General features: G+C 32.2%; 9 protein-coding genes and 1 long non-coding RNA gene across 17 annotated transcripts in view; 3 read left to right on the top strand and 7 right to left on the bottom strand.

Moving 5' to 3' along the window:
* Positions 1-2,842: 2,842 nt before the first annotated feature.
* LOC123923100 (protein CHROMATIN REMODELING 5) lies at positions 2,843-24,212 on the bottom strand. The gene is made up of 31 exons (XM_045975747.1): positions 23,760-24,212; positions 22,108-22,947; positions 21,901-21,959; positions 21,247-21,684; positions 17,135-17,359; positions 16,855-16,938; positions 16,293-16,352; positions 16,104-16,207; positions 15,825-15,876; positions 15,187-15,250; positions 13,750-13,843; positions 13,589-13,676; positions 13,377-13,511; positions 12,259-12,450; positions 12,100-12,167; positions 11,159-11,252; positions 10,903-11,027; positions 10,748-10,811; positions 10,008-10,220; positions 8,731-8,973; positions 8,541-8,651; positions 8,275-8,364; positions 7,880-8,062; positions 7,648-7,728; positions 7,264-7,500; positions 6,166-6,321; positions 5,703-5,880; positions 5,430-5,611; positions 4,135-4,482; positions 3,963-4,056; positions 2,843-3,784 (listed from the first exon to the last, which is right to left on the bottom strand). Exons 2-31 carry the CDS (start codon positions 22,808-22,810, stop codon positions 3,354-3,356), a joined length of 5,196 nt encoding a protein of 1,731 aa, XP_045831703.1. The 5' UTR covers positions 22,811-22,947; positions 23,760-24,212; the 3' UTR covers positions 2,843-3,353.
* A 13,336-nt stretch (positions 24,213-37,548) lies between these two features.
* On the bottom strand, positions 37,549-42,372 carry LOC123923368 (leucine-rich repeat receptor-like serine/threonine-protein kinase BAM3). Its single transcript, XM_045976057.1, has 2 exons — positions 39,511-42,372; positions 37,549-38,109 (listed from the first exon to the last, which is right to left on the bottom strand). The coding sequence occupies exons 1-2, from the start codon at positions 42,113-42,115 to the stop codon at positions 37,772-37,774; spliced, it is 2,943 nt and encodes a 980-aa protein (XP_045832013.1). The 5' UTR covers positions 42,116-42,372; the 3' UTR covers positions 37,549-37,771.
* A 14,431-nt stretch (positions 42,373-56,803) lies between these two features.
* Positions 56,804-63,289, top strand: LOC123920937 (DEAD-box ATP-dependent RNA helicase 53, mitochondrial-like). The gene is made up of 7 exons (XM_045973286.1): positions 56,804-57,476; positions 57,596-57,723; positions 58,085-58,496; positions 58,939-59,037; positions 59,196-59,420; positions 61,475-61,636; positions 62,566-63,289. Exons 1-7 carry the CDS (start codon positions 57,144-57,146, stop codon positions 62,998-63,000), a joined length of 1,794 nt encoding a protein of 597 aa, XP_045829242.1. The 5' UTR covers positions 56,804-57,143; the 3' UTR covers positions 63,001-63,289.
* Positions 63,290-64,328: 1,039 nt separating this feature from the next.
* On the bottom strand, positions 64,329-68,620 carry LOC123924614 (N-acetyl-D-glucosamine kinase). The gene is made up of 7 exons (XM_045977561.1): positions 67,998-68,620; positions 67,037-67,184; positions 66,654-66,845; positions 65,715-65,843; positions 65,407-65,576; positions 65,015-65,145; positions 64,329-64,710 (listed from the first exon to the last, which is right to left on the bottom strand). Exons 1-7 carry the CDS (start codon positions 68,272-68,274, stop codon positions 64,630-64,632), a joined length of 1,128 nt encoding a protein of 375 aa, XP_045833517.1. The 5' UTR covers positions 68,275-68,620; the 3' UTR covers positions 64,329-64,629.
* Positions 68,621-71,491: 2,871 nt separating this feature from the next.
* Positions 71,492-77,029, bottom strand: LOC123923960 (uncharacterized protein At3g49140). 2 transcript variants are annotated; one of them, XM_045976709.1, is made up of 13 exons: positions 76,797-76,813; positions 75,818-75,905; positions 75,422-75,573; positions 75,082-75,304; positions 74,828-74,930; positions 74,633-74,697; positions 73,563-73,679; positions 73,392-73,463; positions 73,111-73,264; positions 72,868-72,968; positions 72,588-72,728; positions 72,175-72,270; positions 71,492-71,891 (listed from the first exon to the last, which is right to left on the bottom strand). In XM_045976709.1, exons 4-13 carry the CDS (start codon positions 75,181-75,183, stop codon positions 71,787-71,789), a joined length of 1,056 nt encoding a protein of 351 aa, XP_045832665.1. In that variant the 5' UTR covers positions 75,184-75,304; positions 75,422-75,573; positions 75,818-75,905; positions 76,797-76,813; the 3' UTR covers positions 71,492-71,786. The 2 variants fall into 2 exon arrangements, with proteins under 2 accessions (XP_045832665.1, XP_045832664.1); XM_045976708.1 differs by lacking the exon at positions 75,422-75,573 and having other exon boundaries at positions 76,797-77,029.
* A 3,690-nt stretch (positions 77,030-80,719) lies between these two features.
* On the bottom strand, positions 80,720-83,798 carry LOC123924620 (probable polygalacturonase). Its single transcript, XM_045977566.1, has 5 exons — positions 83,299-83,798; positions 82,457-82,577; positions 82,060-82,234; positions 81,707-81,777; positions 80,720-81,485 (listed from the first exon to the last, which is right to left on the bottom strand). Exons 1-5 carry the CDS (start codon positions 83,653-83,655, stop codon positions 80,845-80,847), a joined length of 1,365 nt encoding a protein of 454 aa, XP_045833522.1. The 5' UTR covers positions 83,656-83,798; the 3' UTR covers positions 80,720-80,844.
* A 1,823-nt stretch (positions 83,799-85,621) lies between these two features.
* LOC123921462 (F-box/FBD/LRR-repeat protein At5g22660-like) lies at positions 85,622-88,081 on the bottom strand. Its single transcript, XM_045974022.1, has 4 exons — positions 86,811-88,081; positions 86,425-86,580; positions 86,053-86,321; positions 85,622-85,864 (listed from the first exon to the last, which is right to left on the bottom strand). The coding sequence occupies exons 1-4, from the start codon at positions 87,843-87,845 to the stop codon at positions 85,798-85,800; spliced, it is 1,527 nt and encodes a 508-aa protein (XP_045829978.1). The 5' UTR covers positions 87,846-88,081; the 3' UTR covers positions 85,622-85,797.
* Positions 88,082-90,393: 2,312 nt separating this feature from the next.
* Positions 90,394-94,514, bottom strand: LOC123924356. Of its 2 annotated transcripts, none has more exons than XR_006814675.1 (8): positions 93,877-94,514; positions 93,633-93,712; positions 92,823-92,886; positions 92,632-92,743; positions 92,463-92,536; positions 91,746-91,839; positions 91,590-91,614; positions 90,394-91,503 (listed from the first exon to the last, which is right to left on the bottom strand). It is a non-coding gene; the product is annotated as an uncharacterized LOC123924356 (long non-coding RNA). The 2 variants fall into 2 exon arrangements; XR_006814674.1 differs by having other exon boundaries at positions 91,590-91,621; positions 93,877-94,513.
* A 17,310-nt stretch (positions 94,515-111,824) lies between these two features.
* On the top strand, positions 111,825-115,732 carry LOC123923700 (pentatricopeptide repeat-containing protein At5g64320, mitochondrial). Of its 3 annotated transcripts, XM_045976418.1 has the most exons (3): positions 111,825-115,010; positions 115,113-115,255; positions 115,335-115,732. In XM_045976418.1, the coding sequence occupies exon 1, from the start codon at positions 112,133-112,135 to the stop codon at positions 114,257-114,259; it is 2,127 nt and encodes a 708-aa protein (XP_045832374.1). In that variant the 5' UTR covers positions 111,825-112,132; the 3' UTR covers positions 114,260-115,010; positions 115,113-115,255; positions 115,335-115,732. The 3 variants fall into 3 exon arrangements, with proteins under 3 accessions (XP_045832374.1, XP_045832373.1, XP_045832375.1); XM_045976417.1 differs by lacking the exon at positions 115,113-115,255 and having other exon boundaries at positions 111,829-115,010; XM_045976419.1 differs by lacking the exon at positions 115,113-115,255 and having other exon boundaries at positions 111,836-115,010; positions 115,339-115,732.
* A 742-nt stretch (positions 115,733-116,474) lies between these two features.
* Positions 116,475-121,896, top strand: part of LOC123924001 (calponin homology domain-containing protein DDB_G0272472-like) — a 6,434-nt gene continuing 1,012 nt past the window's right edge. Inside the window, exons 1-7 of one of the 4 annotated variants that reach the window (XM_045976754.1) lie at positions 116,475-116,621; positions 116,715-116,835; positions 118,010-118,389; positions 118,477-118,582; positions 118,995-119,929; positions 120,698-121,159; positions 121,501-121,613. In XM_045976754.1, the coding sequence (XP_045832710.1) occupies positions 116,592-116,621; positions 116,715-116,835; positions 118,010-118,389; positions 118,477-118,582; positions 118,995-119,929; positions 120,698-121,159; positions 121,501-121,613 (2,147 nt within the window). In that variant the 5' untranslated portion in view covers positions 116,475-116,591. Of the gene's footprint in view, positions 116,622-116,714; positions 116,836-118,007; positions 118,390-118,476; positions 118,583-118,994; positions 119,930-120,697; positions 121,160-121,500; positions 121,614-121,896 lie in introns of all 4 variants that reach the window. The other 3 variants (XM_045976755.1, XM_045976757.1, XM_045976758.1) reach the window with 3 other exon arrangements.

Raw genomic sequence — 121,896 nt, 5'->3', positions numbered from 1 at the left:
ATTAGATTTTCAATGAATCTAAAAAGTGAAGTCTCTCCTCGTATATTAAGGACCGGAGGGAGTAAAACATATCAAAGTAAAAGGTTGTTAGCCAAAATGCAATGAGTACTTTTGAGAATGGTGTTGAAAATTGAAATCGTTCAACAATTTGAATTGAACAACACTTTGAAGGAGACCCAACTTAACATCTTAAATAACTTCAAGGTTACAATTTCACTTATTGGCATACTTCTGTGAATATATAACAAAAGACTTGCCTGATCATTTTTATCTAACAATTTCAAAATATCTTCTTACACCAAAAAGATAATTTAAACAAGATTCGGGAATCAACGATATTATTTGAGGCGAGTGCTATGGTGCATAAATTGCATAGGTCTTACACCATGCAAAGACGACAATGATCTTGTTGTTTTCGGGATATAAAAACAGTTAAAAATAATTTTTACAGCCACCGAAGAGATTACTGGGTTGAGTCGCGGACTAGGCCGCTCTCTTTAAGACGTTTCGTGGCACTGTCCAAAATCGTGCAAGCAGACTATCAGCCACGTCGTCCCCAGGATAAAACAGCTCAGTTACAACTATATATCGATTTGCTACTGCAATGTAGAAATCGGTCAAAGAATACACCTTCTTGAATTGTACTACAATACCACTCGAATTGATGCTACGACATCAATCTATGATTCATCGGGGATTCAGTGGTACTACAATACCACTCAAATTGATGTTACGACATCAAACTATGAATCACCGGTACTACGATACCACATGTGGTACTACAATACCACATGTATTGATGATACTACAATATCAATCAATATAATGACACTTAGGTCATTCCAATGTACTAAGACCATTCTCAAATCAAAGGGACAATGATACTAAGACCATTCTTTATTTGAAGGAACTAGTGATAGCTAGTTTGATCACTTTTAAACAAATTAACACTAATAATAATATTATTAGTATCACATAATACATTCACATAATACAGAGAATAATCATTGTTTTCTATAAACAATTAGGAATAAAACATAATGCAAATCTTTCTAATTTTTCATAATCAAATAATGAAACCAAATCATATATCTAATTATTTTATCCTTGTTAGTTAAAAACAACCTCACTGTATAGAGTCTTATAAAAATTCAAAAAATCTGTGTCGACATAAAGCAAATGCAGGTTGATATCCTTTAACTATTATATATCCTAGTAGTTCAGTTCATCTCATATTATAATCCTAACACTTAAATTAAGATGGCATGAATGTAACAAGTTAACATCATGTAATTAGGATCATAAATTAAAACTGATTAAAGAATTAGCTTCAACTAATGGTCATGATCATATACCAAGTGCCTACATATCTACTACTTAGTCATGTAAGCATAATTCTTATAATAACAACAGTTGTGTTACCTGACCATATTTCAAGACATGATAGCACTAGATACCAAGTCAATTGAATTGAATGTGAGAAACTCAAATCCTCTCAATCTACTAAATAGTTCCAGCAAAGGAAATCACTGCAATTGAGTATAAGAAAAAATGCAAAGCTGTTGATTGTGGCGGCTGTGCATGTGATGTGTTCCTCTTTTTCTTTTTGTGAGCAACCACTCTAATTATATGTTATTGTGAAAACAGTTTTTCTCCCATCAACTTAACCGTTATAAATTAATGGAAAATAAATCACAATAAATTAAATAAATAAGTAGTATGTCCAATATCATCAAATTAGGACTTAATTTTATTTATTTCCTCAAAATACACACTAGTATGCTACAACACATTAGTATGTTCTAGTACCCGATATGGGACTCAAATTTTATTTTCAATTCACAGACCAATGTGAACTTTGTTCCAAAGATCTGACATATAAAATCATTTGATGATTAGAGAGAGCTCGTGATGAAGAGCAAGAATCCGGCGCTTTTTTTTGTTGGTGAACTTGCCAGAAAAGACAGCGGTAAAAATCCAAACTCCTTCGATCTAACAATACATTGTTGTATTTCATCAAGTAGATAAAGAGGAAAACAGATCTGTCCATTCGTGGCTGATTTTACACCATTGCCACCTCTCGATAATCAGATTTAAAAACTCTTTGTTGATATGCTTATCAAAAAAAGAAAAAAAAACTCTTTGTTGATATGGTTGAACGGTAGAAATTGTGAGCCACAACATGTGAATCTTTCGAGGTGAGAAGCTCAACAAGTTTTCACTTTTTGAAATTGTTTCATTTTTTTAATTCATATCCAAACTTCAATTGACATTTTTTGTTTGATAAAATTGAGAACCCGCAAAAAATAAATTGATGGAAAAACAAACTTGAATGTGAATGTAAAGAATGATTTGGTTGTTTCCAGAGAAGCGTGGGGGGAGAGAGGGTGGTAGTATGACGGAATCCAGAAGAGGAGGGATTTTGTGGTCGAAAAAGACTCCAACAATAGGTGGTAAGAGGCCATGATGGTTGGGAGAGACAAAAGGGAAGAGAGAGAAACAAGTGTAGAAGGTCTATGATAGTCTATTGTCAAGCATTGTAATCTAACAGACTATTAGTTGTGCACCGTGGAATATATGATAAGGTGGAGCATGTTAGACAAAGCCATTATTCAATAATGCCAAAGAAATTAATATTTGAACTTAAATATATAAATGAGAGAGAATAATTGATAAAAGAATCTAAATATGCCAGAACAGCTTCAAAGACTACCCTAGGCAGAGGCTTTCTGTGAAATACTGTAAAATGGAAAAATATCAGTGTTTCATCTAAATGCAGGAAAAACATAGGCAAGAATATGATAATTCACTTTTCATTTACTATCCACTAGTGAAACCCACGTGAAAGAATTGCAAAATTTTGGACATTATAGGCTATATAAATATCACAAAATCAGATACAATTCTGGTTGCATCAACTAACATACTTTATGGATTGAGCAGTTCAGTCCAATAAAATTGCAGAACTGACAATGTATATTTTCCTAAGTATGTCTAAAGCAAGTGGGAAACCTTTCTTTTAAAGATTTTTTGTATGTAAACATTTTGCTAGGCTCATAATCGAGGGTAGAAATTAAAAGGACAAAAAGAAACAATTGGCAAGATTCAGTTTCATCTTGCAGCAAATCTTCATTTGCTTCAACCATCTTGTTCAAGAACGCAGATTCCAGAGTTGAGATATTTTTCAGATCGACTTCAGGAAAATGCCAAAAAGGATCTGCAGATCTTATTCCAAATGGGTGGAAAAAGAATTCCAGAGAATATACAGTAGCTGAAGCTGTGTAAATGCAGAGTGAAAGCCGGCCACCAACACTCTAGTAATCTGCCGGTAAGATCCCACAAAACTGGCTACTTTAAGGAACACCACCAGGTTGTGTCCTAAAAGGTTTCTCACTAACAAGCCGTTTGTCAGATGGTCCAGCACCAAGGATCCCAAGTGAGTTAGGGTCAGTAACCCGGATTCCATTACTGGTGATTCTTTGAGGTGGTGGCTGACCCTGGAAATGATCATCACTTTCAGATCTTCTTCTTCGTTTCCATGCCTCAGATTTTCCTGAGTTATTATTATCAGGTTCTGTCACTTGGTAGTTAGCCATATTTTTTAATCCTCTTTGCCTCTCCATATGGCGATGGAATGGGTTTCCATTTCTGTTAAATGAAGCAGAGGGACCAACCCCGGCCTCATCATTTTGTTCCTGTTTAAGTTTGGAATATATTTGATGAAGTCTCTCCCCTGAAAGATGGGAAAAGGTGGATACATATTTCCACAGTCGTACAGTCATTCCTATAAATAAACAAGGAAATAAATTCAGTCATGTAGTAAACAATAGAGAACCCTAAAAACAAAGGCCAACAATAAAGTTATAAGAACTCATGAGTCATGACACATGAACAAAGCAGCTTAAAGCAGAAACCTTTTCTGTGAGGTAAAACTAGGTTATCAGAATGGAGAAAGCACTTACTATCTTGCTTATAGGGTTCCGCTTCATTTTCGAACACAATTTGATCAATCCTTCGCCCAAGAAGTTGTAAATAGTTGCGTATCTTTGAGAGAACCTAAAGTGGACAGGGAATTAGATAGGGTAAACATATCTCAAACAGACATAATAAAAGGAAAGAAGCCTAAGGTGGTACCTTTTCCTTAGGAAGATTAGCACTAGTTGTCTGCAATCTGTGAAGACGTTTCAAAGTTTTCATTTCTTCAACCATCACATCTTGACACCATTCCATCCATTTTACTTCCTTAAACTGCTCATATACTTCTTCATTGTCGGACATTTCACCTTCCTCTTTTACAATAGGTTCAACCTTACGGGGTTTCTGAAACCTATCCTTCCTCATTTGGACATTAACAGAACCTGGTTTTTTCTTCTTCTCCTGTCCACGCAACAGTGAGATATTCATCATATGTTCTTTCTCTTTCTTGGAAGGCTTACGTGCAACTCTGCTATTCACATTTTTTACCCCAAGAACAACGAGTTCCTAGACATTAAGAAAAATGAAGACATTATGACAAGTGACAAGCAATAAATATTGATTCAGCAATTCACATAGTATCCATCCATACATGAAAGGCCAAAGAAAGTGTTGTGATATGGTAATTAATAGAATCAAATGATAGAATATTTGATTGAGATATTTTATGCCTTATTTCCCACTGCAAATATTCTATTTTAGATTAATATATATCTGTAATTAGACTGATATAGGACATATTTAATCTCTACAATCAAGGGATCCTCTTTGTACAGTTTTATCATTACAAGCACTTTGAGATAATCTCTTAAACCATACCAATTCAATGTTACTAGCTGAAAGAAATACAATAATTAGTAGGAAGCAGATCATGAATTAGTATGTGGGATGTAGGGTTGATTCAAAATCAAATCATTATCCTGAATTACCTGGATGTACTACTATCTTTGATCACTTGCATGACAAAATAAATGTTTTTAACAGAAACACTCACGTTTTCTTTGGTATGCTAAATAACCAACATTTTGGGAAAAACTTAATTCGCTTGGTAAATATAGAATTTGCATAGCATATGCAGACATGCTGCAGAGAAATAGATATTGTATGAATGACTATCTAGTTCATTACAGAAGATTCTAGAAACATCTACGTAGTTGTACCACTGAACCCTACTATAATCTACCAGAAACTGGTAATGTTTATATTATGCTCAATTCATATTATGACCTCCTAGCTCTTTTGTGTTTCTTCAGAGCTTCTTATTTCTAGTATATACTATAGTAAATTGAGTTCTAATCCATGTGAATTATCACGTACCAAACGTCTGACAAGTAACTATGAAGTCTAGCAGAAGAATGAGAAGCATGTAAAGGCATGAATTAGCAGATTTGTAAATCATAAATACAGGCGAAACAAGAACATGGCTAAAATTAGAATTCATGTAATGGGCATACTTGCTCCAGAAGGGCATTAGCACGGTCTCTCAAATTTGGAGCTCGTGGCAAGAAAGTTTCGTGGTTTTGGAGTTCTACAGGTGCTATTTTTTTCATGAGGCCAAGCCTTTCATCTAATCTAATCATTTCCCAATTACCAAATCCATGGTAATGTATTCCAAGAAGCAATCTGGCATCATCAACTGTAAAAAGTGAAAGAAAAAAAATTAGCAAATGAAGCAATACAGTCACTTGAAGGAATGCAGAACAAAACTACTTCGAAGGTACACTTACTTTGATTCCACCCACAACCTTTCGACCAGTTTGAAGGTTTAAGATATGATAAAACGCGGAATTGTGCAATGGGATCTTCATACCGGCTAATGCGCTTTGCTAGGAGCTGAAGTTCTTGGACGCGGGTAAGTAGATCATTTGCTTTCACTGGGACACCAAAAAAGTCGAGCACAGGCCCCTGGATGCAATATTACATGTTAAAAACATCTAAGGAAATAATAGAATACATATTATTGAAATATTTTTCTGATTCAATTTCCTTTATCTTCGGCATATATTTCTGATTGTAATTAATTCATATTATTAGATATATTATTATCCCTATAATTAAGGGGCATTTTGATTGTAATCCTATTGTTATAAATAGACAGGACTAAGGGTTCAGGGTTCATCTCATGCAAATCATATTGAATCAAATAACCATTTCCACACCAGCTTTAAGAGAGTTCAATGTTATCCAAACCTTCAGATCCAAATGTTCAATTTCCGCAGCTTCTGAACAACCATCAATTAGAGCATTGAAAAGTTCAATCTGTGCTTCAGGTGGAGCTGCCAAAACTGCACCACCAACGTCAGCAGCAATTAAGTTGATTTGGTTCTCATTCCCGAATTTCATAACCTGGACATTTAAATAGGGATGATCATACAGCAGTAAAATATTTACTAAAATGGATAATAACAAGATTGAAGCAAGCATATTTACGACACATACACAAATAGCAAGCACATACTGATAAGCCAAAAAACCATTCTAAAAGAGCCAAGAGAACAAGAAAAAGACAAGGGTATCATTAACTCAAAGGAACTGTGAATGTCACATTAACAAACAATTGGCTGACCCACAGGGAGGTACAATCCTGAAGTCTATCTAAAAATAAAAGGAGCGGGAAGACATCTTTTTTTAGGGGAAAGAACGGGGCCGAAGCCCATCAGGGAGACATCTTAGATGCTGAAAAGATTTAGAGCACACTCTACTACAATATAAATTAAAGAAAATGTGCATATGGCATAAAAGTCCATGTGATCACTGATAAACACAAGAAACTCCCACAGAAAAAGAAAAAAATAAGTCACTTTCCAGGAAACATGGACTCCATTTGAAGCTTTCTTTAATTCATTGTCATGCTAAGCCTGAGACTATCATGTGTATATGTGTTCTGGTTTACCATACAGATTTTTAAAAGGAACGCCAAACATTTATGTTCAGGTTTGAAGCTCAGACTCATATCGGAGAAGCTTCATTGATCTTACGGACAAAACTGAGTCTCACATTCAGTACGCCAGGTAGAATATGGACATTCAATAACTCAGTTCTCTTCTGCTCACTCACATCCCTACTCTTTATAACACACTATTGATGTTTAAATGCTGATCCCACAGAACCTAACTAACTACTTAATCCACAGATGGCAGAGAGAAAATATAAATGAAATTAGGAGGAAGATTGTCAACAATATATAAAGGCAATGCTTAGAGGATCTCAAACGTTAGGTCTGCCAAAAGCAATAGGATTTTTATAGAAATATAACAATGAAAATTGAGGGAAGTAAAAGAATCTTACTGCACGAGAAAAACGGAGTGCATCTCTTTTAGGTAAATTCCCATATGACCAACTTCTCACTTGGACAGAGGCTCCATCAACCATTGGTACTGCAGGAGCCGAATACTCTGCTTTGCGGCGCTTCTGAACTCGCTCAGTTGGTTCAGGTTCCTTCTTTTTTCTTTTATTACTCCTTTCAGATGGATCAGCCTCTGCATAGCTTTTAATATTTCTTGCAGAACGTGGAGCAAGAGCTTCCTGAACGAAACATTAATCATAAGTCAAGTAAGAGAATAGCATGCTAAGCATTAACTAAAACAAACATTACATATACATAAACCTTAAAAAGTCAACATTGTTACAGATGTTTTGTAATAATATATCAATAAAAGAACAAGATCAAACCTCTGCTTGGAATGCAGCATCAGGCTTTATCCAACGGCTCCAGAAACTTGCATCATCTTCATCATTGCAAAAATTGGCAACCTGCAGCACATAGAAAAGGAGAAACAGCTTATTAATTCCTCATCCTGTCAAAATATATCCTTCCCCCTCCTAAAATGAAAAAGTCATTGCAAAAAAGAAACGCATAGAACAATTAAAACAACAAATTCATGTTACTGTCCACATATCTTACCTTAAATGCACTTAATAACTCATTGCCTTGTTCCTCTTCATCTATCTTCTCTTCAACCTTCTCAGCTCTTTCAAGAATCTCATCTATATTCATACTTAAGAGTCGTTTCTTGCTTTCTTCATCATTTCTTTCTTCCTTAAAAAGCTCTTCTGCTCCAAATCGTAAGATTGCAGACAGTTCATTCTGTCATTTAAGAAGAAAACGTTTGAAACAATAAATATGACAAAAATTAAAAAGGAAAACACCGGGACTTCATATGAAATGATTCAATGCAATCTATACAATTCAAACAGAAGATGCTGTCACCTTAGTAATTTGGGTTTTGTTATCTACAAAGATATCATATAGTATGGTGCGCACATGCTAAAAATATACAATTTCACAAATGTTCTTACTTTATCAAAAAGACTTCCTCCTTTTTTGGCTTCTTTTTTCTCCAGTCTACCTTCTGCATTCAGTTTTTGAATCACCAAATGGTCCAGAACCTGTAGAACACATTCCCATGAAATATTATTGACCTCAAGGCATGTCCACACACAACTGAATCTATCTTGTACGAAAATATTAATATTAAACATACCAAAAATGAGAGAATATCGAAGTTGGACAAAAAAGAATAAAACCAAAACAGCTATTGAATACTCAATGATTCTGAACATACCATCTTCTTCTTAGCACGCTCCAGAATATCTTCTTCAACACTTTTGCTTGTCACAAATCTATATATGTTAACAACTTCTTGTTGCCCAATTCTATGAGCTCTACTCATTGCCTAAAAGAAACAGAGAAATTATGGTAAATACCTATACAGTTAGATGGTTAAGAGTGAGATCAAAACAACTGAAATACACCTGCAGGTCATTTTGCGGATTCCAGTCAGAATCAAATATAATGACCGTGTCTGCTGTGGCAAGGTTGATACCTAAACCTCCTGCTCGTGTTGAAAGAAGGAAGCAAAAATCATCACTACCAGACGCATTGAAATGCTCCATTGCCTGCTGTCGCAGCTCAGATTTTGTACTGCCATCAAGTCTTTGAAATTGAAACCCTCGAAGTGACAAATACTGTGCCAGTATATCTAACATCCTGACCATCTGCAACACACCTCCTATAACTTAGCATCATCATAAACTAATGCTCAAAGTGTATTACATTAAAGCAGAGAAGAGTGTTTAGAAGAGCTTAATCAAAACTCAAGCAATATATGATCTTCACAGCCACCTCTCCATGAACCTTGTACAATAAGGAAGTCTGAAAATCAGCATTTTTGTCACCACTAGGTTTGTCCCGCTCACGTAATTTATTTTTATCAGTTAACTTCTAAGGAGAGTGAAAATAAGAAGCAAGTAACATGCACCACTTTCAACCAGGGAATCCTTCTTTTGCAATATTTTTTTATATTTCCAAACATTTGTGGTTTGAGTTCATGAATTCTTCAAGCGATTCTAGTCATGTGATTCAAAGAGGTTTTGAAGAATGTTGAAAGAAGATTTTCCTTTTTTCCTTGTTTTGGCAGGCTTTTCCTGCCAACTTCAACCTTTGGTTCCTCTCCTCTTTTCTCCCAATCCCTCTCCTAACTCTCTCTATCTTTTCATTAAAATGTAATCAAATAATTAAGACAGTGGGAGATAGACAGTTAGGAGAGGGATGGAAAGAAAAGAGGAGAGGATCCAATTTCTCAATCTTTAGTCATAATCACACTAAACTCAGTATTTCTTTAAAAGAAAGTATTAATATTTATAATCAAACCTAATCTGTTCCCGTGCTAAATGTCACCTTAAACACCAAAGGGGATTAACTAGAGCCTTTGTAACTGCATGAATGGACCAGCTTAACAAATAAATAAAAAACTGGATAATAACAGTTGACAATATGTAATTCTTCCTTAGAATTTTGGATTGGACCTAACTGAACGCGCTACAAAACCAGCTTGTAAGGTGAGGATTACCCTCACTTATATCTCTCATCCAATGTTCTCTTAACAAAAATTAATGACACTCAAAGTGTGATCTCACTAATTCTCCAGAGAGCCACAACCACCAGAATATAATGAAAACAAAAATTGCATGAGTACACAAGAAACAATCAAGACCATCCAGTATATTAGTTTCAACTTTTAACAACAAACCTGAGAGAAAATCAGAACACGATGTTTGGTCTCATGCAATCTAACAAGCAGCTTATCAAGTATCACAAGCTTGCCACTGCTAAAGACAATTCTCTCAAGTTTACTGTTGTCACTGCCTCCAGAGTCCCCACCATAGCCATGATCAGCACTTTCAAATAGGAAGGGATGGTTGCAACACTTTTTCAATTCCACCACAATATTTAGAAGAGAAACCTGAAATTTAGCACAAAGTACACTTGAGTTTAGTAATATAGTGATTTTTTTTAGTAAGAAAGGATTTAGAAATATACAATCAAATTCATCAAGGTTTTGTTAGTCCAATTGATAACATTATATTACCACAATTTACAATTATTAGGTTTTATATTGAGCATAAAACTCATCCTTATTAGGAAAGAGATAAATCAAAACCATAAATAGCTTCTTGCATGTAGATGAGTAGATCCAACTTTTTTTTCTCTTTCAAATAATGAAAATTTTCAACAATAAACCACACTAGCTCTAGCATCTTTCTACTGAGAATCAATGTTTACAATTACATAGTGCAAAGAAACCAAGCATAAGCCGAGTATTGGCATTAGAGTGAAAATTTAGAATTTTTGTAAGCAGCATCTGTAAAAACATAAACTTGGCAGTTTAGGACCAGATTGGCATTTATTGTTCCATTAACCATTATAGTGAAGAAAGCACAGAGTATCCATGTACAGATGATTGCTAGAAACACAAGATAGAGATGTAACCTGATTCCCGCGAACTCCTTTGTTTAAATTTTGAAAGTTACGTTCCAAAATCCACTTATAATACCTAAAGGAAAGAAATCAGCCGCATGTATATAGAATGTGGACTAACAGGAGTAGCTTTTTTTATCAAAAAAAAAAGAAAGAAAATCACTTACTGTTTCTGAAGAGGAGACATTTCAACCCGAAGAATACGCTCAATTTTGGGGGGTAAAGATTTCTCCACATCTTTGATAACTCTTCGAAGTATGTGTGGCCTCAATTCCATATGAAGATTTGCAAGCTATCATAAAATAATATATGCACGAAAGAATTAAGACCAATGAAAATCAAGTAGTAGAGAAGGGAAAAGTTCTCAAACTCACGAAAGAAAGAATAAATAGTAATTATGAATATGATTATAACAATTTATACCTCATTCTCATGGAAAGAACTCAGATTTTTATAGTTTTGAACAAACTCATCCTTGCTCTTGAACTTGTTAGGATCAAGGAAGTGGAGCAAAGCCCTACAAAACCGGAAGAGTGAGAGGTGAATGTTATACAAATATGGAAAAACAGAGAAAATAAAATAACAGGCAGCATAAATAAAACCTATTTAGAAATCAACACAGTGCACATATAATCATGAACCACAAATCAAATTGGTCTCCTACAACAACAAAATAAGAAGACAATTCCATATCTGTAGGTTTGAATCTTCAAGACAAATCAGACTTTTAGTTTTTTTCTCCTTCATTCTACCTTGAGTCAGAAGGGTGAATGTTAGAGTAAGCTAACTTGTTTTACGCTAGGCTCTAAGTTGAGCATGAGTCCCTAGCTTTCTGAACTGACAGTGGTCAGTCAGTCAGCATAGTGTTAGCTAGTGTATAACCATATCCATTCAGTCTCTACTCTCTAATGGATACAAACATCAAAAATACTGTTGATGTTTCAATTATCTCTCGTATCTTCTCTTGTAAATGTTCCTTCTATTTCTCTCAGTTTCTCTTTAGTAATCAAACTCTAACAGTGAGCATCCACAAAGATGCAGCATAATATACGCAGCAATGAACACGTGGATACAAACAAGCAAGCAATAGCACAATGTGAATGTTAACTCCTCCAATGTTGTATGCAGAACAGTTAACCATGTAGGCTACTTTAAATGGATTAAAACAAAGGGTATATAAATAAGTTACTCTGCCATGCTTCAAGTAATTATATGCACGTTCAGCCCATTAATAGAAAATAGAATCATGCAGGTAGAAGGTACTCAACATTTATCCGTACAAAAATATTAAGAAAGCTAACAGATCCACTAAAGATCTAAGATTCCTTTTGACATATCTATTAAAAGGAAAATATTACTATTACCATAGCTCTTCAACACTATTTTGTAAGGGAGTCCCGGTGATGAGCAACTTATTCTTGGTGCTAAATTCCTAAAAGAGCAGCACAAAAAACATTAAAAATAAAGGTTTACCTCAACAGCATAAACAATAACGCAACATTAAATTGAGAAAAGTTACATACTAAAAGTGATGTATACAACTGCGCCTCGCTATTTTTTAGTCTATGAGCTTCATCTACCATCAGATAATTCCATTTGATCTTGGAGAGAACAGCCTTATCTTTCAAAATTACTTCATATGTAGTCAACAGTGCATTGAATTTTATTGGTTTACCAGGCTTTTTGTCATTATAAAATTCATACTGTTGACAAACCTGCCATAAAGAATCAAAAATAAAAAATAAAAATGAAAAGAATTAACAACAAAGACTAGCAATAACTAGCTTTGATTACAAATTACACCATCTGCATGTATATCACTATAAACAATGGTATGATTAATGATTCTATGCCTGTTAACTTTTCAGCTATTAAAAAGTGGAACAAAACAGATGAATCGGAACTACAACTACTTAAAAGAGCTGAGAAAAATATAAAAATAGCCGATTTCTCTTTTCCAAAGCAAAAAACAACCAAGTAAAATAAATTCAACACCAATGGTAATGTAGCACGCACCAGTGTGTGCTTAAACAGTAAATGAAAGAAAATAGAACTCGACCAAATTCCTATCTAAAGCTACACCTTCTCCTCCAAAGCTAAACCAGTCTATATAAAATGAATTAAGTTAAGACTTTGAAAACGTTCCTAGAAGACAGGATGCAGACCGTCTTACAAAGTACAAACATATAAAAGTTTCATAACTTCAGGAAAATAAACATTCAGGAGATAGCTACTAATTACATGTAAAACTTCCTATTTCCCCCAGGTTTGTTTAGAGAAGTGGGTTCATATATTAATTATGCAGGACAAAGCATACAATTGTGCAAAACAAAAAATAGAAATATACTTTCCTGAATAAAAAGTACACAATGTAAACAGTGTAGAACAAATAGGAGTCAGTGAGAGCTTTCTCTGATACAAAATCCCACACTAAACTAGCCTTTCCTTGTTTCTAAGTCTTGTTCAACTATTTTTTATTGTATTGTATTTTTTCTTACAATGTGCACCCTTTTGAGGTTATCTCATTCAGCATACATGTCTGCAGTCTAATAAAAATACAAGTTGCCGAAATATATTACAGATCTGATAAATTTCAGTTTTACTTGCATATGAATTGAAAACTCATAAAGAGATGTCTCACCTCTCGACTTGCTCGAGTACCAACGTATACAATAATATTCATATCAGGAAGCCACTTCCTGAATTCTTTGGCCCAGTTTGATAAAGTAGACAACGGCACAACTACAAGAAAAGGACCATGGATTTGCTGGGCATTCTGTATAAGGAACAGAAATACATGTTTGTATTACATTATAAGGGCATTTGTAACCAAACAGATAATTGATACTATACCTGTAGAAAACCAAGCATTGATACTGACTGAACAGTTTTCCCAAGACCCATTTCATCAGCTAAAATGACATTTGTATCATTTCTCCAGCTTCAAATGCAATAGACAGTTTTAGAAGACCAAAAAATGAAAAGAAAAAAAAAATACAAACATACACGCATACCTGTTAACAAGAAAATTCAAACCCTCAAGTTGATAATCACGGAGCTTTCCACCCTTCAACCATTCAGGTTGTTCCTCAAGCTTCCGCAAACTTGCTAAACATCATAACCATGGATTAAGAACACAACTAACGTATATAATGTTATATAATATTTAAAACATGAACCGATGAAACTAGATTTTTTTTTTATAGCATATGAAACTAGATTATTGTTCATACCATATTAAAAAACAAATAACTAGGAAAAGGAAATAGGCTTCAGAAAACAAGGGGATATGGAAGGGAACTATCAGAAAATGCTCAAGGAAATTGCTAAAGTAATCATCTTAGAATGGAAATATCAAAGAAATTGCTACTAATCTAATTTGTAATTAGAAAGTAAGACATGCCCTTTTCGGCCATAAATAGAAATAGAAATGGAAAAGAAATAATATTTTAAAAAGTGTTAGGATGTCTAATGGAGAGTGGATGGAATGGTGTGAACTGAAATGTAATAAATACTCTTCCACTGTTTGGATATTATAATGATAAAACAGATAAAAGACTTGTTCTGTGCTATAATCCCATTCCCCCAAATTGGAGAGGGGGGAAAGTGTGGTGTATTGGATGTGAAGAAGTGAGAATTTGAGAGAACATCGGGGAGGGAGAGAACTGTATTGGTGTGTGATCTCCAAAATATTATTGAATGAATTATTACAGATCCACGGTATATATTGAGATCTTAGAGGGAGTGCAACCCGACCTAACCCACTCCGATTTTGTGGGTTGCCTCAAACAAGCGATACACCAAATGAAAATAATTGAGTACAAAAAGTTTACGATTTACCTTCCTCTTATTTTAGAAAAGAAAAAAAGAGATACTAAAAACAATAGTTGGGGTCTTCAGTGATAGTGATTATAGGGCTAGTGCCAGACAGCGAGAGATGACAGTGCTGAGAAGGCTGGCTATCATCAAAAAAGAGGAAGGCTTGACCAACCACAACTGGGCTCAAAATCTCAGCTCACATATTCGGTGGGATCAGTATTATCAATCGCATAAGGTGGATGGCGGACGGCAAAAAAATCCGCCAATTCCACGGCAAAATGGCATGGTGCATCCATCCTTCACAAATTGGCCTCAAGAAGTACACATCCTGATCTTAATCATAATACAAAGTTAAGTGACTTGGGTCTCATCATCAGGATCGAGCTGAGCCTCAAGACACAAAGAACACATACAAGAGTACTTGCATGCTGATTACCCGCCAGCAAGATCCTCAAGACAAAAAGAAAAGTTACAAGGGCTCACGTCTGCAGCAAGATTTGAACTCACGCCATTGTCGGATATGAGTCACATCCTTACCAATACCAACTAGACCAACATTCATTGACAATAAACATCCTATTTATGCTTAACAATTACACCATAAAATCTAATAAAACATAAAATATACTTACCTTTGCTCTTCTTACGCTGGGAATCCACCACCTTTCCTTGAACTGACATTGCAGCCTCTCGAGCCTGTTCAAATACGAAAAATTAAAAACTTCATTTAAAACAATATCCCAACTATCATATATGAGTCTTCATTATGCACCACAGAAAAACATAAATACAACAGCCACCACAAAGCCTAGTGCTGATGGACGTAGATGAGAAACATCGACACTACCCATCAGGTCACCATTCCAAATACTAATTTAACCCAAGCATGCTTAACACTGGGCTAAGATACAGTGGCACTCATAATGAAGATATAGCTCAACGCAGTAATAGCCACAAAGAACAAAACAACAAACAGTCAAATATGAAATCCAGGGTGGTAGAAACTATCAGAAATTCAAACTTCTTTATTCAGAGAAGATGGCTCCAAGAGCATCTGATTACTCAGTTAGTTGTATCCCTGCCATTTAGTATCCTAAAATTTTGAAACTCATCATGTCCTAACTCATTGTAGCCAAATAATGAATAAATACATGCCAAATAATTTTTTATAATAACCATGGTATTGAATCCAGTCAAATAATGAATAAACATCCCACAACCAGCAGTATAATGAGAATAAATAAGTAAATAAAATGAAATAGAGAGCTACCTTATACTCATCAATTGAATGTTGAGCAAAAGCGATATCAATGTCCTTTTCCCTGGTACAATAAAGAAACAAACAAAAAATGTGAGAATCGCATATAGTATTAGTAATATATCATAGGCATCTAATCACTGAGGTAAATCATGAATAAGGACTTAAAACAATAAAGCACATTGCAAAGACAATGCATAAATGTTCTACCCATCGTCCTTTCTAATATGAAGACAACGGATGCACAGAAAATGTACAAAAAATAAATCTACTAAATTTAATGTAATGTACCAAGTCACTTCAGCATAAGATAGTCCTTGCCACTTGACCAGATATTCTGGGATAACATTACCAGAATCATCTTTACTGATCCTGTCTGCAATTATTCTTTCCACCTGAATATGCAAATATTCTAATAAATCAACGATTTCAAGAACAATCAAAGACCGAGTATTTTATTATGCAAAGCATGAAGGAAACCTGACTATTCTGCCTGATAATTTCTAAATCCATCTCCTTACTCACATCATGGACCTCAATCTGCATACAGGTACAAATAATGTTCAAAAACTGAACACAAATTATCATGGTAGAAGAGTGATCTATAACATTATCGGACAGAAATGTATTTAAAACTAACAAGCAAGAAATAATATGTACATAACCAAGCAGAACTAATAAATATACATTTTATTTCATGCTGCAGCTAGATTGAGTAATAGGCTAAAGAAAATAAAGTAAGAAATCAAAACAAGAACAATGAGAGGTAGAAAATGCCTCGGAAAGTGAGGATGACAAGCCAACAGGCCATCCTGCACAATGTATGGCCCAATTAGATAAAACTTTATCCAAACAAAGTCAGGTTAGGCAATTCGCTTATGTATGCAAACTTCCAATAACAAATGAACTGGTAAACATATCCTCTAAAAATATTTAAGCAAAAGCTTCTGTAATCTGTTGTATTTCTTATAAAATCAAGATCTATAAAAATGAATATAGCATCTAAAACAAATTCTTCTAGTAGCTGAACTCAAATATTTACCTCCTCCCTTGAGATTGTCTTTCGGTACCTGATGTCCTCCATTATTTTCTTCGTATAATTCAAAACCTTCTTGAAGCCACTGAGCTGCAATCTCATGTGTAAAGATGTATTATCACACTTCATCCAGAAAGAAATGAAGAAAAACCTCCAAAAAACATGGATGATTAAAATAACCAAAACAATAAGAAAGGATTATTATAACGAAAGAAGAGAGGGAAACAGACAATAGAAACGGCATAACATTGATTAATGCTTAATACACAATAAGAATATATCATACATTTTGTAGCTCTGCAAAAGACTTCCATTGACAGTGCAAATGAGATTGCCCCTTCCATTTTATCAAAAATTCAATCTCATTCCAATCAAATTCAGAATCAAACAGGTGACTCGTTAAAGCAGGCTCTGTTGATCTATTATTCCTTTGGGCATCTTCAGCTGTGCCCTTCAGCTGATGCCAAAGCACCTTTTCAATAGAGTCACTATCGTCCTCTTCAATTTCCTCCTGGGGAACATTTAAAAGAATCAAAGAATTAGAGATAAATTGAAAGTGTACATCAAGTAAAAGGTGGTATCATAGTAATTTAAGTAAAATTCCACATTTCCACTAGCAAGCCATTCCCGTATAAACAAATAATACGATAACTTAGCTCGGGATCCAAGACATTTTACTCCACACAAGATTCCTTTAATCAATATAAAACACTATAATTAATGAAGGCACCTAAAAATGATGACAACTATTCACCCTATACACAAACAGTTCAATAATGTTACTGAAATTTCGCTCTGTAACATAAGGGCGGTCAAGTAATCGACAAATTTCATGACTGAAATTATACCAACACTATACCAAATAACCAAAAAATAAATAAAAAACATAAGTAATAACAAACAAAAGCTCATGGTCTCTCACCAAGCAAGTGGCAATATACAGACTACTCTCGAAATAAAACATTAAAATTAATAAGCCTTTCTTCATGATAGTATTCATTCTCCGATGAAAGGCAATACACATAGCATAAAACTTATAAACACCCTTCAGTTCTCAATCTTCTATATGATAATAATCATTCAAAACAAGTCACTAGTGTCTTTGTTCCAGCCTTCCAATGAACATTCTTAAATCAGTATATAAATTGAATACTTTCATGAATATAAAAAAACCTCTCAATATATTTGGAATGTTTCATAGATTAATTTAGAATATACCTTAGACTGTCAAATAGGGACCGTTTTCCATATTTCTTTATATTTCATTAATTTCCTTAATTAGCTCGGATTAGAAGTCTTGTACATTACTATAAATAAGTGCTGTGCTACTGCTTAGTCTTTTGCATCACGAAAAACCGTGATCACAATTCAAAGTCTATTCTATCTATTCCCTCCTCCCTTTTCGAAAACCCTGTAACTTCAACATGGTATCACACTATCACGGCAGTCTCATCCACATTGACCTGTCTCGTCACTATTACACTGCCGGGTCCCTCTGAAATCTAGAAATCTAGTAAAATCCCATTGTCTCCATCATTATTTTCATCTTGCCAGTCATGCTCAAATTTGGACCACCATTTATATCTCAAGTTCTCTTGGTGGATTTTTCTGTTAGCCGTGTCTGCAATTTATCTTAAATGCCTTAGACCAGTTTGTCCAAGCATCATTTTCATTTCGATAACCTCCGCCGTTATCATATAAAGTTGACACCAGCTATCCCAAATGTAGTTTGGCCCCAGGTAACCTGAATGAAGTTTGACTTCACGGCAGATGATGCTTGACCCAGCAATCCCTAACAAAATATGACCCTGGCAATTGTAAATGCAGTTTGGCCTCGACTATTCCAGATTAGCTATGAAGTAGCTATGGTTCATACTAGACTCCAATCACAAACAATACCAATGGTAATTTCTCCTGTCCCATTAGTGAGTCATGCCATGATGAATTATCCAAGGTTATACACACCATTCTTAATTTCAATATTTATTTATTTTGTATCCTAAATTTTATTGTGGTCTAAATCTTCCAAATGTTGTTCTTGGTAGATTTGAAGAAATTTTGGTTCTTGCAGTTACAATTGCTTACCACAAAATTCCCATTGATGATCATTCCAGAGAGCCACATCTACCTACGTTAACATTTCGACTACCTCTTCAAGTTACTGGTTGTTTCAACAATCTTGTGGGGTCCTTTTTTAGTATTGTTCATCTATCTAAAATCTCCAACATCCCTAAGTTGCCTTTCTTACCATGGTTTGAGTAGCCCGTGTTGTATTTTCCTTTTTAAGGTTTCATTTGCAACAAGCATATAGTAAGGTTTTGCTTGAAGGGGTGTGTTAGAATACATAAAAATATCTCATAATATTTGGGTTGTATTTTAGAGTAATTTAGAAAACAGTATATTATATCTTAGGATTGGTTTCTATATTTCATGATTTGTTGCCATACTTAAATAGGATTTGGAGTCCAATAATACCATGATTAATTTCCTTGTTTAGTTAGAATTAGATGTCTAGTATTAGTATAAACAGGGGGTTAGTGTTTGGTCTTTTGTATTCAAATCATAATCACAATTCAACATCATCATTCTCTTCTCTCCTTCCCTATCTAACTTCAGCAATAGTGAAAACAAAAGTCAATATCAAAATGGTAGGTGTAACTGAGTAATCATTAGTTTATCACAATATAGTTCCATTCCATTCAGTGAAGGGATGGCAAAAATATTCATATCCGCGGATATCTACAGATAAAATCCGCCACGGACATGGAGCGGGTATTATGGATATTTGTGGGTAAGATAAATGGATATTTCAACTATCTGTTAATTAATGCATACAGATGCAGATTTAATGGTATTTGTATCCATGGATATCCGTACCCGTTAGTTAATACAAAAATTACATAAATATTCTTAGTAATCAAATATAAAAGAGCCTTTTAAATTCTTTCGAACTTTGTTTTAATTAGAAATGAAATATATGAATTTTTTTTCTTAAGAGAAACGTATGGAATATAATAATTGTTATTTTTCAATAAAAAATTACTGCTTTTAGTTACTTTAACATATGCAACATTGCATTTAGTGTAGCTCACGATGTGGCAGCTTACGCATTAGACATATTGGGAATAGAGGCGTTATCACACTGCCGTCATGAGAGCCTAATGAAATGTCAAAAAAAATTCCTCGGAAGTTTAATCATTTAATTAGGCTTTTTATTGGGTGTTGAAGGGATTCCAGCCTTCAAATGCCATAACATCTCTGAAGAATTTAGAGCTTGCTTCTTTGCAGCTCTCGTGTTTTTCTTGTGTCTTATCTCATGCTATCCGCAATTCTCTCTGACCCACTCTACATAGGTGATTATTTCTTTGCAGTTCTAGATATTTTAGTTTCTGTCTACCTCTACATCGCTAGAGATTTCCGGCCACGATCTGCTGCCTCCATCAATTTTTTTCCCTCCTCACTGGTCAGTTTCAGTCCTGTTTGAGACCTTTTTGTTGTTAATTATGAATGTGATGAATTTTGTGCAACTTTAATTATTTTTAAGAATTTATATGTAAATATACATTACATGAACTATATAAAAAAATCAGAATAGCAGTCACATCCTGCTATCTACTATCCGGTTATAGAACTTTGAGGTCAATTGATCGACTAACCGGGATTGATAGCCACTGGTTCCAATTTCAAAAATTTCGCAGAACATTGAAATCGAAACAATTGAATAGAAAATAGGTGTTTTAAGATATCAGGTGCATTTAATCAGACCACCAAATACCTACAAATGCACTAACCTGAACCAATTCCCCATGTAACCACCACAACAATAAGAGTCAACACGTCTCAGGAAGGCCAACTACTACTACTTACAAAAAATAAATTGGGCCAACTGGTTTGTAGTCCTTGGTGCGCCCTCCTAATTTGGAACGGCATACGCTGCCCATTTGTTCATATCTCATTGGACTCAAACACTTCGAATTATCAGGGTGTCTCTCTACCTCTCAACTTCATTCCACATAAGATAGCATTATTAGCCCCATGATTAGATCTACCAATGACTGCTTCAGTGTAGGTATGTATGCCCCCTCTGTTCTTTCTAGTAAAACCTTTTTCCCATCAAATAAAGCCACTAACCTCCTCACTCATAACATACTACCAAAACTTTCACCCAAAAAAGGCATGTCTACGCGGTAGTCAGTTAATTTGAAATCTAAAAGAGCCTTTGGGTATCATATCATCTGACAGTGACATGATGATTTCAGCTTTACATATGTGAGAATTGACAAATAAAATTTTATGGGTTTTAGTAGACAAGCAAACCCCAAAATATTCACACTAAATACAGACACCCAAAGAAACAAAGTCTAAAGTATGTTCAAATATGAATAATGAAGGATTTACCTTTTGAGACTTTTTTTTCTTCCCTTCATCAGCTTCTTCACTTCCATCACTTTCAACATATGATATCTTCCTAACCGCCCTAGTAGAAGTGCGGACCTCACTGCTGTGGGTAGAAAAACTGTTGGTTGCAGAAAAGCGGCTGTTATTCTTGCGGACATTGAAACTTCTCTTTCTTGTGCTTTTGAAATCATCATCACTATCACTGTCAGAATCATCTGTTGTTGACTCATTATCTTCAAAAGATGATTTGAATCTTCTTTGTCTGCTAGATGCAACACCTGCTTTGCGATCTCTGGTAGATTTTATACTTTTTCTAACCTTACCTTGTTGCCTTCCCTTGGGTTTTCTAGTATAGAAAGATTCGTCATCATCAGAGACATCTAGACTTTCATCACTGTCATCATTTTCATCCGATCCTATAGCTTCCCAATCTTTATCCTGCAACAACAATCAAACCATCTAATATTCAGAAACATCCTCCAAATAACCAAATACCTTACTTTGAAACTAACAATGAAGCAACATTTGACCTCTAACAAAAATATACAACCTCTTAATAGATAAAGGACCATTATTGCAGATGATAAATGACTTGATAATAACAATAACCACAAAATGACTTGATAGTAACAATAACCACAACAAATAAACAACCTTGGTTAAGGTATGGCCACTTGCGGCAGGCTCAAAATCTGCATCATCAGGATCATCTTCTGCAAGGTATAGGAAAAAAGAGGCATCACTGGAGTTCATCAATATCTAGTGTACTAGGTAACAAGGCCTAAACATTATTAGCCAATTTTAAAGTAGCATTTCATGCATGAGAAACAATCTTTTGTGCAAATTCAATGCGTAACATACCATCTACTTCATCTTCTTCTTCATAATCACCATCATCATCTGAAATCCTAGATTTCCTATGCACAGTTCTTTTCGTGGAAGTAGACATCTGTTGAGGCCATGAATTTCGTCCAGTAGGCTTGTGAATCCCATTATAATGCTGCAATGAGTCACTTTGATCTTCCCCATCCTGCTCATAATATTCATCAGACAACATCTCTTCTGCAGGAACATCAGAGTGGCTTCTTCGGCTTTTACCTGCCTCCTTTTGTCCATCATCATCTTCCGAGTCTAGCCTTCCTGTTTCTCCATCCAATGAATTATCTTCGGATCCCCCTGCATTTCTATAGTCTGATCCACTTTTTGATTCCTTCCCAGATTCAGAACCATTTTGAGGACACATTGGTTGGCAGTCCTTCCAAAATGTTGAACCCCACTTTCCAACCGTAGATGATTTACTACCAGCAGCCTGTAAGTTGGATTCTCTCATAGCATCTCCATCATCGGCCGTTCCCTCATTTTGCGGTCTACAGGCAGCATCTGGTCCACCATCACTCTCATATTGTGCCTCCAAGTTCATATCGAATTCTTTCTCGCTAGAAGTTGCATCATTACATTCATTACCTACCAATCTATTGATATTATTAGCATCCTGTCCTAGGCCTTTATCTTCCATAACACCATGCGAGACTGTATCATTTACGAAGTTCCTAAAGAAAGCCATATTGTAACGTATGACTAACTTACAATTATACTTACTTCAACCTCCTCTCTATAAGAGTGATTGGTCATAACAATAATAAAAAAAGTGAAATATATCACTTGTTGCTTCTGTTATCTACAGTGTATCTCCACAAAAACCTGAACAGCAAAGAGTGAAAAATGGTCAGCACGATCCAAACTTATCCTCAATATACCACACGTTGCATGTTAAATTTAAATATAACAAAATGAAAATCTCACATTACAATACAAGAAAAGCAGGTGAACTAATTTACAGCTCACAAATTTTTAAAAAAATTATGTATACTAACAACACCTCAAAGCATGCTTAATTTGTTAAATGATCAAATTATCCAAGTTCAACAATCAGAAACAACATTAAGTTGAAATTCCACTATAAATCAGTCGATAGTTAATGATTCTGTTAAAATTCCAGTTAACTTAGTTCCACACCTGGAAACCAAGTAACTGGAAGTGGAGATTATATGAAAAACAGAGTAGGAGTTGAACATAATTAGGTGAATTCAATTTTAACATTGAAAGTATAGGTTAAACACGGTCCTATCTGCATCAAAGCGAGTTAATGAACAAGCTACATTGATGAAGAATTGAAGAAACCGGTTCAAAAGAGTGTCTGGTTCAACGGTCAAAATTGAATTGAATTAAAACCCATGTTATGCAAAACTCGAATTGCAACACCATGAAATGCACAAAAACAATCAAAACCACGTTAATTTTCAAAAACAGAGCCAAAATTTGAATCGGAACGGATCAATAAGCAAACTCAACGAAGCTCGTCACTAAAAGTAAAACCCCAAAGGCTTGTAAAACGTTTACTTCAAAACCTAAAAACCAATCTAAATCCGAAATCAAAATCACAATTCAGAAACGAATTCACTATTCAACAATCAAATCCATGCGGCGATGATTCAAAAACTCGCGGCTCTTACCTTAACAAAAAAAACTACACAAAGCAAAACGAAGTTCCGTTCCGTTAATTTTGATTCAAACCGAATGAAAAAGCAACGACCGACGGTGCGCAGGTTAATAAAATAATCATGCGCACCTCATCTTCCGATGAGGAATCGTCAGAAACTGAATCGCCGGCGGCGAATATGAATTGGAAAATTGGAAACAAAAATCGGTCGTTGTTTTTTGAAGGTGAAGTGGAAAACGAAATTGGAAATGATGAAACGGTTACGACGGAGAGATTCGCCGGTTGCGGCGGCGCGTTTGATTGGGAAAGTGAAAAACGACGCGGTGTTTTGGATTAACCGACGAAGGTGTGAAGATGAGAGGGTAAGAGAGAGAAATGAAAGTCTTTACTCTTTAGGGAAAGGCGCACGGGAAAATAAAATATTAATAATGAGTGGAATATTTTTTTTGTTTTTTTTCGTTTACTTACATTTTTTTTGGGCAAAATTAGGGTGGTAAGAAGTGTATAATAAGAAAAAAAAATAAGTGTATAAGAAAAAATTTGTTAATATAGGGTTTTTTATAATAATTATTATAAAAATATGATATGATATGATAACAAATAATTATTGTAATTTGAATGGTTAATTTTATTATTTAATTCTTATCGAATGAGCTACCGAAAATATGTAACGCCCGAGTCTGACAAGGGCGGGGAGTGGTTGTCGGTGCATGAGGCATGACAATTAGCGGCTCCTGGCAGCTTCTAGGGAAAAACGAATCACATAGGAAGGAATGCTTATAAGGATTGATGGGTACTACCTATACCAACAAGATGCATCTTCTTTTTTATAGCTCATTCGATAAGAACTCCACAGTTAAGCGTGTTTGACTTGGAGTAGTCATTGGATGGTTGACCTTTTGGGAAGTTTCCCGGAAAGCGTGTGAGTGAGGACAAGATACGCTGAAAAGACTCGTGTTGGTTTGTAGGGTCGGTCGACAATGCGTAAAGCCTTATAGGATGTTACAGTCAGTGTAAAATTAATTTACACTAACGATGCGTAGTCTTTAAACTCTTTGATATTTTCAAATAACATAATATATGGATGTGTAATTATTTTTTTTGGATATATTAATGTTTGACAAAAATATGCTATTCATTTATGTTGTTTTGACCGTATATTTTTAATCATATATAAATGTAAATATTAGCATATAAGATCTTGTTCAATTTGTTTTGATAAGTATTTTCAAAATATTAAATTTTTATAATTTTTACTAATAGACAATTAAAGATATTAGTGATCAAAATTGTGCATTAGCGTATGTGCAGTGGTCAAACATGGTCTTATAATTAGGGACGAAGGTAGTATATATTAGTCAAAAATATATATGTTAATTATTGTAAATAATTAATAAGTTGTGGTTATAATGATAAAATAATAATACAACTTTGAGATTTAAACTACTTTGTGTATTTTTTTTTACATATGGATTCATTCATTCAAATTGAAAAGTACATTGATCATTACAAATTCAAGATTGCTAAAAATTGAAAAATGTGAATCTACAAACAATCTTGCAGCACTTAGGTTAATAGCATTTACGACATCATGAAAGTGCCTACAAATATGACAACATAAAAGTAACCGGAATCTTCATACTCCCGGATCTGCAACGTTGACGTCCAAGTCTTCATCAGATCTGTAATGAGTTGAGGTAGATATATCAATTTGAATCAACGAAATATCGTATTAAAATGAACCCAACAAACGCCGCACAAGACGACGACAAACTTAAAAAACAAAAACGAAAAAACAAATCTATGTGGATAATCACTTATTTGAATGAAAATGAAAGAAAAAACAATTCATAAGGGTGATTTTGGATCAAAAATTGATCATAAAACCACCCCTCCTTGATGGATGAACAAAAGAGAAAACTAGGGTTGATGGGGGGAGGGAATGGCGGCTCTGAGAAGAAGAAGAGTAAAACAATAACTACTTTGTGTATTTAAATTACTTTTATTCATTAATCGAATACTAATGGTGAAAATAAAAAATAAAATAAAATTAAAAAAAAATAAAAAACACAACTCTATGTCGTTTGATTTTTAATGTTAACATTTGTTTTCATATTTCATTTTTATTTATTAAAGTCTTTTGTCTTTTTTATGTTAAAATGGACTAAAAGACTAAGTAACATTTTATATGAATAAGAATCATTAATAGTTCAAAAGGGCAATATTTATTGTTATAATTGCCTTGAAATTGAAGTTCAGAAAAACTGGTTCAAGTGTGCCTCCTGCGCCTCGCAGGATAAGCTGTGTGAGGCGCAATGCTGGCTTCAGCAGGCAGTTTTTGGTTGCTGCATCCTGCGCGAGGCGCAACCTATTTATAGGTAGTGCGTTTTCTGACTTTTTTAAAGGGGGTTTTAGGATTTCTAAAACCAACAAAATACTAGGGTTTCTAATAGTCAACAGATTTGGAAGGCAGTTTGGAAGTTCAAGGCTCCTCAAAGTGTAAAAAAATTTCTTTGGAGACTAGCTAGAGACATTCTTCCAACTAGATGCAGATTACAAAGAAAAGGAGTGAGCTTAGATATTGTTTGCCCACTTTTCTTTGAAGTAGAAAATAGTGACCATCTTTTCATGAAATGTAGGCTTGCGCAACAAACTTGGTTCAGCTCTAGCTTAGGCCTTCATGTCCCTTCTCAAATGTCTCTGAAAGATTGGATGTGTGAATGGTTACTAAACAAAAACCATTTAGCCTCTCAATTATTTGGATTCACTCTTTAGAAAATTTTTGAAAGGAAGAAATCAAATGGTGTTCCAAAATGCTCTCTTTGATCCTAGGCACATAGCCAATGCAGCTGCTGATTTTACTATGAAATTTAATTGTGCAAATCTTTCGATTGAGGTGGCAGCACCTGTCAGACTCGCTGCTAAAACTTGGAGTCGTCCCCCTTCAGGTATGTCAAAATTGAATGTGGATGCTGGATGTTTTAATGATGGGTATTTGGGTTGTGGTATGGTTGTTAGAGACAATTTAGGGAATGTTATTTTTGCTGCTACAAAGCTCGAATCAAGTTGGTCATTTCACGGTGGAAACAGACTCTGAAGTTGTTGTAAAGTGTTTGCAGGGTTTTTCTTGTCTGGCATAAATTGAAAACATCATTCTAGATTGTTCTGATATTATGTCTAATCTTTCTAATTGTAGACGATGTAAAAATGTTGTTGCTCATTGTCTTGTAGGAGTAGCAAAATAAGTTGGATCTCGTTCTTGGGTGGGATATGTCCTGGAGCCCGCAGCTTCAGCTGTTTGTATGGATTTGCTTTCTTTAAGTTAAATGCATATGTTTGAATGTCAAAAAAAATATAAAAGAACTTCTCTTAGGCAAACACTAGGGTTGGGATTGATCCATCACATTGGGAAACACTTTCATATTGAATTTCTTGGTCACGGAAAGAAATTCGGACTTAGGGTAGAATTAGAAACAAGGCTAATTCTTGTAACTCTTTGGAGGATTTCATTGTAATCAAGTACTTCATTTGATAGTGGAACGGAGAATTGCTCTCTCCCGGCCAGACTAGGTCACTTTGACCGAACTGGGTAAACAATTCTATTGTGTTATTTATTTATCGTCGTTTTATCTTTTCTTGTGATTGTTATTGTCGTTCTCATTGTTTGGTTGCTTTAATCGTATTTGTCCCACACATCAAGTTCTATTATTAGTGTGAAATTTATTGACGAATTCACAACATTTATGAATGATTAAAACTTTATATTTTGTCGCACAAAAAAAAAAAAAAAAAATTTGTCACTGCATAAATTATAGACTGCTTAAAAGAAAGGAAAAAAGTTGTACAATTTTGACTCATCATAAAAATCTTATAATAATAAAAAAAAAAAAAAATATCTTGTAAAAATATTTTACCATTCACTTATTTCAAATTATCGGTTGGGATCAATCACGAGAAGGATCTTACTTGGAAACAAAACTTAGATAGTCTAACCTGAAAATTAGTTGTCGTTATTTGGGCAAAAGTTGGGGTTTGGGGACTAAAGACCCCCGCTTTTATGAACCTTGTGTTGTTCAGTAAGTTGAGATAAAGGATTATTTCATGAGGTGTGGAAATCTTAAGAGATATTAGTTTGGCAATATATGACTCGCTATTTTCTGCTTTGATTTTTCTTGCTTTCGGTAAGTTTAATATATTCTTTTTATTTTTTATTTTTTTTGTCACTGGGTTGGAGTATTAATTCCTGATACTCCAATGATTTGTGTTTGGACACATATATTTTTTATCTTTATAATGTTATATACTTATATTATATTTGTCATCATTAACAAAATCTATTATTTATATATTTACAAGTTTCTCTCTCTTGATTATTTTCTTATGTGTCATTCTATCATTCTTCCTTTAATTAGGTGGCATTCTATCATTCACTTGAGGCCTATGTGGCAACCTATTAGGGTCATTTCTTTTCTTTTCTTTTTTTGTCAAGTATTAGGGTCATTTCTATATAACAATCTTAATAGCAAATCAATCTTAATTAATATTAGAAGATTTCATGCAATAAAATTGAATAGCAATTAATATTGGTCAACTTTTATTCTAAAGTCATAAAAGAAAAAAAAAGAATGAAATAATATTATTGATATTGTCACACGAAATAATTTAGAAACTATTAGAAAGGTCAATGAAAATTTGAATCCATTCAAATAATTAGCAAATATAGTCACCAAAATGACCTTTGCTAGCTAGCTAGAAGCAAATATAGTCACCAATGACCTTTTCTATAAATAGTTTAGGAAATATTTGGAAATCTTAAATTCAATAAACTAAAATAACTAAAAAAAAATTAACAATATGAATGCCTTATGATATAACAAAGGAAATAGTTGCACGCCATAAAAGGAAAAATATAGCATATTCCTTTGGAGAATAAGAAAGAAAGGGAAAGAATTAGTATCTAATTGAATGATATTGATTAATTTGGTCTATATATATGACTCTCATTTTTCATTTGATCAACACAATATTGTTTTCCACCATGCATATTTGAATATATATTTTTGTTTTCCAAACTATTTTGATGGCTTTGGTTTACGATATGAAAAAATACACAACATTTAAAGAAGCTTTGTATATATTGATTTGACTGATATATGTTCAATATAATTCTTTAACTTTTTATATATCAATTTCATGTTTAGTATTATTTTATTTACCTTTATTTTTGGAGTATAATATTGTTATTTGTGTCTTTGTTTCTTCAACTATCACATACTTCTAGATTTTCATTTTGCTTGCAGATGTTAGGATGGTTCGCTTGGAGGAAGTCAAGTTTAATTCTTGGTGGAAATAATTTTTGTACAACCTTTAATTACCTTGCGGTCGAGCTCTCATAAGACTTTTTAGTTCTTTTCTTTTCATGTAATAGTTTTCCTAAGAACAAGTTTGGTTTTCAAGTTATATGTTATCTTCGTTTTGAGAGGATTAGGTTTTATCCTCCTCTTTTATTGTAATTATTTATCCTGTTAATATAGTTTTAGTGAGTACAGTCTCATTTGAAAAAATAAAATTTAAAGGCAAGGAATCCTAAAGAACACACCTGAAATTGGTTTGTCCAAAGTATATTAAAAACATTGGTTTGAAAGAAATTCCAATTTTTTTTTAAAAATATAATTATTTTAAATAAATGTTTCAGTTTATTTGTTTTATTATTATAATTATTGCAATTTACTACCTTACTATTTATTTTTTGTTAATATTAATATTAGTGAAAAATTTCGTTAATCTATATTATGTAAATAAAAATATTACTCAAAGCAAATATTAATTCATATGATAAAAAAATAAAGAAGGAAATAATATTAATATTAAAATTGTCACACAAAATAATTAAGAGACCATTAAGAAGGTCAACATAAATTTGAATGCATACTAAAAATAGCAAATATAGTCACCAATGAAAATATTTTAAATGAGTCAAAAAATGAAAATAATTTAATAACACAGTAAACGGTAATGCAAAATAGGAAACACAATAAAAGTAATTTATCATCATATTACATTCATAAAAAACAATAAATGCAAAATGGTAACAAAATAAAGTTATTTAATTTAATGTTTTTTGTTTGTTTTCATCATCGATATCTGGTCAACTGGACCGTATAATCTGGTTCGGGAATGAGTTTTGGTATCAAGTAGTTTCAGTCCTCTTCCGATCACGGGGATTGAACTGTGGTCCTTCCTACCATGTCTAGCGTCAATCATTACTGAACCAATTAACTATTGATGTATTTTATTGAATTTTATATGCAAAAACATCACATGATTTCATTTTTGAATAACATTATATTTTAAATAGAACATTGTAGCAATAATGTTATCGATAAAACAATACATTACTCTATGAGTCATGACTTAAGTAACTTTTATCTCGGTCTTTGTTTATTATAATGATGAAATTTCTAGCCGCTAGGTTACTTCACAAAAAAAATAGTCATTAGTGTCACGTTGGTCAATTTCAAATTTCATGATCAGGGAATGCCAACAGAGAAACTTACACTGCTAGCTGGTGTTCAATCACGCATTTGTAGAAAATGAATCAAGTTCTTATCAATTGAGATAAATTTTATTAATTACACAAAAATATATTTAACCCAAATAATAATCTAAAATTAATATGATAACACACGGGGTAGAAACATTTTACATGAGATTATATTTATATACACTACATATAAGATATAAAATATGTTATCACACGGAGTACAAATATTTTACATCGGAATAAATTCAAATATCATTATATTTTTATAACAAAATATAATTACTATGAAAATATATAATCACATGTAAGATATCACACGGGGTAAAAATATTTTATATATAAAAAATTCAAATATCATTATATTCTTATAACAAAATATAATTATTATTAAAATAATTTTTAAAAATTCATTCATAATAAAAAATAATATATATTTTTACAAGTAAAAACTAACCCGTGCACCTTGAAATAATATATATTTATGTGAGAACCATTTTTTGTCAGACTTTATTTACCTCGTGGCCGAACTTTAGATTATCGGGGCCCAAAAAAAACATATGAAAAATCTAAATGCACCTTGAAATTCAAAGTTGAATTGCTTACGTTATAAATTACTAGAGTCTACCAAAAGTCTCAAATACTTTTAGACGTATTTAGTATTTTAACTATTGTGAATTAATATTTCAGTAGAAGTATCCAATTAATATGAAATCTTATACTTTTTTTTAAAAAAAAAACTATACACGGGGTTGAATATTTTACAAGTAAATAAATGAATGTTTAATATAAATAATACACGGGGATGAATATTTAATACACAAGGAAGAATATTTCGCAATATTTGTTAATATACGGGGATGAATATTTTACAAATAAATAAATGAATGTTTATTATAAATCTTATACACAGGGATAAACATTTAATACTAAAAACTAATATAGTCTTTCATATTATATATCCATGTAACATATATAACTATACATCACATTTCTAAAAAAAAAAAAAAAAAACTACACATCAGATTGAGTGTTTGAATGTCTATATTTTTTATCTTTACTTTTTACTATTTTTTAATTTTTTCGAGCCTTTAATGTAATTGTAAAGAAAGTTAAGACAGATGGTTAATAATTGTTTTAAAAATCTTCAAAACACTTTGAGACATGTCTATTACAGTGTCACAAAGTCGACAATGAAAGTTATATAGTGATGATTTTAGTTTGCAACATGAGTTGCACATTCTTTAGGTAGATATTAATTGGAAAAATTGTTACAAGAAGATGAGCTCTCTAACTCTTTATATTAGACTATTTAAGTCAAAAAAAAAAAAACTCTTTATATTAGACCAGACAAAGTGCAATCTAAATTATACAACATTTATACACAATACGCAATTATATGATGAGGGGCCGAAGTTTGAACCTCGCATACCTACTTTTTCACTTTAAGTTTGTAATTTTGAATCATTAGGCAACTTAACAAAAATAAAAGATCAAACTAAAAAAACAAAATAATTATTCGATAACATTGAATATAATAATTATGAAATTCGATATTTAAAAATAGAAATAATTTGAAAACAATAATTGACTTTTAGCCTCATAATCATATGCATTGAATAAATTAAAAGATGACATGGAGATCTATCATTATCAGAAATAATATCAACTGCGATTTGTAAGGGGCTAAAACCACTTGATGTCAGAACTGACCCACGAACTATATTAAACTGGTGGTAAAAAAAGAAAAGAAATAATTCAGTGTTTTTCTCCGCAATTTATAGAATTCTTTCTTTTGATGTTCAAAAAAATATGTGTAGATCCATATTATTTTTAGTGTTTACTATTATAGAGTACAAAGTTTCCACCTATGTTACTTGACAAAAAAAAAACCATGAACATGTTTTAGAATCAAGAAAGCCGGAAACAATATTTTTTTAATACTTTCAATTACTCGCTCTCTAAGTGAGTGACGCTCATGTGAGTCTCACCACTCTAGAATATATTAAGAAAATGTTATTAACACTCTTCTCAATTTTATTTTCTAACCAAGAGAATCATTTAAAAATATGGTCACGGGGGAGGTTGATCTTCATCTAAAAAATAATATAAAATTTATTTATTCAATTTTGCTATGTTCATGAGATCATTGCATTGTAGTCCAGACCGGGTTAGATGGCTACGGGGGAGAAAATAACACGTCGGTCGGAAATGGGGAGTGGATGAGTTTCACTCTTCGTGAGGCCAATTCGCCCTTCCCCTTTAAAATCTATAATATATGTATCCTTTTTCATATTTAGATAAATTACATTAACTATATAAAGTAAATTTTGTTAGTTAATAAATCACAAAATATTAAAATTTTAATAATCCATATTTTTCAATGAAAATTAATCCGTGCGCATGCACGGGTCAGTTATACTAGTAAAGAAGTGTATCCTTTTTGCTAAAATAGAACCAAACGAATATGTAGACCACCCAACCCCAATTATTATTTTTGTTTACGATAGATCTAAAGATCAAATTCAGAAACTCTAGCATACTATTCAAACTCCTTACCACTTGCTCTAGTGGCTTACCATCCAACTCCAATTGGTGATATCAAAGACATGCAATTATGAAAATAAGAGATTAAAAGAAAGAAAAGGAAACATATAACAAATTGAATGAATTTCACAATTTTTTAATTTCACACATCAGATAAAATTTCTCAATCCATCAAAGGAGGATGTAATCTCTAAGTTTGTTTAACTATACATATGTTTCAATAGATTAACAATAAATTTTTTTTGTTTTTTTTAAGAAAATTAACAATATTTGCTCTACTTTCAATTTATACATGAGATTGAAAAAACTTTTTACTCTCATTTAAGTTTATATGACCAAAAAAGACTCTGTTTAAGGGAGCCAGTGTTTGAATTTATCAAAATACGAGGATTAAAATTGCGTAAAAAAAGACTAAAATTGCTCATTTTTCAAAAAGGGGGACAAAAACTGCACAAAACAAAATAGAGAGACCAAATTGTGCATTTTATAAAATAGAGTGACCATATCACAAAAAAAAAAAAAAAAGATGGACCAAAACTACATTTAAGCCTATTTTCAAACAACGATGTATATTTGTCAAAAAAAAAAAAACGATGTATATCATAATTACATTTTTAAACACTAATCCACGATGAACCACATGAAATGGTGATCCATATTAGAATTTACCTCAACTATATTTTTTTTTTGTACGTGATTAATCTAGTGACTAGAATTTTTTTTAAGTTGAATATTCGGAGTTCGAACATGACTAATGTCCTTGTCACTGAGCTAGTCAACTAGACTCGCTATGTTTATTTAGCAAAAGACAAACAGATTTTTTTTTGTATAATTTTTTAAAATGAAAAAGACAAACAGATGTTTTTTTTTTTTGTATAATTTTTTTAAAATGAACTGATATTTTCTTTTTTTAGATCCATGAATAATAGTTGTCTACAAATCCTAGCTCAACTGGTAAATGTCGAAATTGCTAGTGTTGGACGCTATGACTTGAGTTCGAATCCCGGTCTCTTCACTTATGTGTATGAGTTTTCAATTGTTTTACCATTTCGTCTATAAAAAAAAGGGGGAATGGTAGCTTAGTTTAACCTTGTATATTACTACCTCCGTCCTAATTATAAGACCTTGTTTGACCACTGCACGTACGCCAATGCACATTTTGATCACTAATATCTTTAATTGTCTATTAGTAAAAATTATAAAAACAGATATTTTGTAATACTTTAACTATAAAACATATATTTTGTAATCCTTATAGCTGGAAAACGCCATTGCAACTTGCAAGGCTTTGCTGCATATTGAGATAAAGATGGAAGAAACAAATGCAGTTACTGTGACAAGCAACAAGGTTAGGAACTATATACCTCATGATAACATACTTTTTATTCTCTCAAAATTGCCTCTAAAATCAATGAAAAGATTTGAATGTGTATGCAAATTATGGGCCAATACTCTGATTCAAAACCCTTATTTCATGACCATATACAACAACAATTTTATGGGCCAATACTCTTAGATATAAAATTGTGAAGAATGTTTGGTTCAACTAATGTTGAAGAATGTTTGGTGTCGTTTAACTTTAGCACTGAGCTCTTGTTTACATCACCCATGCCCTCATACTTGGATGTTAGTCGTTCTTTTAAAGTCGTGGATAGGGAACTCGTGCTTTTAAATGAGTCAGTTGCATTGATCGCGACTTACATAGAAATTGCTACAATTCACATATCAATTTTGGGAGAATTCGGTGTGAGAGAATCATGGATCAAACTCTTTACTATTGCGTGCTTACCTTTCATTGAGTACCCCAACGGAGTTGGGAATTTGAGCAATATAGTCTTCTTTAACCTAAACTAGGCCTTTTCAAAATATCAAGACTTGAGTGTGACTTGTTACATGTCATATAGGCTTATAATGTTTCACATCATTCACAACCATTTTGCAATCCATCTCAATGACCACTTTACTATATCCCAATGTCACGAGCCATTTGAGACCTTGGAGTAGAACCCATGACTCTGCTGGTGTAAAGATACCATATCTGAAACTAGGAAATGCTGCAACAAAATTTCCTCTCTCATTTATAATGCAAGCTCCCATACTCACAAAACTGTTTGATACAATTGATGGTCCTCATATTTATACACCAAGAGGATTAGAATTATTTCAACTAAGAGGCAGTTACAAAATGCAACTAAATCTAACTGATAGAAAACTAATCCTAACTAACAAAAAGACAAGGCAGATATGCTAGTTATATTACTTGTGTGACAAGTAACTTCTCATTCCTTTTGATCTTCAATTTTCACATTACTAAATACCCAATTATACTTCCTTAAAATAGAAGCAGTTACAGTAGTCTTTAAAGATTCACCCTACCACAAAAGACTGATAAATAAATACCAAAATAAACAATAAACAACACTATTCTCTCATCTCTTTTTGTTTTTCATCATTCTTTCTTCAACCTCAAAAGTGTGTGTGTGTGCTGCAAGATAGGTTCAAGTTGAGCCTATTACCTGCATCTGTGATATAGGTGTGCAAAGTGTTGAATATTGACTTGAAATAATGTAAAAATCAGAAAATCATGTTTTGGTAGATTCTGTCTGCTCACGCCCAGGCGTGGGAGCTGGCGCCCAGGCGTGAAAAACTGGGCTGAACACTGCCTGCTCACGCCCAGGCGTGGGAGGCTGCGCCCAGGCGTAGTGCATGCGGGCCTATATATATGTTATGCGTTTTCTGACTTTTTTAAGGGGATTTTAGGGTTTCAAAGGCTAACAAAAAGGTTAGGGTTAAGAGAGATCATCTTGGGAAGACTCTAGGGTTAGGGAAACATTCTATCACCTTGGGAAACACTTTCATATTGAATTTCTTGGTCACGGGAAGAAATTCGGGCTTAGGGTAGATTTAGGAAAAACTCTAAATCTTGTAACTCTTGTGGTGAATTTCATTGTAATCAAGGAACAAGTTTGATAGTGGATTGGAGAGTTGCTCTCTCCCCAGAGTAGGTCACATTGACTGAACTGGGTAAACAATATCTCGTGTTCTTTACGTTTTCGCGGTTTATCTTTTGTTATTGTTATTATTGTCATTCTCGCTTGTTGATTGCTTTAATCCATTTTGCTCCACACACATCAAGGTATTGGTGTGATTCAATCCGAATTCACAACACAAAGTGTGCCTATTTTCTGTGTTTGTTTACAACACCCCACTATTCTTTGTGTACTCCAACAAAATGTCAGATTCAGAGGATTCTAGCCAAAACGGCGTTAATGGCAATGATGTAGCTGAAGAAGACGATCAACCACTTCATATTAATTAATGGATTTGTTAATGGACAGGAAGTGGGTGCTCACAACAATGCAGGTGGCTTGGACGAGGACGACAATGGCGAATGGGACGAAGCCCCCATTGCTGAACCGAACAACCTTTTAGATTTGCCTCAAGAACATCCTGTTGGTGTGCAAGAACCTCATCATCAATCACACCATATTCATAATAATGGATATGTTAATGGACAACCTCAAGAACCTCTTGTTGGTATGCAAGATCCTCATCATAACCATGGAGATAACATTCATAATAATGGAAATGTTAATGGACATGAAGAGGGTGTTGAGGTGCTCCCAACAATGCAGGTGGCTTGGACAAGGACGACAATGGCTTGGACGAGGATGACAATGACGAACCACTTGTCCACAACTGGACTGAAGCCGAGAAAGCGTAACTATTCTTCCTCTTAAGATTATCATCCATTTTTTTGTAGATAATTTTTTATATATTAATTTCATGTATAGATTATTCGAACATGGATTAATGCAAGAAGGACCTGATTGGGAGAGGATTTCTATGTTTCACGTGGTAACACGCAGTGCAGCTAATTGCCAATTCTATTTTTTTTTCTTGCGCGGTAAGATTAATTCCCTTTACCAATTTCTTAGTGATATTTATCGATCCACTTTGTCTTGTCCCAGTAAATTAGTATACGACATGACACCAACATGTGAGTGTCCGTGCTTCATAAGTTGAAAACCAACTCATTTGGTAGTAACCAAGTTTTGTTGTTTTCAGATGATATAGATTGAATTTCGGGAAGTTCCTAGTCGGCTCTTTTAGATCATTGAAAGCTGAAGGACTTAACATCATTGGAGATGGATAGATCATCATTTGTTGCTGAAGCATTCAATTTGGTTTTTTGGTCCGGAGAATTTGAAGTCTGCTTTGCTTGCAATCAATGATTGAACTTCTAAACATAATTCATTTGTCTTGATCTAATGCCTTATTTGATGATTTCATTTTTATCATTTAATGCCTTATCTGCTATATATGCCTATTTTTATAACCATATGCCTTATTTGATGATTCTGTTTTCATCAACTTTTGTTTGTAATTATATTCATATAATTATAGCCTAAATGATAGCAATAGTGAAGATAACTTATCTTCACTGTTTTACTATTACATGCCTGCACATAACCATTTGAAATAGGGGCTAACTTTTGTGTGTGATTTCAAAATGTGCACATAACCTATTTTGATTGCATAACCATTTGACTATAATTGCCTGCTTATTTTTTATTATTTATGAGTGTGTTCCTGCTTAAATTATTTCTTTTTTGCCTGTTGGTAGTTTGGGAGTTGCATCTCTTAGATCGAAATTTGGATTCTAGTCAGAAATTAGTGACTACATGCAATCAACAACTTTAAAACCGTGCGATTAAAATTGAACGACCTTGATTTGATTATAAAAATTTAATATTAAACAAAATTAAAAACTATCTTTAAATAGAAACCGTCCGATCTTAATCGGACAATCCTGATAATCAAACTAGCTAGTTAGGAAAATTGACCTCTACAATCCATGCAAAGCACATCTAAATTATTCTTTATTTCTTCCCTCTCTTTATTTATAAATTATTTCCTTAATGACACACTCAATACTACATTTGAAATATATTTGGTTGCTTTGCTTGTACTAGCATTTCAACAACTTCCCTCATAGTTGGTCTTTCCACACTTTGTTCTTGAACACATAACATAGCCACAAAGAATAATTGCATTGCTTCATCCAAAGGAATATTGTGATGTAATCTCTTATCAAGAATCTTCACAACTTTTTCTTTGTTCAATTCAGTTTGTAACTTTGTCCATTGAACAATATCCATTCCTTCTTCACCAAAATCTCCAACTGGTCTTCTACCTGTTAGTAGTTCTAGTAGCACCACTCCAAAACTATATACATCACTTTTCTCATCCACTTTCAATGTGTATGCATATTCTGTAACATAATTCAAAATTAGTATGCCATAATTGCTTGCTTTAAGCTGCTAATATAAGCTAATTAATTAATGATGGGAGTTTTATAAATACTAATAGTAAAATTTCTGACATAGATACCTTGTTGGTAAAGTAAGTACATCGGAGAATCTCAAAACTAAACTAACATAGCCACTAACTTATTAGCATGTGTTTATAGATAAAATTACATAATTTTTTTATCGGTGAGCCTAAAAAAAATAAGGGTTCGGGCCACCATATGTTTGGTTCAACCCAGAACTAGTCTTCTACTAGTTATAATACACGAAAAAGGGAGAAATCTTTTACACGTGATAATTTACATCGAAAATGTATTCATTCGAAAAACACAATTTTTATGTCGTCTGAATATGTACTTCTAAACAAAAATACAACTTTGCTCGGTCAAAAATATACTTTTAGAATTGTGTAATGTTTAAAGAAGAAAAAAATGTGTGGTACATGAAGTTGCTTCCAAAAAAGGAGAGAAAAACTTTATTTCAATTTTGAGAAAGTAAATATTAGATCCTTAACTTTGAACCTAGTTACCTAGATATGGAAGAAAACATATGCTTTTGGTTATTGTGCAATTGTTAACCACTAGAGATATGAAAGTGTTAGTGAGTTTTGGTCAGAAAAAGATAGTTGTGATTTCTTTAGGTTTGAATATGGCTTTATGGTTTCAAGGCATGCAAAAGAACAAACCAAGCTTGGGATATGAAAAGCAAAAGATTGAAAGAATTTTCCTTTGTAGGTATGTAGGACATTTTGTGGTCCCACTGTCCCAGGAAGTGGCAAGAATATGCTATAGTGGACTGGTGGTAGTACACTTTGTAAAGAGAATGTTTTGGGTTAATTAAAAATTAAATTAAAAAAAATATACTCATCACCTTCATATTGGCCTTTTGACTATGTCTATGCATATTAATTTAGTATTTAATTATTAAATTGACATGAAATAATCATTCCATAATTGACTATTAATCATTTCTCCTGTTCAAGTCAATACACTAATCTAAACAATATTTTTTGGTAGCTAGGTAATTATGTGTCCTAAACTTTATAGTGTTTCTTAGGTGTGTGGTGATAAAATTTGATTATAAATCTATAAAATAATTCTAACTAAAAATAAATTAAATGTAAAACAATTTATATTTAGATAGTGGGTTGATTTTAAACACAATATAATTTTGTCTTCTTCTAAAATAGAGTCAAACATAAATGTATGTCTGGATTCACGGTGAGTTTGACAGAATTACAATGAACTACTATTATTTCGACAAATACTGACACATTGATATCAAACATACACTATTTATCTATTTGAAATAGTTTTCATTTTTCAGTTAAATATCTATTTTGTGAATATGAAAATTAAAAGTACCTGGAGCAATGTAGCCATAAGAACCAACAATAGAAGACATGCATTCAGAAGTTCCACCATTATTCTCTTGCAACAAGAACTTAGCAAGTCCAAAATCAGCAACATGAGCTTCAAATTCAGAATCCAACAAAATATTATTTGACTTAACATCTCTATGAACAATCATAGGACAACAATCATGATGCAAATAACATAGTCCTTTAGCAGCTTCAATTGCTATTTTCACCCTTACATTCCACTCAAGATACCCCCCTCTTTTACCATGCAAAACTTCACCTAAACTTCCATTTGTCATATACTCATAAACAAGCAAATTTGTATCTTTATTTGAACAAAATGCTAACAACTTCACAATGTATCTATGCCTTATTCTACCAAGTGTTTTTATTTCAGCTGATAAACCATTATCATAAGAACAACCTTTGTTAATTCCTAGTAACTTTTTCACAGCTATTTTTTCATCATTTGGCATTGTGCCCCCATATACAACACCAGCACCTCCTCTTCCTATGATGTTACTTTCCTTGATACAACCTAAGATATCTTCACTTCCATATTCAATCTTCTGAAATGCTGTTAACTTCCATGAATTCGAGTCTTGCCTAATTCCTTTTCGGCTTTTGATTATAGCTAGTGTTGCGAAAACCAATGAACAAAACAGAAGTGCTAATGCAAATAGAAGCTTGTACTTTACCAAAACTCCAGGTTTTGCATGACCGTTGTTTTGATCCTGAGACTCGGATACTGTTGACGAAGAACGGTTACATGGATTCAAATCATATCCACATAACTTCGGATTACCGATAAAGGAAGTAGAATTGAACATTGAGAATTGGCCTATTTCAGGAATTGAGCCAGAGAAGTCATTATTGGAAAAATCGGCCGAGGTTAAGCCTTTTATAGCACCAAGTTCCTTGGGAAGTGTTTGGTTTAAGTTGTTCCACGAGACATTAAGATAGTTAAGTATGTGAATTTGAGAAAGCTGAATTGGAATAGGACCTGATAATTGATTCTGACTCAAATCTAAATAGGTAACCAAAGAACATTCACCTATCTCAATAGGAATTTTTCCTGAAAAGTTGTTGAAACTCATATCTAGCCTGAGAATGTTCTTCAACTTTCCTATATCTTGAGGAATTTCACCTGAGAATCTATTTCCATGAAGAAGCATAATCTGCAAATTTGGAAAGTTTCCAATAGAACTAGGTAGAGAACCAGATAAACGATTATTCGAAAGATTCATCTCTCCAAGTTTAGAAGAACTGTTTGTGTTTGACATTTCTTGTGGTGGAAGAAAACCACTAAGATAATTGTTTTGAAGTTCAAGAAGTGAAAGTTGAGGCAAATAAAGAAAACCTTTTGGTATCGAACCGGTTAAAAAGTTTTGTCCTAAACGAACTCGTTGAAGTGTATAACATTCACCAAGTTCATTAGGCAAAGAACCAAACAGAAAATTGTTAAGCAAGATAAGAATCTTAAGCTTTTTTCCAATGCATAAAGATTTAGGTACTAATCCAGTGAGTTTATTTGTTGATAAATCAAGCTCACTCAATTTACCATTCTGTCCTAACTTTGAAGGAATAGAACCTGTAAAATTATTATGCCAAAGCTTCAACACTTCTAAATTTGGTAACTCAGAAACAAAAGATGGAATTTCACCATATAATTTATTGATGAACAAGTTCAAGAGTGTGAGTTCATGAAGATTTGAAAACTCATTAGGAATATTTCCACTTAACTCATTGTTTGACATATCAAGAGATTTCAAACTACTAAGATTCCCTAATTGCGAAGGAATCGAACCACTAAGTTGATTGGTTTGCAAGAAAAGTGTGTCTAGTTTATAAAGTTTTCCTAACTCATTTGGAATTGAACCTTTCAAACCACAATTTGCAAGATCAAGATGAACTAAATTAACAAGATTACCAAAATGAGATGGAATTTCACCATCAAACACATTGTAATAACCTAACAAAAGATGTGTCAAGTTAGTAAGATTTCCAAGCTCATAAGGTATGAAACCTCTCAAATCATTACCTGCAAGAGACAAATAGTTAAGACTCAACATGTTTCCATAGCTTGAAGGAATTTCACCATTGAAAAAATTTCCTCCAAGATTCAAGTACTTGAGTTTAGGTAACTTAGTGACTTCAATAGGTAGTGAACAATTGAACTCATTGTTGTAAGCATCGAAAACTTCGAGATCTTTGAAATAAGAGAATTTCCAACTTAGATTTCCATTGAACAAGTTGTTTGATATGTTGAGGAATTTCAAGTTGGACAGTTTTGTGATGGAAGATGAAAAAGTACCTGAAATGTTCAAGTTTGATATGTCTAGTGACACAATAGAAGTATTGTTTGTGTCACATTGAATACCATACCAAGAACAAAGGGACATGTAGTTAGAGATGTTCCATGTTTTTAAGGAAGTGTTTGGTTCAAAATCTTGTTTGAGAGAAACTAAGATAGTAGCTTGTGTTTTCAAAGACATAGGAAGTGATGATGATGATGATGATGATGATGATGATGAAGAAGTAGAAAGAGTAGTGTTGAGACACAAAAGAAAGAGGGTGTAGAGAACAAAAGTGAAAGTAGGAGAATCCATTATTTGTGGAATAATGATTCTAGCTTAGAAGAGAAGTATAGTATAGGAGAGTGAAATGAAACTATGAAAGTGTAGTTTTAGAATATGATAAGAGTTTATAGTACTGAATATGCAGCAGTAGATGCAGAGAGGGTGAGAAGAAGTGTTCTAGGAAGAGGTGGCACTATAATCACTTTTTTTTCTTTCACATTCACTTACACATTACTTTGATGTCATCTTTAGCTTTTAGAAAGCAAAAGCAAAAGCAATGTTGGATTAAAATGCATGACCAGCAAGGTCTGTTTTATAAGCCAGTTAATTTTTTTAATTTGGTTTAAATAATTTTCTTTTTTTAACTTATAAGATGCATGTGATTCGGAGAAAATAAGAGACTGGACATGAAAACTCCTGTTGTGTTGTGTTTGATTCTAAATCTATGTCTGAGACAGGACACTATGTCTCGGATATTGTGTCTCGGATCGGACAAATTAGAGGTCAAAGGGAATGAACAAAAAGTGAAATTTCTATCCATTATTAAATCACATGACAACTTTTTTGCCTCAAATACAATTTGTCTAAAATATCAAAATAACTTTTTGTCCACCAAACAACTTATAAACTAAAAAAATACAATCGTATTTATCGAGATTAAAATCATATTTATACCTTTTAATTTTTTTCATATTTGTTATATTTTCAACCTTAAGCTTTATTTGATTTGAGAAACAAGTCCACAAAAGAAAGCTGCTAAATCAGATTTGGAATCTTCATTTGAAGCAGAAGATAATCTATACTAGTAGCATAGTATAATCTTTAGACCATATAACAAATACCAATCATGGGGTAGGAATAAATTGACAACAATATGCATGCTGAGTGTACATTTATTTTTTTATTTCTTTGCTTCTTAATAAGAGGAGGATGTGGTGGTGTCATTACCCAATGTGTAGCTTTCTTATTTATTCACAAAGAATACATGAAAATACCAAGGATATTATTCTATATATCACATACTTATTGGTCCAATTGTCCAATTATAAAAGAAGATTTATACTATGTCATAAATTGTCATTTCAAAAAGCTTAAATTATTGAGCATTACTGCATTAGTAGTTTAATACTTATCCAATTAAAGGGTAATGATATATAGTAGAGTATTACATATGTAAGATTACGAGTTTTTTTTATGTAAGATTACGAGTTTTTTTTATTAACCTCTGGTTCCGATAATCTAGAATTCGGCCGTAAAGTAAGTAAAGTCTGATAAAAAATTATTCACATCTGAGAATCGAACTCGAAATCTGCTAAACAATCCCCTTTTTAATGAAACTCATTAACTAGTTAAAATTAATAGGTTTAGATTATACACTAATAGTACAAAATATTGCACAATTCAATTCAATTAGACCTCAATGTGTAGATATTTTCTGAAATATATACTACAATAATATAGCATGATAACTTTGATTTGATAATAATTAAACTCATATAACTTTATTCTTAAGAGACTAGTCTTTCTTTTTTGTCTTGTTTCTTTTCTTTTTCCCTTGTACTCTTTAGCTTTCTTACAAATTTTATATATATATATATATATAAAATTAAACTGATATCAATCAGCTTTTAAGCACAAACGAAGAAACTAAGAAAGATTCTTATGTCTATTTAGTATGACACATTGAGAAGTATTTTTTGAATGCCTCATCTCTTGTCTTTATAGACCAATAATTAGATCTTAACAATTTCAAAAGTGGTTTTCATTAAAATTTTAAAATGGTCAAAAATTAACTTCTACGGTTGAGGGCGAATGATATTTTTACATTAATTTGGTTGATATGAGTTTGTTTGCAAATTGTTCATTTTCAAATTTCAGTTTTAGTGACCTAAAATAATAAGTTTTAAAGAAGTTTGCTTTTCTAAAACTTAGGAGTTATGGTCGAGCAATTGAAACTTAGGATTTGAGAGATCAAAATCGTGCCATTAAAAAACTTGTCAAACAATTAAAACTTAAGGATTCGTTTGGTGTGCAAAATAGAATAGAATTAAGATAGAATAAAAAGCTGAATAAATGTCAATTGTAAAACTTTGAAAAATAAAACTATGTTTATAAATCTTATTATTTTCTTATGTTGGTGCATAACTTATCTATTATAATCTTATATAGGTACATTGTCAAACAAAAAAAAAGATCTTATATAGGTACAATTAATGCAATCCAAAGAAGCAGTGAATACCAATAACTAAGAAATGAGATCTATGTACATAAATTATACTAGTAGTGTACTATATATATCCACTAACAAAATAACAAATGGTGTACATAATAGAAGAGTGTATGTATGAGTAAGATCTTTAAATTTCTCTTTGATTAATAACCCATTATCCTTGAATGAATACAAAATAAAAAGGAAAAGCAATCATATACATATACTATGAATTAAGAAAGGTAGCCAACTCACTCATACTAATAGATGTAATGTTAATGGAAAAGACAATCTTTATGGTTGAATAATAAGGAAATAATTAAGGATGAAATGATCAAACCTAGGTCAGCTCATAAACTCCAACAATTTAATTTCTTTTTAGGTGGATACCCTTGGTCCCCTGAATCTTATATCTTTCTTTCTAGTTAGTGACTTAGTTTCATTTCATTTCACAATAAAGTATATAGTACTACATTAATTAATATTAATATACTCTATCATATTTTATACCTAAAAATTGAAATAAAAACACAATGTTATTCATTCAAGAGGAGCTAGCCTCTTTTATGTTTTATTATAACTCTCTCACTTTACTACACCGTTTAATGTGAAAAAAGATAAAGCAAATCTAAAGTCGATTGATTCTTCTTCTTTTAAGAACATGTTGGGATCCATCATACTCATATTAATCTCTTTCTCCAAATTGTGGACCAGTTTGAATATTTCCTTGCTTTCTTTTTTCTTTCTTTAAGGGCCCGTTTGGTGCGCAGGATAGCATAGTGACAGGATAGGATATAAAACAGGATAAGGATAGGATAGGATAACAGCAGGATAACAGTTATACTCAGTTATCATATCCTGTGTTTGGTGCACACAGGATAACAAACATGATAACTATTATATTTTGTTTTTAATACATATTTGCTCATAATAATATGATAAGATATATAACATATTTAATTGACAAAATTACTCTTGTAAAACAATTGTTATTTTTTTAAAATTATTTTGTAATACTTTGAATTTTATAAATAAAAAATATAAATAAGTAATCAAATAACTTTATATAATTTAAAATAAAAATCATGAGAAAATAATCAAGTTTAATTTTTTATATGAATCATGATCAAATAAATAACTCAATAATATATACATGTTAGATAAGCCAAATAAATATATGATATATCTCATACGTAAATAATAAAACTACTATTGCAAAAGAATTATATTTAATTTTTTATAAAATTTAAATTAATATCCCTATTTGTCAATTTTTTAATAATAAATTTACTTTAAAATATTGTAATTTTAGTAAAATTTTGATTTTTTAGAATATATAAATTACAAAATTACCCCTGTGAAAAAATCACATATATATTTAAAAATTAATTATTTAATTATTTATATTTTATTAATTTTATTTTATGTATTTTAAAATATATTTTATAAAATAAACCAGTATTTTTTTTTTTCTTATCCTATCCTGCTGGTAACCCAGCTCAAATTCAGGATAAGAATTATAACTAGAGAGACAAGATAGGATAAGCTTCAGGATTAACTTATCATATCCTGCTGTATCACCAAACACTGGATTGCGGCAGAATATGATACAGTTATCCTATCCTGTCTCTTATCCTGTGCACCAAACGGGCCCTAAACCTATAATAACAAGCATGTGTTTTGTTCCGGTGAGTATAACTCGGTCGATAAAGACATTACATTATACATGAGTTGAAATTCGAATATGGATTTCTCCACTTATTCTTCTCAGTTCAATCTATTTTTTACAAAGCACATTATATATATGTGAACCAATTTAACCACTAAATTACATAACAAAAAAAAAAGCGTTCTTCAGCAATAAAAACCTATGAAGTATATGGATATCGTAGATGATCCGGATAGTACTAACATATTGACACCGATAATAATTTTAGAAAGTGACAAATTCAATATAATCATAAGTGTTGGTGTCGTATCAGTGTCGGAAACGCATAATCAGAAGAGTATTCCTACTTCATAGGTAAAAACCATCATGTAGTTTTTTTTACCTTCTATTGTTAAAACCTTGAAAATTCTCTCTTAAAGTTAAAATTAGTTATGAAAGTAACATTAATTATATTTAAAAATATTCAAACATACTGTACTAATACTAAAATTAATTCTACAATTCAATAATCAATTTTAATGTTCCAAAAGTGAGGCCAAAGATACACTGAATTGTTGTATTTTAGTATTAACCAATTGAATTTGGTCAAATGACATTGATCTGTATATTTGGCTTCAATTCAAGGTATGATTGAGGCTGAAAGAGTGCTGATTGGAAAACATGCTGGTCCCATTCTGGAAATTCCTTGTCTTGTTTTTGAGTGGTGATGTTAGGACCCATTTCTTGCATTACATTAACCCACTCAAAACAAGTACTTTATAATAATATAAGGTACCCTTTCTGCTACACTTGTGATGAATAGAAATATTCATGTCCAAAATCATGATATACATAATAAATATGGTAAATTTTAATATGTTTATTGTCCATGAAAATATATTCAAAACTTCAGCAATGATATTGTTTTTGGATAAACTAAATTGCAGTTTTCTCCTTTAACTTTTATAAACTTGTAATTATATTCTCGTAACTTTTATAATAACACTTTTAACCTTTAATTTTAGACTATTTTGCAAAATGATGACCTTTCATTGATTTTAAGAAAGACAACACACACATAGCATTCATCTCTCATGTCACGTCGGCATGTCTTTCTGGCAAGACATGCTGACGTGGCATGTGCGTCGCATGTCATGTAATTAGATCACCGGTTGTTTAAAGCACATGTTTATGCAAGACAAATTAAATTGGACAGATTAGCCCGTATACTTAGTTCTAATATACCGTGGACCACCTGATTCTAATATACGGTGGACCACCTGAATAAACGGTCCATGTTAATATAATTTTTAGAGTGGAACAAGACAAATTGTTTTGAAAAACTCCGATGCAATTTTTAAAAATAACTAATTTGTGTCGTATATTATTTATTTCTTGATTGAGTCCTGACTTTTCTCTTAAAAATTGGAAGGTTAAAAAAAAAATTATACCGTATATATAATTGCCAGCCAAAGTGGCCTGTACAATGTGCTGCATTAGATATGAGGCCAATGCTAGGGTGGGAGACCATGACATGTCTCTCACCGGTGCACCATATGATATGTGGATTGGATTGAATGTGTACATGATATTATGGTGTACTGTCAGTATTATATTATTTATATTTTTTTGAAAAAAAAAAGTTTTAAATTTTTCTGGAAAAAAGTTTTCTATCTTTTTTTCGGGCACAAAATTTTCGATTTTTTCTTTTGGAAAAAAAGTTCCTGATTTTTGGGGGAAAAAATTTCGATTTCACATAAAAGCAATTCCAGAGTTTTTCTGGGAAAAAAATTTTCCGTTCTTTTTTCGGGAAAAAAGTTTCGGATATTTTTCAAAAAAAAAAAGTTTTTGTTTTTTTATGGAAAAAGTTCAGATTTTTCCCAAAAAAAGTTTCCGATTTTTTGGGAAAATTAGTTTCGAAATGTTCACCTAAAAATTATTGTCGATACAAAAAAGAGTAAAAAAATAGAAAATATTTGAAACTTTTTTTTCCGAATAAAATATTGGATCTTTTTCAGAAAAAAAATCGGAAACTTTATTTTCGGAAAATATCCGAAACTTTTTTTTTTGAAAAAAGAACGAAAACTTTTTTGTTCAGCAAAGACTCCGGAATTGTTTTTTTCTAAAATCGAAACTTTTTTCCTTAAAAATTTGGAACTTTTTTTTCGAAAAAAAAAAACCGAAATTTTTTTTCCAAAAAAAAATAGAAAAATTTTATCCGGAAAAATTGAAAACTTTTTTTTTCAAAAAAATTAATAAATAATATAATACTGACAGTACACCATAATATCATGTACACATTCAATCCAATCCACATATCATATGGTGCACCGGTGAGAGACATGTCATGGTCTCCCCCCCTAGCATTGGCCTAGATATGATATGATACTACTAAAATATACAGTATATAATTATAAGGACCCATTAAAGAGAGTAGCATGTACAAAAGAACATTAAAGTAGTAGAGATAGATATACTTTACACAGCCTCGTGTTTATCTGATCTGATGCATCATCATCCCCCACTGAACAAGAGTTGTGGCATAAGCACGTTTGCAGCTGAAACTAAAATTATAGCAGGCAGGGATATAAATGCAGAGAGATATGAATGATAGTATATTTCTAATGTCATGTCCTATCCAAGATTCCTGGTTTGTGACCCTTTCTTTATATGTATAGAGATAAGAGATAATAGAGTTGATGCAATTTTATGTAACATCATCAGTACATTGTCTTGTTGGTATATATAGCAATGTCATGATTTTGGTCATGTTTCATGAGTTGACCCTTAATCGTTTTACTTGGTAGCCACACTATTAATTAGTTCGAGTTAGTTGAAGGAAGGGTAAAGTATCTAATGTACTTTGTCTACAAAGTAAGTATTACTTTTTCTCTCTCGACACCCCGCATTTCTTTTTTACTCCCTGAATTTTCGATTTTGTCTTTGGGGTACTGTGGTTTATACAAATCGAAATTTTTTGTCATGCTAAAAATTTTCGGTTAATATAAACCGAGATATTGTGTTCCAAATTTTTTTCCAGATTTCCTGCATAAATTATGCATGAGACCCTCAACTTCCACAATTTATTTGAAATACTAAACGATGTCCGATTTGAGTAAACGACCACTCGTTGGAAAGCTTAGGTTGTCAATAATACAAATATAATTTTTGTTTTGAGTTTTAACTATCCAATTGGTTCAGTTTGACCAAATAATGGGTACTGGTACAGAAACATAGCAGAAACATTTCTCAAACTTGTACGTAGATTTTCTCATACTATACTTAATGAAATTTAACAATTCCGGTGTCAATCTTGTAGTAAATTTTGTCTTCTTTACACTAGATTAAAAATCATTAGCATACGACTTATATTCAGAGAGATATGCTAAATTTACCACATGTAGCTCTGCACGAATTTTCACGTAAATCTTTCTTCTTTTTAGGGGGTAAATTTATGTTATTTTGGTTTATATAAACCGAATTTTTTTCCATGTTTAAAAACTTCGGTTCGTAAAAACCGAAGTTTGTTGGCAAAAAAATTTTCAAACTGCAAGGGGCAAAATATGATTTTTGGGATATAAAAGAAAGGCGGGTGGTCGGGAGAGAAATCATCGTACAAGGATTGGAAGTCCAATATCTGAATCTGGAAAAATTGGCATGTGAACTCACAAGTTATTTGAGCTCGGAGACTTGGGCATTATTTCCATTGACACCCCCATAGTCGTTAAAATTGAAGCTTTTACCATTGAGGTAACAACTAGTAAAAAAACACATTAAAAGTCAAATTTAAAAACAGGAGAAGGGTATATAACATAAGAAATACAAATTCTATTGTCCATATTTTGGTTCAGCTTCAGCAATATATTGTATTAAGCTTCCATCTATAAAATTTCTTAGAAAGCTTTAGGGTGTTCTATTCATGAGACCATGAGTTTTTAAACTTATAAAAAGGTAGCTTCTATGGTACATTCGAATAATATTTTCTTAGAAAAAAAATTCAATATTGACTATAATGATGAATAAAAATTCAAAAAATATCAAATTTTATATTTTTTACAATTTTGATGAATAATATTTAGTTACTATAATCATTTTAATGATAAGAAAAATGATTTCCTTTAAAAAATATTCATTTACATATTAATTTAATTACCTGATATACCGGTACATTAAGAATTATCATATGTATCATAGAATTTGTCTTTATAAAAAATTACACTAAAATATTTTAAACGGTTCTTATCCTTAATCTTATATATTTCAAGAGAATTAATTCAATTTGAAGACATAAATTGGATGAAGCTTAACTCACATGATAAGAAACATCCATAAGGTGATTTGTGGTTTAATAATATTAGACTAAATTAAAAACAATTAAGTCGAGTTTTTTTTATTTTTATTGCAATTTTTATTTTATGTATTGGGTGGATTTTTAAATGACATTTAGTTTCTTCCTAACCAATACATAAAACAAAAATTATGTTAGATCATTGTGGTCAATGCAACACAGGTGATAATAAGGCCTCCAAAGGTTTGATTCTAGTTTTGGTTCAATTCTTTTATATCTCTATCAATTTAATTTGTTTTGCTATATTCACTTGAACGTATTATGTTTGGTTCAAAGGAAAGGTGCGAGGATTGATTGTAGAAGGAAAGAAAGCTCGAAAATCAAGATCCTTCCACTGTTTGGAAGTCTTGACATAAAGGAAAGAAAGCTTACTATTCATAAGTTCCACGGCTAAAAACATCCCTCCAGATTTCGAAAAAAAAGTAAAAATTGGAGATGCAATCTTACAAAAAGACAAAACAACCCTTACTTCTTTTTTTTTTTGAAACAAAAACAACCCTTGCTTTTAAAATACTAATATATGCTCTTTTTTTCTTCTGTGTACTGAAATACTATGCACTATGCTTTTGTTTAATGAAAATATCAAACAAACAAAAAATGTTAGTTGGAATTTATTTCTAATTAAATTAAACGCATTAGTTTCCACTTTTTGATTTTTTTTTCTTATACGATTGCTATACAAACATGACTTTTTTTTGTTTTACATTACTGTAGTTTTTTTTTTTAAGTTTATCAAATAATTGCAAAAAAAAACTTGATTAAGAACAAAAATCAATTACTGTAATAAATAAATCAATCTTTAAATAATAAATAATTTAATTATACCTATTTTGAATTCAAAAATATAGTAATTTTCATTAGGGATAGTTATGTCATTTACTAAATAATATATTTTTCTTTCCTTTTACTTTCTATTCACTCAAACCAAATAAATAAATAACTAAACAAACAATCTTCTCATTTTTCATTCACTTTCTACTCACATTCAAATCTTTCAACATTCTTTCTTCTCACTTTCTTTCCTTCCACTTTCATTTCTCGTCCAAACAAAGCCATAACGTTTGTTCGGGTGTTTTTCAATAGGATAATGACAAAAAAATTGTTGGATAACTTTGGAAACAAGAGTAAAATTTTAGGAATATAGGCTGAACAATTATGCTTTCGGGTCTTTTCACTTATAATCTATATTTTTACCTGAGAAATTTGATGTTTAGACCCTGAAAAAAGGAAGTTATTTACTGGACAGACCATCTAATAAGGGCAACTGCGACGACGAAACCCCCCTTTATTGCTCTCTAGGCCCTCCATTCTGACTAAAATGCCCTTAAAAAGAGATTTGAAATTTATAATCTGAAATTATGTAATTTTGGAACGTAAATTCCGAACCTAGCTTAGATATAGAAAGGTTGAGTGCCTGATCAAAAATGTTTATAAAAGTTGTGTTAGAAGTCCCACATTAGCTAGAGATATGGTAAAGATAGTCTTTATAAGTGTAGTGCAAACCTCGACTCTTAAGCTAGTTTTTGTGGTTGAGTATAGACCTCTCAAATTCTAATAAATTGAGTTCGGAACTTAAGTTCCGAAGTGAATTAACATGAATTAGTGTCTATGTAATACCCTGCTTGGTGGATGTAATCCCGTACCTACAAAATTGCAGCACACAAATATGTTATAAAACTATCAGCACCTTGGTTTTCATATCAGAATATTAACAAAAGCTAGGCCATAGAACTATTCAAGATAAATTGTTCAGGCTAGGCCACAGATGCATGTAGCAGACCTAAAATACAAACTGGTTCAAATATAAATGCATGTAGCAGACCTAAAATATATATACAAACTGGTTCAAGGACTTGATGATGCAAACAACCAACAACCTAAGGAATTTCAGGACACAATTTTAGGAATTGCAGTTTGATGGACTGGATTTCCTTTCTATGTTCATCCACTTCCTCAACACCTCAGACATAGACACAGTTATTTCCATTTCCCTTGGAGCCTGGCTTGCAAGTTGCAGCCCAAGTTATTAATTATATAAAAAGTACTAGTTATGCGATATTTTATATTAGGGTAAATAGTGTTATACCCCCTGCAAAATAGGCGAGTTTTGCGTTACCCCCTGCAAAATATTTTTTTGAGATTACCCCTGCAATGTCAAGATTCTTTGCGTTACCCCCTGGCTCAACAAGTGGGCATATGACATGGAAGAATCTTGACGTGGCATGACACATGGAAATTAATTTATTTTTAATTGCCAACTCATTAATTAATGTGGGTTTTTAATTAAAAAAATGAAAAAAAAAACTTAAAAGTTGTTATATTTTTATGAACTTACTTAAAAGAAAGTTTTTTTTTTTTTTTTTTTTACTAAAAGTTGTTATTATATATATATAAAAAATTCTTATATTATATATATAATAACTAATAATAGAGTAACCAAAAAAAAAATGAAGATGAAAAAAAAACTAATAATAATAATAGTAACCAAAAAACTAATAATAATAATAATAACTAATAATAATAGAGTAACAAAAAAAAAAAACTGCAATCACATAGTAACGCAAGAACAATCGCTTTGCTCTAACCCCCAAATTGAAATTGAAAACGAAGAACAATCACTGCATATGAACGGAACGAGAAAAAAAAGTTTCTTTAAATAAAAAAATTTCTTTAAAAAAAAAGTTTCTTTAAAAAAAAGTTTCTTTAAAAGAAAGTTTTTTTTAAAAAACAAAGTTTCTTTAAAAAAAAAGTTACCGTAAAAAAAAAGTTTCTTTAAAAAAAAAGTTTTTTTAATTAAAAAATAAATAATTACTGAGTTGGCAATTAAAAATAAATAAAAAATAAATTAATTTCCACGTGTCATGCTACGTCAAGATTCGTCCATGTCATATGCCCACTTGTTGAGCCAGGGGGTAACGCAAGGAATCTTGACATTACAGGGGGTAATCTCAAAAAAATATTTTGCAGGGGGTAACGCAAAACTCGCCTATTTTGCAGGGGGGTATGACACTATTTACCCTTTATATTATAATGTTGAAAAATCATTCGTATAAATTGAAACAATAAGTATTATGAAAATTATAATAATAACATCAACAACAACAAAATAATAATAATAATAATAATAATAATAATAATAATAATAATAATAATAAAAGTGATGTAAATATAAGATAGATATTTAAGATGTATTTATACATTTCGAAAAGATTACAATGGATCATATTGCATCTACCAAAATAAGTTGGTAATCCATAAATTGTCATGTCACTATGAAAACGGTTTGTGGTCATACTCATACACTATGCATTTGATTCTTAATTGGACACTATAATTCAATATATAGTATAAAAGATTAATTAGTGCGTATAATTTAGTAAAAACTATTATTATTAGTTGAGTGAGTGTATAATGAAAAATCATAGGTATATATAAATATAGGCATATGAAAAAGTGTATAGAGATGACAATGATGTAAGTAGAAGTGATGTGGCATTATTGAGTGATTTATCACTACAAGAATACCTCAATTTATTGGCGGATTCAAATAACACTTATTGAGGGTTTAAGCCCTCAGTAAGTTATTGGCGGCCTAAACCGCCAGTAAGTGAGAAAAAACCCTCACAAAATTAAAAAATAATATTTTTTAAAGGACGTATAACTTAGTGGCGGCTTAGGCCGCCAGTAATTTAGTGACGGTCTAAACCGCCAGTAAATTAACTATACTGTTCCATATAGTGACAGCCCAAACCGCCAATAAATCGTCCATAACATACTGGCGGCTTGCGGCTTAAGCCGCCGCAAAATATTTAGAAATTAAAAAAAGAAATGCACGAATTGACCACCAAAGACTAAGAAAAAAGCATAACACAATCACCACCATTCCTTCTTCTTGACTCATAGTTTCCTTCTTATCTTCTGTTTTCGTGCTGCGATTTGTATTTCTTTTTTGAACTTCTTTTGCACATCTTGTGCATAGATACCTCTTTAATAAATATTTTGCAGCATTCAAAAAAAAAAAAAAACACACCATGAATAATCTATAAAACAAAGTCTCTTTCCCCTTGTTCTCGTTTGATTCCTATTCCTGTTCCTCTTTCACTGATTTCTCAAAACAAAGCCTCTTACACCATTCAACAATAACATCAAAAATATTTCAAACACAATTTGATAGAATCAAAATCAAACCCATAAACATCTCCTTCAAACAAACCCAAAAACAATTTTGATCAAAATCAAACAACACAACTTTAGATCTAAAAAGGTGAATTTCTTTCTAGAAAAAAGAACCCAGTTTCTGCAAACCCAGTTTCTCCAACACCACGAATGGATCGATGCTTCTCACTATGTTCATATTCATCTTCAATCTACAATTTCTGCAAACCCAATTTTTGTGTTTGTCATCCTCAAGCCAATTCTTCATAAAATTGCTTTGGTTGAAGAAGAGGAGATCAAAGAATTTGAGACTGAGGGGTGGCGATGAAGATTTGAAGATACTGAGGAGATGAACTTATGAACTTTTCTTTGAAGAAATTAAAATAGTAAAGGTGAAAGTTGCCAGCTATTTCACAGGATGATAAACTTTTCTTTAAAATTATTAAATATAAATAAATCTGTTTATAAAATAATAAATAAAATAAATTCAATACATAATTGTTTTTTTTTTAACGTTACTTTTAGTTAGTGGCGGCTCTGGCACTTAATAAATTTGTCAATGTTGCAGCTTTTGGTTTGTGGCGGTCCAGACCGTCGATAAATTCAAAAATACTGCTTTTACAAAGTGGCGGCTTAGACCGCCAATAAATATGTGTACTGGCGGTTTAGGCCGTCAATAAATTTACCAACGAGCAATTTTCTGGCGTATTTTGGCCGCCAGTTGGCCGCCAGTAAATAGTTACTTTTTGGCGGTTTTGAGCACTTTGTGAGGGTTTTTGGCCCCCAATTAATTAATTGGATATAAGTGGCTGACGTGGATTAGGGTTAGATTAATGGTTGCACAACTATCTAGGAATTATATATATAGATAAATTGGTTTTCTTTTCTCCTTCTTTAAATTAAGGGTATTTTTGTCATTCTACAAATAATAACATTCTCTCTTCTTATTTTCTATTCATCCAAGCAGGAGAAAAGAGAGAACACACTTTTTCATCTCTATTTTTTTCTTCATTCTCTTATACCAATTAATAAATTAAGGGTCCGTTTGAATTGACTTGTTTTTGACCTTATACAAAATAACTTACGTAAATAAGTGAGTTTTATGCATTATTGTAAATTTTTCAAAGTAGTTTATGAGAAAACAACTTATAAAGATACAAAGCCACTATGTTTGGTCTAATGGTGAGAGATTTTAGTAGTATGTATGAGGTCCTAGGTTTGATCCTCATTGCCAACATCGTAAACAAAAAAAAACTTACAAAAATACAATTTTTGTTAATGGAAAACTTATAAATTATAATAAAACTTTATTTATTTGCATAAGCTATTTTCATAAGCTCAAAAATAAGTCAAATCCAAACGAGCCATAAATCTACTCTATTTCTCATATTTTTCTCTCTTCTCACACTCTCTCACCTAATTATTTTTTCTCACTTTCTTTTCACAACCAAACACACCTACACGTTTGTTGCAACAATCCTCGTAACTATTTTCTAACAATGCACACTATAGGATACACACTTCATTCATAATAGAGACATTTTAACGAATTTTTATTTTTTGTATTAATCCTCTAATTTTTAAGGGAACAATACTCCGATAATCTAGTTAATAACGTGGATTTCATCTCTTAAAGAAAATAACACTAAGGGTCCGTTTGGCCCAACTTTTTTTAAGTTTATGCAAACAGCTTATGCAATATAAATTAAGTTTTATGCTATTTTATAAGTTCACATTAGTGAAAATTGTATTTTTATAAGTTATTTTATCATAAACTACCTTGACAAACTTGTAATAATATATAAAAATTGCATAAGTTGTTTGCATAAACTCTAAATAAGAAGAAAAAAAGTCAGACCAAATAATACCTAAATATTAACCAATGTGAATAAAATTATTTTTAGATCAACACAAAAATCTTTAACTATATATATTAACAAAATTAAGAAAAAAATATCAATTTCTTTTTCATAAACAGATTGAGTTTGGCGGTTCATAGATTTTGAAATCACTAGCCTACTACTCTAGCTAAACTAATTCGGATTTGAATGAGTTTGTTCATATTGTCATAAACTTGAAAACAAGTTTCGTCAAAGATATAAATTGAGTTGGTTTAGGTCACCATAAACTCAAGTATCTTTTATGTTAGAATTATAGTTTTAATCCTTTTATTTTAAGTCATTCACAGAATTAGTCGTCCCACTTTAATATCATTCAATCATACTTTGACTAAAAAAAACTCACGCAACATATTTTAAAAGACATGTTATACAATTTGTTGATGTGAATCATTTAACACTCACAAAATTACAAAAATTCTCTTCAAATATTTTAATTTAAATATGATAAATATAATATATCACTACTTTTAAGTTCAAAATTTCATGAGTAAGTTAAATAGGAAGACAAAAATATGTAATTTTCAAGTTTTATTTTTTTTTATTACCTGCATTTAAACCCTAAATTCAAATTCGGATTCCTATGACCTATTACTTGTTGCCAAAGACAAACCAACATTTAAGGGCACATGATATCCAACTGAACACTCGCACACACAGGATCACACTCCCCAAAATATCTTCTTTAACAACCATCTTCACATATTTCTCACAAAACCCTAAACCCACAAATCTCATTACACTGTTTAGGGTTTTTCCAATTCCATCCCCAATTTCAATTTCAATTTTCCACCATCACCATGATTACCACAATTCTCCGAAGAGCTTCTTCAACTCTCTCACGCCGCGCCATCCCCGCCGCCGAAGCTCTGCTTTCCACCGCCGCTGCCGGTGAACTCCGACAACTCTCCGTCCTCACAGCAAGGTCTTTCCATTCAAAATCACAACCTTTGTTATTTCGTGCTTCTTTGTCTTCTCGTGCTGGTTATGCTGCTGAAGCTTTTCCATACGAAGAACCCTCGAAAGCAGTGAATAGTGGTGATGATGGTCTTGAGATCAAAAAGCTTGGGATTTCTCAGGATATTGTTTCTGCTTTGGAAAAGAAAGGAATCACTAAGCTTTTCCCTATTCAGGTTTGATTTTTAGGGTTTTGGAACTAAAATTATGATTTTTATTTTTTGATATTTGATAAATATTTGATTTTTAAGGTATTGTTAACTTTATTATTTATTAATTTTGTTGAATTTTGTAGAGGGCTGTGATGGAACCTGCTATGCAAGGTCGTGATATGATTGGTCGTGCTAGAACAGGAACGGGAAAAACTCTTGCTTTTGGGATACCCATTATGGATAAGATCATTCAGTTTAATGCTAAACATGGGTTTGTTATTTATTTATTTTGGTTGAATTTGTATTTTTTGTACTTGAATTGAAGGTAGATATAGGGTCCATTTGGATTAGCTTATTTTTGAGTTTATGCAAATAAATAAGCTTTTATGTATTATTCATAAGCCTGTCATGTTAGTTTATGAAAAAAACAGCTTATGAAGATACAATTTTAGTGAGAACTTATGAATTTACTGTTATTTTTTTGAGAAAAAACTTATGAATTTACATAAAAGTTTAATTATTTGCATAAGCTATTTTTGAGTAGCTCAAAAATAAGTCAACCCAAATGGTCCCATAGTGTTTTTGGTGTATTTAACCGTAAAAGGTTGTCTTTTTTGTGGTTGATATGGCAGGCGAGGAAAGGATCCTCTGGCTTTGGTTTTGGCACCGACTAGAGAACTTGCGAAGCAGGTGGAGAAGGAATTCTATGAAGCGGCACCTAACTTGGATACTATCTGTGTTTATGGGGGTACACCCATTTCTCAACAAATGAGGCAGCTTGATTATGGTGTTGATATAGCGGTGGGCACGCCTGGACGAATTATTGATCTTCTTAGTAGAGGTGCTCTGAATTTGAAGGAAGTTCAGTTTGTTATTCTCGATGAAGCTGATCAGATGCTTCAAGTAGGGTTTCAGGAGGATGTGGAGAAGATCTTAGAGAGATTGCCTGCCAAGAGACAAACTCTTATGTTTTCAGCAACAATGCCATCTTGGATAAAGCAGTTAACACGAAATTACCTAAAAGATCCCCTAACCATTGATCTTGTAAGTTTTACGGTTCTATTTTTGTCACTGGGATAATGCATTTAGGTATTGAAGATATGCAATGTTGAAGTTTGGTCTAATGTCTAAAGTACTTGAATAGCCTTTATCCATGATTAAAATATTGCAAGTAAACTTACTAACTGTTGTATTAAGGCACATAAAAACCACATTGGGTATGATAACTTTGGAGCAATAAGTTTATTATATGTAAACTATGAGCAGTGGTTGTGTCTGTGTGTCGATCATACTTGAAAATATTGAGTTTCAACTTTCAATGAAGCTGTTTTTATCCTTCTTAAGAAATTGTAAGTATATATGGATTTAGGAAGCTATTAAACATGGCTGTGGTCATTTAGAAGCATGGAGGTCATACTGTTTGGGTTAACACCCTCAGTCATTTCAGTTTTTTGGTTATTATTTAATTGTGAACTTTTATTGGTAGGTTGGAGATTCCGATCAGAAGCTAGCAGATGGAATTTCACTGTACTCAATTGCATCTGATTCGTACGTCAAAGCAGGAATTATTGTTCCTCTGATAAAAGTATGCCTTCTGATACAACCATTCCTTGATGCGTGCTAGTTCTAATTAATCATCAAAACTTTGGCAAAACATAATATTTTTAATGCAATTAACTAGTTAAAGAACCTTATCTCATACTTAATTTTGTTTTCTCTTTTGAAAAATATATCCTCTTGTAGGAACATGCAAAAGGAGGAAAATGTATTGTTTTCACTCAAACAAAACGTGATGCTGATCGAATATCACATGGCATGTCAAAAAGTATTCCATGTGAGGCCTTGCATGGAGATATATCACAAGCTCAGAGAGAAAGAACTCTTGCTGGATTCAGAAATGGCCATTTTAATGTTTTAGTGGCAACTGATGTTGCTTCACGTGGGCTTGATATACCTAATGTTGATCTTGTGAGTTCCATTCTACCTTTTTTCCCTCATTGAAATTGTTAAGTAATCTAATATGTTTTATTCCATATATTAATAAAGTGGAAGTTGATGTAACCCTATTGTACCAAAAAAATTAATCCCGTCATGGGTCGGGTGATACATACATGTGTAGATTTGAATTATATTACTTACAGAAGCGTTGATAAGGAGGATATACTGAAAAGAGGACGGTCTTATAGTTATAGGTAGGGGGAGACCAAGGAATATCATAGTCCAAACCATTAAGAGAAATATTTGGATTTAAATGATCTGTCACTAGCAAGGTAATCAGAATCGGACCGGTCATTGAATTGGATTGGTGTGTTTACCGGTTCAAGGTTCAATCGGTCGGATCGGGGTTCAACCGGGCCGAACCGTTTTTAATCAAATATATATATATATTTTTAATATATAATCATATACACAAAATTTAATAAATTAATTAGTTTCAAAGATCTAATTAAACATTTTTTTGATAAAGTTAGTCATAACTTTGTAAAATTTTAATCTAAATATTGAATCTACACTATTGTAAAAAAAAATAATATCTACATCGTAATAGTTTAATATTTTTTTATTATAAAAACTTGGTATTTTTTATTGATGAATGTTATTTTTTAAGATAATATTATTAATTTATATAATATCCCATGTAACCAACTTTTTAGTATTGTTAAAAAAACTCTAGTAGTTTTTTTTCGCGCCCAAGCCCACTAGCCCACTTTGCTTGCATTGCATACATAACCCTAAATCCTTATGAGCCGCCAAACCTATCTTATGCACTTCTTTTGCTTTTACTGTGTGATTGAACAAAAACAGAGACAGACCTGCTTCCATTTTCTTCTCTCAATTTGTTCTAACATTCATCTCTCATTTTCTATTTATGAAGTACAGTGCATATTACATCTACCTCTTTCTTGCTTATGTTTCTTGTTTCTTTCAAGTTTTGTTTTTCTTTTCTAGATCTGTTGGTGTATGTTTCTTTCATCTTCCTTTTTCTTTGTCTTCTTCTTCTAGTAGTCTCACTTATTAAGCAACAATAGAAAAATTAAAAAATTCAACAAAAAACAAAGCTGACATGATTTTTATCTGTTAACAAAAAAAAAAAAAACACAGATCACGGTCTAACCGTGAACCCCTTTCAACTGCCGGTTTTCCGGTTTTTTAATGGTTCTGTACCAATTTGGCGGTTCATTGTCCGGTTTAATAGCACAGCGGTTTTGAGGCCTGACCGGACCGGATTGTAGTCCGGTTTCCGGTCCAACCGGTTGAACCGGACGGTCCAGTTTTAATTACCTTGTTTCTATTGTTTACTTGTTTCTATTGTTTACTGATAGTTATTGCAAGTACAAGGAAAACTCTCCTATTATCTTCATAATATAGTCTTGTTAACTCTGTACGCTTGTTATTGTGTGAACTGAATTTTTTAAATTTTCATTTGGAAGCTCAGGGAAAGTGGTAGAAATCAGTAAATAGCTTCTGATATTTATCATGTTGTATTTCCTCATAATGTTTTGAAGGGTTTTTTTCAGAACATGTAATATATCTTCAAAATTGGCATTACGCTACTTCTGTGCTTTGATAATATTATTAAGTATTCTTTAACTACACTGATGGCACAAATTATTTAAACATCCATTCTTCATTCTTCGGTGCTATCTGAGCTTCAAATGGGAAAATTTTGCAACAGATGCTCAGTTCTTACATCTGCATGGGAAATAATGGAATAAATGTTTTGCTTTCTGAAGTAGAAATTAGAATGTTGGATGTAAACGAAATCATAGGATAAAAAACTGACACGTGCCATGAATGATCTTTCTTGCATCTTTCTTTATGGGTTCTATACGTTTTGTAACATTACTAACTTCTGTTTTGTTTTGTGTTTTTCTTTTGTATGCATCTCGTCTTTGTTATTTTTTTATGCCTAACTTAGTTTAATAGGTTACATGCTTATGCAAATAGTTAATATTTGTGTTATTATGTTATTATGTTATTTTCTATACATATGTGAAGTTTGAGTTTTTTTCGTCGTACAGGTAATTCATTATGAGCTTCCCAATAATTCAGAGATATTTGTTCACCGATCTGGACGAACAGGTCGTGCTGGTAAGAAAGGAACAGCTATTCTAATTTATACAGATGACCAATCCAGGACTCTCAGGACTATTGAGCGTGATGTAGGTTGCAGATTTAACGAGGTACTGTTCTCGCATCCTATCCATTTCCATCTGTCAATCTTTATTACTTGAAGTTGTACCTTGTTATTGCTAGTTTTCTGGTTGTAGAAATTAGGCTACATTAAAAAGGTAGAGCATATCCTCCTGCCTTAATTCCCAGCCTCCCTGTTGCTCTCAGTGGGATATGAACCTGTGAAACACCAAGTACCAACAAAACTAAAGTTACCGAATTCTTAATCGAATTCTTAATTTTGTCTGTGGCATTATTCGAGTCTCTTTAGATATAAAATTGCCATTTGTTTTTACATTATATATTCTGTCTTTAAAGTTTAAAGTTGCTAGCAACACCCTTTCTAACACATTCATTCCTATTGGTTGAAGTTCTATCAGACCCATCAATTTAATTCAACCAATAAGAGGGAGTGTGTTGGAAACTTGAAAGTGTGTTTGAAGTTGTGTTGCTAGCTCTTCTCTTGAAGTTTTGTTCAGGAATCGCTGAAAACAATAAGATGTTTTCACCATTTCCTAGAACTGTGAAAATAAAGTGATAACAAGGTAACAGGGTCCCCTATGGGTTAGGATTAGATGACTTTATGGTGGGAAAGTCACCATGAGTTTAGTGTATTTTGAGGTGTTTTTTTGGAGAGATAAATGAAAGAGAATAAATAATTAAAATGAGAGAGATCGATATATAGAGAGAGATAGAGAGAAAGTCATGGTGACTTTCCCTCCCTAAACTCACACAATCCCAACCCCCTTATATATATATATATGCAGCTGATGAATTACTGTCCATAAGTTTTTATTTATTGATATTTTCTTTATACTTTGATGGTTGCTTTCCCTCTTCCAATGCAAATTATTCTATATAGGTTGTTAATATTCATTTTCTTAATTTATGTTAAGATTAATGATTACTCTTTTTTCCACCCGATATTCATGTTTAACAGTTACCAAAGATTGCCGTTGATAGTTCATCAATGGGTGCATTTAGCATGGGTGGTGGGCGATTTGGTGGTGGTGGCGGTGGATTTGGTGGTCCAAGGAATGGATTTGGTAATTCAGGCTTTAACCGTGGTCCTGGATCTTTTGGAGGTCCAAGGAATGGATTTGGTGATTCAGGCTTTAACCGTGGTCCTAGCCGTTCTGGGGGCTACGGTAATTCAGGTGAAAGGTTTCCTGGCAACTCATCTAGTGAAAATAGATATGCCGGACCGAGCTCTGGTCGTTTCGGCTCCTTTGGTCCAGGTACTTCAGGAAATAGATCTGGAGGATCACCCAGTGCATTCAAGTTTAGCGGACCAGGTAGTTCAGATCGCCCGGGTAGTTTTGGTGATTTTGTGTCTGGTAAAACTGGCGGATTTAGATTTGGTGATCGCCGTTAGAAAACCATTAACTTAATGAAATATCATAATATCACCATCCTCATTTCTTGATGGTATTAGTTTTTGTAAAGTTTTTAGTTCTTTCATTTCCTCTAAAGTTTATAGGCATGTAGGTTGATGCCTGTATTCCTATATCACTGGATTGGAGAAGTTTATAACATAAGAAACACAAGTTCTGTTCAGCTTCAGCAATATATTGTATTATGCTTCCATCTATCAAAATGAAAAGAAAGGAGGGTTGTAGAAGCAAGCTTTATGAAGTGGTTATTCAAGAAATGAGCATATAAAATTTCTGAGAAAACTGTAGGGTGTTCTACTATTCTATTTTATATCAAAGTTTTGTTAAAAGAAAATTCTCATCTATTATGTAATATTTACCTATTATTAATTTGTTTTTGGGTCTGATAAAATAAACTACTGAATCAAGTTTATTAAATTCTGTCATCCATGCATCCCTTTGTATTTTATTTTGATATTTTTTCATCTTGATTCTCGAGGGAGATTTTGTTTGTTTCTCAATTATAAAACTTGATGTATTGTATGAAATAAGAAAATGAGTAATATTCATGCATTCTACTAAAATAATCACAATTTTACATGCGATTAATAGTTGTAGGAAAATTTAAATTTGGTGACCATGAAGCATTTTCAAAAGAAAACAAGATCAGTGTTGCAAATATGTGAATATTATAGTTGAAGCGTGATCATGAGAAAATAAGATTATGAATTATATTATTAGAGAAAGTAGTGGAAGTTTAATTTCAACACGCTGTTAGTGTAAAATGTTTTACATTAGTTAATGATTTGCAATACAGGCTTTTTTTAAACCGATAATTTTCAATTTTTCTAAAAATTTTCATGGATGATTTATATGATATAATATAATCTTTCGATCCAACGGTCGATTTTGTAAAATTCGTATTCGTTATAATATTATTTGAGATTTGTGCATAGTGCACCGCATGAATCACTTGTTCATGTTAGACTTGACCTTCAATAAACTATAATTTATATATAATTATGATTAGTTGATTTTTGATCTATAATCTCACCTAATCAAAAAGGGTTTAATTAATTGTTACAGATAAAAATTTAAACCGGCTTCAAAACAATGAATTCATAATACTGACTCGGTTTAAATAGTTGCTAGGCCAATTTTGAAAATTCCTATTGTATCCCTTATATTGCAGCAGTGTCTTATCTTTTTATAAGAGTCTGCAATAATGAGATATTACCAAGTAGGTGAATCTTAGACAGCAGATATATAAAAATAACATAATTCAGATAAAACCACACTTGACCCTAATGGAATCATAAGATATACTATGTAAAATGTAAATATAAATTCCTATAAAGACAACTCTTTCTTATGATTACACCTATAGTAATTTACACAAAGGTTTTAGGTATGATCAAAAGATAATTGGAGAAACTGTGCCTCACTTAGCAAGGACAGGGAGGAAATAAATCCTACCAATGTGCCATTTGCTAATAAAAAATAAAATTTTGGATGTACATAAAAACTATATGGCATATCAATTTAACTTTACAGCCAAGAATTTGAGTTGTCACTTCCTTTTTCTTTCTTTTTTTTCAATTTTGTTCTCTTTTACACCAATCCATCAATCGTCAACAGCTGCATAATTCCTTGTTATATTCTTTCATGAAAAAATTCCAAGCTAACCATGCTGCCCCAACAGCAGGTTCTACCTGTTTGCAATAAACCAAAGCAAAAATTTAATTCTATGCTAAGATTCTTGATAGAGTAAATTACTAAAATGGTCCACAACTTTGCCGAGGTGCCACAAATTGATCCATAGGGACTAATTTACCGCGTCTTGCAAAGTCATAGATTAAAGTCGTATAGTGTTTCTTTGAAAATATTGCTCACGCTTTGCAGAAAGAATTATTATATTACTGATTAGACCATTTGACACTCGTTAGAAGGGTCCTAAAAAAGCCTGCAATGAAGATAAAAGGCTGACAGATGAAATAGACGAAAATATATGCTGACCTTAGGTCTAATAGGAAGCACCCCAGGAAAATATTTGGAAATGCATTTTATTACTTCTTTCCCTACATCCCACCTTGTATTTGCTTCAAGAACACCACCAACCAGGACAAGCGGAAAAGCACCCTTTCCATCTGCCAAAATTACAAAATATCAGTCTTAGATACATATCTTATAGGTTGTGCAAATATTCATAAAAGACAGAAAAACATCGTTTCGTTTTATCTTTTAAAAGAATGCTCTAGAGGCCAAGTCAATCACTTCGAATTTGTTCATACAGGCACAATGTGCAAGAGAAAATGCTTCTTTCTATATAGGAAGTTTGACAAATTCTGCGAAGACTTGGTGATGTATGTGTTAAAATATATTCGATTAAAAAAAAACGTATATATAACCTTGACCGCACAATCCAAGTCTGCCTACAACAGCTTTAACACTTGAAGCCAGTTCTTGCGCCGATTCTAGCAAGATCTTGTTTGCAACCTCATCCGCGGCCTCTGCACAGGATACTACAACTGGAACGAGAGCTGCAATGCGAGCCCAAGATGGATCTGCGTAGGTCCACCTGATTTTCAATAAGAGAAACAAATTATTGAGACACTATCCTGCTCAAAACAGCATTAAATTGTAAGCGTTCAAAATTTGAGTTATCTACTTCGCAACTATTATGTGGTGTGAACAATTATAGAACTAGAATGTATACCCAATCAATTCTTCTGCAGAAGAAAGACCTAGTGCTTGCAAAATACTACTTGTCAGCATTGTACTTGGACCGCGACCATCATGCGCTCTTATTACCGCAGTTAATGCCTGCGCAGATATTCCATATCCACTGCAAATATAAAAGCAAAAGTCTCAATAAAAAATGGATAGGATCAAGTTGGACATCACATGAAAGACATTCCCTCATGTTGGGGTTTCAAGTGTGAGTAGGAAGTTCATTAGATGAAAAAGTGTCTATTGAGCAATATAAGTGAGGAAGCCTGTATACATCAATGCCTTGGGTAGGGATGTTCACATCTAAATAAACTGTCCAAAAATACTGAATATCACACAAAACCAAATTTTATTGTATGTTTTTGGATCGGATGATTTTTTGCCTCAAATCCGATCCAAACCAATCCACGAACACACCTAGTTTTGAGTGAAGATATGGTGTCTAAGTCATTTGTGTGGTTGCTCTTAACCCGATGTTGAGATCTCCCCAGTGTTTTAGATTCCCTCGTGAGTCGCGACCCAACACCCCCAAAGTTGTTTTTTTTTTGTTGAGTTTTTCCCCCTAAAAAAGCTTATTTTCATGCTTAAAAAGGGATAGTTTGGATCGATTTATTTGAGCTTATCAATTGGTATAAACTATAAACACCTGTGAGAGAGCTTATAGAAACAACTTATAACATGTCCATGAACTGTTTTCAGCTTAAATCTATAAGCTCTCCATAATTGCTTGAAAACAACTTAATCTTATAGCTTATATGAAAACAGTTTGACATTATTAAATCTTTTGTTATCGAAATAACTTATACATAAGCACTTAATTAAGTTGTTTGTCCAAATAGGGCCAAAGTGTAGAGGGGCGTAAGAGAGATCGAGAGGGGGGGGAAAAGATGAGGCCAGACAAAGAAATATAGTTGCAAGGGATAACCTGCCCCAGTCACCTAAGACAGGTCCTGCACCTGCAGCCCTTGCTTCTTTTCCATCTTCAGTAAATCCATATGCAATGCTTCCCGTGCCAGCAATTAATACACATCCATGAAGTTTACCGATAGTTCCACTTGCAAGAGCAGCAACAGCATCATTCTGAACATATAACCTCACATCACTTGGAAATATATCCCTGTTAAAGTAGCAGAGAAACAACGATTGAGCTCAAATAACAAAACATCTTTAAAGATTGAACCACAAAAATGCACACAAACAATTCACTATTTAAATAAAGTTTCAATTCTTTTGAGTAATCTTAGCAGGAAAAAATATATACTTTTTGAATCTAAAAAGAAGAAGTGAGATATAGTAATATAGAGCGACCTAAGCCAATTGAGAATTCTTTGTTGATCTGTTGGATGGTTAACACCAGATACAGCCAAACAAACAGCTCGGACCGAAGATCTTTTTGAACCACATTTCGAAAGCGCGTCTGCCATAACTTGCTCTAATGTTTCCTTTGCAGCAATTTCTGTAGAAAAAGTTATCATTGTTAACAACTAACATTATGAATATCATTGCAATGTGATCTTTATTTTAATCATACATGGACTAAAGAATGGTACTAATACTATTAACTTTGCAGTTTTTCCTAAATGATGATTAACAGCTTACATCAATAAACCTTTAGAACCATTTTCTCCCCGACAAACTACCTCAGCCAATTCCAACATCCACAAAATTCTCCTAGTACTGCAATCAATCACAAACCGTAGAAAACAACAGTTTGTTTAAATTCTGCTACGCAACAATGCTATAAGTATAACACCAGCTATTGCCACTATATACTAACTAGTGTATAGCTGAACAATAACGATTCATTAAAATTCCGCTACACTATAGTAGCCACTATTTGACAACATTGATTTCTCCCAAACCACTATCCCCAGTCCACAATAAAAAAAGGGAAATTCAAGAAAGTCAACACTAAACCAAACAAGGTATTATTAATGTAAACAACTAAATCATTCACAATGCTAAGTATCCCAACAAGTATTGCTCTATCAAGTACAGACACTCCTCAGATTAGACATTTAGGCGTGTCTTGGTGTCCAACACACATCCATGTCTGACACACATATAATTATATTGAATTATGTAATTTTTTCAAATCATCGCCAATTCGACATGTCATTGTTCGTGTCGTGTCCGGTGTTTGTGTACATAATACTAACAAGCAAAGAAAAACACCCCCAACAAACCTAAAAAATCAAAATTTGAAATTGATCCAAAAAACATAAAGTCAAACACAAAATCCATAAGAGAGAACAAAATCAATAATAACCTCCAATACTATTATGATTAGAGCAACCAGCAACAGCCCTTGAAAGAATAGGAAGAGATTGAAGCTGAGAATGAGAAAAAGGAATAATCATAGGCATACAAATGCAGACAGTTGAGGTTGTTCCACCATCTATACCCAACAAAACACCATCTGAGACAGAAACAGACATGTTATTATTGTTGTTGTCAATGTCATCCTCAAATTTCCAGGTTTCACCATTCATGTATCTCTTCTTCATCTCTGAATCAACAACCACTTGCTCCTTCTCCGGCATCATCAACCACTCACTGTTTGTTTGAAAAATTCAACTTTTACGACGGCAAAGATTGGACAAGGATGTGAAGAATGAGAACAAAGAGAAAAAAAAACTATAAATTTTCGATTTTTAATAATGGGGTGTCCCACTGCAACAACCAGTGTTGTTGTGTGAAAGAAACAAGAGCAGAACAGAAAGAGTAGATTGATGTGTTTTTTTTTGTTTTTCTGCCTAAGCAAATCCAGAAAGAATAATAAAGAATACAGTAACACTTTTTCTATATTTGATTTTTTGATAAAGTTTTGTTTTTTAGTAAGGTACTATCTCATCAAAAAATCTTTTGGCTTTAATGTATTTTGATTTTCTTATTTTGAAAAATTTGAATTTTTAATCTCTTATTTTAAAAATCAATTTTTTGATCTCTATTTTGAAAAACCTGAATTTTTGATCCTCTATTTTAAAAGCCAACTTTTTTTTTTTCATTGAAAAGGGGCTATGCCCAAAAAGAATTACACGGAAATAATGCGGGGGTAGAAACTCCCGAAGAATCAGAAGAACACAATAGGTCCACCTTAAAGGAGGTCCATCAAACAAAGTAAACGCAGCTTGCTCGCATCCCATAGAAGCTAAGGCATCGACAACTCTATTTGCCTCTCGATATACATGTCGGATTCTAACATCCCACTCCTCTTGAAGTAAACTTCGTATACGTCGAACTAAACTCCTTCCTTCACTACTGGCAAGTCTATCACCCCAAAGATTCCTTACAACTGTCAAGGAATCCATTTGGAGCTCTATATAGTTGAGGCCTCTCCTTCTTGCAAGACATAACCCATTATATACTCCCCATAGTTCAGCATTAAAGTTCAGCATTAAAAGCTAACTTTTTGTTTCCCTATTTTTCTGAATTTTAGTCTTCTAACTCAATTTGGTCAATTTTTTTTATGTATCAAGCACATTAATGACGTGACATTTTTCATGTTGACAAAACATTTTCATGTCATTGATCTTTTTTAAAAAGTATTAAAACAATAAAATAATTAATGATAATTAAAAAATAATAAAATAAACCTCTTTACATTATATAATACTAACTAAAATAAACCTCTTAACATTATTATATAACTAAAAATCAGTAAATTTCTCGAAGAAGTTAGAAAAGCAAATGTTGGTTTCCAAATTATGGAACCCTAAGAAATCAGAAACAAAAATCACCACGCTCGTGTTAACATCGTTCATTGACTTTGTTCGTTCCCTCTCAATCGTTCATTGACTTTGTTCTCAATCGTTAATTTTTTTTTGGATAATTTATTGATTTTTAATTATATATATTTTTGGTAAGGATTTTTAATTATATATATGCATAGAGGTTAATTTTACTGTTTTTTTAATTATTATTAATTAATTATTTTATTGTTTAATACTTTTAAAATATTTGATGTAAAAAAATTAAAGACATGAGAACGTTTTGTCAACATGGACACTGTCACGTCACTAATGAGCTTAACACATCAACAAAAATTTGACCAAGTTGAGTTCGAAGACTAAAATTCAAAAAAATCTAAAATAGGGGATCAAAAGTTTAGAATTTTCAAAATAGGGGATCAAAGAGTTGGCTTTTAAAATATGAGGATCAAAAGTTTAGGTTTTTCAAAATAAGGGGATCAAAAGGTTGGCTTTTAAAATTGGGGATCAAAAGTTCAGATTTTTCAAAATAGGGGGATCAAAAGTGCATTAAAGCCAAATCTTTTTTATTTTTGTCAGTTTTTTTTTCTGGTCAAATTCGACAATTTTTTTTTTATAAAATTATTAATAATTACTATTTTAGTTTTTTTTAAGGAATAATTACTATTTTAGTTAAATTGCATTTTTGAACCTCTAATATTACATTTTTTACTCTCCAATTTTTCAATTGTGCAATTTTAAACCACTAATTTTAATCTAGCAATGTTGGTCACCTAGTTTCTTAATTGTGAAATTTTAATCACCTAAGTTTTAATTGATTGATTTTGACTTTAAGTTTTTTAATTGTGAGGTTTTTAACATCCTAATTTAATTGAGTGATTTCTTTTTCTTGATATTAACTCTCTGGTTCTCAGAGGAAGGGGTCTATAGTAATTTAGAGTCCGCCCATAAAATAAATAAAGTCAAATCAAGAATTGTTCTCATCACACCAGAAATCAAACTCTAGTACATTTAAGTGATTTTATTCTCCTTAATAAATTTTAACTAAATTATTATGCAAATGTGTCATTTTTATTTAATGAAAATTGATATATTAATAATAAAAAAAAGTTGCATGAGACTTTATCATTTCCAACAATATAAACACACCCATCCACCCATGCATTTTAACTATTTTATTTCGTAATAAAAGGAAAAACTATTTTATATATTTTTAACCCTTTGATTCCCAGAGAAATGAGAACCAGTAATCCAGAGTTCGGCCAGTAGGTAAGTAAACCTTAGCCAATAATCATTCCCACCAGGATAATTAAAATGTTTAAAATATTAAAGTTACTTTTGATGTTTGATGTTTTTTTTTTTTTTTTGATGTTTGATGTTAAATGTACACATTTTTTTTTATTCTCATGTGTGTGAGAATTAAAAGATCTAAAAAATATTTGATAAAACTATAATTAGTTAGTCAATCTACACTCACGTTATCCTCACGACATGACCGAAACACCCCACGTTTTCCTGGAATACGACACTCCATGAAGAGTATATTCCCATTGACCATGCAATTATAAGTAACCATGTATATTAACAGAATTGAATATAACACAGTTACTGCGTCGACGTAGTAACTGGTTTAGACTGTTGAATTCGAAATTTGACAGCTAAGATCTCATACTGCATGAAATAATCAAAATTCGGATTGTGTATTCAGAACCATTGGGTCACAGATGGACGACTGAAATTCACTACTGCGGTAAACTGTGAATTGAATTCATTACGGCGGTGTAGAGGGTTTCCTCTGCACTCCTTTTGCTTAAAAAAAAAAAAAGTCACAGTTTAACACTTTGTCCATAAGTGTTTTCATACTGAAGAATTTGCTAAACGGTTGATAGATAAACAGTGTACTTGAAAATATTGTTGCCATAATATTGATAATAATGTGAGGCAACATTTTTATATGTTTCATAAATTATTGTAATCCCTAAAAAAATATATATAAATAATGCAGTGATACTGTAAAAGAATTGCATACTAAAATATAATATGCAAAGGTATCTCAAGAAATTGGTGTTCTATCTATTAACATCGGCACCTTTTATTATAGTCAGCAAAGAAAATAAGTTAACACTTCGTTCGACATGTCAGATCTATGAGAAAGTAGAGTACGTAAAAAGGTTAACCGCCATGACCCTCTTTCGACCAGAGTAAAGTTTATGCAAGGGGTCAATAGAGGATCTATAATTCCGGTTAAAATCGAAACACTTCCCCAGTGAAGCTCGAGTTTAATTCTCTCGGCCACTTATCCTCTTTGATAGAGTAGCAATGCCCTTATCTCCCCTATGCCGAAAGTTTTATGTATAAAAAAATGTTGTATACTGCTGCGTATTCTTTTTTCGCCGAGACCGAGGATACAAAAGTCTTACAATTTGCTTTTCAGCCATATGTCCTGAGTTGGCCTACAAATGCAAAGAAAAATCCATTGAGCTTTTGAACCTGCAAAATCTACTTCTCAAGGCTATTATACAAAAATAATTTGTTTTGCTCCAATTAACATTTTTCAATATACTGTCATGTTATGTTTCACATCAACCTCATGATACCATAGATCTCGTCATCTTTTTATACAATCAATTCTAATATTTTTCATAAGAAATCGACAGGAACTAGATTATTCGACAACTGAATAATCCACAGCATCAACCTAAAATAAGGTACAATCTATAAAACCAAGATGCTTACCTGGGCTTTGAATGCAAAGCGATGAGTTTTTACTTCTGTCCCTGATAAAACTCTAATATCCATGCCTAGGCGGTCAACCCCAACCAAGTGTGCTTCCTAGAAACCATTCAAAATAGTACATTAAACAATCGGCTTGAATCTCGTATAAACAGTAAACATGCAAACACCCCACGATATGCGTACAGTATATATACATATGTAATAACCTCGGCGATGAGTCTTTTCTGCTATGTTTGTTTGCCCCAATTATAGCAATTTTAGGTATTGGTCCCTCATTTTTAAGGGTGAGTCTTTATCTTGGAGGGAAAGGAAAATAAAGGGGTAACTTGAAGATTTTCTTTTGTGGTTAGTTTATTTTGTTTCAAAATTAATATGCTATGCTTAGATGGTGAAATATAGAAATTTTGGATTACCTTAGCATCAAGACCTTTCTTCTTACAAAAAACTTGAAGAGCATCATGACAGTTTCGGTTGAAATGTTCCAGAATCGCCGAAGTAGAGTATACAAGAATATCAGGTTCAGCATCTTGAAACTCTAGCATACTAATTTCAGACTGCAAATTTTGGGACAGGTAGAACATGCATAATTTGGAACTTAGAATACAACAGCATAAATTCAATGATTTCTAAATAATGCTTCGGTGTATAGAAAAACCATCATTCAACGCATAAAACGAGTTTTGAGATACATGCCTGAGATCCATACACAGAGTGTAGCTTGATTTTCTCGATCTCCAACCGATAGAGTACCAAATTAGTGTCTTTTTGATCCTTGGTACTATTTGAGTAAAAATCTATACCAACCAAAGATTAAAAAAAGAAAAATGTTAAAAGGAAGTTTACCAATGCATCTATGATTCTTTATGTCAAAAAATAAGATTTTGTATGCAATAAAATCTTTAGATCTTAGATGTCAATGTTGAAGAAATCATATACCTTTCCAATCTGAGCTATATTCACCACTATCTTCGGTGTGATATATCATTCTAATATAAGACTCTTCATCAGCGTAAGCAGGTCTAAGGTACCCTAGAATAGAAACACCATTTGAAGGATGACTCATTCTCTTATCATAATCCACGTTGATAGCCTAGAAGAAAATCCATATAGAATCAATATTATTTCTTCCAGAGTGCTTATTGATATGTTAAATCATTCTAATGTTAAAACACTTAAAACTATTAGTTATTAGTTCTTGTCATGAGAGGTGAGGAGACCTTTCCCAAGCACTTCGAAAAGTAAACTGGATGAACTGAGCTACTTGCATTAAACTCTTCAATTTCCGGAACCTGTTTGCAGAAGAATATGTTAGTGATTTAAATTTCTTCAAAATGTATAATAGAAAACAATACACTAAATTCCATAAATTAAGCATTGAAACTGCAAACCTCAATATAATCATCATCAAATGGAAACCCATCAGTGATGCCACCATTGAAAATGTCATATTCACTAATAGGCATTCTATTATCGTACATTGGGATGTCCATTCCAATCAAAGCATTCTGAAGAAACACAAACCTTGAATATAAATTTCATAAATGAGAAACATTAGGATAGAACACAAAATTACTGTGAGGTGAGCACTTAAATTTACTTCTTAACTACAAAATTACTGTGAGGTAAGCCAGCAATTGCACAAACACGCTACATAGTATCTCGATCTGTATTAATAATTAATATAAAAATAATTTCACACAATTTGATATGCAGTATCTCTTTGAAGACTATGGCTCATTGTTTTGAGTAAAGGCATTAAATTTAAGTGGGAGAATACACATATTACATCAGTCTCACAATGGATACAGATATGGCCTGAACAGTGGTTATAAGTTAGGGGGAAGCCTCACCGCATGAGCTGGCTTTTGGGGTTGAGTTACACCTAAACCAAATTCTGAGATGATATCAAAGTTAGACCTAACCCGTAGATTCTAGTTTTACAAACCTGACACTGCATATTTCCACGCCAATGGATAGTGATATGACATGAAATTTGGTTTTAAGTGAGGGGAAACCCTCATCCATGAACTAGCTTTTAGAGTTGGGTAAGGCCCCTACTCAAATTCTAAGAAGCGTCAAGAGAAAACATAGGCACAGGATAATGATTACTAGTATTGACAGTCAGAAATTTTATACACAAAGGTCGATAGAAAGACACGTCCCTGGATTCCTATGCACAGCATTTGGAGGTGCTTAAAATGTTTACATTTGCAACTTACACCAGTTAACAATTTATAAAGACAATAAAGACTCTTTTTTTAAAAATAAAAGTAACTATTATCAGCTCAGGAACACAAAGCCATTAAAAAAAAGATGAGGAACCCAAAGAAGTAAAAGGACATGCAATAATCCTTAGAGAAAAGGGAACAAAAAGTCTCTTAAGCAAAGCTGGCCAATCTCTTTGCATGTCGAATGTCGAACAAATAAATCCTTGCAGAAACGGCCACAAAATTCTTACCACAGGACTATGTGCCCCACGATCTTCCAAAATGTTTGCATCATCAGATATTTCAAAATATATATCTACAGAAAAAACAAAACAAAAATAATAGATTAAAATTCTCAATGTTGATACTGAATCATGAATATGATAAGATAAATGATAATTCATATCTCGTAAACAAAATATAGATTTATCGACAAGACAACAAACCTCCATAATCATCAATACGGTATTGAAACTCGGCCCATGAAATCTGTTCATGTGGTTCAGAGTGTACCGATCCAGGAAATACTACCAAAGCGTTTGTATTGGCCTAATAACAACAAAATAAGGCATGATGATAGAAAGTATACAGATAATTACTACCCATGAATATAAAAATCATATCAAGCGTACTATGTACTGTAATCATAGATATCACAAATTAACTGGTTTCACATATGCAAAAGCATATAAGCACAAACCTCAATAGTAGTTTTTGCTATTTCAGCTGAAGAGAGTCTAGCTGGTGGAACATCATTGGAAACTTTCAGTTCTTCAAGAGGATGATAACCATGTTTATTCATGTAACTGGATGAATCAGATATAGAATCTGAATAGTCTGCAGCTACGCAAATCTTTGAAAGCAAATCATGCCCCGTGGATAGCCAAAGGAAGCGTGGTGATCCAAAAAATGGACTTTTGCATCTAAAAATAAACAAAAAAATTATCAGCGAACGAAGCATGTTAAGAACGCGAGTTCAATCTGTTTGGGAGTTAGTTCAGTCTGTTAAACATCAAATAGTTAGTCAGGAGTTGGTTAACCATTGATGGTTAGTGATCAACAAGCTTCATAAATAAGAGCAAGTGTGTGTATTTTTCATCTCCCTTTCTGCATCTTTGTTAATATGATTCCTTAAGAGAAATCTTTGTTCTCAGCCTCTCACGCTCATGCTTCCTCTCATTTCCCTCCACCTCTGAGTTTCAATAAAGCATATTAGGATCATATAAATAATAACCTAGATAAGATTTGACTGAGAGCAAACAATGAACTGGCATAAATAAATGCGGATACGACAATTTCATGAACTTTCGACCTACATATTATGTGGAATGCTTGATTGCAGAATCACGAGAAGTATAAGGATTCGGTTCATTTGAACATATGAAACTATTTTCTAAATAAGAATATGGATAAATAAACATTATTCATTGAAGCACCTTGTGCTGGTAAGATCATGCACCCTTCGGCCATCAATAGGGGATTTGATTGAATTGCAAGTTATTCCATATGGGCAACATTTCCCTTCTGCAAGACATAGATTGTTGAACAAATATAAAAACATAGGCCAACATAAAAAGAGTTGGAAATACCCAATTCTTATGCCGCAAATGTTAACTGTGCAAACACATATCTAAAATCACCAAAACAAACAAAAGACCATGTACAAAAGAAAATCCCAAAATCTGTAAAAATGTAAAATAAAATATAACTATCCAAGTGGCACAAGGGGTAGATACTTGAGTCTCTCAACCATTTGGTCCATGGTTTGATCCCTAGCCAGTGCGTATGGAAAAACATTTGTTGGGAGAGGTCAACCCCTTGAAAAGATCTCAGTTACCTCAAGAGATTAGTCTCCGCAGATGCGCACAGAGATACCTTGGTTTACCATAAAATAAAATAGAACTATCCAAGTGTTGAGTTTTTATCAATAAAAGACCAGTTTCCACTATCCATAAAAAATGTGTGCCTATTCTCAAAATTGATTTCATAAAATCTGCATTTAACCCTAAAACATAATATAAACCTTTATTTTTATTTGGCTCCACTATTCTTGTAAAATAAAAGCTTAATTAAAACTAATCTGATGATGCAAACACTTTGATCAATCAATGTGTGAGGCATTACATAAATGAATATTATCAAATTAATTTATAACATATTTCATAAGTTATAATTCCAATAAACTTGTGAAGAAACATTTATGAATGAGTAGTTAATTAATTAATAATTAAGCTATGAACCAAAAAAGTACCCTAAATTGCTAATTCTACAATTTGCACACAAATTAAAGTTATCAAAATTTGCAAAAAAATCAATTTTTATTATAGAAAATGCGAGAAAAAAATTGATCAAGAATGTATGTATGATGATTCAGTAAGTAACATGGAAAGAAAATAAGAATGAAAGATTACGAACCAGAGGCAGAGGGAAGTAATGAAGAAGAAGCAGCAGTAGGTATAATAGGCATCGCTGAGAATGAGAAATGATTAGAAGAAGAAGTGAGAAAGTGAAAAAAGCGCTTTTTTCAGCTTATTTGTTGTTTGTGTTGAGTTGAACTAGAACTAGTAATAAAGTGAGTAAAACGGAACATTTTGTTTGATTCTCTGACACTGATTCTGAGTCAAGTTCGCTAAACTCATTGCCCGCAAAACGTGCTTTTGTCTCTATCTAACCCATTATTTCATTTCTTTAAAATTAAATTTGGTTTCGCGGTTCGATCCTCACAACTATGATCGGAGAGGCTGAAAGCACTTAATGTTAGAATTGATTATCGAATTAGATTCAATTGGTGGTGAAAAACAAAAAAAAATTATAATAATATAAATCCGTTTAAGTGGCAAGAGTCTTGAACTCTTAAAAGAATTCGATCGGAAGTGATAACTCATCAAACGAAAAGAATTCGATCGGGGTGGGAAATTCATCTTGGGGGCTGCTAATTTAGACCCAGTTGGGTCTAAATTAGCAAGGTGCACCTTTTGAGTTGGACAAAAATACCCATTTTTTAATTTTTTGGAAGAATAGAGCAACAGGGGCATTTCTGTAATTTTATGCAACAGTACGCGCGCCCCCACTTCTTTTTCCCCCCCCCAGGACACGTGTCACGCTGTTATTTGCCAAAACCAAAGCGCGTGTACCACACGCGCCGACAGGCGCGAGTGGCTGAAGCCCAATCGCGGAGAGAGAAGCCTTTTTAAAAAGGCAGGCCACGTGTCACTCTTTCATTGGCTGCGTTAATTTTTTTTCATTTAATACTTTAAACTCGATTATTTCGTCGTAAATTAATTTTTTATTTTTTTATTTTTATACCAAAATTCATAATTTTTTTTTCTCTACAAATAGAGACTTGGTTCGTTTGATTTGGACACCGAAAAAAAAACGCGATTTTTCACTACTTTAAACTCGATTATTTCGTCGTAAATTAATTTTTTATTTTTTATTTTTTATACCAAAATTCATAATTTTTTTTTCTCTACAAATAGAGACTTGGTTCGTTTGATTTGGACACAGAAAAAAAAAACCCAATTTTTCACTACCTTAATCTCATCAAATAACTAATAATCAACTTACTGAAACCATCCTACCAGGAAAATGGTTTCAGATTACAACTCTCTGAAACCATTGTACCAGATAAATGGTTTCAGAAGCAAACACAATTAATAAATTACTCACTGAAACCATTCTACCAGTAAAATGGTTTCAGAGTACAACTATGTGCAACCATTCTACAAGCTAAATGGTTTCAGAAGCAAATAACTAATAATCAACTTACTGAAACCATTCTACCAGCAAAATGGTTTCAGATTACAACTCTCTGAAACCATTGTACCAGATAAATGGTTTCAGAAGCAAACACAATTAATAAATTACTCACTGAAACCATTCTACCAGTAAAATGGTTTCAGAATACAACTATGTGCAACCATTCTACAAGCTAAATGGTTTCAGAAGCAAATAACTAATAATCAACTTACTGAAACCATTCTACCAGCAAAATGGTTTCAGATTACAACTCTCTGAAACCATTGTACCAGATAAATGGTTTCAGAAGCAAACACAATTAATAAATTACTCACTGAAACCATTCTACCAGTAAAATGGTTTCAGAATACAACTATGTGCAACCATTCTACAAGCTAAATGGTTTCAGAAGTAAATAACTAATAATCAACTTACTGAAACCATTCTACCAGCAAAATGGTTTCAGATTACAACTCTCTGAAACCATTGTACCAGATAAATGGTTTCAGAAGCAAACATTAGTTTTTAATTATCGTTTTATCTCATTTAAGGTAGTGAAAAATTGCGTTTTTTTTTTTCGGTGTCCAAATCGAACGAACCAAATCTCTATTTGTAGAGAAAAAAAAATTATGAATTTTGGTATAAAAAATAAAAAATAAAAAATTAATTTACGACGAAATAATCGAGTTTAAAGTAGTGAAAAATTGCGTTTTTTTTTCGGTGTCCAAATCAAACAAACCAAGTCTCTATTTGTAGAGAAAAAAAAATTATGAATTTTGGTATAAAAATTAAAAAATAAAAAATTAATTTACGACGAAATAATCGAGTTTAAAGCATAAAATGGAAAAAATCACGCAGACCCATTCATATGCTGACACGTGGCTGCCTTTTTCAAAAGTAAAATTTTCTCTCTCCAGCTTATAATCTAGTGTTGCGCAGACAAGATGGTAGGATGATCTGGGCTGTCTGATCAATCAGACAGCCTTAATGAGATCACATCTTGGCTGTCTGATGGAAATCAACGGTCTGTAACCATGGTCCTTCCGTACGCGCGCGACACTGGATCCACGTCTATTAATTTTTAAGAAGGTGGGGGCGCGTGTCATTATTTTTTTTTATGTAAAATTACAGAAATGCCCCTGTTGCTCTATTCTTTCAAAAATTAAAAGAATGGGTATTTTGGTCCAACTCAAAAGGTGCACCTTGCTAACTTAGACCTAACTAGGGTCTAAGTTAGAAAACCCCATTCATCTTTGTGCAATTGTCACATAGATATCGCTAAGACGGTCGAAACTTTGTACTTATATTATATTATGATAACTAAAAAAATTGATTTTGAAATAAAAAAGTGTTTTGAATATTGAAGATATTTAAGGTGTTAGGTAGGTTACGACTCAGGTTACTAGGGTTACCCATGTGATTTTTTTAAATATATTTTTATATGCATAAACTAATAATTTTAGTAATTGTTAGTTACTATTATGTGTTTAACTATGCTTTTTTTTTTACTCTTAACTCATTTCAATCAACAAGCAAAAAATTATGGCTTTAAATAGGACCCCGCAAGTGGGCGGTAAGATTGGTCCCCTTACATTAGTCGGTCTTAAGGCCGGATATCAAATTTTAAAAAAATAAAAAAAATTCACACACAATTGCAAAGTTTTAAATTCAAATATAAATAAAGATGTTCTGCTTAACATTTTTGACATTTTCATTCTAACTTATATTAAAAATGATATATCATTTACTCAAGACTCTTACCTGTGTCATCAAACTAACTATATTCTTTGCAAGACAAATTTTAGTTATTTGATAGATTTATTAGATATTAGTGGGAGTGAAATTTAAACATTGTCACATTAGGTCTCCTAACTCTTTTATTTCACACTTTCCACAACCATTAATTATGATCATGAAGGATGGATGGATTAGTTGGACATGTGATTGTGTATATATATGACTGCATGATAATAATGTACTAACTTTTGTTATTACATATTGAGTCTTTCTTTTTTTACACAAATAAAAATTCGAGTCTTAGTCACCTTATTTTGTAGGGATATTGTACATTGAGCATCCCTCCAAAGAATTCAAACGTGACTTGCCAAATCTTATTGGATTGGATGATTACTATTGTACTTTTCTAATTCTTAATGGAATATATGAAGAATATCCTAAGTATTCTATCCATCCAATTCTAAAGGAATGGGCCAGAGATGATTTTTTGCTAAAAATTCCGATAAGGAACAATCCATTATTATGAAAATAAGTGGCAAGGAATGAAGCTCCACCAATTCTAATTAAAAATTATATTTTAATTTGTTGTTTAAAATTATAATGTTTGAATATTTTGATATTAAATCACTAAAAAAAAGTCATTTTACAATTTTAAAAAAGCTTCAAACAAATGTATAATAATTTTAATTAGTCTTGATAAATAAATGTCATTTTATTATCTTAATCTCAATTCTCATAGAAAAACGGCCTTGCTAATTTGACTGAAATATAACTAAAATCTGACCAACAATTGTTCTGGCCTTCTGGGCAAGATTCAAATTCGGATTCTTTCCAACAGTTCGTCCTTAACTTCGTTAACCAACTTCATAATAAATGAAAATATTTGTTTAATGGAACAAATTAAAATATGTCTAATAATAGTTCATGAAAGGTTATTGAAATTTTTCTCATTAATAAACTTCATAATAATTTCCATCAATCTCTAGGACTAGTAATTAGCACATGATCCTAACTTTTGACTGATCAACTCAGAACATGGCCATGGACTAACTTCATGAGCAACTCCAACCACATCAGAACACATCCAAGATGGAGTCCTACTTCTTGTTCCATTCACTCCATGAAGATTAATATCAGATAAACAAATATCAGAAAATGGAGAATTTTTTATTCCTTTTATAAGACCAGCTTGTAAAACCTTAACACCCCAAACATTCACAATAGTAATACCTTTTACTATTGGAAGGGCATTATGGTCATATTTATCATCAGCATGATCACCAACATCACCTGATATTTTTATACCTTTTCTTGCATTTTCCATATAAACATGAGATATACTAATGTTCTTTATATACCCTCCTCTTCCAATGTTTGTCTTAATGTGTATACCAATTCCCATGTTGTTAAGGTTTATGTGTTCAGCTAGTATGTTTTCTACTCCACCTGATGCTTCACTGCCGATGGCAATCCCGGCAAATGGAGACGACCCGGTTACACGACGGATGGTTATGTTAGAGCTAGGACGGCCGTATGCAATTCCGTATTCGTCCCATCCGCTTTTCACTGCGACAAGATCGTCTCCGGTTGATATGTATGAGTCCTCTATGCATACATTTGAACTTGAATCTGCATAAATGAATTACTTAGATGAATGAATATGGACATTTGCGATCCAAGTATCAGGTACAACACGTATCTGATAAATCTTACGACATATTCTTGAAAAACGCAGGATATAATGAAACTTTAAAAATTCAAATTGAGAACATACTTCTTGGAGATTACTTTATCTATTTCACTATGCACACGATATACGACATGATTAAACAGTACTTTATACTACTTACCTGGATCAATGCCATCAGTATTGGGAGAGTCGCGTGGAGCCAAAATTGTGGCAAATCGAACAACAACATTGCTGCAAAGAAGTAAGATCGTTTCGAGTCATATTTCAGGATCACAGCAAACTTTGCAAGCAACAAAGTGATGAGGTTATGAAGAATTAGTACAAAGAAGGTCGAAAGTTTTGATTTCAGTCGTTCATAGTAAGTTAATGATCAATGTTTATACGAGTGAGATAATAATAAATTGACGACTAGAGCTAAACATTGATATTGTCGAGACTAAAAGTTGCTTAAATTTCTACCGACTTATTAATGTAAAATAATCTTTGGATAAATGACTTATATTTGACATATACCTGCAGTAAACTGGGTGTATGTTCCAGAAGGGAGAATCCTTAAAGATCACATTTGAAATAATAATATCTTTAGAATTCACGAATTCAACAAGATTCGGTCTTGTAAATTGAAGAGTTCTATTCCTCCACATATTCCACCATGCATCTCCTTGCCCATCAATTGTCCCATTGTCACCTATCAAAATATTAATATAAAGGAAAGAGAAGGGATTTAGTTTTGACATGAAAGCCTGTAGTTTTACAATGAATACTACAGTCCAGTTTACAACATTATTCTCGCTCTGCTCAAGCGACCGGGGCACTTATCCGTAATACACCCAACATGTTATATTCTAGATACAATGTCGTATCGGTACTACGACTTTATTTTGTACTAAATATTAGATTAGATGCACACCTGTGATTACTACATCCTGAAGTCCATCTCCGTGGATAAAGCTCATATACCTTCCTCCAGGACGCTCCCTTCCTCTTCCGTAAGATGGCAATGGTGCAATTAAAGGCCAATTCGACGAATCCTGAGGAATCAAGAGATAAAGGGAATTCAAAAGAAGGAAGAGTCCTCCAACAGGAAATCAAATGGTAGTAGAAACAACAGGATTGTAGTATCATTATTCCACAACCTAATTCTTCTGGAACACATGATTCCTACAATCAGATTCATAAATTGTAACAAGAGTTGATTAGGGCCTGCTTGATTGTGTTCTTGATTTTATTGTTTTTAAGCATTTTGTTTCTCAACAGGATCAGGTAAATGGTGAGATAACTTCATAACAAAGGTTTCCAATCAGACTATGATACAATCACGATCAAACAAACCGATGAACCAACCGAAACTGGTAAGTTCATCAGCTGGTTTGATCCTGATTGTATCATAGTCTGATTGACCAAGATAGAACTGTGTTGAACGGCAGTTCCGTTTTCAGTTTTACTTTCAAATACTTACTTATTTGTCATCTAATTCAAGCACGACGGTTGGTTGAACCGATTGAATCGTGACCCAGAAGGCTCACCAGTTTACTTTAATCTCCAGTCCAATTTTTAAAACATTGATTTCGAATCAAAGGAAGAGCCGAGAAACTCCGACATTTGAATCAATTTTTGGACTAAAACCAAAAACAATATATTTGCTGCCGGGACTAAAATCTTATTTAAACCTAAAAACAATTTGAAATTACTCAAATAAACCTAATTGTCAATAATAATCAAGTATTACTAGTACCATAATAATAACCTTACCTGTGTGGCTTTGATAACAGCACCAGCAGCAAGATGAAGAGTCATATGACTAGTAAGATTAAAGGGCTCTGTCAAAAATACCCCTGGAGGAATATAAAGAGTAGTGCCTCCTTCTCTTTGAGCCAAATGGCTAATTCTGTAAATAGCTTCTTTGAATGCTTTTGTATTGAGTGTTTTTCCATCACCGACACCACCAAAATCCGTTAAGGATATATTATCCGTACGATGTTGAAGTTGTACTATGTTGGAACATGTTATCACTTCATTGTCCTCACTCTGAACATAAATCCAACAACATGAGAATGAGATTGTCAAGTAGATGAAGAATAACGTTAGTTTTTTGAATCCGAGGAGCATTTTTGGTTCAATTTAGATGCAAATGATGGGTTGGGAGTGAAGAAACTTGGTTGTACTTGTACAAATCTATCTATCTATCTACTTCATAATTGTGACAAAACAATAATCTAGAAGTTGGTAAGGGAATTTAAGTTGTACAGTACGGAATACGGATTACTACTCTAGTACTCTATAAGCAAAAATTTATCCACTAAACTATAAAAAACTATTCTTCCATCCCAAAATATAAGTAGGATTTGAGTTCGATTTTTTTTATGAGAATAATTATTCATCAGATTTTATTTATTAATAAAAAGATTATTGACTAATTTATTCTCTAACAAAAATAAAAGACTTAAATGCATTTTGATCCCCTATTTTGATATTTTTAAATTTTTAAGGTGAATACTCCGGTACACATATTATGTGCAAGGGCGGAGCCAAGGCTCAGCCAGCCGGGGCACGTGCCCAAACTCGGCCTAAAATTTTTGGTATTTTTGAAATTATTTTAGGGCAAAATTAAAATTTTTAGGGATTAATTTAGGATAAAACTGAGATATTTTGTTCAAAACAAAAAATTTCAGTGCAAAACTGATATTTTGCATAGGCTTTAAAAGATTTTCTGCTCTGCCACTGATTATATGGATATATACCGGTATACGACTTATGCGGATGATTGTGATTGGTCCATAAATAATACATAAGGTACAAGAAATTTTATTAAGAACACCCTTTTCATTGAAGACAAATGTTGTGAAATTCACTACATAAGAACTATTGTGATCTAGTGCACATTAAATCAATGTCGACTCTGATGTCATCAACGCTACTGATCCGGAGGCATGAACATTCTGGACACTTCAATATAGTCATATTTAAATATATAGGCATATCAATGTACTATATCAATTTGAATGAATGAATATCGTTTATTCTAAGTAAAAAAAGTATATCGGAACATAGGATAAAGGCAACACACAACAGAAACGGTCACAAAATTGAAGTCGAATGTCAAGAGAACAAGAAATAGCAAAACAGAAAAACAAACTAAAATGGGTTTATTTTTATCGCGAACAAAATTGGATGGTCAGAAAATTATGAATTATTAAAATGAATCTTCAATAATTTTTCAATGTATGATTTTCGTACTAAATTGGGTCGTATGAATTACCAAAAGAAGAGATTCTTATGTACAATAGAACATCACGAGAGATTTACTTTTATCACCTTATTTCCAAGCATGCCCTACAAAATTACCAAAATATTCTCGTCTGCTACTTAAGTAGTGGATTATACGTTTAAAATTTTAATGGCAAGAGGTGTTTTTTTCTCAAAAAATCAACTACTTAAATAACGGACGTTATAAAAATATGTTAGGGGGTGTTTTTTTTTTTTTTACTTTGATCTAAAATTCTATTTGTTCTTTTATCAGTCATTTTAATCCTATATTATTTTTACGTGCGGCGAACATTAGTCCTTCTATTGCACAACGGAACACACATGGTTGGCCTAGGTGGCATGTTCTAACGGCCAATGACGTGGATAAACCATTAAAATGTGTTGTTGCGTTATCAACAAAAATTTCTAACGTGAAATTTGTGGTTCATCACCAAATTCATAATCAAATAGATGTTGCATCAAATCATCGTTGCAATTGCACTTGTTGTCATCTTTTATTTCATAAAACAAAATAAAGTTAACTCTCTAATAATAGCTTGTACTAGCTTTAAAAACAACTCCGACCACAATTTAGGCGCGCAATCAAGGCTTAAAAAAATTACTCCGACAACTACATTAAGGATGCATATAAGCTGTTTATTTATATAAGTTGTTTCACATAAGCTTAAAAATAGGTCAAACCAAACAGACTCTTATTTAACATGAATACCAAATGTAAAGTAATTTAAGAGGGAAATCTCATTTAAGTGAACCTAATGTTTAAGTGAACTAAACAAGTGAATCGTCACGTTCAAAGAGAAAAATAATATAAAACCGATGTCTTGGAAGGCAAAGAGCTTTGTTTATTTCATGTGTATCATTACAAATACATCAGGGCCTTATAAATAGTGCTGAAATATAATTGAACTTAGAAAATGAATTCCCTATGAAAATAAGTCATAATCGAAAAGAACTCAAAAGTCTGTCTTAAAAAAACCGCGTTTTTCAGAAGACATATGTGAAACAGCATTTTTCACAAGACAGATATGTTTTAATCTCATATTCGGATGATCTGCAAAGTAAACATGAAACTGCAAGTCAATTACAATTACAATTACAATTATATTATTGTCTTCCAATAATACAATGTATAATATAAACTGATTCAGGTTCAAGAAGTGTAAGCTATTTAACTTAGATTTGAAATAAAGTTAGACAAGTAAATTTAATTCCAACTCAAAGAAAGAAAGAAAGATTTACCGAAACTGAATGTCACAACTTCCCATTCCCACAAATCGGTTCTTGAGATCTGCTAGATTCTTCGAATTATATTTTGAGCGTCGCGAACATGATAAAGATATTTGGAACTCCTCCAAAACTGTTGCATTCTCTAAGAAAAACTCGACAAATTGGATTTCACATGCAAATCCATCAAAATTTGTAATGTGAAGCTTCTTAAGAGAAGATTTGAAACAACAAGGCAGTGGAATTAATGCCCAATCATCATTATCTTTGAATGTGTAATATCCCTGAGTACAAATAAAAATGAATTAACAAGTCAATGAATGAAAATAATATCACCGTTAATTTTAACCTTAAAATGGAGCAAATTAAACAGGATATAAAGTGTACCAGAGGAAAAGCAAGAACTTCCAATTTAGGACACCTTAAAAGGAATTGCATGAATGATTTTCTAGTAAAAAAGTTCGTCTCTAGATGTAGACAAAGATGTGTCAAATTGTGGAACTTCGGAAGGAGATGAAAATGGTCATCTATATCAGGAGGTTCCTAGAAAAGTAAACAACATCCGTCAATACATATTATCTTATACACAATATTTAAAAAGACGAATGAGAGGTAGGAGAACCATGGTTCGATCCCCGCAACTGCGATTGGGAGGGGGCTGGAACCACTTGATACCAGAACTAACCCCCAAACTAGATTAAACTGGTGGTGGAAGCAAAAACAGAACAAAAAATAAACGAAAGAAGATGATGAGGAAAAGAGGTAATACATACTATAAAAGTACCCTCTGATAGTGTAAGAGACTTGACACTCGCAAGTCCACTCAGTAGCCCAACTGCACAACGAGAAACATATTCCGCAGCATATTCCATATATTGTTCTGTACTGTGTAAGCTAAAAGCAATATATGCATCAAGCAAGGAGGTTGGGGGTTTAACAATGACAAATTGTATGGTTGGATCACTTATGCAAGTTAAAGATAAAAGATTGACACAATCAATCTTGAGAGACATTTCTTCATTATCATTGCAATCATTTAGACTATAAGGGTCGACATGAATGGTCAACATCCTTAATGTGGAAATAGCAATAGTGATATGATCCATGAACAACCAATAACAATGATACAAAGTTAGCTCTTCTAGGACAGGGAACCCCGAAAAAAATTGTTCAACTGATTCCTCATTTTCAAAGGTAGCATATGAAAGATTTAACGTCTTAAGGCTAGGGAATTGAATATGAATACCATTAGGAATATGTAGAGCATAGCCACCAATGTGTAAGTGCAGTTTAGTTAATGAATAGGATGGTGAGAAGCGACGCGGTAACATGCAGCTAGTTTTTAGATGTTCTTTACCATTTATGCGAAATTGAAGATCGATGATTTTGAGTGTGAGTAGAGACGTTACTAAGGAAGCAACTTTGTGTGCATCAAGAGGAACTTCGGGTTCAGGTATACGAATGGTGAGCCTTTTAATTTCTATTTGATGATGATTAGATTTGTCAATTAGTGTGGTGATTTCATGTAAAAGGGAACATATTCGGTTTGGCCAAATACTATAAAAATCAAAGACAGACAAATAGGTCCACAAGTACCTCCACTTTGTTGATAATATGGAAGTTTTGATAGCATCTTCGGTAGATAAGAAAGAAAGAATATGATTGAGAACGTTATCGGGTAAGTAACTAATCATGTCTATATTAATACGTTTATGCGGCGGCCTTTCGAATGAAAGGTGAGGAGGAAGATGGACAATGGATACCATGCTGCTACTGCTAATTTCTTCAATCTTCTTCTTCTCGAACATAATTCTGAAATTCTCTTGAAATACAATGTTATATGAACAATCCTCTCAATTAATTAATAATTCTCAGATAACGATCAGCTCTATATATAGAGAGAGCTATAAAAACAAATTATATATTTTCGAATATTATCTTTAAAATTCTAAACATATCTTTAAAATTCTAAACATAAACATAAATCTTAAATCTTAATATTATCTTATTTTAAATATAAAATCTTCACAAAAAATATTTAAATTTCAAATAACTATCATATACGAGACAATTTCTAACTGATAAAATTTTTGATAAAATTATCAAACGTGAGACAAGTTCTAAATTATAAAAATTTCAAAAAAAAAAAACTTTTATACAGGATAAGTTCTAACTTATATAAATTTCAAATTAATTATCATATACGGGACAAATTCTAACTTATAAAAATTTCAAAATAATTATCATATGTGAGACAAGTTCTAAATTATAAAAATTTCAAAAAACTTATTTATACGGGATAAGTTCTAACTTATATAAATTCAAAATTAACCATCTGTACAGGATAAATTCTAACTGATAAAATTTGAGAAATATTTATTAAATGTGAGACAAGTTATAAATTATAATTTTTTTTATAAAAAAGCTACTTTATACAGGATAATTTCGAACTTATATAAATTTAAAATTAATTATCATATACAAGACAAATTCTAACTTATAAAAATTTCAAAAAACTTATTTCATGCGGGATAAGTTCTAACTTTGTTTTCCAATGTTCTTTTGGATAACAAGAATTATGTAACTATTTAAAATCTTATGTCTTTTAGGTGCATGTTCAAGTGAATTTTATATCTTTTCACAATTTTACACCATATAACTATTTTTACCTTTAAAACCAATCAAAATTCATAATTAACACTTTGCAAAAAATATTGTCTGCATATTTCCAACAAAATTTTAAATACTTATTAACTACATCTAAATTTTAAAAACATCTGCTTCCTATTTTGATCGGACGGGTCTATTACTAGTATATATTGATTAGTTAATTTCTTCCTGCATCAAAATGAATTGGCTTAAATGCAGTTTTACCCCCCCTATTTTGAAAAATGCGGAATTTTACCCCCCCTATTTTAAAATGCGGAATTTTACCCCCCCTATTTTATAATTTGTTGGATTTTGCCCCCCACCAAAATTTTGCACAAAATCTGCTTCTGAGCCTCAAGTGCAAAGCTTCGCACAGAACTCAATTTGGATCAATAATTCACCAAACTGATAGCAAAACGACCGCAATCGAGTTAGTTTTCAACAGAATCAAACTCCACTAAATTTGGAGTTACAGAGAGAGATTAATTACCGTTTTAGTGAAGGTCTGTTCAAATTAATTATCGTATGAAACTACTACTGGTATTTTCGTCATTCCTCTTACCATGTAGCTCATTTTTTAATACTATTTACATTTATCGAAATCTAACGAAATTACCCTTGTTGGCATTTCAATTTCGTCGAATTTGGAGTTACGATGTGTTCGGTAGACGATGTTGAATTTGAAGATCACAAGTAGATTTCTGCAAAATTAGTAATTAGACAGACCTTCACTAAAACGGTAATTAATCTCTCTCTGTAACTCCAAATTTAGTGGGGTTTGATTCTTTGGAAAGCTAACTCGATTACGGTCATTTCGGTAGCCGTTTGGTGAATTATGGATCCAAATTGAATTGTATGCGAAGCTTTGAAGTTGTGACTCGAAAGCAGATTTTTTGCAGAATTTTGGGGGACATACCTTCACTAAAACGGTAATTAATCTCTCTTTGTAACTCCAAATTCAGTGGGGTTTGATTATGTGGAAAGATAACTCGATTACGGTCATTTCGGTATCCTTTTGGTGAATTATTGATCAAAATTGAGTTGTGTGCGAAGCTTTAAAGTTGTGACTCGAAAGCAGAATATTAGGGGGGGCAAAATCCAAAAAATTATAAAACAGGGGGGGTAAAAGTCCGCCTTTTAAAACAGGAGGGATAAAATTCCGATTTAATCAAAACAGGGGGGCAAAACTGCATTTAAGCCAAATGAATTTTATGCCTTTTCACAATTTTACACCATATAACTATTTTTACCTTTAAAACCAATCAAAATTCATAATTAACACTGCAAAAAATATTATCTGCATATTTCCAACAAAATTCTAAATACTTATTAACTACATTTAAATTTTAAAAAATCTGCTTCCAATTTTGATCTCACGGGTCTATTATTAGTATATATTGATTAGTTAATTTCTTCCTGGTTTACAAGCTTTCGGCGGTACGGAATATAACTCAGTCCATGCTGACTAAGTGCGGCATTTCAATGGCACCTCAATTCACACAATTCGATGGGAGAAAGTTAAAAGCGGCATGGGTGAGCTGTTGGGAACTTACTCACCCCTTACTCTCAGTTCACACAATTTTTTATTAAACTTCTGCTTAATTTTCAGTTGATGACTGGTGAACCAAGAAATTGCCTTCCCAAAAATGGGAGATGGAATCTTAATGATAAGGTAGGTCAAATTTATGTTACTTTTTTTTATTTATATTTTAATCATTCCCTAATGATTTAATAATGCTTCTAGAAAATGAAGAAAGCTGTTACAATAGAGAAGTAGGGTGTTGTAAACTTTTCTTGTCTATTAGATTCGAGTACCTTTATGAAGCGGTTGATTAAATCCAGGAAAACCAACGAAATTGTAAGTCTGTTACAACATATTAACCGATAAGCATAAAAATCTCGTCAAGTTCTTAACTTCATTCTGTTTACTTTTCGTAGGTTGCAGAACAACCATTTGGTATTTTGGAAGAAACTGATGAGGATAAGGTTTTACCACCTTCGAAAAGAGTTGAGGAAATGTTAGATAAAGTCCGGAATGTAAAAACTCCTAAATTTTTGTTTTGTCTGCTTCACAAGAAAAATAATATATATGGTTAGTTCTTTGATATATTTTCACGTTCTGTTTACTTTTTTTAACTCAACTGTTATATGCCCTTCTTAATCCAAATTAATTGGCTATGTGAAGGTCCATAGAAAAAGGCATGTCTTGTTGATCATGGAATTTTTACACAATGCATACCTCCTCCAGATAAGAAGGAAGGCCGTAAACAAGCAGTATTCGGTAAATGTGTTGTTGATTTCTTCAACAACACATTTGCCAGATACATGTTTACGGCCTTCTTATTTGGAGTAGCTATGCACAGTGTAAAAATTCCACGATTAACAGGAAATGCCTTCTTCCATGGACCTTCGCATAGCCAATTAATTTGGATTAAGGGCATATAACAATTGCATTAAAAAAAAATAAACAGAACATGAAAATATATCAAAGAACTAACCATATATATTATTTTCCTTATGAAGCAGACAAAGCAAAAACTTAGGAGTTTTTATGTTCCAGACTTTATCTAACATTTCCTCAACTCTTTCCGAAGGTGGTAAAACCTTATCCTCATCAGTTTCTTCAAAAATACCAAATAGTTGTTCTGCAACCTACGAAAAGTAAACGACAAAATGAAGTTATGAACTTGGGCAACTGAGGGACAGGGGAGGCATTGTTACCACCACCATGGCGGGAGTTAGTTTCAGACTTATCCTCAAACTTCATGAACTGTCCAACCTCGGAAGCAGCCAAGTGCACATAGCAGATTGGAGCAACTGCATACAAGGTTTACACTAATATGAGAACTTACTACTCAAAACATAAATATGAACAAATGAATAAAACTCATGATAGAACTTACCAACAGAAATAGCAGTGGTGCTCCGCTGATAACTGTTTGACATACAACAAATATTGTTATTAGATACTGCATAATTTACTTCAAAAGATTCCATTGAATATATATCAGAATGCCAAAAACATAATTCCAAAAAATGAAATCCAACCGTACACTTACACATAAGAAAGTGAGTGCACAAGCTCCTGTAAATCATCTGGGGAAAGCCAATCTCATCCAAAAGAACATGATAATGTGTTGGCCTGCTTGTGCCCTGAGAACATATTTTGATACTATAAATACAAGGTTTGCAATAGAATTTCATGACAGAATGCCAGCAAAAAGGAATTCAAGTTATAAATTCACATCATTTAGTTGACGCAAATAACCATAAGTAACAAATGGTTTATAACATAAATAACCATGTAAACCAAACAGAAGAAAGGATAAGAGTTTAGAGAAAGCATAATACAATCACAATGGTTAATAGATGAACAAGAGATGAAAAATGAGCCACGTAATATAAAATCCTTCCCCCATATTACATGAAAAAACAGCAACAATAAAAACAGTAAACAAGATTTCAGGATAATTATGATAATTCTGTATTCCCAATGAAAATAAGCATATGCCGAACTCTGAACGGCTTGGAGTAGACAGGAAAGTAACTGAATGAACCATGCAATAATAAAACCACACATAGGAAAGTAATAATTGCATGAATCATGTGTAAAGATGAAACAATAACACCATACATCAATTAGAAAGATGCAAACAAATAACACTCACGCAAAAGAAAAAATGTAGTTGCAGTTAAAAGAACATCAATCATGGAACTTTAAAAAATCAAAACTCAACAGAAATGCACATCAACAAAAAAGAGTAAAAGTCACTCACAATCATTCCTGCATGAGCACACAGATAGAAATCGTAATTTCTAGGATGACAAATTTTGTTGTCAACAACAGTTCCTGCAAAATAATAAATAAAAAAGTTAAGAAAACATGAATGAAACCAACTTTATGTATAAATAATGGAACTAGGAATCTTAAGAAAAAGCAGCTACCAGGTGGCACGTTATCTGGGGATCCAGGCTGGAAGAATTTTGTGTGATGGTTCTTCTGGGCAACAATCACCAAAAACTTGGGATTCCAGGCTTCATCCAGAAATTTACAAGCCTAAAATTTGAATGATTATGATTAATTCCAAAAAATTAACAATTCATATATTAAAAGAAAATTTGAAAAATTTAAGAACCTCAATGACTTGGCTCAGTTCAATGTTCAACACTTGGTTAAACTGGGACTCACTGACACCATCCCTACATTCATAAGCAGAAAGAAATTCAGTTCAGTAGCACAACAGAAGGGTCACAAACACCATCAAAAACAGTAAACCAGACTAATAGATATGAACTGCATATAATAGGATTAATTACATTCGTATATAATAATAAGTTAAAGAAAATGAATGGTACAAAATTGGGAAAGAAAGTTAACCTGAAAATGATAATGTTATCGGGTTTTTGGTTCCTAGAACTTGTATAGAAATCAAAAGAAATAAAACCTTCCCGGGGTAATTCTAATTGTCCTGATTCCTGAACCTAAGTTCCTGAGCGTGATAAACATTCTAATCACATAATATTATTACGCCGCTTACGAAATATTCCAGAGTAGTCAGGGATATAAAACGAGTGGATTTTTATTTAAAATGTTAATTCTGCATAGTTCTGATCTGATACGCTCGCTTAACGAAGCAAGGTGCTCAGCAAGAGAGGACATCAGTTCAGTACCCTGTTTATTTTTAAAGAGTATACCAATCATCCACCTACAATCCCATTCTTTTCTAGTCATAAACAGTTATAATTATATTATATGAGCAGAATGGAGAGTGTCTTTGGGATTAAAACATTCTCACACAATTATTTCCTAATTTCCCTAAAGTTATCATACACATTTATTTGGGGCACTAATAACCTATCTAAACTAATGTTGTCATGCATATTTTTAATAGGGGAATACTAAAAGTGCTAACTAATCTAAAAGTTAAGCTTCTAAAGGAACCCACCTGAAAATGACGCCTGAACCATGCTAATGACATCTTCGGAGCTCGCCGAAATACAGATTTTGCAGCCACAAAACATAAACCTGCAGACCAAAAATCTACATCAGACCTCGGAGTTCAAAAATGTCTCGCGACTTCGTTACTGAACCAAAATTCATGAAATTGGCGTCGAAATGACCGGAATTTCGTTAGCTAACTATAGAAACAAACGGAATCTGAATCGGAATTATAGAGAGAGATTAATCACCTTTTTTAGTGCAGGTCTATCCTTGAATACGAAAATCAGTTAATCTCCTCCAAAACTTGGAATAACCAAACCCATGGTCTCTTGACTATTGAAATCCATATTTCTTACAATGTTTCCCGTTCTCCACACGAGTATAAACACACATGCAGTATCAATTTGAGGAGTAAATGAACTTATGAGTTTAGATCCAAAAAAGGGAAAGAAATATTGGAAATTAAGGGTAAGAAGAAGATCTTGTAATCTTACCGTTAAATTCTGAATAATCATTAGCTCAACTCCATATCCACTTTTCCATCACTTGATTAGAGCCTTGAGTTAATTTGAGAGGAGGAGGTTTGGTGGTTAACTTGCCATAACATAAATTAGAGGGAAACCTTAACTTTTGGGATTTCTATTAAGGTTTCCGAAAATCACATCAAGAAGAAAAGCTAAACCTTAGACTTTAATTTGGTTATGGTGGAAATGGGCTATGCTTGTTAAAGAAGATGGAGGCGAGAGAGGTGAGAGTTATTGTTGTTGTGACCTTGGGAGAGAAAAAGTTGCTGCTTTAGATGAGTGGATCTTGAAACTAATGAATGAGTTAGAAAAAGAGGGAGTATGCGTGAGAGAAGAGGGAGAAGGGACAAAGTGTGACAATTAGTTTTTAATGCTCTTTATTCCTATTAGGGAAATGATAACATGTGCACTATATGCACATGTTAAGGAGTAATAAATGATGTGAAAATTAATTTCAGTTAAATAAGAGACATATGTGAGAGAATGTTTTATCTAAGAGATGAGAGGACTGATTTGTAACCGTTAGATTGAAACTTATAAAATTTGTTAAGATTAGCGTGTGCACTCATCTCCCCAGCACATCTTTATCTGTCGCTCTCATCTCTCTCCCCAGCACCTTCACAATTTTGCTTGGGAAAGGTATCATTGGCATCCATGTACCACCCAGATCTTAGTAACAAATTACACTTCTCACATCTTGATGTTTCATCAGCGATGTTTCATACTCACCCAATTCAATTGTACCTCTCGCACACCATTTTTTTCAATCAATTTGGGCAAAAGTTTCATTCCAAATGGGTTTCATTTCTAATGCTCAAGATCGAGCAGTGTATTGATTTAGGAACATGTTTTCAAGAACATGTTTTCAAGAATAGAAAACTTAGATTTTGGGTATTGATTTATGAACTTTCAATTAATTTCCCCAACATAGTTCTTAAATTGAGTTGATGAAACAAAGGGCTTTGAGAGCAGGAATTGGAGAAGCTGTAATGGTGAGAGAGAAACACCCAGATCGAGCAGTGTAGGAACTGAGAAAGAGGAGGAAGAGGGAGGGTTGTATTGCGGAGAAGATGAACAGTGACGAAGGAAGAAGAAACAACGTGTTACAACCATTTTTCATTCTTTGATCTGAGCCATTGGATTCTTTTTTTCCACATGTCAGCCATCTATAAAATAAACTTATCAAAATGGAAGATAACAAAATGGAGGGGATCTAGACTTCACTTTATAATTATGAGACCAACTATCATTTATTACTCTTTAACATGTGCCCTATATGCACATGTGCCCTATATGCACATGTTAACAACACCCTTCTTATTATAGTGTGGTCCCATCTCAATTGCCAGAAACATTGCCATCTAGTTAACCCATTTATTACTAGTTTGCCAATGGTGTTTCTCAATTAATTTTCATTCTCAATCCAACATATAGTTTTAATTAATAATACTCCTATTAATTTAGATCGGGATAGTACAGAAAGCCGTTGCAAGTCTTCTAAAGATCAAAACACTGCCTCACCTCAGGTGCCAAATCACACAAATATGCAAGACATTAGAACATAATAGTGCAGGGATCTTGTGATCATATAGAATCCAAAAGAAGAGGAGTTTGCAATACAAATAGATGTGATATACAGCAATGGGCCAAATAAGATGTGAAAAAAACACTGCAGCAATTCATGCTGAATTAATTTCAAGGAATTAAAAAAAAGTAAACCTTATAATTCCTTTATCGTCCTTTTCAGACATTGGCTTGAACAAATTGTCTATCATTTCCACTTCGCACCCTGAGTTCGGACGCATGCCCTATATTTAGATATCATAGGAGCTTACAACCTATATATGTATGCACACAGAAAAATCAATCAATGTTTAGATAATTGTAAGTTTTATACTAAAAGCAATGTCGTGAACAATTTTGATAATTATTCCGTCCTTGATGAGCGCACATCGAAATTTTTGGTGATTGTTACACAAAAGAATCATCATACAAGATTTTTCATGACTGGAAATCCTAGTAGCTGATTTTTCTTTACATTCATAATTCCATTATTTTATACATAAAATTAACTTCATCCATGTCCAACAAACTTTTTTTTATTTTGATTTTGAAGATCAAAAAATTGGTTGGACATAGATAAATCAATTTATGTATAAAATAATAAAATTGGTAGGCAAATTTTCTGCGAGATCTACGGTAGAATTTTCAGTCTGAAAATTGTATGATGACTCTTCTGTGCAACGAATCAACGATCACCAAAAATTTCGGGTGCCAGTTTTTATCCAAAAATTGACAGGCCTAAAATTTGAATGATTATGATTAAATGGCATATCAACACTAAAAAAATGGTCTCTTGAAACTACCAATGAGAATTAAATGGCACTTTATTTGCAGAAGTTTATTTTGGAGAGTAAAAATTTATTTTAGTCTTTAAAAAAATTTGAGAGATCCATTTTAATCAAAAAGAAAAAATAAAGATTATTTTTAGTACAATATGTGTCGCTATATAGATCTATACGTTTAAAAATTGATGAATTATTTTACCAAAAAAAATTGATGAATTATTAAATGTTTAGTTGATAATAAAAATTTAAATTATCCATCGGGGAAGCTGATAAAAAAATTAAATAATACGAGAAACATGTTTTTGTTAATAAAAAATTGAAATGAATTACTAGATACGAAAAACAAGTTGTTATTGATAAAAAATAATAATTAACTATTATACACGGGAAAGCTGATAAAAAAATAAGAGTTTAATTGATATGCACCGACGGTGTAAAATAGTTTTACACGATTGTTCAATAAACAATCATCATTTTCTCATGTCATATCAAGAAAGTGGGGTGATGTAGCGGAAAACATGATTGGTATTAGTTGATAGTGTAAAATTATTTTATACCGTCAGTGCATATCAATTAAATCCTAAATAAAATAATACGGAAAACAAGTTGTCGCTGATGTGAATCTATAACTCACGGGGAAATTTTAATTTTTAAAATCGCTATTACACACGGGAAGTTGGTCAATTTTACCTTCTTTAAATAGAAGATCAATTATTTTCTAAATTATTTTAACTATATTGCAGATAAATTTTTTAAAATCACTAATATACATGGAAATTGGCCAATTTTAATTTCTTTCATTGAATAGCCAATTATTTTCTAAGAACAATATGTTTGTTATAGAGACTTCTAGTTCTAAGTAGTATAATCTATAGTTGGACATGAAAAAATTATTGTCAAAATATTTTTAAATCACTATTATACTTGGGGACTTGGCCAATTTTACCTTCTTTATATCAATTATTTTCTAAACATTATTTCTTGATAACATGTATTTTCTGAATAATTTTTCCTTCAAAAAAAAATATTTTCTGAATAATATTATTTATCTTTTTTTTAACAAATTTAATTATTTAACATAGCTTTTTTTCATTTTTTTTTAAAATAAAAACATAGCTTTTCTTTTTATATTCAACTAATATAAAATTTATAATTTATATTTTACTATATTCCGTTATCCAAAATAAATTTGATTTTTCCCACTATATCAAAAAAAATAGAATTGATTTTTCCCACTATACACAAAAAACAAGTTATTGTTGATGAAAAAATTTAATTAACTATTGTACACGGGAAAGTTGATAAAAAAATTAAATAATACGGGAAGCAAGTTATTTTTGAAAAAAAATATCAATGAACTAGTTGTTGTTGATGAAGATTTTTACATTAACTATTATACACGGGAAAGTTGATAAAAAAAATTAAATAATACGGGAAACAAGTTGTTTTTGATAAAAAATAAATAAATGAACTACTATAAACGGTAAACAAGTTTTTTTTTTACAAAAATACGGAAAACATGTTGTTGATCAAAAAATTTACATTAACTATTGTACACATGGAAGTTGATAAAAAAAATTAAATAATACGGGGAACAAGTTGTTTTTGATAAAAAAAAAATAAAATAAATGAACTACTATATATGGAAAAAAAATTGTTGTTGATAAAAAAATTTACATCAACTATTGTACACGGGAAAATTGATAAAAAATTAAATACTCCCTCGGGTCTTTTTTATAAGAAAAAAATCGGAAAAAAAATGGTTTTTTTTATAAGAAACTTTGACCAATTTTCAAATGTTTAAAATGTTTCATTTCACTTATGCCCTTATTTATTATGAGAGAAAATATTAAAAATAAGTAAGTTGGTTGAATTAAGAGTAATTAAACAAGGATATATATGGAATACACTTAGATTTATAAGAGTATTAAATAAAATAAAATAAAATATTTCTTTGGTTTGTGTAATTTTTTCAAAATGTTTCTTATAAAAGAGAGAGTAATACGGGGAACAAGTTGTTTTTGATAAAAAAAAAAAAAAATCAATGAACTCCTACATACAATACTGTGGAGTACAAAAGTGTCATTCCATATTTTGTATGTACTGTGGATTTCAACGGTACCAGTTATGTCGGAGAGGCAGCTGGAAGGAAAAGGGACGCCGAGAATTTAGCTGCTCGTTCCGCCATTCTTTCATTAATTGGTATCATTTTGATTCCTTTACTGCAATTTTATATAGATTATTAGATTTAATGGTTTGTATGCAGTTTATTTACTAAACAAATATTCAATTCAGGAAACTCAGAGCGACTATCTGATCATTTGAATGTCTTGCCCGTAAAGGATACTGCACAGTCCCATGAGCATGTTCATTTGTTGGATGACAGAGACAAGGACATTATTGTTCCTTCGGCTACTGATAATATGAATCAGATTGCAGTTGTACATCCTGAGCCTCGCCCAAATGTTTCCACAATTCAACAACCTGAGATGCCAGCACATGAACCAACCCCGGAAGCCACCGAGTCAACAAATGAGTTTCAGCAACCTGATCCTGCACTTCCTATTGATAATGTTATAAGTGCAAAAAAACGCAAAAGGAACAATTACAAGGCTAATAAGAGAGCACGGATCGCCGCTTCCGCTGTTCAGTAAGTATCTATATTCTACAATATCTCATTTTGTCCTTCATCCGTGTGAAAGCACGGGATAGTTACTAATTTCAAGGAAGTAAAAATAAATAAACCATATAAGTCCTTCATCCTTATCGTCCACCAACTTAAACAATTTTTCTATCATTTCCACCTTTGACTTATGAGTTTTGAACCATGCCCTATATTAAGACAATTTTGGTCATTGTCTCGAGCTTACAACCTACATACATGCACACAGAAATCAATATTTTAGATGATTGTAAAATTAATCATAAAATAAACAGGAATTCCAATTACCGCAACAATTGAAGGATTGTCAGTCTGCCCAGGTGAACCATCAGAAACATCCATGCCCAAAATGAGAGCGGAAGCTTGTGATACAATAGGGATACATTTAGAAAGTTCTTTAGCTGACGGAGAATTCATTCCACCACGCTAGGAGAAAAAAAAATCCTTAAAAGGGGATTTTGATTGTTAATATCTTTGATTCTCTATTAGTAAAAATTATAAAAAATGATATTTTGAAAATACTCATCAAAACGAATCAAACAAGATCTTATATGCTAATATTTATATCTATATATTATTAAAAAAATATGATCAAAGCAAGATAAATGAATAGTACAATTTAGTCAAACTAGCTCTTATAAAATGGGACGGATGATGTATTATACATGGGAAAGTTGATAAAAAAAATTAAATAATACAGGGAACAAGTTGTTTTTGATAAAAAATAAATAAATGAACTATATACAGAAAACAAGTTGTTTTTTGTTTGATGAAAATACATAAATCAAGTTGTTGTTGATCAAAAAATTTACATTAACTATTGTTTTTGATAAAAAAAAATTAAATGAACTACTATATATGGAAAACAAGTTGTTGTTTTCCTCTTTACTTTGTTATCTCCAAAAAAAACTTCATAACACCATACGAACCCCACAACCTTAGAACCCCTCGAAAATAGACGCGCGAAACGCGCGACCCGTGTGAAAGCACGAGATAGTTACTAATTTCAAGTAAGTAAAAATAAATAAACCATATAAGTCCTTCATCTTTATCATCCACTAACTTGAACAATTCTTCTATAATTTCCACCTTTGACTTATGGGTTTTGAACCATGCCCTATATTTAGACAATTTTGGCCATTGTCTCGAGCTTACAACCTACATACGCACACAAAAATCAATATTTTAGATGATTGTAAAATTAATCATAAAATAAACAAGAATTCCAATTACCGCAACAATTGAAGGAATGTCAGTCTGCCCAGGTGAACCATCAGAAACATCCATGCCCAAAATGAGAGAGGAAGCTTGTGATACAATAGGGATACATTTAGAAAGTTCTTTAGCCAATAGAGAATTCATTCCACCAAGCTAGAAGAAAAAAAAAATCCTTAAACGGGGATTTTCATCGCTAATATCTTTGATTCTCTATTAGTAAAAATTATAAAAACTTGATATTTTGAAAATACTCATCAAAACAAATCAAACGAGATCTTATATGCTAATATTTATATCTATATATTATTAAAAAAATATGGTCAAAACAAAATAAATGAATAGTACCATTTAGTCAAATTAGCTCTTATAAAATGGGACGGAGGGAGTATTATACATGGGAAAGTTGATAAAAAAATATTAAATAATACAGGGAACAAGTTGTATTTGATAAAAAAATAAACGAACTATATACGAAAAACAAGTTGTTTTTTGTTTGACGAAAATACATAAATCAAGTTGTTTATTGTTTGACGAAAATACATAAATCAAGTTGTTGTTGATCAAAAAATTTACATTAACTATTGTTTTTGATAAACTCAAGCAAAATTTCAAGCAAATAAGCTAAATTGTGAAATAGAACTCAAATCATAAACAACAAAAGCAAAACGAAGAAGAAACTACGATCAAACAAACAATCAACACATGCAAAGCAAAAATTCCAACTAAATCAAAGAGAAACAACATCAACGTTACTACATTACAGAAAACCCTAAAAAATCAACAACAAAACTTAAAAAAAGTGAAAATCATCACATACCAAAAAAATTAGCTAAAAAAGGAACACTACGAAATGGAAACAATGAGTAAAAACCACAAAACAGAGATAATAGAAGAAAATCGAAAAGTAATCGGTGAGAAAGAGATGAAATATTGTTACGCTTTTTGCAGAAACCTGATGAAGAAAGAAGAGAGTGAAGAAACAAAGAACCGTCTCACTCGTTACTCACACTGTGAGGGTATTTATATTTAGAGCGTGTGCGCTAAGTTTTAACTAACGGTGACGTTGAAAAATGAAAACTAATGGTGATGTTTCTACGGTTTAATGTATACGGTTAGTATGATTGATGAATTAGATTTAATTTAATCAACGCTTTGTTATAATAGAAAATTGGCACGTGCGGATTATGTGATGATCGTTTTGATTTTGTTCAGAGAAATTGGAACGCGTCCTCAATGTGTCCAAAAATGTTGTGGGGTCCATTTACTTCCTTCACTCACATCACACCATAAGCACTTTTTTTCTTGCTTAAAAAAATCAATTTAATTTAACAAAATACTACTGTGACAAAATTGACACTTTGGTGGATTCTATTAATACTCCTATAAGATGGGAAAAATTATTGTTTTTCTATTCAATATAAAACAAATAGTCAAATATATTCAATAAAATAAATAGTCGAGTCAAATACATTTTTAGTCAAAATAAAAAATATATATTATTTTTGGTATATATGAGAAAAAGAGTTGACAAAAATATTAAAAACACCCATAAAACAAATACTAGTTACTACAAGACAAAAGGTGTGTAATTCTCGTTTCAGAGTCTTTTCAACCATCACTCCACCACTTATTTTTGGACAAATAATTTGTGTAGTGAATACTTTAAATTAGTAAATTACTAGGAATCGAGTTTAACTTAGTATTGGATTGAGATTTCAAAGGATTTTAAAAGATTTTTTTGTGGAAAAATAATCGTGTGGTATTCAATCAAGACTTTTATAAAATATAAACAAATCTTGTGATATTCAATTAAGACAATTAAGATATTTTGTTTCAGGGCAATGAAATCAGTGGGTATTCAATTGAGATTTCTTATGACTTTTAAAATGTCTCTCGGTATTCAAAAGTCTACCGAATTTGATGGATTTTTTTGTGAAATGGATTTTGAGAGACTTTTTTGTTGAGAATATAAATACTTTTGTCATCCAACAATCCCACTCAAACCCTCAAGACTTTTATTTTCTTCCACAGACTTTTTTCTGCCAGCAAAATTGGAGTTCACCTTCTTTCTTTTACAACCTCCTATGCTTTTCAATCGTCTTGTTGAATGACTATTATATATCATTCCAGTTTAAAATCGTTCATCGTATACATCCATACGCAAGAATAAACAACCAAACTATATGGTTCATTTCAATCTATGCCTGTGGAAAATTTCTGTAACATAATTTGCAACTTTTTGCAACCAAAAGAATAAACGATTCTTAAGATAATTTGATACATATTTCTCATAAAAAAGAAAAGTCTTCGTTGTTTTTTTTTCATTGTATATTGATTCGTTGATTCTGGTATATTGCAATTTCTGATAATTCGATACAACCTTCTTTTTGCAATTTCATCATCGTTGTTTTTTTTTTTTTTTATGATTCATAGCTTTTTTTTTTTTCCTTTTTTGTTTTGTTTGATTCATTGATTTTTTTTAAGGAATAATTTATTTTCATTGATTATTAATTATTGATTGATTCATTATTTAGAAAAAATTTGTATCGAATTTATTGAGTCATTAAAATCTTAAAAGTCTATGTAGTACCTCGAAATCTCAAAAGTCTGTGTTATAAAATCTCACAAATTCTTGTGTTAAGAATCTTGATTGTAAAAGTCTTTCAAAAAAGTCTCACAAAATCAATACAATCTCACAAAGTCTTTTAAAATTCTCAAGATTTTTTTTTGTCAAAATAGTCTTTTGAAATCTCAATCCAATACACTCCCCTTAAGTGGTTTTAATTTTTTTTGTTCTAAAAAAAGCGGTTTTAATTTTGTGTAGTTAATAATTTAATTTAATAAATAAAGTAATTTTTTTTAAAGCATAAATAAAGTAATTGAGTTCAAGTAATTAATGAGCTTTTTTATGCCTTAAAAAAAAAAAGAGCTTTTTTATAACGATCATTTGGAATAATCTGAATTCAATTTTTTTTTTTTGATGATATGAATTCAATTTTTGAAAGCAAAATATTTTACATACCATAAGCAGAACTCTAAATTATCAGATTTTTTTCTTCAAAAAATCGGAGAATTAACACACACAAAAAGTCAACTTAGTATTATTTTTTTAAAAAAAAGGTTTAATAATTATATTATTCATCATTTATTTTTCACCTAAATTTTGACCTGCTCGTAATTTTATTTCATCATAGTTCTTTATTTTTTATTTTTTTCATCTCCAATATCCAGTCCATCGGACCATCTAATCGGTTTCAAAGGTTAGTTATGTCATCAAATGGTTTTAATCCCCTCTCGATCGTAGTTGCGGGGATCAAACCGTGGTATTTCATATCAAGTCCAACGTCAATCATTACTAGATCAACTAACAATTGTGTTTTTATCTTTTTACGCAGTGACCGTTAGTTCTTTTATCACACAAACCTCGATTCAATTTTTTAGATGAATGGTTTTTTCGCAAACTTTACTTACAATTTCAACTAAACTCTAAATTATCAAATTTTTTCCCTTAGTATTATTTTATTCATTGTTTCCTTTTATCTAAAATTCTATTTGTTCTTTTATCAGTCATTTTATTCATTTTATTTAATCCTTTATTATTTTTGCGTGCGGTGAACGTTGGTCCTTCTATTGCACAACGGAACACACATGGTTGGCCTAGGTGGCATGTTCGAATGGGCTATGACGTACGGTTCAAATGTGTTGTTGCGTTATCAACAAAATTTTCAACGTGAGATTTGTGGTTCATTACCAAATTCATAATCAAATAGATGTTGCATCAAAAAATCATCGTTGCAATTGCACTTGTTGTCATCTTTTATTTCATAAAACAAAATAAAGTTAACTCTCTAATAATAATAAGAAGATTGGATAATATAGAGTCCAGTCGGTCGCGAAGTAAATAAAGACTCAACAATTTATAATATTTATTTATTTAACATGTGTTCATCTTGCTTACCATCTTCTCCGTCTTTTGGCCTTCCTTTTTCATAGCAATATCCAATATTTTTTTTCACTAACAAAGTATCCTCGCAACTACTGGATGCCCAAGTTAAGGATCGTACTCAGGATTTTACTTAATTAAAAGATTCCCGCGTCATCTCATTTAAATGTTCTTGAGTGCAATATCCAAATATTCTATTGCATGAGTCATGTCTCTCTCGTTAATTGGTTTGGGTAACATACACTTGCTCTCTCACACACACACACACTAATCCATTCTATCGGTAACCAACCAAATAGGGAATATTTTCAAATCATATATTTGATATCACGATGAATACGTTAGAATCAAGGTGATTTGTCGTGATTTTGCATACATTTTGTAGCTTCTGTGAAATAACGATGGATCACTGTAATTCTAATGCGGTCAGTGTGATACCAAACAGGCAAATATAGACAAAATCATCTTTATTGACATCATCATTTTAAGCACTTTCAAGTTCATGCATGTTGTACGTGAGGTGGTTGATTATTCTACCGCATGTTCAAAACTCACATTGATTTACCACAATAGTATCATGTGAAAGTTTGTCTAAGCACTCCATAAACAATTTTAAGTGTATATTTCATATAACGGTGAGTATGTCAGAGTTACAGTAATTTATCATAATGTTGTATAAGCTATTATTGAGTGTAATTTTTGAAAAATCATGGTCTGTTACTGTAATTCAGACATACTCACCGATATATCAAACATTGATCAAAAGGAAAAATATAAGTATGAAAATTTCTTTTTCATCAATAACATTTAGGTGTTTCTCTCCTCGCCGTGTTAGCATGGGACGACGAGAATAAGTGTATATGAAAGAAGAAAATATACATGTTAACGTTGTTTGGTAAAAATAGTCAATAACTGACTCTTGTTCCAAAAAAAAATCAATAACTGATAAGTTAACGGATAATTTGTAGTTGATGGATGATAATTAATTGATGGTTGATGATAAGTTAGTTGAAGTGTTTGTAAAGATTCAAAGACCGAGTGCCATAGCTTTGAAACTTTGAAACCACTGCCACACAATCAACACATTTGTTGATTAATCTTAGAGTTCTACCTTGGATTGATAGGAATTGGATGATAATCTCTCCATTGGATTTGTAAATCCTAAGAGGACTTGAAATTCCTGTGCACATCAGTAGATTCAAACAACTTTCAAATGAAATTGAGATTTTGCTGGATTGGTATTGGTGTTTACAGCTGAAGAAAACTATATCATAACTTTGTAAGAAAATGCTCTCACAACTAAAAGAGTTGTATGGTTTTGCCAAAATCAAAATCTTTGAAAGAATGTAAGGATATCTATTAGAAGAAAATATGTTCAAGACTATAGGATATAACTCTCTCAGATTGAAGAATTCAAAGCCACTAGAATATTGGAGAAAATGTATCAGAGATATTTTTCATGCCTCAAAGTTATGATTAACTTAAGATTGAGGCATAGTTTATGCAGTAATATTGAATCATTTCACATAACTAGGAAGAAGCTCATAAATTATTGTATAATCATGCATCATGAGGAGAATGGATAAATTTGAAGAATACAAAGTGACTATTTGTCTGAACTCTGAAAAGTCCCACATCGGTTATAACAAAGCTTATGGATTGCCAAAATTCCTTTCTTAGGAACAAGAGAGATAAGAAAAAATAAAATTACAAACTCATTTTCTTCCGTAAATATACATTATGGGTCATGGATCCACACATGAATTAACTTATGAGTTGCAAGATGAACAATTTGATTATTAGTTTAATCTTGCTAGATATATATAGTTTTTGTCTCACAGGGGAGATATGACACTTTTGATTAGTTTCTTGTGGTATTGTCGGATATACCCTTAAAAAAAAAGTCTCATAATACACTTTATTGTCGGTGGCATTGAGACTGTTTGGTAAAAATAAGCTATAAGCTAGCTGATAGCTGAAAAGCTAGCTTATAGCTGATAGCTGAAAAGCTAGCTTATTGAAATTAAAGTGTTTGGTAAAATTAGTTTTTAAAGTGGTTATTAAATATAAAATTACATGATTGATAGTGGGTAGTTTTTTTTAGAGTGGGTAGTTATTAAATTAAAGGGTAAAAATGGAATAAAGTGTAAAAAGCTATAAGCTATAAGCTCAAACGCTACTTGAAATAACATCTGGAAAAAAAGCTATAAGCTAGTATAAAAAGCTTGTTACCAAACACCTCTAATTTTTTGAAACAAGTTTATAAGCTCATATAATAAGCTATAAGCTAGCTTATTTGTGTTACCAAACACACCCATTATCTCTTCATAGTATGCTATTGTGTGTGGTTAAAAGTTAAAATATGAATAAATAAATAAATAAATAAGTAGTTGAACTCAAGTTAAGTTATTGATGAGTTTTGGTTAAAACTTTCTTATGAAACTTTCTTCACAATTTTTCTAATTTCTTCAATTATGATTTCCAAAGTTCCTACTAAAATTCCTACATTTTTAGGTCTAGACAATTAAATATGCATGCCATTCACACAATATTCCAATATTCGCAATTAGTATAATACAGTATAAATTATTATAAATAGAAATAAGATTCAAGGTTTGTACCAAAAAAAAAAGAAATAAGATTCAAGGTGACACACGTGTGACAGTCTGGTGAATACCATTGTTTACCAAAGTTTGGTCCGGTCGTGAGGGGTTACGCTATAGATCATAGGTTCGATTCCCAACTCATTGTAAACAAAAAAAATAAAATAAAAATAACATTAAGAAATAAACAAAAAAAAATAACATTAAGAAATGACTACGGTTCGATTCTTGCAACTCCTATCGGGAGGTGTCTGAAATTACTTGATATTAGAACCGATCCTCAAACTAGATTACACAGTTCAAGGAACCAGATACTAGTGGTGGTCGAAAATAAAAAATAATATTAAAAAATTTAATATATATAAAGATTCTCGTCCTCTTTTGCCAAAATAAAAAAAAAATAAAAAAGACCAACTTATATATAAGATAAACCATTTAAAACAAAATTGAATGTTTGACATTGGTAAAAAAAACAAACTTAATGTCGAAGGAGAATAAGAACAGTTTCGACCGAAAAAGTCAATACTATTTCGTAACCATTGCTAATACGGAAACTGATTCATCGTCATCAAAGACTATAAATTTGGGAGAATTGAATGAAAATGCAGTGTCAAAATTTTGACTTTTTAGTAAGAAGTCAAAATTTCGTAACCACTGCTGACATGGAAACTGATTCATCGTCATCAAGGATTACATGTTTGGGAGAATTGGATGTAAATCCAGTATCTTGAGCACCAAAAGGAACAAATAGATTATGAAAGGTTTTGGTCCATCTTTGACAATTACAAAGCGATCAGAAATATAGAACAAGATTTTTTTATTTATTTAATTTTTTTTTTAAAACTTGGTATCCGGTCTTATGACCGACTAATCCAAGGGGACCAATCCCACCGCCCACTTGCGGGGGCCCATTTAAAGCCAGAGTTTTTTTTTTGCTATGTATGGACTTAGCCCACCGAAATTGGCACAAGTGAGAATCGAACCTGAGACCTTGAGAGGAGCATACTCCAAGGGCCCAAGCCAACACCACTCGACCAACCCCAATTGGGTTAATATAGAACAAGATTGAAATGCAAGAGACGAAAAATAGTGTTTTATATTTACGATACAAAAAATAAACTTATAAATGAGAACATGAAGGAAAAAATTCCAAAGATTTAAATCATATTTAAGCTAAATGAAAAACCAACTCATAAGATAAATTAAAAGTTTAAAACATCTAAAACAAATTTAATTCCTAACATAAATTGAAACAAACTCAACCTAATTTTTTTATAAAAGCCAAAATTTCATAACCATTATTGACACGTCTCAAACTCATTCTTTTGACAATATCTCATACTTCCATCTATATAAACAATGCTCATAATTCACCCATCCTTTCATATATATCAAAACAAAAATTAATTTAACTATAAGATATGAAGAGCTCCCTTGTAATCTTAACCTTGCTAGCTATATTGTTCCATACAATGATGCTTGCACATGCCTTTGAATGTGAAGAAGCAAAAGCATCAATACTTCCATGTATTGGATATCTCATTGGTGGTGATGATAATCCTTCAACTGATTGTTGCAATGGTGTCAAAGATTTGAAATCTTCAGTGCCAACAAAATATGATAGACATAAAGCATGTGAATGTCTTAAAAATGCCTCAATTCATCACTTCCCTAACATAAGGGATGACTTAAGTAACAAACTTGCTAAAAAATGTCATGTTGACATCAATTTTAGTCTAAGCAAGACCATGAAATGTGATGGGTAAGTTCTCAACCTTTCTTTATTTTCTAGATTATTTTCTAAAGAAAAAATTTATTGACAAATAAATATTTATTGTGTGTTATTCTTTTCGAATTATAATTTAGTAAAAAGGAATTATAGATTAATATGTCCATATAGTGCACAATATTTTATACATTCAATCAAATCATATTATAAGTCTTTATCATTTGCTTTAGTTTAGTTGTTATAATGTATAAAATTGATCCTTTTTTCTTTTTATGTTGACAGCATTCCTTAAGCTATATGAGGCAGGAGCAATGGAGAAAAATAATATCTTAAATGGGATGAACACCTACCTGGTTGCCTTTGTCGGGAAATATAAATAAGAGTTCATCTTATGTAATGATATTTTCAATAATAATTTATGAATCCATTCAAAAAAGTAATTATGAATATATTATTTTTATATTTACTTATATGTGTGGTTCTTCATATCGTAATAGAAATTAATCAAGACATAAAATGGCGTTTACTAAGTTACAGTAATAAAGTCTTAAGCCACTAGGTTTGATTTAGTGGTGAGGGACTTGAATAATATTCATAAAGTCCTGAGTCGATCCTCACTTATTCCATTGTAAGATAATAAGGTCTTCAGTATGTTCTCAAAAGATAAATGGATAAATAAAATGGACATTAGGGTTTAATAGATGAAATATATATAGAAAAGGACAAAACAATTTTAAGTTTAACTACTAATTTTGTTTTACTTGCATTCAAGTTAAGCTTCGGTAGTATATATATTATCTTACCTTATGCTTGCGTCATAAAAAATTAAAAATTATTTTAGGTTTTGTTTGGCCCAACTTTTTTTAAGCTTATGCAAACAGTTTATACAATATAAATTAAGTTTTATGCTATTTTATAAGTTTACACCAGTGAAAATTGTAATTTTATAAGTTATTTTATCATAAACTACCTTGACAAACTTATAATAATATATAAAAATTGCATAAGTTGTTTACATAAACTCTAAATAAAAAGAAAAAAAGTCAAGTCAAACGATACCTTATACTATTGCGTGTTGTCTATAAATATATAGTAAGGTCTACTTTTTGATAATTAGAAAAAATCTAAATATATATCTTTTTCTTGATAAAATTGTCGATTCTTTGTTGATAAATATGTTGTCAACCTCTTATATTCTAGTCAAGGATAAATAAGTTTCTTTGATCGAGTAAGACTTTGAACAATCATTTCTTCAAAATCACTTATCAAATACTCCCTCCGTCCCAAAAAGAATGACTCAGTTGACCGAAACACGCATGCCAATGCATAACTTTAGCGACTAATATCTTTAATTGTATAATAGTAAAAATTATAAAAAATTGATATTTTGAAAATACTCATCGAGACGAATCTAACAACATCTTATATGTTAATATTTATTTTTATTTATTAGTAGAAAAATATGGTCAAAACAATATATATGAATAGTGCATATATTCAAAATGGGTCATTCTTTTTGGGACGGAGGGAGTATACATTATTATGCAAAATAATATTTATTATTTTGTAAAAATGCATAACATTCAACTAAACTAACAACTCCCAAATAAAAAGAGGCCATCCCCAACTTCATCCCCCAGACCCCCACCCCTTACTCAAAGAATAAATCATTCGTATTTCATTCAAGGATCACACAATTCTTTTTTATTTTCATATATATATATATATATATATATATATTCTCTATTTTTCTCTTCTCTTCTCTTCTGTTTTGTTTTTTTTCTTCCTTTGATATTATATTTTCCCTTATAAGTTAGTCCTATAAATGTTATTTATTTTGTAAAGTAGTCCATAAATTATATAACTATAATAATTTGGACCAACTATTTTGATTAAAAAACAAAAAATATTTGGATAAACTTTTAATCTTTTATTGAGGTTTAATTCGAACCAACTTCCTACTTCATTCTTATCCATCCATTATTCTCATTTGTGTCCCTTCTTTTTTTTTTTCCTTTTAATTTGGATCAGATACCACTCAAGGCTTACAGGCTTAGACAAATTAATAGGATGAGTCATATTGTCGATTCTTTGTGCGATTAAATGCAATTTTTTTTTTACGAAGTTGAATGTTATCAAATACCATGAATTTTTATTTTTTTTGTTAAGTTGTCAGGTGATTAGAAATTCCACCTTAAAAGCAGATAAGTGGAATGTCCGGGATTTAAACTCCAACTCCTACGAGTGATGTTCCTAGTAACTGAGTTAAGTTGATAAGGATAAAAAAAATTAATTTTTTTTATTAAAAAATTATTTTTAACTTTGGTCAGAAATAATACTATATTTGTATTTTTATTGAGTATTTTTTTAATTTATTTTTTTGTCAAGTAGCATAGTGACTAAAAAATTCACCTTAAAGATAAAGATGAATAAGTGAAGTATCAAGGATTCGAATCCCGGCTCACACAAATAATACGATGTCCCTACCAATTGAATTGAGCTCACAGAGATATTGAGTATTTAATTTTAGGTACCGTTTGACCCAAATTATTTTAGATGTAGAAACTCTTTTAATCATAAATCTAGAAATAATAGCTTTTTAACTAAAATAAAAATTGTTTGGTAAATCTTACTCACTCCGTTTCAAATTATACTCCTTATTTTAAATTTATTGAAAGAGAAAGTGTGTGCAAAAAAAAAAAATTAGTGAATTAAAATAAGGGTATAATTGGAAAATAAGGTGTAAAAATACACTTTCTTAATTTCTTATTTTTTTTCCTTCTAAAAAGTCCAGTAATTTGAAACGGATGAAGTACTTTTTTTATAAAAAAAGAAGTTAAAGTTGTTGTTTTTCATTATAATAGGGTTAAAAGATAGAGTTAATTGTTGTGCACTGTCGGTGTAAATATTTTTTACACATATATCTAATAATGTGTTGCCACATCATTTAATGAATGTGACACATCATGTGTTTTTAATTACCATACATGATATGTCGGTATATTATTGGACTCATCTGTAAAATAATTTTACACTGACGGTGCATATAAATTAAATTCTAAAAAATATATTTAATAATATATTATAATTTTTTCTAAAATATAAAAACTATTTTTTTTTATTTTTTTTATTATAACTTTTAAAAATTATTGTTTGGCCTGAAAAGGGTAAATAGTTTAGGGATTTACTGCAAAAAAATTTGTTACCCGCTAAAACAAAATAATCGTTCTCCCCTCAACACCTCTTCAAACCCTCTTCTTCCATTCACGGCCACCGGAATAGAAATCGCCGCCGTAAGAGAAAGTTCAGTCGAGGTTCTGCATTTCTATCAAGCAGCACTTAGGTCATTCAAAAACAACATTGTAAGAAGAGTCAGTATTAGCATTGCACCATTCTATATTGTATCGATTATTATCACAACCCAATTCATTTTTTCTAAATTAGGGTTAGTTTTATTACTCAAATTTCTATATCTTGATGTTGAAAACATTGAAACCCTCAATCCAATTGAGTAGAACTATTCTATTTTGCATAAAAATCCCATCTTTTTCACTATGTTCAACAACATCAATTCATAAAAATGATGATACTGAGAGTGACAATGAATGGGAGAAATTGCTTAAACCCTTTGATATCAAACAGCTTCAAAGATCACTCAATCCAATTACCCCATCACAGCTTTGTAAATTATTGGAACTCCCTCTTGATGTTCCTACTTCAATGGATTTGTTCGAAAAAGCCGGTTCGCAAAGAGGGTATTGTCACTCTTTTCATGTTTATTATCTTTTAATTGATAAGCTTGGTGATGTTGGTGATTTTAAGATGATAGATAAGTTGTTGAAACAAATGAAAGAAGAAGGTTGTGTTTTTAAAGAATCACTTTTTATTTTGATTATGAGATATTATGGGAAAGCTGGTTTACCTGGTCAAGCAACTAGGCTCTTGTTGGATATGTGGAATGTTTATTGTTTTGAACCGACGTTTAAATCATATAATGTTGTTTTGGAGATTCTTGTTGCTGGAAATTGTCCTAAGGTAGCACCTAATGTTTTTTATGACATGTTGAATAGAGGTATTTCGCCGACTGTTCATACGTTTGGTGTGGTTATGAAAGCGTTTTGTATGATTAATGAGGTTGATTCGGCTTGTTCGCTTTTAAGAGACATGACAAAACACGGATGTGTTCCGAATTCGATTATTTACCAAACCTTGATTCATGCGCTTTCTGAAAACAATAGAGTGAATGAAGCGATGAAGCTACTTGAGGAAATGTTTTTGATGGGTTGTGAACCTGATGTTCAGACCTTCAATGATGTTATTCATGGACTCTGCAAGGTTGGTCGGATTCATGAGGCAGCGAAGTTGCTTGATCGAATGCTCGTTCGAGGTTTCGTTGCTGATGCTCTAATTTATGGTTATTTGATGCATGGTTTGTGTAGGATGGGGCAAGTTGATGAATCAAGGGCCTTGCTAAGCAAAATTCCTAACCCTAATACTGTGCTTTATAATACGTTGATTGATGGTTATGTTTCTAGTGGAAGGTTTGAAGAAGCTAAGGATCTTATGTACAATAACATGATAATTTCCGGCTTTGAGCCTGATGCCTTCACGTTTAACATAATGATCGATGGACTTTGCAAGAAGGGGCATTTGGTTTCTGCTCTTGAATTCTTAAATGAGATGGTAGAGAAAGGTTTTGAGCCCAACGTGATCACATACACTATATTGATAAATGGTTTCTGTAAGCAAGGCCGGTTCGAGGAAGCTTATGAAGTTGTGAATAGCATGTCAGCCAAGGGTCTCAGTTTGAATATTGTGGGCTACAATTGCTTGATTGGTGCTCTTTGTAAAGACGGGAAGATTGAAGATGCTTTGCAGATGTATGATGAGATGTCAAACAAAGGATGTAAACCTGACATTTACACATTCAATTCTTTAATATATGGACTGTGCAAGAATGAAAAGATGGAAGAAGCGCTGGGTTTGTATAACGATATGTTCTTGGAGGGTGTTATTGCTAACACTGTAACATACAATACGTTGATTCATGCTTTTCTTAGAGGAGATTCGATTCAACAAGCGTATAAGCTTGTTGATGAAATGCTATTTAGAGGGTGTCCCCTTGATAACATTACTTATAATGGCCTTATTAAAGCTCTCTGTAAAACTGGGGCAATAGATAGAGGTTTGGGATTACTTGAAGAAATGCTCGGGAAAGGGATTTTTCCTAGTATTAACTCTTGTAATATTTTGATCAATTCATTCTGTAGGATTGGAAAAGTAAACGACGCTCTTCAGTTTCTTCGGGATATGATTCATCGTGGTCTGACACCAGATATAGTCACATATAACTCCTTGATTAATGGTCTTTGCAAGATTGGCCGTGTTCAGGAGGCTTTGAACCTTTTTAACGGGCTACAAGCTGAAGGAATTCGTCCTGATGCTGTTACGTATAACACGCTGATCAGTAGGTACTGCTACGAGGGGTTGTTTAATGATGCATGTTTGCTTTTATACAAAGGTGTGGATAATGGTTTCATACCTAATGAAATAACCTGGTCAATATTGATAAATTATTTTGTAAAAAGGTATCTAAGGGAATAAGTCATTGTTCTACGTTTATTTGGTGGAATGGAGAGCTCAAAAGGGGAATTTGGTGTTTTAAAGCTCCTGCCAAAGCAGATTCCTGGAATGTAGATCTTCTTCTCTATGAAGCCAATATATTCTATCTAGCTCACTTTATGTTGCTCCTAGATTTGAATTGTTTGATAGTATTCTGATTTTGAGCTAATGTTGAATCTCACTTTTGATCAAACTACTGTTCTCGTGGGAAATCAGGACTTATTGCTAGCCGCCATAATCCTTCACATTTTGTATATAGGATGCATTGCCGTCATTGATAACACTGGCTGAAGCAAACATTCACTTTTAATGCAAGTAAGAAATAGCCATGATTCCTTGCCAGATATTGAACTGTTGTCAACATTTCTGATTGAGCTGCTCCAAGGTTTTCCATTTCCATGGTATGCCTTTTTTACTTGGTGTTGGGATGTACATGACATCTTAAGGTTAAGTTAATTGTTTCACAGTGAGTGTGCTTCAGGTGTCAAAGACAGGGAATGTACAGCAGTGTCCATTTACGTGGCTCTTTGATGTGCCAAACCTGAGAAATATTGGCAATTTGAAAGATTCATTGTCATTGCCATTTTCTGCTTCAAACTGTGGTGATACCTTGGACACTGATTTCCCCCTAAGTTCAAACATGACAACTTCAAGATGTGTGGATGAATATGACTTCTTGCAGTTTTCTGAAAATGTAGACTAAACAAATACACCAACTGGAACCTTTGTCAAGGTAATATAACTAGTTTTTTGTTTATCGGTGGTATGCCTTTGTTTATATCTTTAACGATTTATTTGATAAATTTTTCTCTCTTGAAACTCTATTATTTTGTAGGACTACTTTTTATAGCTCAAACCTCATGATTGTCTTCTATAATCAACCGTTTATTGAAGTTCATAGAAAACTCATCACTGTTCATATATTTCATTTATTTACTCCTTCTGGTCCCTTATATACTTCACAATGCTACTATGCATGTAAGAATAAAGTTTATAGTTTTTATTTATTCTACTCCAGAGAATATTAATATGAACCTAATAAGCATGCAACTTGCAGGCAGATGCTGAAACAGATAAAGCATATGCTCAGATTACTCTGCAACCAACCAACCTGCCAACTACTTTGTAAAACATTTACAAGTGAGACGAGCGCTCGTGGAGGATATTCTGTTCCTCAAAGAACAGCTGAAAAAGTCTTTCCTTCGCCTGTTGGTCATATCGACTTGGTGATTTTGTCTGCTATATTTGATATGCATTATTAACTAGCTTGTCAGATCGATTTGCTCCCCAACACGTGTTACCTCCGATCACGTAATAGATCAAGTAATAAAATTTGTGAAGAATGTGGAATTGATAAATTTGATCAAAGAACAAAGATTGTAATTCAATTGTATGATTTTTTGACTAAGACTGAAAAGTATGGCTATAAATTGTGTTTCTATTGTTGCTTGGTCATTGTGTAGTTTATGAGTTGATTAATCTCTTATTTTTGTCAATTATTTACTCATTGAATTAATTAACCTATAACTCATAATTGATTAACAGATTGTAACAGATGTACAAATTTAGCAGAAGCATCATCATTTCATGTCAAACTATCAAAACTCATCAACAATGACAAATAAACACATGAAGTGGTTGACTACAACGCCAACGAAAGTTACCTTGGAATTAAAGTTCCTTAGAATTAAAGTTTGAAAAATGGTGACTAGTGCTCTAGGGTTACTAGTTAATAAACTAAATGTGGTAAAAGAGTAACTCGTGATTTCTTGAACTAATATTTCTGAGACACTAGTTAGCCCGATCTTTAATGTTACAACACTAATGTTATAGCGCTAGATGTGATGTCCACCGGACATTAGAGGAAAACAAGTTCCACACAATTACTGTTTTAATGTAGTAATGAAGTAACTACTGAAAACCGAAGGAGTTGCAACAGACAATCTAGAATAAATAAGCTCAAGAGCTTAATGAATTTTTCCTAAACTAAATCATTTAGTAGAATTCGAATTTAATTTTTAGTCAGATTTTATTTATATTATAGCAGAATTTATAATTATCGGGCTCCATTCTCCTGGTAACCAAAGTTGAATACCAACGGCAACAACAAAAAAAAACTACGAATTAGTAAAAAAAAAAAAAAAATCTACAAAGAAAATGATTATTTTGTTTTGGTCAAAAATTGATTTTTTTTTTTATTACAACTGAAAAAAAGAGAATACTAAAAAAGAAAAACATTTGGAGAAGAAGACGATGATATAAGAGAGTGGTGTGGTTTTGAAGGTTTAATGCATTGTTTGTATCATCGTCGAACATGGATTCCATTAACACTTGCTGTGACCAGGTTGGTAGTTACCCCTTTTCATTTTCTTCCCATTTTTTTCATTTCACTTTTATTTTTTAACCATTTCTTTTCTTTGATGATATTGATTCACAGTGGAAGAACAAATACTTGAAAGCTCAAGAATCGCGTAATGCTCTTCGTCAAGCTGTCAAGTTTCTCGAACAAAAAATCAATGAAATTCAATCCCACAACAACAACAACAACAACAACAATGGTTAACTATCATCAATCCCTTTCTATTTTAGTTTTTATGTTTTTTTTGTCATATTATTAAGCTTTTAAGGTTTTTGTCAAATTCATAGCATGTAAATGCTGAATTAGTAAGAGCTATCTTGGATGATTGTAGATTAGTTCATAGAGTGAACTACCAAATTAGTCCCTTTAATTAAGACACTCTCAAATGGGTTCATCATTTTATGAATATTTCAAAAATGTCAAGTTGGTTCCTATATTTAACCACTTATTATCTATTAAGTCTATGGGCCCGTTTGGATTGACATATTTTCGAGCTTATGTGAAATAACTTATGCAAATATATAAGCTTTTATGTATTATTATAAGCTTTTCAAGGTAGTTTATGAGAAAATAGCTTATAAAGATACAATTTTTGTCGGCGAAAACTTATGAATCAACACAAAAGTTTATTTATTTTCATAAGCTATTTTCATAAGCTCAAAAATAAGTCAAACGCAAACGGAGCCTATATATTTTAAAACTTACTATCAATTTGGTCCCTAAGTTTATCTGTTTATTTTCAATTTAGTCTCTAATATATTCTTTGAAGGACTGAGATGAGTCAAATTTAACATAGTCAGAGACCTTTTTGAAATATTGATATAAAGTGAGGGACCTGTTTGAGAGTGTCTTACAAAATTGGGGACCGATTTGGTGGTTTACTCTTAATTCTGAGTTTTTTTTTTTTTACCAAACTTTAGGATAAGTTTATCTGGAGACAAGCAAACTAGACGCTTGATGTTTAGCATGGGCGTCTAGGTTGTCTGTTAGTCAACTCACATTTGATTTGATTTCAACCTGTGTTGCTACTTTTGTCATGACTTATGATTGAAATGCATTAACTTTGCTTTTGTCAACAAACAAATGCAACAAGGTTGATTGAGTGAATTATGAGTATTCTTATAACCTCACTAAACACCTATGAAGCACTGACACGCAGTCACCAATAATAATATGATAAAATGAAAGTGATCATATGTAACCACACGTGTCAGTGCTGTGCCAGATTCTAACACTGATTCATGTCAAACACTGAGACACACCTTCAATTTGAAATGTCTGTTCTACATAGCTGAACACTAGTTATATTTAGCTATATACTCACTGTAATGAAATGCATTGTGATGTGATGTAATGTTATGTGTTATCTGCAGTGTGTGCTGTAAAAATTGAATCTGGTGAAAAATTGGAAGAACTTAATGTTGGGGTGCCCGCGGAGAAAAATGAATTCTGTAGCTTCAAATCTCGGATTGTTCCATCTGTTCATCGAGGATGTGATGGGGGTACTCGGGATGGGGACGAAAATGAGAAGGTATTATATTTTCAAGCTTGTATAGCTGAGAAGGATAAGGAAATATGTAGTTTGAAGGAGCTTCTGGAGACTGAAAAGAGAAGGGTTGACTCTAAGAGGAAAAGAGCTGCGGAAACTTGGAAGTTGCTGGAACAAGAAAAGAATAAGGGGGCGCAGATTGCAAGAATTACAGCAGAGAAGGCTGAGGGGTATAGGGTTCATATTGATCAATTGGAGAAACAAGTTAGTTATCCCCACCCCTTTCTTTCATTCACTTCTTTTCATTTTTCAGTTCACTTTTTTTAACCGTTTCTGTTCTTTGATACGCAGTGGAAAACCAAATACTTGAAAGCTCAAGAGTCACGTAATGCTCTTCGCCAAGCTGTCAAGTTTCTTGAACACAAAGTCAATGAAACTGAAGCCCGCAACAACAATGGTTAACTATCATCAATTTCTTTTCTGTTTTGTTTTTTCTGTTTTCTTATTATTATTCTTTAGGGTTTTTGTCAAGTTCATAGCTTGTAAATGCAACAAGGTTGATCTTTGATAACTCAAATGTCCAAACTCGATTAGAAGCTATCTTGGATGATTGTAGTTATATCTTGGAAATTGAACACGTATGAAGTACATACAGGAATACGACACTGACACATAGTCGCTGATAACAATTTGAACACCACACGTGTCAGTGTCGGCCACCAACACATGTTGAACACTCGGACACACCTTCAATATGAAATGTTGGTTCTACATGCTGAACATTTGCTTACAATTATATTTAGCTATATACTTACTATAATGAAATGCATTGTGATGTAATGTAATGTAATGTTATGTGTTATTTGCAGTATGTGTTGTCAACATTGAAACATCTGTAGAGAATAATGAACTCTGTAGCTTCAAGCCTCGGATTGTTACGTCTTTTCATCGGGGATGTGATGGGAATGTTCGTGATGGGGACGAGAATGAGAAGGTATTAGGTGTACAAGCTTGTATAGCTGAGAAGGACAAGGAAATCTGTAGACTGAAGGAGCTTTTGCAGATTGAAAAGAGAAGGGTTGATTCTAAGAGGAAGAAAGCTGCCGAAACTTGGAAGTTACTGGAACAAGAAAAGAATAAGGGGGCGCAGATTGAAAGAATTAAAGCGGAGAAGGCTGAGGGGTATAGGGTTCATATTGGTCAATTGGAGAAACAAGTTAGTGAAGCTAAACAGAAATTGAAATCCGAGATGTCTGCATTCAAAGCTGCCACCAGAAGGTATGAATGTAAAAAGCGCATGATATTAGCAGAGAAAAGAAAAGCCGAGTTAGGGATGGTAAAAGCTAATCAAAAGTTGGAGGAGGTTGAAAAGCACAAAGCCATTGAGATGGTTAAATTAGAGCAGCAGAAAGCGCTTGCAGAAGATAACTGGAACAAGTTCTTGAAAGAGAAATGTCGCGCTGATCAGATGTCTCAGCAGCTAGAAGAGGATAAGAGGACAATTGAGGATTTGAAGAGGAAGATGCATGAGCTCTCATCCCTGGGAAAACACACCGTAATGGATGCTGATATCAGTGTGAAAGCTCAAAGTAGTCAATGTTCTAAAGTGAACCATTTGAATAACAATCTGACGGTCGAAGCAAAGTATACCAAGCAAAAATATAAGTTTGAAGCAAGTTGTTACAGTATTTTAGGACACAAATTAGGTAGTCTAAAGATTGGTTTGGTTCAGCTTCTACAACGCTTTGATGTACTAGATGCGTCCTTTTTTCCTGTTTCAGGAAGCACACGTGACCAAACAAAGGTTGGTTTCACTGTTGCATTGTTTTCAATTTTATATAATGTGAGTTGTTTTTGCTGCTTTCTATCCACTCCTGTCAAAAGCATGCACATACACAAACACACATGAACTGAGATTGTCGTTCTATTTGTGAAATAAGGCATCATGATCTTATGTCGTTTTCAATCTTATCTTTAGAAGCTGGCGTCTCATTCTGGCATACTCTCATATGCATAATCAAGATATAAGATTAGCTATCTATGTCATGCATTAGTGACTGATTTTGAAGTTTGTTGTCTTGTAAATTACCAGACCCTTTGGGTTTATAAGCATATGTTGTTAGCAGCAACACTGAATGTTTATTTTGCCTTCGGAAAATGAGAATCTTAAGGATTTTCTGAAAGCAATAAACAATTATTTGGGCAGTTATTTAATTTATTAGCTCTATATTGTTTTGTTGTTAATAGATATGTGGCTTTAATCTTTTGGGGGGAGGGGTTGATTCACTGGCACTGGATTTGAGATTAGAATTCGTATCATTAAGGGACACACACATTTCTCTATTTAGATCTACTATAAATAATATTCATATTTTATTTAATTACAATAAAAATATGTATCGTGTCCATCCATCATAGGCAGGAAGTATTATATGACCATCAGTATATGCTGCAACTGATCATATTGAATTTATTTGTGAGGCTTCATGTGATTGATATTCTTAGATTTTGCAAATTGGATTCTGTAATGCCGCTCACTATTCTTCATATATTTGTTTATCTGAGTGGACAGAAGTTTTTCGACGTGGATAATGTTGGTTTGGTGGTGACTGTTTTGAAGTCTCTAGTTATGTTGCTTGAGGATGAGAGCCTATCTGATGTTACTGCTCCTTGTCTTCCTTCAATAAATCAGCCACATAATGAATTTTGCACAAGTGCTAGTTGCCCGTTCTTAGAAGGCACTGAATCCATTAATGCAATTGCATGCTTGCTCTTAGAAGAGATAAAGAACTGTTGGCCTCAAGGGATGAAACAAGTTGATTTGTCAGATTCTGGATTAATGCCAGGCAATGATAATGTTGGACAATGGTCTAATTGGGAAGCGGATCAATGTGCCACTAACAAGAATAATGTTGTGTCTGGTTGTTTGAAAAAGTGCTTGGTTTCTGATACTCGACCACATGCTCTTAAGAATGCCATCCTCTGTCACCTTAGTGATATGTTGTCATTGGTGGAACTGGTAGCAAACAAAATGGTATGATTCTCATCATTTCATGTTGATATTATCACTGTTTCTAAAATTCTTTATGTCAAGCTCTAGTTTGCAGGGTAACTGACCCTCTTATGACAAGTGAAGTGACATTAGCTCTTTCAAGAATTGATGTTATATTGAAATTAATAAAATTCAACAATATGAAATTGGCCATAATTCTAGTTCGCAGTTGTAATGTCTAACATAGTTGTTACCACGATATAAGATTAAGTTTTTATATAGTTGAAAATTGTGCTATTCTCATACCTGTATTAACTTATCACATCATGTAGTTGATGTCATAAAGCTTGAACCTAATTCCTTGGTTTCCCTTCCTAATACAGAGCTGGCACTGGACTAATGCCAGACTTGTTCCTCAGCTGCTAAATATGCTTGATACATGTGTAGAGGAGAAAATTGCTGTTGCTATTAGTGTACTTCTCGGTCAACTTGGGAGGTAAACTGATCATTGTATGCTTTCATATTGTTAGTTTTGGGACTAATCATGCATGCATAAATACATATTTATGAATAGAGCATATATGAAATAGTCAAATAGATGTATGCTTATCATGAAAGTTAGGGGTGATATGTGATCACTGGAACATCTGCACTGAAGATTGAAAGTCATTTACAGCGGTGACGTCCATTTGGTCAAGTGACATAACTTTGTGTCTGAATGATCAGTAATACAAAAATTCAATAATCTAATAATAACTACATTTCTATCATATGATATT

This window comes from Trifolium pratense, linkage group LG4, assembly GCF_020283565.1.
Source record: "Trifolium pratense cultivar HEN17-A07 linkage group LG4, ARS_RC_1.1, whole genome shotgun sequence".
Lineage (NCBI taxonomy): Eukaryota > Viridiplantae > Streptophyta > Magnoliopsida > Fabales > Fabaceae > Trifolium > Trifolium pratense.
Note: the sequence above shows the minus strand (reverse complement) of the source record. Positions and strands in the feature narration are given on the sequence as shown.

Bases quoted from the DNA above. Each gene is read 5' to 3' on its own strand.
- LOC123923100 (XM_045975747.1), bottom strand. From the start codon at position 22,810: ATGGCTTTCTTTAGGAACTTCGTAAATGATACAGTCTCGCATGGTGTT. The intron at 16,353-16,854 runs GTAAATATTTGA...ACCTGTATGCAG, and splicing joins AGACAATCTCAAGGGAGGAG to ATTGAGGTCCATGATGTGAG. The intron at 12,451-13,376 runs GTGAGACATCTC...TCTTTATGGCAG, and splicing joins GTACTCGAGCAAGTCGAGAG to GTTTGTCAACAGTATGAATT.
- LOC123923960 (XM_045976708.1), bottom strand. From the start codon at position 76,848: ATGCCTATTATACCTACTGCTGCTTCTTCTTCATTACTTCCCTCTGCC. The intron at 75,906-76,796 runs GTTCGTAATCTT...TATGTCTTGCAG, and splicing joins ATTACTTCCCTCTGCCTCTG to AAGGGAAATGTTGCCCATAT. The intron at 72,271-72,587 runs GTAATCCAAAAT...AATGGTTTCTAG, and splicing joins AGAAAGGTCTTGATGCTAAG to GAAGCACACTTGGTTGGGGT.
- LOC123920937 (XM_045973286.1), top strand. From the start codon at position 57,144: ATGATTACCACAATTCTCCGAAGAGCTTCTTCAACTCTCTCACGCCGC. The intron at 57,477-57,595 runs GTTTGATTTTTA...TGAATTTTGTAG, and splicing joins CTAAGCTTTTCCCTATTCAG to AGGGCTGTGATGGAACCTGC. The intron at 58,497-58,938 runs GTAAGTTTTACG...TTTTATTGGTAG, and splicing joins ATCCCCTAACCATTGATCTT to GTTGGAGATTCCGATCAGAA.
- LOC123923700 (XM_045976418.1), top strand. From the start codon at position 112,133: ATGTTGAAAACATTGAAACCCTCAATCCAATTGAGTAGAACTATTCTA.
- LOC123921462 (XM_045974022.1), bottom strand. From the start codon at position 87,845: ATGTTCGAGAAGAAGAAGATTGAAGAAATTAGCAGTAGCAGCATGGTA. The intron at 86,581-86,810 runs GTATGTATTACC...TTACTTTTCTAG, and splicing joins TATCAGAGGGTACTTTTATA to GAACCTCCTGATATAGATGA. The intron at 86,322-86,424 runs GTACACTTTATA...ATTTGTACTCAG, and splicing joins AAGTTCTTGCTTTTCCTCTG to GGATATTACACATTCAAAGA.
- LOC123924614 (XM_045977561.1), bottom strand. From the start codon at position 68,274: ATGATGCCGGAGAAGGAGCAAGTGGTTGTTGATTCAGAGATGAAGAAG. The intron at 65,146-65,406 runs GTTATATATACG...TAATTTTGGCAG, and splicing joins ACTTGGATTGTGCGGTCAAG to ATGGAAAGGGTGCTTTTCCG. The intron at 64,711-65,014 runs GTCAGCATATAT...TATTGCAAACAG, and splicing joins TGCTTCCTATTAGACCTAAG to GTAGAACCTGCTGTTGGGGC.
- LOC123923368 (XM_045976057.1), bottom strand. From the start codon at position 42,115: ATGGATTCTCCTACTTTCACTTTTGTTCTCTACACCCTCTTTCTTTTG. The intron at 38,110-39,510 runs GTACTTTTAATT...ATTATGTTACAG, and splicing joins TTATGGCTACATTGCTCCAG to AATATGCATACACATTGAAA.
- LOC123924620 (XM_045977566.1), bottom strand. From the start codon at position 83,655: ATGCTCCTCGGATTCAAAAAACTAACGTTATTCTTCATCTACTTGACA. The intron at 82,578-83,298 runs GTAAGGTTATTA...TTGATTCCTCAG, and splicing joins CTGTTATCAAAGCCACACAG to GATTCGTCGAATTGGCCTTT. The intron at 81,486-81,706 runs GTAAGTAGTATA...TCATTTATGCAG, and splicing joins TACTGATGGCATTGATCCAG to ATTCAAGTTCAAATGTATGC.